The sequence below is a fragment of the Parambassis ranga genome, chromosome 1, assembly GCF_900634625.1.
Source record: "Parambassis ranga chromosome 1, fParRan2.1, whole genome shotgun sequence".
Classification (NCBI taxonomy): domain Eukaryota; kingdom Metazoa; phylum Chordata; class Actinopteri; family Ambassidae; genus Parambassis; species Parambassis ranga.
The window spans coordinates 23,536,364-23,659,825 of record NC_041022.1 but is presented as its reverse complement, the minus strand read 5'-3'; the positions used below and the strand labels follow the sequence as shown (position 1 = coordinate 23,659,825).

General features: G+C 41.6%; 1 protein-coding gene, 1 pseudogene and 7 gene segments (V, D, J or C); 6 read left to right on the top strand and 3 right to left on the bottom strand.

Moving 5' to 3' along the window:
• The first annotated feature begins 9,703 nt into the window (after positions 1 to 9,703).
• LOC114440399 (immunoglobulin kappa variable 2D-28-like) lies at positions 9,704 to 10,305 on the top strand. The segment is given in 2 exon segments: positions 9,704 to 9,788; positions 10,001 to 10,305. Coding segments are annotated over 2 exon segments (357 nt in total).
• A 4,704-nt stretch (positions 10,306 to 15,009) lies between these two features.
• Positions 15,010 to 16,249, bottom strand: LOC114440435 (Ig kappa-b4 chain C region-like). The segment is given in 2 exon segments: positions 15,010 to 15,492; positions 16,189 to 16,249. A coding segment is annotated over 1 exon segment (315 nt).
• Positions 16,250 to 18,501: 2,252 nt separating this feature from the next.
• LOC114440384 (immunoglobulin kappa variable 2D-28-like) lies at positions 18,502 to 19,143 on the top strand. The segment is given in 2 exon segments: positions 18,502 to 18,620; positions 18,836 to 19,143. Coding segments are annotated over 2 exon segments (360 nt in total).
• An 18,725-nt stretch (positions 19,144 to 37,868) lies between these two features.
• LOC114440375 (immunoglobulin kappa variable 2D-28-like) lies at positions 37,869 to 38,507 on the top strand. The segment is given in 2 exon segments: positions 37,869 to 37,987; positions 38,200 to 38,507. Coding segments are annotated over 2 exon segments (360 nt in total).
• Positions 38,508 to 46,827: 8,320 nt separating this feature from the next.
• Positions 46,828 to 79,084, bottom strand: LOC114439735 (Ig kappa chain V-III region MOPC 63-like). The segment is given in 5 exon segments: positions 46,828 to 47,301; positions 47,996 to 48,033; positions 70,042 to 70,049; positions 78,564 to 78,886; positions 78,971 to 79,084. Coding segments are annotated over 5 exon segments (753 nt in total).
• On the top strand, positions 66,525 to 80,843 carry LOC114439774 (Ig kappa chain V-III region MOPC 63-like). The segment is given in 4 exon segments: positions 66,525 to 66,626; positions 66,842 to 67,136; positions 79,546 to 79,583; positions 80,382 to 80,843. Coding segments are annotated over 4 exon segments (714 nt in total).
• On the bottom strand, positions 72,629 to 84,746 carry LOC114440444 (Ig kappa-b4 chain C region-like). The segment is given in 3 exon segments: positions 72,629 to 73,014; positions 73,825 to 73,859; positions 84,663 to 84,746. A coding segment is annotated over 1 exon segment (315 nt).
• An 18,559-nt stretch (positions 84,747 to 103,305) lies between these two features.
• Positions 103,306 to 104,360, top strand: LOC114440506 (histone H3-like; annotated as a pseudogene).
• Positions 104,361 to 104,907: 547 nt separating this feature from the next.
• Positions 104,908 to 109,322, top strand: LOC114430732 (uncharacterized). Its single transcript, XM_028398700.1, has 10 exons — positions 104,908 to 105,044; positions 105,117 to 105,144; positions 105,610 to 106,172; positions 106,891 to 107,338; positions 107,879 to 107,920; positions 108,027 to 108,127; positions 108,265 to 108,326; positions 108,410 to 108,576; positions 108,709 to 108,864; positions 108,934 to 109,322. The coding sequence occupies exons 1-10, from the start codon at positions 104,967 to 104,969 to the stop codon at positions 109,320 to 109,322; spliced, it is 2,034 nt and encodes a 677-aa protein (XP_028254501.1). The 5' UTR covers positions 104,908 to 104,966.
• The last annotated feature ends 14,140 nt before the right edge of the window (positions 109,323 to 123,462 follow it).

The following is a 123,462-nucleotide window of genomic DNA, read 5'->3' as shown; positions in this document are numbered from 1 at the left end:
TGTAAATGTTATAATGAACCAGTGTTAATTTTGTTAACGAATCATTTTCGTTATAGTTTTCGTTAACGACCTTTTTTTGCTGATAAAAATGAGACGATAACTAAATAAAAACTAACGCACGGTGCCAAAAACGAAGACGAAATGTATCTACACTTTCGTCAACGAATAAAAATGAGACGAAATTACTGATGGAGACGAGATCCAATCAGAGCAAATATTGTTTGTGGAAGGGAGGGACGAATCAGGAGACGGCGGCAGAGAGCCAAGGCGTACTCATGCATGGTAACACAACACAGGAGAAGAACAGACACACGGACACGTTTGATGTCAAGACAAACAGGACGGTTCAAACCGTGTGGAGCGACTAACAGCGGTAAAAACACAACAAACCTGAAGCGACATTTGCAGACGAGTCGTCTTAACTTTCGTTCATACACGTGACAAAATCTATAAATGAAGACACCGCTGCTGATGGTTTTACAGCATGCGCACTGTTTCTGAGTTGTCACTGAAGTGTTTTGCTGTAGTTATGGAGTATTCATGAAGAAGGTCATGACTGAACAGTGTATTCAGGGAGAGCAGCTCACTGTTCATTGTTCTTTTGTGAAAATATCATAGCAATTAAATAAAGAGGTGTTTGTTTCAAATAACGTTAAAGCTGTGCCTGTTTTATTGCACAATAAAACCTTAATTATTTCATTAAAAAATATATATCATAGAATTTTAGTCGACTAAATCTGCCGTGGATTTAGTCGACTAAAATTCTATGATATATATTTTATATATTTTTTTTCTAAAATTCTTTGATATTTAGTCGACTAAAACTAGACTAAAAGTTAAAAAATGTTGATGACTAAAACGTGACTAAAATCAAATGACATTTTAGTCACAAGACTAAAATAAAAACTAAATCAGAAATTGCTGCCAAAATTAACACTGTAATGAACCTGGAGTTTAGTTTTTCTCCATCTGCGTTCTGCCTGTCTGCAGACTCTTTTTTTGAGCTTTAACCAGTGTGGCATTTCTCCAAGGTGACTTTTTCCTTCCTGACAGAACTTTGGTTCTGATTGGGGCAATTGAATCAATAACAGTCACAACTTTGGAACTGAAACTGTTTACAAGGTCGTCAACAGGAGCTGTGGGCAGGGTTGGTGATGGTACAAAAGCCTGTGTGAACAGTGCACAGGTGTTATCATTAATGTGACGCTTTCTGATCACCTTTCCTTCTACCTTGATGGGATTAGCAGGGTTGGTCGTTTTAAACGCAACACAGTAGTGATCAGAAAGAGCAACATCGGTCACCACGACCTCAGAGATGTTCAGACCTTTGGAAATAACTAGATCCAGTGTATGTCCCTTGTTATGTGTTGAGTCTGTTACATGCTGTGACAGCCCAAAGCTATCCAGGATGTTAAAGAGTTCTTTGGCACCTCCATCATTAGGATTATCAACATGAATGTTAAAGTCACCCACTAAGACAACACAATCAAAGTCAATGCACATAATAGACAATAGTTTGGCAAACTCATCAAAGAACTTTGCATTGTATTTCGGGGTTTTGTAAATAACTGCAAAGGTTGCTTGACAGGAGGATTTTAGCTGAAGAGCAACATATTCAAAAGAGTCAAACTTTCCATAGGATACCTTTTTGCACTGGAGGCAGTCATTAAACAAGATGGCGACTCCTCCTCCTTTCTTGTGCAATCTTGCTTCACTCATGAAACCAAAGTTAGGAGGAGTAGACTCAATAAGAACTGCTGCACTATTGTCTTGCCCCAACCAAGTTTCAGTTAAAAACATAAAATCCAGATGGTGCTTTTGAATAAAATCATTAATTAAGAACGATTTGCCTGCCAAAGACCTAACATTTAAGAGAGCTAAATTTAATGTATTAAAACCCGTGTCCTGTCTATGTTCGGGGACAGACTGTGGCTGACATTGATTAAATTTTAAATTTGATAGTACATTTCTTGGATGATGGGGCTTTCTTTTCCTTTTACTTATCAAAACATGAATTGATGAGTCTGCGCTGTGGGAGAGTGCTCTCTCCCTGGGCCTCAGGTTGGTAGTGGGATTATTATGGGTACAAGTCCTTAAACAGCAGAGGCCCTGGGTGTCCTAGTCCCTGATTGCAGTCTTGGTGCTGTTAAAGGCCTTAGTAGCCAGTGCTCTGGGTGGTGGCCGGGGAGGCTTAGATGGTGTGCTTAGGGGAGTGGAAGAGGGAGGGGTGGGTTGGGTTGACCTCAGCTGCCTAATCTGGGGGGAGGACGGAGGGGAGATACTGCATCTTGGGGGCCTTGAGGGAGGTGTCTGGGGGGATGCTGGTGGATGTTGCAGTGTTGAGGATAGGACTCTTGATCTGGCTAGATTGGGGGTGAGGGGGACCATTTTGATCCCAGACTTCACCAAACTCTCCATGTGACTTGGAAACCCAAGAGGTGAAGCAGGGGGGGAGATGGATATTGAGGAGTTGGAAGAGGATGCAGCTGAGGGGGTGCAGGGCTGTAGTGGAGGTGAGCTGTTGTCCCCCTGCAGCTGGTGTTCACTTTGCAGTGGAGCCTTAGGTTGGGCCCAGGGGGGGTCGGAGGCGGTTTGGTGTCTCACAGAGTGGAGAAGATTATCGGTTAGCCGCCTCAGTCCACGTCCATTCAGATGAGGGCCTCTTCCTTTGAACAGGTCATCACGTTCCCAGAACAGGTTGAAGTTATCGATGAAGGTCACTGCATGTGTCTCACAGGTCTTAGACAGCCAGGTATTCAGTGCAAGCAGGCGACTGAATTTATTTATCCTTCTATCAATGTTTGGGAGCGGCCCACTGATAAATGATTGGACTTCCAGTTTGTTGAGTATCTCTAATAGTTTAGAGAAATCTTTTTTCAACAGTTCTGATTCGCCCCTGTTGGTGTCAACTGCACCCACATGCAGAATGATCTGTTTGACTCCTGGGTGGTTTGACATAACCTGAGGGAGAAGTCCTGTTATATCAGTGACCTTGGCACTCGGATAGCTGCATGTGAGCATTCTTTCATTCTTGACGTCACTGATAGCGCCGTCTCCAAGCAGCAATTTCTTTGTCCTTCACTTCTGACACAGATTCTCTTCCTCTGTGTGCCCGATGTTTTGTCTTCGTCTCCCTCTCTGTTTTATTCTTTATGTCCCATTTCTTATTGACTGCATTGTATACTGGCTCATTTACAGCCATCTTAGACAATGGTTGATATTTGTTTGTATTATATATATTATATATTTGTTTCTGAGCTGTATGCCTGGTGATGCAGCGTATACCCCACTGATATTATCATTCATTTTTCTCGTTCTGTGCCTTTTTGGTTTGGCACCAAGTGTATGCCAGGTGGCATCAGTCTGTTTAGGACCAGCTTTCATAAGTTTTGGAAAGGACACAGTGTCATCCAGGTTTAGCATATCAGCGGCAGAATCATAATTAACACTGCATTTTGTTGATGCAGATTTAGTCTTCTTACCACCGGGTGTGATCGGGAGAGTCTCATGGAGTCCTTTTTCCATTTCCAGGGCAAAAATCTTTGCTTTAAGCTCTGTGATTTCCTGAAGATAATTCCAGCAGTTTTGGCAGCGTAAGCTTGTTGTGGTGTCTGCTCCAGACATTTCTTCACTAGGCTGATGAGTAGACAAAGTGATCTGCAGCAGGTCCATTGATTTGTTTAAAAAGTTAAAATCCAAACATCCAGTGGTACAAAACGTATCATGGGTATAAAATTGAACTGTAAAATCTTTGGGGGCAAAAAAAAAAGTGAAAGATAAAAAGGTCAAAAGTAAAGTAAAGGCAGGCAAGAGCAGGAGCAAGCAGAAAAGCGTCTGCACTCTTCAGAAGCAAGGACAAAGCTCCTGTAGTCTTAATTAATTCTCTCCAGAAAAGCTTGTGGTTAACGTCGTGCAGTTAAAAAATATAATCCCATGGTTTCTATGCAGCTTCTTACCTGCGTTTTGTCCACAAAACGTCTCTTGAACTTTAGAATCTGTGTGTGCAGAAGACCTTTTCAAAATCAAGGGCAGCAAATTGTTGCTGGGCAGACATTTGCTGCGTGATGGGGGCGGAGCTTGTACGCTGCACAGTGGGATGCACACTGCTTACTTTGGGGTTTGAATATTATGTATTTAATGGAGAAACCGTTAGCAAATATGTCTGTGTGGTTACTGCTATGGCTACTCTTCTCGTATAGCATTTGGATAAAAAGGGGGCCTAACCCAGTGGCTATTAAAAATATATCATCTATCTGACATAATCAATTTTTTATATGTTAGGAGTGGAGCTCATCGGGAGCCGACTTATAGTTAGTTTAGCCCATTTACTGCCCACCTACTGCCCATGTGGGGCCCATCAATACAGCCCACTCTAAGCCCACGTCCAGCTGAAGCCCAAATAGCCCAAGTAATGCCCGTGTGGGCCCCAACTGGATGTGTTTGCAGGGATGTTTCCTCTGTGTTCCAGAGTCCTCCTGTATGTTCTTGTCCTCCTGTTCTCCCTTTAGATTATGCGTTTGTTGGGTTAGTTCTTCTTTTGCTTTTATTTTGGATTTTGTTTGTACTTTCTGGACTTAGTTTGGACTTGGCTTTCAGTATTAAAGCTCACTTTAGTTATCTGCCTGCCTACGTGTCTGCATTTAGGTCCTCACGCTGCACACACACAGCTCCCTCACTCTCACACAGACGCTCAGCTCCCTGACCTTCTCAGCCAATTGTATGTCTGACCTCTACACATACACCATGCCCTCCACCAATACTCACGAGGTCAGTACACACAACAGTACAATTGATTGCTATACATCAAACAGCGGCAGCACAAAGTTTCACTGAAGGATACAACAGAAAAACACATTGTAGCAACAGTTAGCTTACATGGTGTATTTAAAATATGTATCTAAAAACCTCCTATACTCACACGCATTCAACTGGCTCATGCCACTTCACACACACACACACACAACGTCACTCATAAACAGACAGACTCCGGGGGCGTAACAGCTGGGTAGATGTACTTTGAGAGAATAAGTCTATAAAAGCAAACATACCCTGTGCCCAGGACTAATAAAGGGATGTCTTATTATCTCTTAAATTAGCATGCTGATGATATGCTCATTGTAAATCTTTAAGATCCAAATTTTACCTCATGACCTATTTTTTTTTTAAATAATTTTGTGGTATTTATTTTTTTATAATGAAAATAACAGTTTGATTAATGTAAATAATAATTTATTTATTAACATAAATGAATGTGTTAAAAACATAATAATGTCACTTTTCATATTCACTATTAATGAACATGCTTTTGAACATGATTTACTGTAAGTATTGCACCAAAGATCAGAGTGAACCACTGCTCACTGATGAGTTTATTTTACTGAAAGCTATAGTTTGTTTTAGTTTTACAATGAAAATAATATCTATGACTAATATAAAATGAATGAACTCACCTGATTGAATGAGTAGGTCCTCATAGTGTTTATATTTAATAGGCATTAGTACAAGCATGTGATTGTAAATATTTTTAATATATTTTTATTGTGTGTGTTTTTTACTTGAATGGTTGTGAATTACATTAAATTATCATTGTACTGTGAGACATGAATAACACACTGGAAGTAAAGATGCGTTCTATTATGTCTGTTTTTATTGCTTTAAAATGTTGACATGAGCTTTATGAGAAACAACAAACAGACTAAAGATGCAATAAAAGACAAAAAACAAAGCAGACAGAATTATCAGAGTGAGAGCAGTATGAGAGTCACACTAAGAAAGCTCAGCCCTGCGTGGCCTCACAGGTCACAGAGTCCACCCTCCCCCACTGGTCTGCATTAATGCTCAGGGTGCTGCTCCAGCTGTAATGGCCGTCCTTCAGCGTCGCAGGGCTCCTGCTCTCCTCCTAGCTGATGCTGCTGCTGCTGTCGTCCACCTTCCAGCTCAGACTCCAGTCTGAGGGGAAGCCCTTGTTGGCCAGGCATGTGAGCGTGGCCTTCCCCTGCTCCAGCTCCTCTGTGGAGGGGGGCAGCACCATCAGGGTGGGGTTGACTCGGCCCACTGGAGGAGGAGAAAGAGAGGCACACATCAAATGAATCACAACACACAGTCTACACTGTTTAAAAGCTGTAACATGAATCATGCTTCAAAGTGCTGCAGTCAGTCTGATATTCTCTGCTTATACTGAGCATGTTAGCAGTGATTCAATTCTGCAGTTTGTAAGGACGACTGAGGAAAAGTCATTTACTGTTTGAAGAGAATCCCATTTTACAAAGAGACTTTGACATTTACTCAACTACTATTACTACAGACTGTTCATGTGAATTCTACATTTCTTTAGATTTTATTTAAACTTCATTTTTCAGCCTCAAAATATTCTCTTCAATAAATGGCAGCTTTTTTTAAATAAATACAATAAAAATCAATTCAGCTATACTTTCTATCTACATTACAGTGAAGACTCTAAGAGCGATTATATTATAAATAAAGAACTTGATAAAGCTGTTCTACATTTTCCTGAAACTCACCATGTGCTCTTTAAAATGAACAAATATTGAAAGTGACTTCATTTAAACTTAAAAGTACTTACAGTTAACATCCAGTCTGGTTCCTTCACCGAACGTGTACCACAGTGATACAAAGTGATGGAGGCATCGTACAAAAACCTCTGACTGTAGAGAGACACGGCTCTCTGACTTTGAAACAAACAAACCCAACACAAACAGCCTCAGCCTGTAAAACTCAGCTGATTCATATGAACATGAATCAAAAGAGAGTGACAGAAAATACTGACATTATTTTAGATTGATTTTATTTGTATTCAATATGTCAAATTCAAACTGAGTCTTCTGCATGTAACAATCCAAACAAACATTTCTTTACAAATATTTTCAGCTTCAACAAATCTCCATAAACAGCTCTGATACATTCCTGATCAATGTTCTGATAAAGTGATTGATCCATTGATAAACAGCATCATCAGATTGATCCCAGTCCCTGTTGGAGTCACTCAGTTCATTTCCATAGAGAGTCACTTTGCATCAGCAGCAGCATGCTCCAGTGCTCTGGGAGACTTTATAGTCCTGACACTTGAACACTGGATGATGACTGACAGCTGTCCTTCATCACAACAGAAATCCTCCTCATCAAAAACATGACTTTGACCTGTGTCCTCATCTGGACTCTGCTCTGCTGCTGCTTCACAGGTAAAGTCCAGAGAATCAAACTCCTCTCCTCTATGAACATCCGTCCCTCTGAAATGAAGCCCACAACAGCCCATGACGCTGCTTCATGTTTCTGTCTCTGTGTCCTCAGAGTCCAGAGGACAGGTCAGAGTGATTCAGCCTGGAGCAGTGACATCTGCTCTGGGAGGCTCCGTCACCATCAAATGTACGACCAGTCAGGATGTTTATGGCTCTAACTATTTAGCCTGGTACCAACAGAGAGATGGAGGAACTCCTAAACTGCTCATTTATTATGCTAGCAGCAGACATTCAGGAACTCCAGCTCGTATTACAGGCAGTGGATCAAAGTCTGACTTCACTCTGACCATCAGTGGAGTTCAAGCTGAAGATGCAGCAGTTTATTACTGTCAGAGTTATCACTACATCAACAGTCAGCATGTGTTCACACAGTGAAAAAGTGTCGTACAAAAACCTCCCTCAGTCAGACTGAACAGAAACTGAACTGACCGCTGCAGCTGGAAGCTGCACACACTGATACACTTCACTGAACACACAGTTACAGCTCTGATCTGATACCCTGTTTATAAAAATACTTCTTATACTTTCATTACAACATCAAATATTTTAGATAATTATAAAATCAAATATAAAACATTACAGGATGTATTTATGACAAAGTGTTGAATTGTTTTTAGTCACGTCCACATCTCATAAAGCAGCAGGACTTCTTCATCAGTATGTTACTATCTCTCCTCATCAGGATACATGATTGAGCTACACTGCTTCATACAGAGATGCTCACTGTTAGCTTGAATATTAAAAGCTATGACGAAAGAAAGAGGGAGCATAGTCACATGAACAGCATGTAAGAAACACACAGAATAGGTGAGGATGTCACAAACTGAGAAAGGCTGCAGTCAAATCATTAAACCAAAAGGGTGTCCTAAGACATTTTCTATCCAGTATTCCTTCACCTAGATGGACAACATTATGAGGTAGAGAAAAGATAAGAAGGAGCCTTCTTAAGGAATCAGGACAGTACAGCAACAGCAGTGCTGATAGTTGTGACTGCAGGATCTTTTCCCTCCAAACGTAACAGTGGTCATTATGGCCATCAGTTCGATTTTTGTTTCATCAGACCACAGGACATGGCTCCAAAAATTAAGCTCTTTGTCACTGTGTGCATTTGCAAACTTCAATCGGACAGTGTTATGTTTCATTTGGAGTAACGGCTTCCTCTGGGCTAAGCGGCCTTTCAGCCCATGTTGGTGCAATACTTGTTTCACTGTGGATAATGAGACACGCTTACAGATTACCATCACCATCTTCACAAGGTCTTTGGCTTTTGCTCTTGATAGACACATTTTGGACCAATGCCCATTTATCTTTGGGACAGAGAACCAGTCTCCTTCCTGAGCGGTATGATGGCTGGACATTCCCATGTTGCTTATACTTGCTTATAATTGTTTGAACCGAAGAATCAGGCATTTAGAAATTGCACCCAAGGATGAACCACACTTGTGCTAGTCTACGATTCTTTTTCTGATATCTTGGCTGATTTCTTTTGACTTTCCCATGCTGTTACACAAAGGAGCATTGTGTTTTAGGTGTGCCTTATAATACAATCACTGGTGTGTCTCCAACTAACTCAATTGTTGTCAAAAACCTATGAGAAGCTTCCATAGACATGACATCATGTGAGTGTTCCCACATTGCTTATAGGCATAGTAACATTACTGTATGTAAACTCCTGTCTTTGAAGAAAGTATTAAAAAATTAAAAAAAAAATCCTTCCTGCATTATTCTGGTATTTAGCAAATTGAAATAATTTCAGTAATCCTAGTCACCTAAGAGAAAAAGTTTAATCTGGTTCAATGTCAGAAAGTGAGAAAAAATATTGTGTGCCTTTTTATACAGTGTATGTAAACTTCTGGTTTCAACTGTATGTAGATAATATTACTTTATAGTTAACATCACCTTCTCTTCCCATCTTCCCTCAGCTTCATTAATCTGGTCAGAGGTTAAAGCATTTTCTGAGACTCAACATGGTTAAATGTAACACTTAACACATATTTTCTGTTTCTCTGAATGAATGCACCTGGAAAACCCCTGCTGTCTGTCATTGTACGCTCTGATTTCCACAGAGGAATGCACTGCTAAATTTGAGAGAGAAATACTAAAAAGCAGTGGAATTCCATGTCCAAATGTCCATGCAGCAAGAAAGAAATTCTAGCTAGAGTCCGGTTTTTGCAGTGTAAATGTTTCCAATAATAAAAATCAACCTACATAATAAGAAGGAGAGGTTTTCCATGACATCAGTTCCATCAGTGTGTGTGTCTGCTTCATGGAGCTCAAGCTGTCTCCCACAGATTTCCACTGCATCATTCACAAATGACTGAAAGTGTCAGTGCTGTCAGCAGTGAGGAGGAAAGAGCTCCAGCTGACTGACTCTGTGTCTTTGCATATGTGTCCTGCCTCTCTGCTTCCAGTTGTTAAGAGGACAGTGTTGATCAGTGTCTGTCCAGGCCTCTCAGAGCCACTGACACACCATCAGCACAATGATGATGTCACTGAGTCTACTGCTGGCCACCCTGGGGCTCCTTGTTCAGGGTGAGAGTCTCTGCTGAAAACTTTGCTTCAGGATGCAGCAGCTTCAGCACAGTGATGTTGTGCTGTGATGGAGAAAGACTGAACCAAGCAGCAGTGACCTTCTTCCATCTGTTCTCCATGTTAAAGAAATGATCCTCTTCTCTTTGGATGTTGATCATCTTCCTCCAAGCTGGATTGCTCTCAATATTCCTTCTCTTTTTCATCTTTTCCAGGTTCATCAGGACAAATCACCCTGACTCAGTCTGCTGGATCTCAGTCTGTTCTTCCAGGACAGACTGCAACCATCACATGTAAAAGTAGTTCAAGTATCAGTAACTACCTCCACTGGTACCTTCAGAAACCTGGAGAAGCTCCTAAACTCCTGATTTATCTTGCTACAACCCGTCAGTCTGGAGTTTCTGATCGTTTTAGTGGAAGTGGATCTGGGACTGTCTTCACTCTGACCATCAGTAGAGTTCAGGCTGAAGATTCAGGAGTTTATTACTGTCAGCAGAGTAGCAGCTTGTTCACACAGTGATACAATGCCGTACAAAAACCTCACACGGATAAAGAGGAACTGATCAACAGCTGCACAAAAACTACACAAGGTTAACAGCAGCATCATTTATAGTTTATATGATTTAATATATTGATTTTATATATTGCATTAAACCTTTTTGCTCTTAACTATGTAAAATTTAATATACAAATGCTGGAAATATTTAAGGATATATTTAATTAAATCTATTTTTTTTTTCTCTTGGAATCAGGTCCAAACAAACAGAAATTAAAACAGAGCTTTATTTAGAAAAGTGAATGTTTTACAGCAAAATCATTAAGTTCCTTTTTTTGTTTGTTTCTCTTTGCATAAAAAGGAAACATTACCAGTCACACTACAACAAAGTGTTGGGCAAATCACTCATTAATGTAATTAAAATACTGATTACTGATTATGTATTTCAAAAGCAACTACTCTACAACTACTCTACTACTAATTACTTTATTTCAAAAGTAATTAGTTACATTACTAGTTACATAGTTACTCCTTCCCACACCAACCATGCATTTTGCTAATCTCACAATAAACAAACTGAAGCTAGTCTCTCCTAACTTGGTAGCACTGTAACACAAATGTTTTACCAAACCCTTTCAACATTTCAATCATACAAAATAAAACCTGTCTGTCTTGACATTTTAACCTAAAATATATATTTATACTGTTGTGAATCTGCATACTGTAAAAAAATACATGTTCTTACATCTTTTTACAGTAACAATTTACTGTAATTTTTACAATAAAATGGTAGAATAAAAACATTATATTGCATTTTAGTTACTATGTATTTTTAGAGTGCTAACAACCAACTGTCACGTGTTTGGGGCGCTTCCGGTAGGATTGTTCTAATATTTGAACTGGTAGTAGGAAACATGCTATACTTTTGATTCATAATGTTATTTAGTCCATGACAACTTATGCAGCTAATAGATAACCTTATTTTCACATAAAAAAATCTAGGCTATCTATCTATCTGTGTGTTTAAACTAGAGATGTCCTGATCAGGTTTTTTTGACCTCAAGTCCGACTCCAAATCATTTTATTTTGAGTATCTGCCAATACCGAGTCCCGATCTGATACTTTTAGGGTTCTACAAGGGGACAACGGCAAAACGTCCTTCTTGAGGAGATCCAGCCACTTGCTGGGGAGGAAGGCACCCCAGGGGAGCAGCAGCCACAGGGAGGAAGCGCCTCGCTGAAGATTAAACGAAGAACTGGCGGCGAACTGGGCCAGATGCAGGTGTTAAGTACTGGTGGGTAATCACAGGATCACCATCCGGTGTGAATCATCTGCTGATCTCCACCCCACCTGCTGCTGCCACCGAGCACCCTGGCGTGCCTGAAAGAAAAAAAAAAGACAGCAAAAAGTCCCAGTGGGCCAAAACCCTAACACATTTGCTTCTGGCTTCCTTTACATACTTTCCATTCTCTGACAAAATTACAAACATTCCTCATTTGTGTATGTTGTTTTCAACTCCTTCTCCCAGAGGGTTTTGATATTTGTTGCTGAACTACTCAGCCTATAATTCAGCATCTTATAAAACAAATATAATTTTCTGCAATGTGTTTAAATTTGGAGGTCACACAATGCCTCATTTGTAAGTGTCTCCACATCTTCCCTTTTTCTTTTAAGTGGAATGTGTTAATTAAATCCACATCAGACATAAATCGTCCATCCCTATATAGATCTCCTATCGTGTGTATTCCACAGGTGTGCCACTGCCCCCAGAACAGAGGTGTTTCCCCAATACAGATAGCTGGGTTATTCCAGAGAGATGAATATTTTTGTATATGGTGTGGAAGTTTAAGCATTCTGTGTAGCTCAGAACAGACCCCATTAGAATGAATGATTACTGGATTCGTTGTAACAATTTTTTGAGACAATGTATGTATTGGCTTAAAGGGTGAACAAACATCTACTTCAATATTTAGCCACTCTCACACTCTTAGTCTGCTCCCAATATTTAACTAATTTAGCCAATTCATATGACAAATAATATAATGTGGGATTAGAAAGCCTTTTTCAATCTTTTCACCTTCCCATATGAAATGCTTAATTACATTCTGTCAGGGTTTGTGGTGTGGGAGGACACAGTTTGCAGGCAGAGCAGTTAAAGTTCCTTTTTTTAATGCCAGGAGGGCAAAAGGCAAAAAGTAACAAACTAAAAATCACACAATTACTGGCAAAACTAGGTGAGGCAAGAACAAGACACTTAACAAGGAAACAGGATCAAAAAAACAAGACGCTGCTTTATGTTTCTGTCATAGCATGACATAACCTGGATAACGTGGCTGTAGCGTGGCATGGCAAAGACGAAGACGAGACTAAAACACAATCCCCTTGGGTGACGACGAGACAAACTGGCAGGGAGTGCAGGGAAGACAAAGACTAAATACACAAGGGCCAGGGAAGACCACAAGACACAGGTGACACACATGAGGGCAGGGCAGGTAATAAAAACAAGGAGGGAAACCACAGGAAGTAAAACTCAAGACAATGCACAGGGAGGACAGGGCTACCAAAGAAAAACAGGAAGCACAAGACAAGACACAAGAACTAAACAAAAACCCAGAGAAACAAAACACTAGAACTACAGGAAAATAACAATAACTAAACACAGATTAAACTAAAAACCCAAAACAAGGAAAACAACACCAGGTCGTGACAAATTCCCATGTTGTTCAAAAATAGTTACAGTTACTGTGTACTGTAATTGGCAACATCTTAACCATATAATTAAATTGAGGGGCTATAATCATTTTAACGATATTAATCTTACCCCACATGGTGAGTTTGATCTTTTCCCATTTTTCAAATTGTGTCTTAACTGAAATTTAGTTGTGGTAACTCCTCCAAGTCTTTACTAAGTCTAACCCCTAGATATTGCATACTTTTCGGAACCCATTTGGACTTAATTTTCTCCACCATATGTGGATAACAGAAAGCTGATAATGACATAGCTTCACATTTATCCCAATTAATTATGTAACCTGGAACTTTGGAATAAGACTTTATTGTATCCATCAGATGTGGTAAGGAATTAAGTGGGTCAGTTTATTTACAAAGTGTTCAAAAAGGTGTGAAAGACAGATCAGTCAGTGGGATTTCCTGGGCAGAGGGTCTGTGTGGCTGATAGGAGGGAAAGTGTGGACAGAACACAGGAGTTTAAAAATTCAAAAACACACACAAAACATTCACAAAATGGCAGTCTGAATTTTGTCTTTGTTCAAGAGTTGTAATGTCTTTTAAGTTTAGTTTTTATGTGTCCAGAAGAGTTATTAATTTACTGTAAAGTGTGTTTTTTTTCTTTCCATCTCTCCAAGTTTTTAGCTACATATGAGAAATGACTCAGTTAATTTCCATAGAGAGTCACTTTGCATCAGCAGCAGCATGCTCCAGTGCTCTGGGAGACTTTATAGTCCTGACACTTGAACACTGGATGATGACTGACAGCTGACCTTCATCACAACAGAAATCCTCCTCAGCAAAAACATCAGCATCAGATGTAGTACCAGTCAGAATGTTAATGGAAATTGCCTATCCTAGTACCAACAGAGAGATGGAGGAACTCCTAAACTGCTCATTTATACTACTAGCAGCAGATATTCAGGAACTCCAGATCGTTTTACAGGCAGTGGATCAAAGTCTGACTTCACTCTGACCATCAGTGGAGTTCAGGCTGGAGATACAGCAGTTTATTACTGTCAGAGTGAACATTACATCAACAGTCAGTATGTGTTGACACAGTGAAAAAGTGTCGTACAAAAACCTCCCTCAGTCAGACTGAACAGAAACTGAACTGACTGCTGCAGCTGGAAGCTGCACACACTGACACACTTCACTGAACACACACATCAGTCACTGGTATAAACCGTCATACAGATCACACACTGTGTCAAAGTTAAAGCACACATAATTAAAAACATCCAGATCATAATGTTGAATAACAGTTTAGTACTCAAGTCACTTTATTCTGGTATTTAATCAAGCTATTCATTCACCTTGTGTTCATTCTATTTATCTATTTTTCTATATATTTTTTTCTTCTTACTTGTTCTGTTGCTGCTGTAACACTGAATTTCCCCTGTGGGGACTAATAAAGGATTATCTTATTATCTCTTAAATTAGCATGCTAATGATATGCTCATTGTAAATCTTTAAGATCCAAATTTTACCTCATGACCTTTTCTGTTAAATAATTTTGTAGTATTTATTTTCTATAATCAAAATAACAGTTTGATTAATGTAAATAATAATTTATTTATTAACATAAATAAACATGTTAAAAACATAATGTCACTTTTCATATTTACTATTAATGAACATGCTTTTGAACATGATTTACTGTAAGTATTGCACCAAAGATCAGAGTGAACCACTGCTCACTGATGAGTTTATTTTACTGACAGTTAAAGTTTGTTTTAGTTTTGCGATGATAATAATATCTGACTAATATAAAATAAATGAAATCACCTGATTGCATGAGTAGGTCCTCATAGTGTTTACATGTAATCAGCATTAGTACAAGCATGTGATTCTCTACCTTTTAATTCTAAATATAAATGCATTTTTATCCCAGACCATCTGTTTACAATAACCTCCCTTAATGTGTGTGTTTTTATTTGAATGGTTGTGAATTACATTAAATTATCTTTGTACTGTGAGACATGAATAACACACTGGAAGTAAAGATGCGTTCTATTATGTCTGTTTTTATTGCTTTAAAATGTTGACATGAGCTTTATGAGAAACAACAAACAGACTAAAGATGCAATAAAAGACAAAAAAACGAAGCAGACAGAATGATCAGAGTGTGAGCAGTATGAGAGTCACACTAAGAAAGCTCAGAATGGGAACACCGGTCTCTCCTCAGTGTGTGTGAGAGTGGAGTCTGGGAGCCCTGGGTGGCCTCACAGGTCACAGAGCCCACCCTCCCCCACTGGTCTGCATTAATGCTCAGGGTGCTGCTCCAGCTGTAGAGGCCGTCCTTCAGCATCGCGGGGCTCCTGCTCTCCTCCCAGCTGATGCTGCTGCTGCCATCGTCCAACTTCCAGGACAGCCTCCAGTCTGAGGGGAAGCCCTTGTTGGCCAGGCATGTGAGCGTGGCCTTCCCCTGCCGCAGCTCCTCACTGGAGGGGGGCAGCACCATCAGGGTGGGACGGGCATCACCTAGGAGACACACAGCAGCTTAGAGGACAGGCAGCACACAGCTGTCAATCAAAGAGCAGACACAGAGTGGATCTTCTCCTTGAGGAAGTTTCTGGCAGATGTTTTTCTGCTCCAGCAGTCACTGACTCGCACAGTGTTTCACTTCCCTTTAAGAAGCCTCTCATGCTTATCAGCACAGAGACAATCATCCTACAGTTTGACCTGAAATATGTCCAACTACACTGCTGATACAAGAAGCAACAACACTGTCATCAAATGTCTGAACTATACAAAGACTTAGAGGAAACAGAAAGGATGAATTGATGTGCATTTCAATCATCATTTACTTTGACATTTAAAATAAAATGAGAAAATAAAAACATCAGAGATTTGACACATTTCCAAATGTCCATCTTTATCTGCACTCTGTGCAGGTTTACTTGAAGAAAGTGATTCTGAATCCATCCTAATAACAGCTACTGTGCTGGAACATGAAAAAGTCATTTTAGGAGGAATGAATCTTTTTGCTTCAATTTCACTTTGACATGAAAGTGCACATAAAAGAGAAGAAAAGCTGATCTGAGTTCTCCTCCTTGATATGACAGCACACATAAAAACATCAAGACTAAAACTGGAACCGGTCTCCTTTAAACATTAAAAACATTTTAAACATGAATTCTAGACATTGTATTTAGTATTAAACACAGTTTGACTTACTTCCAAGATCCAGTCTGGTTCCTTCACCGAACGTGTACCACAGTGATACAAAGTGATGGAGGCGTCGTACAAAAACCTCTGACTGTAGAGAGACACGGCTCTCTGACTCTGAAACAAACAAACCCAACACAAACAGCCTCAGCCTGTAAAACTCAGCTGATTCATATGAACATGAATCAAAAGAGAGTGACAGAAAATACTGACATTATTTTAGATTGATTTCATTTGAATTCAATATGTCAAATTCAAACGGAGTCTTCTGCATGTAACAATCCAAACAAACATTTCTTTACAAATATTTTCAGCTGCAACAAATCTCCATAAACAGCTCTGATACATTCCTGATCAATGTTCTAATAAAGTGATTGATCCATTGATAAACAGCATCATCAGATTGATCCCAGTCCCTGTTGGAGTCACTCAGTTCATTTCCATAGAGAGTCACTTTGCATCAGCAGCAGCATGCTCCAGTGCTCTGGGAGACTTTATAGTCCTGACACTTGAACACTGGATGATGACTGACTGCTGTCCTTCATCACAACAGAAATCCTCCTCATCAAAAACATGACTTTGACCTGTGTCCTCATCTGGACTCTCCTCTGCTTCACTCAGGGTGAGGAACATCATTTCTCTGTGATGGAGTGTAGCTGAGTTTCACCTCAGTGTCTCATGTCCAGTGTTTCTTCTGTCTCCTCAGGGTCTGTTGGACAAAATGTTGTCCTGACTCAGCCAGCAGCCAAATCAGTGCAGCTTGGTCAGACTGTCTCTATAGACTGTAAGGCCAGTCCAACAGTAGCTCGCTATTCTGGTTCACAGTACTACCTGTCCTGGTACCAGCAGAAACCTGGAGAAGCTCCTAAACTCCTGATCTACATAACATCAGACAGATTTTCAGGAATCTCCTCCAGATTCAGTGGAAGTGGAGCAGGAAATGGAGCTGACTTCACTTTGACCATCAGTGGAGTTCAAGCTGAAGATGCAGCAGTTTATTACTGTCAGAGTTATCACTACATCAACAGTCAGTATGTGTTCACACAGTGAAAAAGTGTCGTACAAAAACCTCCCTCAGTCAAACTGAACAGAAACTGAACTGACTGCTGCAGCTGGAAGCTGCACACACTGACACTTCACTGAACACACACACAAAATGCTGTAAGAAGTTCACAGAGATAAAACACTGTATCTAAACACATCACAAATACCATAATTGTAGACACACTTTATATCTGGGTAATTACTTTCTATAGTGTACCTTTATTATTAAAATGTGTTTGGGTGATCATCTTTTACTTCACACAATATGAATCTTCCATCATTAATTGCTTGATTTAAACCTTTATCGTTTAGCTTCTCGATATTGTTTGTTTGTATTTTGTATTCCTCTGAATTAACTAACAGTGTCAGGGTTTGTGCGGGTGAAAGAGGACACAGGCGCAGAATGCGGTGCAGTACTCCAGCAGAGTCTTTATTAAAAAGCCAGGAGGGCAACAAGTCCAATGGTCAAAATCAAAATCACACACTCGGTGGAAAAATGCAAAAAGCAAAACAGGATCATAAAACAAGAGTTCCAGGAACAAAACATGGCAAGGCAAGGTTACCGGATTATTGTGAAGTCCAGGCTGGTAATGTGCACACACATTACCCAAGGTGACGAGAACAAACCCCAGGAGTGACCACGAGACAAACTGGCAGAGAGTGCAGGGAAGACAAAGACTATATACGCAGGGAGCAGGGTAGACAACGAGACACAGGTGACACACATGAGGGCAGGGCTGGTAATCAACAAGGAGGGAAAACACAGGAAGCAAAACTCAAGACAATACACAGGGAGGACAGGGCTACCAAAGTAAAACAGGAAACACAAGACAAGACTAGACAACTAAACACAAACCCAGGAAAACAAAACACCAGGACTACAGGAAAATAACAATAACTAAACACAGATCAAACTAAAAACCCAAAACAAGGACATCCAAAACCATAAATAACAACAAGTCGTGACAAACAGAGACAAACCCTGCTGTCTTCCTCAGAGGACTTTCATGTCTCTCACCCAGCAGCAGAGAAGAAATAATGTTTCAGCCTCTGTGAGACACTGAAAATTATTATTCTTAAGACTGAGAATTCTTCCATGACATCAGTTCCATCAGTGTGTGTGTCTGCTTCATGGAGATCAAGCTGTCTCCCACAGATTTCCACTGCATCATTCAGAAATGACTGAAAGTGTCAGTGCTGTCAGCAGTGAGGAGGAAAGAGCTCCAGCTGACTGACTCTGTGTCTTTGCATATGTGTCCTGCCTCTCTGCTTCCAGCCATTAAGAGGACGGTGTTGATCAGTGTCTGTCCAGGCCTTTCACAGCCACTGACACACCGGCAGCACAATGATGATGTCACTGAGTCTACTGCTGGCCACCCTGGGGCTCCTTGTTCAGGGTGAGAGTCTCTGCTGAAAACTTTGCTTCAGGATGCAGCAGCTTCAGCATAGTGATGTTGTGCTGTGATGGAGAAAGACTGAACCAAGCAGCAGTGACCTTCTTCCATCTGTTCTCCATGTTAAAGAAATGATTCTCTTCTCTTTGGATGTTGATCATCTTCCTCCAAGCTGGATTGCTCTCAATATTCCTTCTCCTCTTTTTCATCTTTTCCAGGTTCATCAGGACAAATCACTCTGACTCAGTCTGCTGGATCTCAGTCTGTTCTTCCAGGACAGACTGCAACCATCACATGTAAAAGTAGTTCAAGTATCAGTAACTACCTCCACTGGTACCTTCAGAAACCTGGAGAAGCTCCTAAACTCCTGATTTATCTTGCTACAACCCGTCAGTCTGGAGTTTCTGATCGTTTTAGTGGAAGTGGATCTGGGACTGTCTTCACTCTGACCATCAGTAGAGTTCAGGCTGAAGATTCAGGAGTTTATTACTGTCAGCAGAGTAGCAGCGTTCCGTTCACACAGTGATACAACGTCGTACAAAAACCTCACACGGATAAAGAGGAACTGATCAACAGCTGCACAAAAACTACACAAGGTTAACAGCAGCATCATTTATAGTTGATATGATTTAATATATTGATTTAATATATTGCATTAAACCGTTTTGCTCTTAACTATGTAACATTTAATATACAGCTGTTGGAAATATTTAAGGGTTTTAAATCTAATTTTTTTTCTCTTGGAATCAGGTCCAAATAAAGAGAAATTAAAACAGAGCTTTATTTAGAAAAGTGAATGTTTTACAGCAAAATCATTAAGTTCCTTTTTTTGTTTGTTTTTCTTTGTATAAAAAGGAAACATTACCAGTCACACTACAACAAAGTGTTGGGCAAGTCACTGTTATACTGTTGTGAATCTGCATACTGTAAAAAAAATACATGTTCTTATATCTTTGTACAGTAACAATTTACTGTAATTTTTACAATAAAATGGTAGAATAAAAACATTATATTGCATTTTAGTTACAATGTATTTTTAGAGTGCTAACAACCAACTGTCATGTATTTGGGACACTTCCGATTCTGTTTGGGAGACATCTCAGAAAATGTCTGTAAAACAGTCATTTTTAGTAGGATTGTTCTAATATTTGAACTGGTAGTAAGAAACATGATATACTTTTGATTCATAATGTTATTTAGTCCATGACAACTTATGCAGCTAATAGATAACCGTATTTTCACATAAAAAAAAAATCTAGGCGAGGCAAAACAAATCAGATTTCTGTGTGTTTAAACTAGAGATGTCCTGATCAGGTTTTTTTTTTACCTCAAGTCCGACTCCAAATGATTTTATTTTGAGTATCTGCTAATCTGATACTTTTAGGGATCTACAAGGGGACAAAGGCAAATAGCAAGTCACTCGCTGCAGTCATTTGGGCAATCCTCTACTTTGTGCCATATTAATGATACTGCAATGACTTTGGCTGCTATTGCAAGCACAACACGTGTGTGTGTGTGTGTGCGCACATTTAACACACGCAGCAGCTCATCGAGGTCTCAAACCCAGAACCTCTCACACCAAAGGCAACTGTCATACCCCTACACTACAAGACACAGAGCCACCCTGCACAGAAGGCGTTGACAGCCCTAATAAATATCCGAGTTCTGATTGGGAGGTAACGTGCGATTCCAATCGTGTCTGAAATCACATGATCGGGCCTGATTTCCGATCACGTGATCAGATCGGGACATCTCTAGTTTAAACCTGTCTATCTATGTACCAGTTACAGTCACAGTAATTCAGACAGCTCAACTAAAATGTCAGAGTGTTACAAACACACAGATACCAAGCTTTTTGTATGTGCTCCAAAGGTTCAAGGAAATCAACAAAAATCTAATTTTTGTGTGTTTTGCGTTTTTTGGGAAATAGAACCCTTGTAGGTAACAGGTTTATAAAGCAAATGTCTTCATATCACGTACGTCATGGTCAGTTATAAGCTGTGTCTCAATTCAGGGTCTGCATCCTTCGGAGTGTGCATTTTAAGGCCGCTTACGTCACAAAGCTGCGTGAAGGCTGTCCCAATTCGCCAAAAGTCAAAGGGTCCTTCAAATGCGTCCTCCAAATGCGTCCTCCTTTTGCCTGAATTTGGAGGATGCATCGCTACCATCCTTCGTGGCCTTAAATATCCCACAATGCTTTGCGGGCCTACTTTTTGTCCAATAGTACAATGACGGAAGCGAGCGGCAGCGGCACCGGCAGGAGTGCTGAATTCACATTTAAATGTAAGTAAAGAGCAGTAGATCGAGAGTTTTAAAATGCTAGTAGTGACAGCGGCATTAAAAAAATGAGTTTTATATTTACAAACATGATGTCCTGTTGATACGAGGCGCTGTAAACTAAACGTTTTGATTGGATGTTGTTTCTGGACTGTTTACTGTAGTATAGTATAAAGTATAGTTCATGTGAGGAGCAATATTATCGTTATTATATCAAACGGTCATTCTGCATGTTGTCATTTTGTTGTAGGAGGAGCAGAGGGAAACAGATGAAACCTGACAATTGATAACGGAGGACGTGAGGCTGGAGAGGGAGGGAGAGGAGAGAGGGGGGGGGGGGGAGAGCAGAGAAAGCACGGACAGACCTCAGCTCATACAGAGGATGTGGACAGCAGTGATTTTGATGTTCTGTGTTATTTAAATGGTTACTTATTAAATTGTATATTAAATTGTTCTTGTCTTTGTGTTCTTAAACTCTTCTAACCTTGTTACATTGTGTTTTCACCTATTTATAATTGAAGTAAACTTTTGAACAACTTCTCAGTGACAACAGTAAATCATTTATTGTTCTGTTATGTACAATATTTACAAAGATACAGTTTGAACATTTCTAACTATTTACCAGTGGGCATTATGAAAATGTACAGTTTATTATTTATAAAAGATCAGCAGAAAATACAATTCACAAAGAACATATATATAAATGTTTGGCTGAGCAGGAGTCCTTGGTGCTGCTGGACTGGACGATGCCACGGTGAAGACCTTGGAGTCCTCTGGCTGTGAGTGGGACATCATCTGGGGGAGGGGGGTGCCTGTCTCCTCTGTCCACCACATCGTCCATCAGGGTTTGCAGAGCTGACGATCGGCGGCTGCCATGTTACTAAAGATGTTTTTAAAAAGGGCAAAAATAAAAATAATAACTTCAACAGAGCGGCTTCCAACGCAGCTTAAAATATGAAAAGCTATAAAATATGTATCCTCACCCTCCAAAGGTGATGATGGTCAGTACACCTCCTCCAGAACAGACAGCTGGTCCTGCAGGGAGCCCCACTCTCCTCCACCCAGCAGTAATTCTCTGGTGTAGTGACAGACCTGATGCTTAATGACACATTAAAGCAGTGGTTTCAGGGTTATTTGCAGGGTTCTTACACATTTAGCTATTTAATTTAAAGTATTAAAATTACAAACAGACCCTGTATCAAGTCTTACAATTGAATAAAATATAAATTACATTTAGTCATATTTGTCTATCTACTGGTTATATATCTAGCGTTTGCTCAGTAACTGGTATATTAATTCTGATCAATAATATGGTTAAACAGCAGCTTACCGTCACCTCCCCACTGCGCTCTCCCAGCCTGAAGAAAATGAGCCGTCACCGGTTTTGCTGCTGCTGGAGCCGCCTCTCCTCTTCCTCCAACAACAAATAAATATATTTAAAAATTCCAAATTTCTAAATCCACACTGTTGTCCCGCTTGTTGTGTAGTCCGTGTTGTGTCGCTGTCGCTGCTTTTGTTTTTCCCGGGGCAAAATTTATGACGTCGCGTCACAATCAGGAAGTGCTTTGAAGGCCAGACCATCCCATTTACCAACGGTTGAGGATCCTCCGGAGGATCCTCAGGAGGACACGGCCTCCTGAGACCGCGTAGGCTGCGTCCTCCAAAGGATGCAGACCCTGAATTGAGACACAGCTATAGTTTCTCAGGAACGGTAAAAGCTAGAGACTTACAGTTTTTTTCTCCGAAAAGAGGACGCTTGCTATCCATGTATTCCGCTATGTTTTTGTGTTGTTTACAGGTTACGTAAGCATGCGTCAAAGTCAGCATCCAATCGGACGATCAAGTTTTTATTGATTTTCATATAGGTAGTTCCAAAAGTCTGCCCAGTCTGTGTTTTTATTCTCTGATTAGTTTTCAGTTTGCTAAGCATACATTCATAAGAGGCAGTCTCTGACATTGATTTAATCCAATCCTTCAATTCCAGGCCTTTTGTGGTCTTCCACTGCCCCAGGATGATCCTGCATGCTGTCACAAATCCAACCATATAAACTGAAAAAGCTCCCTTAGGGACATTCAACATTCATTGTGCTCATACTGCGTACTGTACTCTTATTTGGATTATAGTGACACTTATACTCTTATACTCTGTACTTAACTGCATTTAATGTAACTTGATACCTCTGGCACAAGAATTTCTGTCAGGGTTCGTTAGGAACACATGAAAACAAACCCCTCTAACAACAAGGACAAACTGGCACCCGGTGCAGGGGAGACAAAGACTAAATACAGAGGACCAGGGAAGACAATGAGGCACAGGTGACACACATGAGGGCAGGGCAGGTAATCAACAAGGAGGGAAAACACAGGAAGTAAAACACAAGACAATACACAGGGAGGACAGAACTACCAAAGTAAAACAGGAAACACAAGACAAAGACTAACTAACTAAACACAAGCCCAGGGAAATGAAACACCAGAACTACGGGAAAATAACAATAACTAAACACAGATCAAACTAAAAACCCAAAACAAGGAAAACTAAACCACAAATAAACACCAGGCTGTGACAATTTCCTTCGGGATTATTTTATCATTAACAACAACATTGATAAAAACAGTTTAAATATCTCCCCACTTTGAATTTACATTTCTGACATAAATAATCTGGCATTAATTTCATTCTGTGAATGTGTTAATTAAATCCTCATCACATCGTGTGTATTTCACAGGTGTACCACTGCCCCCAGAACACAGGTGTTTTCCCAACACAGATAGCTGGGTTATTCCAGAGAGATGAATATTTTTGTATATGGTGTGGAAGTTTAAGCATTCTGTGTAGCTCAGACCAGACCCCATTAGAATGAATGATTACTGGATTCGTTGTAACAATTTTTTGAGACAATGTATGTATTGGCTTAAAGGGCAAACAAACGTCTACTTCAATATTTAGCCATTCTCACACTCTTAGTCTGCTCCCAATATTTAACTAATTTAGCCATTTCAAATGACAAATAATATAATGTGAGATTGGAAAGCCCTATGCCACGTTTTTCTTTAGGGGCATATAATTTATTTAATTTTATTCTATCTTTTCACCTTCCCATATGAAATGCTTAACTAAATTCTGTCAGGGTTTGTGGTGTGGGAGGACACAGTTTGCAGAACAGCAGGCAGAGCAGTTAAATAAAGTTCCTTTATTATATAAATTATATAAATAAAGTTCCTTTATTTAACGCCAGGAGGGCAAAAGGCAAAAAGTAACAAACTAAAAATCACACAACTAGTGGCAAATTAGGTGAGGCAAGGACAAGACACTTAACAAGGAAACAGGATCAAAAAACAAGGTCCAAACGGATAGCATGACATAACCTGGATAACGTGGCTGTAGCGTGGCATGGCAAAGATGAAGACAAGACTAAAGCACAATCCCCTTGGGTGACGACGAGACAAACTGGCAGGGAGTGCAGGGAAGACAAAGACTAAATACACAAGGGCCAGGGAAGACCACAAGACACAGGTGACACACATGAGGGCAGGGCAGGTAATCAAACAAGGAGGGAAACCACAGGAAGTAAAACTCAAGACAATGCACAGGGAGGACAGGGCTACCAAAGAAAAACAGGAAGCACAAGACAAGAAGAACTAAACAAAAACCCAGAGAAACAAAACACTAGAACTACAGGAAAATAACAATAACTAAACACAGATTAAACTAAAAACCCAAAACAAGGAAAACAAAACCATAAACAACACCAGGTCGTGACAAATTCCCATATTGTTCAAAAATAGTTGGCGGTACTGTAATTGGCAACATCATAACCATATAATTAAATTGAGGGGCTATAATCATTTTAACGATATTAATCTTACCCCACATGGTGAGTTTGATCTTTTCCCATTTTTCAAATTGTGTCTTAACTGAAATTTAGTTGTGGTAACTCCTCCAAGTCTTTACTAAGTCTAACCCCTAGATATTGCATACTTTTCGGAACCCATTTGGACTTAATTTTCTCCACCATATGTGGATAACAGAAAGCTGATAATGGCATAGCTTCACATTTATCCCAATTAATTATGTAACCTGGAACTTTGGAATGAAACTTTATTGTATCCATCAGATGTGGTAAGGAATTAAGTGGGTCAGTAACAAGTGTATGGATATCATCTGTGTAGAGCATCAGTTTGTGTTCTTGTTGACCGCTAACTACCCCTTTGATTTCTGTATTTGTTTGAATACTCATTGCTAATATTTCTATAAAAATTATAAACAGCAGGGCTAAGGGAACATCCAAGAACATTAAATCATTTTGTGTTTATTCTGACATTTGTATCTGATCAGCTTTGTTTTTGTCTATTATTTTAAAAAAGTCATCAAATAATATAATAATAATAATAATAATTTTGTCCACTTGTGTGCCATGATGGATGAGCAGCTGACCATGAGTCTGACTCTGTTGCCTCTTGTTTTTTTTTGGATTTTTCATGGACTTGGCTTTTGATTATTAAAGCTCACCTTTTGTTTGGAATTCGGCCTGCCTCTCTGTTTGCATTTGGGTCCTTTATAACCACATCACACAACAGCTTGGACTCAAATGGTAACATTTTGGACATAGCCCAGATTAACAGTTTATTTACAAAGTGTAGACAGATCAGTCAGTGGGATTTCCTGGGCAGACGGTCTGTGTGGCTGATAGGAGGGAAAGTGTGGACAGAAGAACACAGGAGTTTAAAAATTCAAAAACGCACACAAAACATTCACAAAATTATAAAGAGGCAGTCTGATCCTCTTACACAGAGCTGACAATTTTGTCTTTGTTCAAGAGTTGTAATGTCTTGTAAGTTATTTTTTATGTGCCCAGAAGAGTTATTAATTTACTGTAAAGTGTGTTTTTTTTCTTTCCATCTCTCCAAGTTTTTAGCTACATATGAGAAATGACTGAGTTCATTTCCATAGAGAGTCACTTTGCATCAGCAGCAGCATGCTCCAGTGCTCTGGGAGACTTTATAGTCCTGACACTTGAACACTGGATGACTGACAGCTGTCCTTCATCACAACAGAAATCCTCCTCAGCAAAAACATGACTTTGACCTGTGTCCTCATCTGGACTCTCCTCTGCTGCTGCTTCACAGGTAAAGTCCAGAGAATCAAACTCCTCTCCTCTATGAACATCCATCCCTCTGAAATGAAGCCCACAAAACCATGACGCTGCTTCATGTTTCTGTCTCTGTGTCCTCAGAGTCCAGAGGACAGGTCAGAGTGATTCAGTCTGGAGCAGTGACATCTGCTCTGGGAGGCTCCGTCACCATCAAATGTACGACCAGTCAGGATGTTCATAGCTCTAACCATTTAGCCTGGTACCAACAGAGAGATGGAGGAACTCCTAAACTGCTCATTTATTATGCTAGCAGCAGATATTCAGGAACTCCAGATCATTTTACAGGCAGTGGATCAAAGTCTGACTTCACTCTGACCATCAGTGGAGTTCAGGCTGGAGATGCAGCAGTTTATTACTGTCAGAGTTTTCATGTTATCAACAGTCAGTGGGTGTTCACACAGTGAAAAAGTGTCGTACAAAAACCTCCCTCAGTCAGACTGAACAGAAACTGAACTGACTGCTGCAGCAGCTGGAAGCTGCACACACTGACACACTTCACTGAACACACAGTTACAGCTCTGATCTGATACCCTGTTTATAAAAATACTTCTTATACTTTCATTACAACATCAAATATTTTTAGAAAATTATAAAATCAAATATAAAACATTACAGGATGTATTTATGACAAAGTGTTGAATTGTTTTTAGTCACGTCCACATCTCATAAAGCAGCAGGACTTCTTCATCAGTATGTTTCTAACTCTCCTCATCAGGATACATGATTGAGCTACACTGCTTCATACAGAGATGCTCACTGTTAGCTTGAATATTAAAAGCTATGACGAAAGAAAGAGGGAGCATAGTCACATGAACAGCATGTAAGAAACACACAGAATAGGTGAGGATGTCACAAACTGAGAAAGGCTGCAGTCAAATCATTAAACCAAAAGTGTGTCTTAAGACCTTTTCTATCCAGTCTTCCTTCACCTAGATGGACAACATTATGAGGTAGAGAAAAGGTAAGAAGGAGCCTTCTTAAGGAATCAGGACAGAACAGCAGCAGCAGTGCTGATAGTTGTGACTGCAGGATCTTTTCCATCCAAACGTAACGGTGGTCATTATGGCCAAACAGTTCGATTTTTGTTTCATCAGACCACAGGGCATGGCTCCAAAAATTAAGCCCTTTGTCCCTGTGTGCATTTGCAAACTTAAATCGGACATTTTTATGTTTCATTTGGAGTAACGGCTTCCTCTGGGCTAAATGACCTTTCAGCCCATGTTGGTGCAATACTTGTTTCACTGTGGATAATGAGACACTCTTACAGATTACCATCACCATCTTCACAAGGTCTTTGGCTTTTGCTCTTGATACACACATTTTGGACCAATGCCTGTTTATCTTTGGGACAGAGAACCAGTCTCCTTCCTGAGCGGTATGATGGTTGGACATTCCCATGTTGCTTATACTTGCGTATAATCGTTTGAACCGAAGAATCAGGCATTTAGAAATTGCACCCAAGGATGAACCACACTTGTGCAAGTCTATGATTCTTTTTCTGATATCTTGGCTGATTTCATTTGACTTTCCCATGCTGTTATACAAAGGAGCATTGTGTTTTAGGTGTGCCTTATAATACAATCACTGGTGTGTCTCCAATTAACTCAATTGTTGTCAATAAACCTATGAGAAGCTTCCATAGACATTACATCATCATGTGGGTGTGCTTATAGGCATAGTAACATTACTGTATGTAAACTTCTGCCTTTGAAGAAAATATTAAAAAATGTCAAAAAAATCCTTCCTGCATTATTCTGGTATTTAGCAAATTGAAATAATTTCGGTAATCCTAAAGTCACCTAAGATAAAAAGTTTAATCTGGTTCAATGTCAGAAAGTGAGAAAAAATATTGTGTGCCTTTTTATACAGTGTATGTAAACTTCTGGTTTCAACTGTATGTAGATAATATTAATTTATAGTTAACATCACCTTCTCTTCCCATCTTCCCTCAGCTTCATTAATCTGGTCAGAGCTTAAAGCATTTTCTGAGACTCAACATGGTTAAATGTAACACTTAACACATATTTTCTGTTTCTCTGAATTAATGCACCTGGAAAACCCCCGCTGTCGGAAAGGACTATCACGCTGTCATTGTACGCTCTGATTTCCACAGAGGAATGCACTGCTAAATTTGAGAGAGAAATACTAAAAAGCAGTGGAATTCCATGTCCAAATGTCCATGCAGCAATTTAATTTTACTTAATAAGAAATTCTAGCTAGATTCCGGTTTTTGCAGTGTAAATGTTTCCAATAATAAAAATCAACCTATATAATAAGAAGGAGAGGTTTTCCATGACATCAGTTCCATCAGTGTGTGTGTGTCTGCTTCATGGAGATCAAGCTGTCTCCCACAGATTTCCACTGCATCATTGAGAAATAATTGAAAGTGTCAGTACTGTCAGCTGTGAGGAGGAAAGAGCTCCAGCTGACTGACTCTGTGTCTTTGCATATGTGTCCTGTCTCTCTGAGGACAGTGTTGATCAGTGTCTGTCCAGGCCTTTCAGAGCCACTGACACACCGGCAGCACAATGATGATGTCACTGAGTCTACTGCTGGCCACCCTGGGGCTCCTTGTTCAGGGTGAGAGTCTCTGCTGAAAACTTTGCTTCAGGATGCAGCAGCTTCAGCACAGTGATGTTGTGCTGTGATGGAGAAAGACTGAACTAAGCAGCAGTGACCTTCTTCCTGTTTTATTTTGGCATTTCCTGTTTTGTTGTTCACTGACTCTCCTCTCATTGCAGGCGTCTTGACTTCCCCCCTCCTTGTGTTCTCCCTCCTCCTCCCGGTGATTACCTGCTCCTCCCTCATGTGTCCCACCTGTGTCCAATTGTCCACCCTGATCCCTTTGTATTTAGTCTCTGTCCTCCCTGCACTCGGTGCTAGTTCGTCTCGTCGCTTTGGGATTGTGCCTGTGCCTTGCCAGCCTTGACTCCAGTGATCTCCCGGTGACTAAGCCTTGCTTTGGTTTTTCGACTGTTATGAATCTGTGCTAAGAACTTTGTTTTTGCCACGCTTAGTGTGACCCTTAGTTTGTTGTTGATTTTGGTTTTGTGTATCAAGGAGGGGGACGAATGGAAGACGGCCTTTAATACTCATGTTGGTCATTTTGAGTATCTACTTATGCCTTTTGGTTTGACCAATGCACCAGCTGTCTTCCAGAATCTAATTAATGACGTTCTTCGTGATTTTTTTGTATCGTTTTGCTTTTGTTTATTTGGACGACATCCTGGTGTTTTCGCAGAACATCACCGAACACAGGCGGCATGTTCGGTTGGTACTCCAGCGGTTATTGGAGAACAGGCTGTTTGTCAAGGCTGGCAAGTGCGAGTTTCACTCACCTTCTGTTTCGTTTCTAGGTTTTGTTGTGGCAGAGGGAGAGGTGAGACCCGACCCGGGGAAGGTCAAAACAGTGCTGGAGTGGCCGACCCCGACCAGCCGAAAACAGCTCCAAAAGTTCCTGGGCTTCGCGAACTTCCTGCAGAGGTTCATTAGGGGTTACAGTTCGGTGGCGGCCCCCCTCACGGGTCTCACGTCTCCCTCTGTCCCTTTTGTGTGGTCAGCTGTCACCGACGCCGCCTTTCAAAAGCTGAAGGTTTTGTTTACCTCCGCGCCTGTCCTGACCCAGCCGGACCCCTCCAACCAGTTTATCGTGGAAGTTGACGCTTCAGATTATGGGGTGGGGGCGGTCTTGTCACAGAGGTCAAGCCAGGATAACAAGGTGCATCCCTGCGCCTTCTTCTCTCGCCGGCTTACTCCGGCAGAGAGAAATTATGATGTGGGAAACAAAGAGCTCCTAGCAATTAAGCTGGCACTCGAGGAGTGGCGTCACTGGTTGGAGGGGGCGGAGCAGCCCTTCATGGTCTGGACAGACCATAAGAACCTGTCTTACATCCGGACCGCGAAGCGGCTGAACTCCAGGCAGGTGCGGTGGGCCTTGTTTTTTGACCGGTTTGTTATTTCCTACCGCCCTGGCTCCAAGAATACTAAGCCTGATGCCCTGTCACGCATGTATGAGCCCGCTGAGACCCCTCGGGAACCGGCGACCATCTTGCCCCCCTCCTGTGTCCTGGGTGCCCTCTCCTGGAGCATCACCAGGGAGATCCGAGAGGCCCAGGCAAGGGTGCCGGATCCAGGTGGGGGCCCGACTAACCGCCTCTTTGTTCCCAGCAGTACTCGCTCTAAGGTCCTCCAGTGGGCGCACGCATCCCGCCTGACCTGCCACCCCGGGGCCCGCCGGACCGAGTCGTTCCTCCGCCGCCGCTTCTGGTGGCCCAGCTTGGCAAAAAACGTCCGTGAATTTGTGGCAGCCTGCTCGGCCTGCGCGCAAGCCAAGACGAGCAACCAACCCCCTGCTGGCGAGTTATACCCGGTGCCAGGCCGGCCCTGGTCTCACATAGCCATTGACTTTGTCACCGGACTACCACCCTCTAAGGGTAAGACTGTAATTCTCACTGTGGTGGATCGGTTTTCCAAGTCAGCTCACTTCATTGCCTTAGCCAAGTTACCCACGGCCTCAGACTGCTAAGATTTTAATTAAGAATGTGTTCCGCCTGCATGGACTACCGTCCGACATCGTTTCCGACCGCGGGCCCCAGTTTATCTCCCAGGTCTGGTGGGCCTTCTGTGCTGCATTTGGTGCTTCTGCTAGCCTCTCCTCAGGGTTTCATCCCCAGTCCAATGGCCAGACGGAGAGGACGAATCAAGACCTGGAGGCCGCCCTTCACTGCATCTGTGCCCGCCACCAAGTCTCCTGGAGCTCGGACCTCCCTTGGGTAGAGTACGCTCACAACTCACTTACCTCCTCTGCCTCCGGTCTCTCCCCTTTCAAAAGCTCCCTGGGATATCAGCCACCTCTGTTCCCTGAGGATGAGACGGACATCTCCGTCCCCTCCGTCCAACACCACTATCGGCGCTGCAGACGCATCTGGAGGGAGGCCTGGGCTGCCCTGCTCCGGTCGTCTGCTCAGAATAAGAGGCTGGCTGACCGTCATCGTTCTAAGGCACCTGCCTACGCCGTGGGACACTCTGTCTACCTCTCCACAGCCAATATAAAGCTCCGCACCGAATCGAAGAAACTGTCTCCCAAGTACATCGGCCCCTTTGAGATTATTAAGATAATTAACCCTGTGTCTGTTAAGCTTCGTTTGCCTCGCACCATGAAGATACATCCCGTGTTTCATGTGTCCCAACTCAAACCTTACACTCCCAGCCCCCTTCAGCCACCAGCCACTCCGCCACCGCCTCCAAGACTGGTCGACGGTCAGCCAGCCTACACCGTTCGCCGCCTGCTGGATGTGAGACGACGGGGCAGGGGCCTCCAGTACCTGGTAGACTGGCAGGGCTACGGCCCTGAGGAGAGGTCGTGGGTCCCCACCTCCCGCATTCTGGATCCCTCCCTTATCCGTGACTATCATCGCCTCCACCCGGACAAGCCTGGAAGTGCACCTGGAGGCACACGTTGAGGGGGGGCGGGGTACTGTCAGGGTTTCAGGTTTGAGCCAGGGCTTTTGTTTTGTGTTTTGGTTTCGCCTGTGTTATTTCCTGTTTTATTTTTGGCATTTCCTGTTTTGTTGTTCACTGACTCTCCTCTCGTTGCAGGCGTCTTGACTTCCCCCCTCCTTGTGTTCTCCCTCCTCCTCCCGGTGATTACCTGCTCCTCCCTCATGTGTCCCACCTGTGTCCAATTGTCCACCCTGATCCCTTTGTATTTAGTCTCTGTCCTCCCTGCACTCGGTGCTAGTTCGTCTCGTCGCTTTGGGATTGTGCCTGTGCCTTGCCAGCCTTGACTCCAGTGATCTCCCGGTGACTAAGCCTTGCTTTGGTTTTTCGACTGATGAATCTGTGCTAAGAACTTCGTTTTTGCCACGCTTAGTGTGACCCTTAGTTTGTTGTTGATTTTGGTTTTTTGCCCTGCGGGCGTAAAATAAAAGACGCTTTGCTGTACCTGCTCTGCTCACTGCATCTGTGTCCGCACTGACACGCAACCCTGACACCTTCTTTGTAAGATTTAACAAAAAATGAATTGTTTCTTTTGTGATGCATGAAGAGGGAACATTAACAGTGATACAATTGAATACACGTTAAACGTTATAACAGCCTCAATATAACTATTTTGTTTATTTTTATGATCATCTCTGTGTAAAAATCATTCTGAAATAACAGTTTAATGATTTCCATATTTTTACTCTTTCATAATTATTAGGTGAAAATCATATGAACGTCACCTGATTCCTCATCTCCTGCTGTGTGTCACGATGAACGAAAATTCTATTAAAGTCTATTATTTACAAACATTCAGCAATAAAAATGAAACAATTTTCAAGTACTTGAATTCAATAATTAGGTAAATATACATATATGAACATGTATGGCATGTACTCCTTGTCTCCTGCTACAAAGTCTGTAACCAACGTGTGTCTCCTGCTTGATGAGCAGCTGATCTTGTCTGACCATGTTGACTCTGTTGTCCAGTTGTTCTGATTCATTCTGTTCAATAGAAGAAGAAACACGCTGAAGCTAACGCCACAGTTAATGTTCACTTTGTTAGTAGGTTTGGATCAAATCTGATTTATTATAACAGTAAATATTCAGTCTGAACTCAAAGTCACAAATTCTTTCAATCAAACACATGAAAAAAGACAAATCACAGATCCAATAAACCACGGCACATCTTAACCACACAGGGCACATGACTGACTGTTGTCTGAGCTCACTGGCTAACCTTGGCATGAAATTCATGTAACTAGCTTATGTATTATGTAATTTCTATTAAGGCTCTCTCCCAATTAAATGCTCTTATGAAGAATGATGCTTGCATTGCTAATTTTTCCAAAGAAAACACACACACATTCCAGACAGTTTTTATATGAGTAGTTCTTCATCGAATAGATCCAACAACAACATGAGCTCACTGTAAACCTCCTTCTTCCTTTATTATACCTGCTTCTATCACTGTCTTTTTTCACTCTAAACTCTGAATTGTATCTAAACTGCTGCATTCTCATCCTTTGCTATACTGTTTTCATAGTATTTCATTGTTATTCCACAGTTATAAATAAATATGTCTGCTGTAATATAAATGTAAATATTCACTCAGTTCATTTCCATAGAGTCACTTTGCATCAGCAGCAGCATGCTCCAGTGCTCTGGGAGACTTTATAGTCCTGACACTTGAACACTGGATGATGACTGACAGCTGTCCTTCATCACAACAGAAATCCTCCTCAGCAAAAACATGACTTTGACCTGCGTCCTCATCTGGACTCTCCTCTGCTGCTGCTTCACAGGTAAAGTCCATAGAATCAAACTCCTCTCCTCTATGAACATCTGTCCCTCTGAAATGAAGCCCACAAAACCATGACACTGCTTTATGTTTCTGTCTCTGTGTCCTCAGAGTCCAGAGGACAGGTCAGAGTGATTCAGCCTGGAGCAGTGACATCTGCTCTGGGAGGCTCCGTCACCATCAAATGTACGACCAGTCAGGATGTTTATAACTCTAACTATTTAGCCTGGTACCAACAGAGAGATGGAGGAACTCCTAAACTGCTCATTTATTATGCCAGCAACAGATATTCAGGAACTCCAGATCGTTTTACAGGCAGTGGATCAAAGTCTGACTTCACTCTGACCATCAGTGGAGTTCAGGCTGGAGATGCAGCAGTCTATTACTGTCAGAGTGCACATTACATCAACAGTTTGTGGGTGTTCACACAGTGAAAAAGTTTCGTACAAAAACCTCCCTCAGTCATACTGAACAGAAACTGAACTGACTGCTGCAGCAGCTGGAAGCTGCACACACTGATACACTTCACTGAACACACACATCAGTCATTGGTATAGACCGTCATACAGATCACACACTGTGTCTGTCAAAGTTAAAGCACACATAATTAAAAACATCCATTAGACAGGAGCATGTGTATTTTATTTTTTCAAATTTTTGGTTCTTTTGGAGTCCATCAGCATTATTATACACAACATCATCAAATCAGACTTTACAATCAGGCCTGCTCGCAGTAGCATATGTGTATATGTGTGTGTAAATATGCATATGTGTATATATCCACTCCTAGCTAAGACCACACTATCTCCTGTATAATAACTTGGTCATGCAGTGCAATAACTTTATTTTTTACAGCTCTCATGTATATAATGTAAACTGTCATCTTTTCCATACCAGATCATCATGTGCAAAAACAGTTTAGTACTCAAGTCACTTTATTCTGGTATGTAATCAAGCTATTCATTCACCTTGTGTTCATTCTATTTATCTATTTTTCTATATATTTGTTTCTTCTTACGTGTGCTGTTGCTGCTGTAACACTGTGAATTACCCCTGCAGGGACTAATAAAGGATTATCTCATTATCTCTTAAATTAGCATGCTGATGATATGCTCATTGTAAATCTTTAAGATCCAAATTTTACCTCATGACCTATTTTTTTTCAATAATTTTGTGGTATTTATTTTCTATAATCAAAATAACAGTTTGATTAATGTAAATAATAATTTATTTATTAACATAAATAAATGTGTTAAAAACATAATAATGTCATTTTTCATATTCACTATTAATGAACATCCTTTTGAATATGATTTACTGTAAGTATTGCACCAAAGATCAGAGTGAACCACTGCTCACTGATGAGTTTATTTAACTGACAGTTAAAGTTTGTTTTAGTTTTACGATGATAATAATATCTGCCTAATATAAAATAAATGAAATCACCTGATTGAATGAGTAGGTCCTCATAATGTTTACATGTAATCAGCATTAGTACAAGCACGTGATTCTCTACCTTTTAATTCTAAATATAAATGCATTTTTATCCCAGACCATCTGTTTACAATAACCTCCCTTAATGTGTGTGTTTTTATTTGAATGGTTGTGAATTACATGAAATTATCATTGTACTGTGAGACATGAATAACACACTGGAAGTAAAGATGTGTTCTATTATATCTGTTTTTATTGCTTTAAAATGTTGACATGAGCTTTATGAGAAACAACAAACAGACTAAAGATGCAATAAAAGACAAAAAACAAGCAGACAGAATGATCAGAGTGAGAGCAGTATGAGAGTCACACTAAGAAAGCTCAGAATGGGAACACCGGTCTCTCCTCAGTGTGTGTGAGAGTGGAGTCTGGGAGCCCTGGGTGGCCTCACAGGTCACAGAGCCCACCCTCCCCCACTGGTCTGCATTAATGCTCAGGGTGCTGCTCCAGCTGTAGAGGCCGTCCTTCAGCATCGCAGGGCTCCTGCTCTCCTCCCAGCTGATGCTGCTGCTGCCATCGTCCAACTTCCAGGACAGCCTCCAGTCTGAGGGGAAGCCCTTGTTGGCCAGGCATGTGAGCGTGGCCTTCCCCTGCCGCAGCTCCTCACTGGAGGGAGGCAGCACCGTCAGGGTGGGACGGGCGTCACCTAGGAGACACAGATCAGCTTAGAGGACAGGCAACACACAGCTGTCAATCAAAGAGCAGACACAGAGTGGATCTTCTCCTTGAAGAAGTTTCTGGCAGATGTTTTTCTGCTCCAGCAGTCACTGACTCACACAGTGTTTCACTTCCCTTTAAGAAGCCTCTCATGCTTATCAGCACAGAGACAATCATCCTACAGTTTGACCTGAAATATGTCCAACTACACTGCTGATACAAGAAGCAACAACACTGTCATCAAATGTCTGAACTATACACAGACTTAGAGGAAACATAAAGGATGAATTGATGTGCATTTCAATCATCATTTACTTTGACTTTGACTTTGACATTTAAAATAAAATGAGAAGATAAAAACATCAGAGATTTGACACATTTCCAAATGTCCATCTTTATCTGCACTCTGTGCAGGTTTGCTTGAAGAAAGTGATTTTGAATCCATCCTAATAACAGTTACTGTGCTGGAACATGAAAAAGTCATTTTAGGAGGAATTAATCTTTTTGCTTCAATTTCACTTTGACATGAAAGTGCACATAAAAGAGAAGAAAAGCTGATCTGAGTTCTCCTCCTTGATATGACAGCACACATAAAAACATCAAGACTAAAACTGGAACTGGTCTCCTTTACACATTAAAAACATTTTAAACATGAATTCTAGACATTGTATTTAGTATTAAACACAGTTTGACACAACCAGTCTGGTTCCTCCGCCGAACGTGTACCACAGTGATACAAAGTGATGGAGGCGTCGTACAAAAACCTCTGACTGTAGAGAGACACGGCTCTCTGACTCTGAAACAAACAAACCCAACACAAACAGCCTCAGCCTGTAAAACTCAGCTGATTCATATGAACATGAATCAAAAGAGAGTGACAGAAAATACTGACATTATTTTAGATTGATTTCATTTGGATTCAATATGTCAAATTCAAACGGGGTTTTCTGCATGTAACAATCCAAACAAACATTTCTTTACAAATATTTTCAGCTGCAACAAATCTCCATAAACAGCTCTGATACATTCCTGATCAATGTTCTGATAAAGTGATTGATCCATTGATAAACAGCATCATCAGACTGATCCCAGTCCCTGTTGGAGTCACTCAGTTCATTTCCATAGAGAGTCACTTTGCATCAGCAGCAGCATGCTCCAGTGCTCTGGGAGACTTTATAGTCCTGACACTTGAACACTGGATGATGACTGACAGCTGTCCTTCATCACAACAGAAATCCTCCTCATCAAAAACATGACTTTGACCTGCGTCCTCATCTGGACTCTCCTCTGCTTCACTCAGGGTGAGGAACATCATTTCTCTGTGATGGAGTGTAGCTGACTTTCACCTCAGTGTCTCATGTCCAGTGTTTCTTCTGTCTCCTCAGGGTCTGTTGGACAAAATGTTGTCCTGACTCAGCCAGCAGCCAAATCAGTGCAGCTTAGTCAGACTGTCTCTATAGACTGTAAAGCCAGTCCAACAGTAGCTCGCTATTCTGGTTCACAGTACTACCTGTCCTGGTACCAGCAGAAACCTGGAGAAGCTCCTAAACTCCTGATCTACAGAACATCAGACAGATTTTCAGGAATCTCCTCCAGATTCAGTGGAAGTGGAGCAGGAAATGGAGCTGACTTCACTCTGACCATCAGTGGAGTTCAGGCTGAAGATGCAGCAATTTATTACTGTCAGAGTTATCACTCCATCAACAGTCAGTATGTGTTCACACAGTGAAAAAGTGTCCTACAAAAACCTCCCTCAGTCAAACTGAACAGAAACTGAACTGACTGCTGCAGCTGGGAGCTGCACACACTGACACACTTCACTGAACACACACACACAAAATGCTGTAAGAAGTTCACAGAGATAAAACACTGTATCTAAACACATCACAAATACCATAATTGTAGACACACTTTATATCTGGGTAATTACTTTCTATAGTGTTCCTTTATTATTAAAATGTGTTGGGTGATCATCTTTTACTTCACACAATATGAATCTTCCATCATTAATGGCTTAATTTAAACCTTTATCGTTTAGCTTCTCGATATTGTTTGTTTGTATTTTGTATTCCTCTGAATTAACTGAGACAAACCCTGCTGTCTTCCTCAGAGGACTTTCATGTCTCTCACCCAGCAGCAGAGAAGAAATAATGTTTCAGCCTCTGTGAGACACTGAAAATTATTATTCTTAAGACTGAGAATTCTTCCATGACATCAGTTCCATCAGTGTGTGTGTCTGCTTCATGGAGATCATCTCCCACAGATTTCCACTGCATCATTCACAAATGACTGAAAGTGTCAGTGCTGTCAGCAGTGAGGAGGAAAGAGCTCCAGCTGACTGACTCTGTGTCTTTGCATATGTGTCCTGCCTCTCTGCTTCCAGCCATTAAGAGGACGGTGTTGATCAGTGTCTGTCCAGGCCTTTCACAGCCACTGACACACCGGCAGCACAATGATGATGTCACTGAGTCTACTGCTGGCCACCCTGGGGCTCCTTGTTCAGGGTGAGAGTCTCTGCTGAAAACTTTGCTTCAGGATGCAGCAGCTTCAGCACAGTGATGTTGTGCTGTGATGGAGAAAGACTGAACCAAGCAGCAGTGACCTTCTTCCATCTGTTCTCCATGTTAAAGCAATGATCCTCTTCTCTTTGGATGTTGATCATCTTCCTCCAAGCTGGATTGCTCTCAATATTCCTTCTCTTTTTCATCTTTTCCAGGTTCATCAGGACAAATCACTCTGACTCAGTCTGCTGGATCTCAGTCTGTTCTTCCAGGACAGACTGCAACCATCACATGTAAAAGTAGTTCAAGTATCAGTAACTACCTCCACTGGTACCTTCAGAAACCTGGAGAAGCTCCTAAACTCCTGATTTATCTTGCTACAACCCGTCAGTCTGGAGTTTCTGATCGTTTTAGTGGAAGTGGATCTGGGACTGTCTTCACTCTGACCATCAGTACAGTTCAGGCTGAAGATTCAGGAGTTTATTACTGTCAGCAGAGTAGCAGCGTCCCGTTCACACAGTGATACAACGTCGTACAAAAACCTCACACTGATAAAGAGGAACTGATCAACAGCTGCACAAAAACTACACAAGGTTAACAGCAGCATCATTTATAGTTGATATGATTTAATATATTGATTTAATATATTGCATTAAACCTTTTGCTCTTAACTATGTAAAATTTAATATACAGATGTTGGAAATATTTAATGGTTTTAAATCTATTTTTTTTTATTTCTTGGAATCAGGTCCAAACAAACAGAAATTAAAACAGAGCTTTATTTAGAAAAGTTAATGTTTTACAGCAAAATCATTAAGTTTCTTTTTTGTTTGTTTCTCTTTGTATAAAAAGGAAACATTACCAGTCACGCTACAACAAAGTGTTGGGCAAGTCACTCATTAATGTAATTAAATTACTGATTACAGATTATGTATTTTAAAATTAATCAAATTACTCTACAACTACTCTACTAATTACTTTATTTCAAAAGTAATTAGTTACATTACTAGTTACATAGTTACTCCTTCCCACACCAACCATGCATTTTCTAATCTCACAATAAACAAACTGAAGCTAGTCTCTCCTAACTTGGTAGCACTGTAACACAAATGTTTTACCAAACCCTTTCAACATTTCAATCATACAAAATAAAACCCGTCTGTCTTGACATTTTAACCTAAAATATATATTTATACTGTTGTGAATCTGCATACTGTAAAAAAATACATGTTCTTACATCTTTTTACAGTAACAATTTACTGTAATTTTTACAATAAAATGGTAGAATAAAAACATTATATTGCATTTTAGTCACAATGTATTTTTAGAGTGCTAACAACCAACTGTCACGTATTTGGGACGCTTCCGGTAGGATTGTTCTAATATTTGAACTGGAAGTAGGAAACACTTTTGATTCATAATGTTATTTAGTCCATGACAACTTATGCAGCTAATAGATAACCTTATTTTCACATAAAAAAATCTAGGCGAGGCAAAACAAATCAGATTTCTGTGTGTTTAAACTAGAGATGTCCTGATCAGGTTTTTTTGACCTCAAGTCCGACTCCAAATCATTTTATTTTGAGTATCTGCAGATACCGAGTCCCGATCAGATACTTTTAGGGTTCTACTAAGGGACAAAGGCAAATAGCAAGTCACTTACTGCAGTCATTTGTGCAATCCTGCACCTTTGTGCCATATAAATGGTACTGCAATGACTTGCCTGCTATTGCAAGCACAACACGTGTGTGTGTGTCGTGCTACCGCCATACTGGGAGATTTCACACACGCATCGAAGTCTCGAACCCAGGAACTCTCGCGCCAAAAGCAGCCGTCATACCCCTACACTACAAGACACAGAGCCACCCTGCATAGAAGGCATTAACTTTGACAGCCCTGATAAATATATATCCGAGTTCTGATTGGGAGGTAACGTCCGATTCCAATTGAGTCTGAAATCACATGATCGGGCCAATCATGTGATCAGATCGGGACATCTCTAGTTTAAACCTGTCTATCTATGTACCAGTTACAGTCACAGTAAATCAGACAGCTCAAGTAAAATGTCAGAGTGTTACAAACACACAGATACCAAGCTTTTTGTATGTGCTCCAAAGGTTCAAGGAAATCAACAACAATCTAATTTTTGTGTGTTTTGCGTTTTTTGGGAAATAGAACCCTTGTAGGTAACAGGTATATAAAGCAAATGTCTTCATATCACATACGTCATGGTCAGTTATAGTTTCTCAGGAACGGTAAAAGCTAGAGACTTACAGTTTTTTTCTCCGAAAAGAGGACGCTTGCATGTATTCCACTATGTTTCTGTGTTGTGTACAGGTTACGTAAGCATGCGTCAAAGTCAGCATCCAATCGGACCATCAAGTTTTTATTGATTTTTATATTCAAATAGCAATAATAATAAATAGAAAACAACAACAAAAAAAACAACTGGCTGGACTCTCCCCCCTCCACCCCCCTCCCATCCCCAAGGTTATAGAGAGTTCCAAATAAATAAATCCATAATTAAATGTTGCAGGTACAAAAAATTACTTATAAATACTTTCCTGGAATCAGCTAGTTATCAGATCCAGCATGTCGAAAACTTTTAAGCTAAACAATACTTAAATCTTGGGTAGGGTTTTTATCCATTTTAGGTAGTTCCAAAAGTCTTTGCTAAGCATACATTCATAAGAGGCAGTCTCTGACATTGATTTAATCCAATCCTTCAATTCCAGGCCTTTTGTGGTCTTCCACTGCCCCAGGATGATCCTGCATGCTGTCACAAGTCCAACCATATAAACTGAAAAAAGTCCCATAGGGACATTCAACATTCATTAACAACAACATTGATAAAAACAGTGTAAATATGTCCCCACTTCGACTTTACATTTCTGACATAAATAATCAGGAATTAATTTGCTTCTGTGAAGTCTGGTCAGCTGATAGTATCTATGTAGAATTTTATACTGTATACATTTGCTTCTGGCTTCCTTTACATACTTTCCATTCTCTGACAAAATTACAAACATTCCTCATTTGTGTATGTCGTTTTCAAGTCCCTCTCCCAGAGGGTTTTGATATTTGTTGCTGCACTACTCAGCCTATAATCAGAATCAGAATCGTGTTTATTGCCATGTGAAGTGAAGGGCGTTCACATTACTAGGAATTTGCCTTAGTGAATGGTGCATACAAAGAACATATAATAATTAAAGCTGCAAGCAGCATTGCGGGCCCTCGCGCACCTTGCGATCCGCGGGGTCATCGCAGTCTTCTCTCCTATGCTCTTGTCTCCTATACTCTCCTGTGCTATGCTCTCCTCCTCTCATTTCCACAGATATACAACAAACACATGTTTACAACCAAACTTTCCTGCTACCAGTAGGTGGCGCTATGACCGTATCATCCTATTAGCATATATATCTGTTCAGACTCGGCTCCATGGCAGTACTGTAAGATTTTGTCCACATTGCATGAAGTATATGGGTAGTACTACATAGAATAGAGCAAGTTCCTTTGTAATGGCGAATGGTCAAATTTGAGGCCACGCCCCCACCACACGGTAATACTTTTGAAAGAGTTTTGGAATGCGTCTATTCCCTATGGTGTCCTGAGTGGACACAGTGATTTTCAGCTCAATTGCATGAAGTATGTGAGGCGTGAAAAGTTTTGAAGCAGGGTCACAAATAGGCAAAAAATGGCCAGAAAAGTCAAAATGGCGGACTTCCTGTTGGGTTTGGAGTGGGGGTCCAAGAGACTTTTTTGTGCGTCTTGGGGTGATACACATGTGTGCAAATTTTCATGATCCTGTGTCAAACTGATCAGCGGGGCTACGTGTTAGGGTAAAAAATACAGGGAGTTCCTTTGTAATGGCGAATGGTCAACTTTGAGGCCACACCCCCACCACACCGTAATACTTTTGTAAGAGTTTTGGAATGCGTCTATTCTGTATCGTGTCCTGAGTGGACACAGTGATTTTCAGCTTGATTGGATGAAGTATGCGAGGCGTGAAAAGTTTTGTAGCAGGGTCACAAATCGCCAAAAATTAACAGACATTTCAAAATGGCGGACTTCCTGTTGGGTTTGGAGGGGGGGTCCAAGAGACTTTTTTGTGCGTCTTGGGGTGATAAACATGTGTGCCAATTTTCGTGACCCTACTCAAAACAGGCCACAGGGGCAGGCAGAAAAACCTATGAAAACACAACATTTTGTGTAGCCAGTAGGTGGCGCTCTGTCAAAGCCTCAATATTGTTGTATAGATGTGTTTAGGGTCAGACTCTGATCATACATGTGACATTTCGTACAGATCGGACAGAAAACGAAGAAGTTATAGAGACTTTCTGTGTCCTCAGAAATGGTCAAACTTTGAGGCCACGCCCCGGCCACACCGTCAGACTTTTGTAAGAGTTTTGGAATGCGTCTATTCCCTATGGTGTCCTGAGTGGACACGGCGAATTTCAGCTCAATCCGATGACGTATGCGAGGCGTGAAAAGTTTGGCAGCAGGGTCACACATCGCCAAAAATGGCCACAAACCTTCAAATGGCGGACTTCCTGTTGGGTTTGGAGGGGGGGTCCAAGAGACTTTTTGTGCGTCTTGAGGTGATACATATGTGTGCCAATTTTCATAATCCTGTGTCAAACCGGCCAGAGGGGCTACGCGTTGGGGGCGCTATAGAGCCATTTTTATATGTGCATTTCAAAAGTCAGCAAATTTCAAAATTTTTCGGGCGAATGAATTTTTCTACCAAGTTTGGTGAGTTTTTGGGCATGTTAAGGCCCCCAAAAATGCGATCTTAGGGGGGGAAGGAAAAAAAAAAATGAAAAATAATAATCCTAAGGGTTTCAATAGGGCTCTTGCACCATTCGGTGCTCGGGCCCTAATTAACATGCAATAAGATAAAAACTAAGATAAAATTAAGTAAATAAACTAAAGTAAGGCTAAATTGACATGACATAACAGACATACAATGAACAGAACATAAAATACTTGGCGGATGTAATGGTAAACATAGGCCCTTATATGAACAAATGGAACAGTGTGATAATGTAATTCAGCATCTTATAAAAAAAATATAATTTTCCGCAATGTGTTTAAATTTGGTCACACAATGCCTCATTTGTAAGTGTCTCAACATATTCCCTTTTTCTTTTTAGTGGAATGTGTTAATTAAATCCACATCAGACATAAATCGTCCATCCCTATATAGATCTCCTATCGTGTGTATTCCACAGATGTGCCACTGCCATGGCAATTTGGGATTAGAAAGCCCTACGCGACCTTTTTCTTTAGGGGCATATAATTTATTTAACTTTTTTACCTTCCCATATGAAATGCTTAACTAAATTCTGTCAGGGTTTGTGGTGTGGGAGGACACAGTTTGCAGGCAGAGCAGGATCAAAAAACAAGGTCCAAACGCATAGCATGACATAACCTGGATAACATGGCTGAAGCGTGGCATGGCAAAGACGAGACTAAAGTACAATTCCCTTGGGTGACGACAAGACAAACTGGCAGGGAGTGCAGGGAAGACAAAGACTAAATACACAAGGGCCAGGGAAGTCAACGAGACACAGGTGACACACATGAGGGCAGGGCAGGTAATCAAACAAGGAGTGAAACCACAGGAAGTAAAACTCAAGCCAATGTACAGGGAGGACAGGGCTACCGAAGTAAAACAGGAAGCACAAGACAAGACACAAGAACTAAACAAAAACCCAGAGAAACAAAACACTAGAACTACAGGAAAATAACAATAACTAAACACAGATTAAACTAAAAACCCAAAACAAGGAAAACAAAACCATAAACAAACACCAGGTCGTGACAAATTCCCATGTTGTTTATAAATAGTTGGCGGTACTGTAATTGGCAACATCATAACCATATAATTAGGGGCTATAATTATTTTAACGATATTAATCTTACCCCACATGGTGAGTTTGATCTTTTCCCATTTTTCAAATTGTGTTTTAATTTTTAACGTCACTGGACTGAAATTTAGTTGTGGTAACTCCTCCAAGTCTTTACTAAGTCTAACCCCTAGATATTGCATACTTTTCAGAACCCATTTGGACTTAAATTTCTCCACCATATGTGGATGACAGAAAGCTGATAATGGCATAGCTTCACATTTATCCCAATTAATTATGTAACCTGGAACTTTGGAATGAAACTTTATTGTATCTATCAGATGTGGTAAGGAATTAAGTGGGTCAGTAACAAGTGTATGAATATCATCTGTGTAGAGCATCAGTTTGTGTTCTTCTTGACCACTAACTACCCCTTTGATTTCTTTATTTGTTTGAATACTCATTGCTAATATTTCTATAAAAATTATAAACAGCAGGGGGCTAAGGGAACATTAAATCATTTTGTGTTTATTCTGGCATTTGTATCTGATCAGCTTTGTTTTGCTAATAGCTTTGCTATTATTTTTATAAAGTCAGCAAATAATATAATAAAAATAAAATTGTGTGCCATGATGGATGAGCAGCTGACCATGACTCTGACTCTGTTGCCTCTTGTTTTTTGGGTTTTTTTTATGGACTTGGCTTTTGATTATTAAAGCTCACCTTTTGTTTGCATTTGGGTCCTTTAAAACCACATCACACATCAAACATCAAACAGCTTGGACTCAAATGTTAACATTTTAGACATAGCCCAGATTAACAGTTTATTTACAAAGTGTTCAAAAAGGTGTGAAAGACAGATCAGTCAGTGGGATTTCCTGGGTAGAGGGTCTGTGTGGCTGATAGGAGGGAAAGTGTGGACAGAAGAACACAGGAGTTTAAAAATTCAAAACACACACAAAACATTCACAAAATGATAAAGAGCAAGTCTGATCCTCTTACACAGAGCTGACAATTTTGTCTTTGTTCAAGAGTTGTAATGTCTTGTAAGTTTAGTTTTTATGTGCCCAGAAGAGTTATTAATTTACTGTAAAGTGTGTTTTTTTTCTTTCCATCTCTCCAAGTTTTTAGCTACATATGAGAAATGACTCAGTTCATTTCCATAGAGAGTCACTTTGCATCAGCAGCAGCATGCTCCAGTGCTCTGGGAGACTTTATAGTCCTGACACTTGAACACTGGATGACTGACAGCTGTCCTTCATCACAACAGAAATCCTCCTCATCAAAAACATGACTTTGACCTGCGTCCTCATCTGGACTCTCCTCTGCTGCTGCTTCACAGGTAAAGTCCAGAGAATCAAACTCCTCTCCTCTATGAACATCCGTCCCTCTGAAATGAAGCCCACAAAACCATGACGCTGCTTCATGTTTCTGTCTCTGTGTCCTCAGAGTCCAGAGGACAGGTCAGAGTGATTCAGCCTGGAGCAGTGACATCTGCTCTGGGAGGCTCCGTCACCATCAAATGTACGACCAGTCAGGATGTTCATAACTCTAACCATTTAGCCTGGTACCAACAGAGAGATGGAGGAACTCGTAAACTGCTCATTTATTATGCCAGCAGCAGATATTCAGGAACTCCAGATCGTTTTACAGGCAGTGGATCAAAGTCTGACTTCACTCTGACCATCAGTGGAGTTCAGGCTGGAGATGCAGCAGTTTATTATTGTCAGAGTTTTCATGTTATCAACAGTCAGTATGTGTTCACACAGTGAAAAAGTGTCGTACAAAAACCTCCCTCAGTCAGACTGAACAGAAACTGAACTGACTGCTGCAGCTGGAAGCTGCACACACTGACACACTTTACTGAACACACATCAGTCATTGGTATAAACCGTCATACAGATCACACACTGTGTCTGTCAAACTTAAAGCACACATAATTAAAAACATCCATTAGGCAGGAACATGTGTATTTTCTCTTTTCAATTTTTTGGTTCTTTTGGAGTCCATCAGCATTATTATACACAACATCATCAAATCAGACTTTACAATCAGGCCTGCTCGCAGTAGCATATGTGTATATGTCTGTGTAAATATGCATACGTGTGTATATATCCACTCCTAGCTAAGACCACACTATCTCCTGTATAATAACTTGGTCATGCAGTGCAATAACTTTATTTTTTTACAGCTCTCATGTATATAATGTAAACTGTCATCTTTTCCATACCAGATCATCATGTGCAATAACAGTTTAGTACTCAAGTCACTTTATTCTGGTATTTAATCAAGCTATTCATTCACCTTGTGTTCATTCTATTTATCTATTTTTCTATATATTTGTTTCTTCTTACTTGTTCTGTTGCTGCTGTAACACTGTGAATTTCCCCTGTAGGGACTAATAAATTTACTATCTCTTAAATTAGCATGCTGATGATATGCTCATTGTAAATCTTTAAGATCCAAATTTTACCTCATGACCTATTTTTAAATAATTTTGTGGTATTTATTTTCTATAATCAAAATAACAGTGTGATTAATGTGAATAATAATTTATTTATTAACATAAATAAATGTGTTAAAAACATAATAATGTCACTTTTCATATTCACTATTAATGAACATGCTTTTGAACATGATTTACTGTAAGTATTGCACCAAAGATCAGAGTGAACCACTGCTCACTGATGAGTTTATTTTACTGACAGTTAAAGTTTGTTTTAGTTTTACGATGATAATAATATCTGACTAATATAAAATAAATGAACTCACCTGATTGAATGAGTAGGTCCTCATAGTGTTTACATTTAATCAGCATTAGTACAAGCACGTGATTCTCTACCTTTTAATTCTAAATATAAATGCATTTTTATCCCAGACCATCTGTTTACAATAAGCTCCCGTTAATGTGTGTGTTTTTATTTGAATGGTTGTGAATTACATGAAATTATCATTGTACTGTGAGACATGAATAACACACTGGAAGTAAAGATGTGTTCTATTATGTCTGTTTTTATTACTTTAAAATGTTGACATGAGCTTTATGAGAAACAACAAACAGACTAAAGATGCAATAAAAGACAAAAAAACAAGCAGACAGAATGATCAGAGTGAGAGCAGTATGAGAGTCACACTAAGAAAGCTCAGAATGGGAACACCGGTCTCTCCTCAGTGTGTGTGAGAGTGGAGTCTGGGAGCCCTGGGTGGCCTCACAGGTCACAGAGCCCACCCTCCCCCACTGGTCTGCATTAATGCTCAGGGTGCTGCTCCAGCTGTAGAGGCCGTCCTTCAGCATCGCGGGGCTCCTGCTCTCCTCCCAGCTGATGCTGCTGCTGCCGTCGTCCAACTTCCAGGACAGCCTCCAGTCTGAGGGGAAGCCCTTGTTGGCCAGGCATGTGAGCGTGGCCTTCCCCTGCCGCAGCTCCTCACTGGAGGGAGGCAGCACCGTCAGGGTGGGACGGGCATCACCTAGGAGACACAGCAGCTTAGAGGACAGGCAGCACACAGCTGTCAATCAAAGAGCAGACACAGAGTGGATCTTCTCCTTGAAGAAGTTTCTGGCAGATGTTTTTCTGCTCCAGCAGTCACTGACTCACACAGTGTTTCACTTCCCTTTAAGAAGCCTCTCATGCTTATCAGCACAGAGACAATCATCCTACAGTTTGACCTGAAATATATCCAACTACACTGCTGATACAAGAAGCAACAACACTGTCATCAAATGTCTGAACTATACACAGACTTAGAGGAAACAGAAAGGATGAATTGATGTGCATTTCAATCATCATTTACTTTGACATTTAAAATAAAATGAGAAGATAAAAACATCAGAGATTTGACACATTTCCAAATGTCCATCTTTATCTGCACTCTGTGCAGGTTTGCTTGAAGAAAGTGATTTTGAATCCATCCTAATAACAGTTACTGTGCTGGAACATGAAAAAGTCATTTTAGGAGGAATTAAACTTTTTGCTTCAATTTCACTTTGACATGAAAGTGCACATAAAAGAGAAGAAAAGCTGATCTGAGTTCTCCTCCTTGATATGACAGCACACATAAAAACATCAAGACTAAAACTGGAACTGGTCTCCTTTACACATTAAAAACATTTTAAACATGAATTCTAGACATTGTATTTAGTATTAAACACAGTTTGACTTACTTCCAAGATCCAGTCTGGTTCCTCCGCCGAACGTGTACCACAGTGATACAAAGTGATGGAGGCGTCGTACAAAAACCTCTGACTGTAGAGAGACACGGCTCTCTGACTCTGAAACAAACAAACCCAACACAAACAGCCTCAGCCTGTAAAACTCAGCTGATTCATATGAACATGAATCAAAAGAGAGTGACAGAAAATACTGACATTATTTTAGATTGATTTCATTTGGATTCAATATGTCAAATTCAAACGGGGTTTTCTGCATGTAACAATCCAAACAAACATTTCTTTACAAATATTTTCAGCTGCAACAAATCTCCATAAACAGCTCTGATACATTCCTGATCAATGTTCTGATAAAGTGATTGATCCATTGATAAACAGCATCATCAGACTGATCCCAGTCCCTGTTGGAGTCACTCAGTTCATTTCCATAGAGAGTCACTTTGCATCAGCAGCAGCATGCTCCAGTGCTCTGGGAGACTTTATAGTCCTGACACTTGAACACTGGATGATGACTGACAGCTGTCCTTCATCACAACAGAAATCCTCCTCATCAAAAACATGACTTTGACCTGCGTCCTCATCTGGACTCTCCTCTGCTTCACTCAGGGTGAGGAACATCATTTCTCTGTGATGGAGTGTAGCTGACTTTCACCTCAGTGTCTCATGTCCAGTGTTTCTTCTGTCTCCTCAGGGTCTGTTGGACAAAATGTTGTCCTGACTCAGCCAGCAGCCAAATCAGTGCAGCTTAGTCAGACTGTCTCTATAGACTGTAAAGCCAGTCCAACAGTAGCTCGCTATTCTGGTTCACAGTACTACCTGTCCTGGTACCAGCAGAAACCTGGAGAAGCTCCTAAACTCCTGATCTACAGAACATCAGACAGATTTTCAGGAATCTCCTCCAGATTCAGTGGAAGTGGAGCAGGAAATGGAGCTGACTTCACTCTGACCATCAGTGGAGTTCAGGCTGAAGATGCAGCAATTTATTACTGTCAGAGTTATCACTCCATCAACAGTCAGTATGTGTTCACACAGTGAAAAAGTGTCCTACAAAAACCTCCCTCAGTCAAACTGAACAGAAACTGAACTGACTGCTGCAGCTGGGAGCTGCACACACTGACACACTTCACTGAACACACACACACAAAATGCTGTAAGAAGTTCACAGAGATAAAACACTGTATCTAAACACATCACAAATACCATAATTGTAGACACACTTTATATCTGGGTAATTACTTTCTATAGTGTTCCTTTATTATTAAAATGTGTTGGGTGATCATCTTTTACTTCACACAATATGAATCTTCCATCATTAATGGCTTAATTTAAACCTTTATCGTTTAGCTTCTCGATATTGTTTGTTTGTATTTTGTATTCCTCTGAATTAACTGAGACAAACCCTGCTGTCTTCCTCAGAGGACTTTCATGTCTCTCACCCAGCAGCAGAGAAGAAATAATGTTTCAGCCTCTGTGAGACACTGAAAATTATTATTCTTAAGACTGAGAATTCTTCCATGACATCAGTTCCATCAGTGTGTGTGTCTGCTTCATGGAGATCAAGCTGTCTCCCACAGATTTCCACTGCATCATTCAGAAATGACTGAAAGTGTCAGTGCTGTCAGCAGTGAGGAGGAAAGAGCTCCAGCTGACTGACTCTGTGTCTTTGCATATGTGTCCTGCCTCTCTGCTTCCAGCCGTTAAGAGGACAGTGTTGATCAGTGTGTCCAGGCCTTTCAGAGCCACTGACACACCGGCAGCACAATGATGATGTCACTGAGTCTACTGCTGGCCACCCTGGGGCTCCTTGTTCAGGGTGAGACTCTCTGCTGAAAACTTTGCTTCAGGATGCAGCAGCTTCAGCACAGTGATGTTGTGCTGTGATGGAGAAAGACTGAACCAAGCAGCAGTGACCTTCTTCCATCTGTTCTCCATGTTAAAGAAATGATTCTCTTCTCTTTGGATGTTGATCATCTTCCTCCAAGCTGGATTGCTCTCAATATTCCTTCTCCTCTTTTTCATCTTTTCCAGGTTCATCAGGAGAAATCACCCTGACCCAGTCTGCTGGATCTCAGTCTGTTCTTCCAGGACAGACTGCAACCATCACATGTAAAAGTAGTTCAAGTATCAGTAACTACCTCCACTGGTACCTTCAGAAACCTGGAGAAGCTCCTAAACTCCTGATTAATTATGCTACAACCCGTCAGTCTGGAGTTTCTGATCGTTTTAGTGGAAGTGGATCTGGGACTGTCTTCACTCTGACCATCAGTAGAGTTCAGGCTGAAGATTCAGGAGTTTATTACTGTCAGCAGAGTCACAGCTTCCCGTTCACACAGTGATACAACGTCGTACAAAAACCTCACACGGATAAAGAGGAACTGATCAACAGCTGCACAAAAACTACACAAGGTTAACAGCAGCATCATTTATGGTTGATTTGATTTAATATATTGATTTTATATATTGCATGAAACCTTTTTGCACTTCACTATGTAAAATGTAATATACAGATGTTGGAAATATTTAAGGGTTTTAAATCTAATTTTTTTCTCTTGGAATCAGGTCCAAACAAACAGAAATTAAAAGTATAGTATAAATATAAGAGTATAGTGACTTGATTTACCCTAACCTAACAACAAAAAACAAATCAGTCACTGCGTGCTGTTATGCCGGTGGTTTCTTCCTGACGCGTCTCCTGTCCAGCGTGTCATAAATCACAGTCCAAACTTCATATGATTAATAAGTGCAATTTTATTCTGATACCGTCATGTCCACTCAGATATTTGATCGTTGATCCATATATAATTAACAAGAACCACTAGTTAAGTTACATGCTGAAATAAAATCAAATTTATCATGACACGCTACCTGACGGTCAAAAAACTGTGTGCTTCCTCCAGCCAACAACCCTCAAATGATTACTTCCTGCACACCTTATATCTTCACAACACCACGTGCTCCACCTTCTGGTCAAACAGGAAATTGACACATTTTAAACCAGACAGAGGTCAACCACAATGGCTCCAACACAGAGCTTTATTTAGAAAAGTTACTGTCATCACCTGGTGTTTATCTTTGGTTTAGTTTTCCTTGTTTTGGGTTTTTAGTTTCCTGTTGTTCTAGTGTTTTGTTTAGTTGTGTCTTGTGCTTCCTGTTTTACTTTGATAGTCCTGACCCCCTGTGCATTGTCTGGAGTTTTGCTTCCTGTGTTTTCCCTCCTTGTTTGATTACCTGCCCTGCCCATATGTGTGCCAGTTTAATGACTTAATTCATTATCATTCATTCATAATCTTCTTAATGACTCCCAGCTTATGGTATGAAAGAGGAGTCAAAGAAGCCATCTATGTGAAATTGGAAAAACCCTCTCTAAACAGGGGAGGAGGGCTGAGGCATCAGCTCTCACCTGTTTACAACTCCGTCCTTTCATCCATTCCTAGCAGACTTCACTCCCACTCGAACTCTAACGATGGGTCATCAACGAGCAACTAGTGAGGCAACAGCTCTCACCTGTTCACAACCCTGTCCCTTCATCCCCCAGTTTCCGGTCGTTAACTGGCCATTAACCAACTATAGGGATCTTAGTCATGTGAGCTCCTGCAAGATCCACCCACAGAGGTCCTGAACACATAGAACTCAGATTCCCAACCAGAAAAGTAGCAGAACTGAAGAAGCCACTTGGGGGAGTGGCGAAACGTCTTCAAAAAATAATCCTTGAGTCCAGTTGCCTCGATTTAAACTCTTGGAAATGTTAGCTTGAATATTAAAAGCTATGACGAAAGAAAGAGGGATCATAGTCACATGAACAGCATGTAAGAAACACACAGAATAGGTGAGGATGTCAAACTGAGAAAGGCTGCAGTCAAATCATTAAACAAAGTGTCAAAAGTGTCTCCTAAGACCTTTTCTATCCAGTCTTCCTTCACCTAGATGGACAACATTATGAGGTAGTCAAAAGATAAGAAGGAGCCTTCTTAAGGAATCAGGACAGCATCTTCCTCCAAGCTGGATTGCTCAGAAAAACTACACAAGGTTAACAGCAGCATCATTTATAGTTGGATATAATTAAACTATTGTCTCTTTATTATTGTTTAAAGTTTAATTTATAAAGACTTGGCATATTCTAATTTTTAATCTTAATTCTTCTTGAAATGGGGTCCAAACACAAACAGATATTCAAGAGCTTCATTTGCAAAAGTTAATGTTTCACAGTAAAATATATTTTATACAAAAAAAGTTACCTTCTTTGTAAGATTTAACAAAAAAAATGAATTGTGTTTCTTTTGTGATGCATGCAGAGGGAACATTAACAGTGATACAATTGAATACAAATACTCTTCAAATAAAAGTTATAACAGCCTCAATATAACTATTTTATTTATTTTTTATGATCATCTCTGTGTAAAAATCATTCTGAAATAACACAGTTTAACAATTTCCATATTTTTACTATTGTTAGGAATAAAACCCAAAATATCAGCTGTTAAGTGTTAAGTGCTTTTATTCCTGCAGGAAGGAGCAGTCACATACACAGACAGTAGCCTCTGTAGGAGTGCTCAAGGTCTTTTCAGAGCAACTCCCTTTTTATACCCTCTGTTATCTAACAGACACAGCTTCTCAGAATACACACATCTTAGAATAGGTACAAGCATAATCATATATGACAGTAACATATCATGTATGAGACCATAGGTGTAACATCACATATATTTCCATAGTAAGACATATGGATAGACTGTCTCCACAAAGTCAGCAGGCCATGCTGCTGACACAGGTTAGGTTATTTCCAGAATTCTTCCAACATATCCCTCCTGTTTATACAAAGTATAACAATAATAAAAGGAAGAATTAAATCAAACACACACACAAGCTTTGGATATAATGCATGTTAAAATACACCTGAGTGATTAGACAGTAAAATAAGCAATGTAAGCTTCAAGATATAGATTCGAAATAATTAAGGACTGTAATAAAAGAAAAGAATAATAACAAACAACAATAACAAAAACAAAATCATGACTCTGTTATTCATTATTTTTACCAACCAGGACATCATCAACTTGCAACTTCATCTCTGATCTTCAGCAAGTGAATCATTAAGACTTACAGTTCAACTTCAGAGAACATACAGACTTTGTTGTTTGTGAGGTGCACACCAGGGTCCTCAGACAAGATAGAACTCTCATCACTGTTTTGTTCCCTTTTATTTCCACCCACACCCCACAAAATTAACAATTAGTCAAAGCAGTGTCAAATAGTCTTATCAGCAACCCTATCAGGCAGGGAATAAAGTAACATCTACAGACAATCAGCACACCAGTCAGGATACACGGTCCTGTGGAGACGGATGCAACAAGATGTTTCCATTTTCCAGTTCATAGTTGAGTGTTTCCAGCCCAACCAGGGCTCTGGTGACAGAGTGCAGTGTTGTTGTTGTTGGGAGTGAATGTGCAGCAGACTGTTCCAAACATTTTGCACACTCCTCCTATCTTGCCCAGGTACATGTCTATTGCTATCCTTTTCTGCCAAGTCATCAGGCTTGCCTTGTCCAACTGTTCACTCAGTCCTTTCATGGTGTTGCGGGTGAAGTTAATGAAATTGATTGTAGTAGATGTAGTTCTTATTCTTGTTTATGGTGATCCACCAGATGGAAGATTCAAACCCTGCTCCGACCTGGCTTTGAATTCATCTGGCACTCCTCTGGGCACTCCGATGCTGCCGCTACGACTCCCGCGTCGGCAGGGAATAGGTAAAACGGGATGACCAGCTGTCATCCACATGTTGATCTCCATGTAGCCAGGCTCAGATATCACTGTGTTGTTCTTTGTGATGATGTAGAAGTGGCATAACGGCTGGGTGGAAAGACTCCTGTACAGGTGGTTACCTGAACTTTCAGCTTCACCTGCAGATCAGCTCCTGCCTTGTCCACTCCTAAAGTGTAGATTCTGGCGTCCTCAGATGCAATTGGCTACTTGACAGTAATGACAGAGTTTACTAGTCTTCTGCAATCTCTCATGGCGGATGGGTTCAGAGGTCCTTTTATCATGGACCAGCGCGGTCTTTTGGTGATGTGGGAGTTAATCCAGGCATTTTCCTTTGTTCACAGGATAAATTCTCCCCATCCTCTGCAGGGGAATACTTCACACAGATACTGATCATGTATGGCATAGAAGATTCCTCGTTCTTCACAGTCCAGTAAAGCACACGTCATCTTTGAAGGTAGCGTCCTGTCCTCTGCAGAGTTGTACATTGATGGACTGTCTGTCATCACCAGCAGCTCTTTTTCCCCTCACTTTGTGGGTGACGTTCATAGCTCCGGTGATGGTAGTGGTGTTCTTCATCGGCATTCTGTAGTTTCTCCAGGTCTCTAGCTTTCTCAATTCCTCCATCCAAAGGAGGGCTACCATCAGAGTTAGGGCAATTAGGGTGAAGCCAGTGTGTCCTGCAGTCCACAGAGTCCTAGGTGTCTGAAAGGATGTCTTCCTGGAATCATGTTGTTTCTTCCACTGTCCACGTTCAGGTCCTGTAATGTCTCACCGGCTCACTCTAGTGCTCTGGGTCAGTTTTGATTTAGGGAATAGCCAATCTCTTCACTGGTTTGAGATGAGTACCCCTATTGGTATCACTCCCCTTTGTAGCCAGCAGTGTTAACTACCACAGAGCAGGTGTGATTGATGAGATTATTTCGTAGGTTCGTCTGGCTTGGACAGCTCTTTCAGAGGTGACAGGTGAATCCAGGTTGGCCTCCCTCTTAGCAATACAAACGGCAGTGGGTGTGAATAGCAACATGTGGTAAGGTCTCTTCCACCTCTCAGATGACCAGGTTTTTCTCTTTATCACCTTGATGAATACCCAGTCCCCAGGTTTCACTGTGGAGGTGTGGTCAGGCACTTCCTGTTGAGGAGAAGAAACAGAAAAGGTAATATCTTTTCCTTGCAACATGGCTGCCATATAATCTGCAGTATTTTCTTTTGCAGAGTTTGTTTCTGTGAAAGACCTTAGTGGGTGTATATAGTAGGGCTGGCCTATAGCATCTCAAAGGGAGACAAGCCTCTGCTGCTGGGTAAGATGTGCCTGCTTAACGCCACTAGGGGGAGACATTTTATCCACCCTGTCTCAGACATTATTTTCTGTAATTTTGTGTGACAGTGCCATTAGTTCTCTCTATTAGCCCTGCTGACTGTGGGTGATGCGAACAGTGGTGTTTAATATGCGTTCCGATATGCGTTATGGTTTGTGAAATGTGTACCATTGTCACAAAAGATTCTTTCAGGTTTCCAATGCATGGCATGATTTCTTTTGTTAGTGCTTTGGCCACAGTTAGTGCATCAGGTATGATTATGAGAAAGATTTCAAACCAGCTAGTTAACACATCCATAGTCACTAAACAGTATTTCTTCCCTTCACATTGGTTCAGCTCAATAAAGTCCATGCATATATGCTGAGAAGGGTACTGTGGAAGGTTCAGGGAATTTTCCTCTCTTAGGTCTTTCATTTCCCTGTGGATTGTGTTTTGCACAGATAGTACAACTCAAACAGAATTTGTTAGAGTAATTTGTGAAACCATACGTTGTGAACACTTTGTTTACTATAGATACCATCCCTCCTGTTGAGGCGTGATCCAACCCATGACTCAAAAGCAGCGTATCTATAGAGTGATTTAGGTAAAACAGGCTTATCCTGTGGACCTTTCCAAACACCATCTGGGTGCAGGATGGCCCCCTGTTTTCTCCAAAGGCTTTTTTCATGTTCTGAAGCAGAGGATTGCATGCTACAGAGAATGTCATGGTCCAAATGATCTATACAGTTTTTCCCAGCCTCCTGTGCAAATAGTATGTTCCGTGTGGCAGCACGTTTTGCTTCTTCATCTGCTTTACGATTGCCCAGTGACACCGAGTCTGTGCCAGTAGCATGTGCTGCGCATTTACAAATTGCAATCTTTCTCGGAAGCTGTACAGAATCCAAAAGATCGAGAATAAGCTTTGAATGTACAATTTCTTTTCCAGTGGATGTAACCATTCCTCTGTTTTTCCACTGGTTTGCAAATATGTGAATACAAGAAAATTCATACAGACTGTCGGTGTACACATTAATTACTTTGTTTGCTCCTAGCTTGCATGCTTCTGTTAGAGCAACGAGTTCAGCCGCCTGGGCGGAGTAGTGGTTTGGCAATGCAGCTGATTTTAAAACTCTGTCTGTTGTGACCACAGCATAACCCGTGACATTTGTGCCATCCAGGTTTTTTTTTACTGGAACCATCAACGTACATGGTAATATCAGCATCCAAAAAAGGTGTGTCTCTCAAGTCTGCTCGTGGCAACACAGTTTTTTCAACCTCTGCAATACAGTTGTGAGGTTCACCATCCTCAGCTGTAGGTAGAAGTGTGGATGGATTAAGTGCCGTACAGCGCTCAATGGTGATATGAGGCTGAGAGCAAAGCACGGCCATGCAAGACAACTGTCTGGCAGGAGACAGGGTTATTTTTGTTTTGTAACAACAACACAGAGACTGCATGAGGAACCTTAAGTGTTAATTTATTGTAGAGTACAACAGAGGCAGATGCCTGCACTGCCATCGAGGCAGCAGTTACAGCCTGTAGACAGATTGGCAGAGCACGTGCCACTGGGTCAGTTTAGAGGAGCAATAGGCAATGGGTTTATGCTTATCCCCACAGGGTTGTGTTTACACTGAGGTCATGATGATCCTGTAAGTAGCTGTTTAACTCTGGTGAAAGCCTGCTCAGCTACTGTGTTCCATGTCAACTTGTCATGGGCTGCCATGGGGGTCTCATAAATGAGTGTGGTCAGTGGATTTACCACCTGAGCATAGCTGGGAATCCAGCTCCTACAAAAATTAGTCATGCCTAAGAAAGACATCATTTGTCTCTTTGTGACAGGTTTGGGTGCTGTGAGGATGGCCTGCTTTCTGCTCTCATCCAGCGTGCGGCCTTCCCCAGATAAGTTGTAACCCAAATATTTAACCTGTCTCTTCCAAATCTGCAGTTTGTTCTTACTGGCCTTGTGACCCTGGGCCGCAAGATAACACAGTAGGGCCAGCATGTCCTCTTTGCACTGTTTCTCTGGGTTTGAGCAGACAAGTATATCATCAACATACAACAGTATCTGACTTCCGGAGGGAGGTGTGAATTTGGCAAGGTTCTGCTTGTGAGAATATAGTATTCTTGTGTATTTTTTCCCCTCAAACTGAAAAGCAAACAAAAATTGGCTGTCTGGATGCACAGGGACAGAGGAAAAGGCGTTTGCTAAGTCAATCACAGAGAAAAAGTCACATCATTCAACAAAGTATGTGGATCAGGCACCAAAGGGGCCCTGGGAATTACAGCCTGGTTTACAGCTTGCAAATCTTGAACCATCCTCCAGCCGGTGGATGGAGCTGCTTTCTTAAGAGGGAACAGGGGTGTATTACATGGTGAATCAGCACATTCTATAATAACACCAGATTCGAGTAAGGCCTTTATTGTGGGCTTGATTCCCTCTGCGGCCTCTGGCTTAATAGGATACTGTCTTTGAAAAGGCCTGTAGGAGCTTTTTGGAATTGTTTTTACAGGCTCTGCATCCTTTATAGTGCCGACATCAGCAGGTCCAGTGGACCATAGTTTGTCAGGTACTACTGTTAAAGCAGGTCCTGTCCTCCTCAGAGGAGAGCAGGAATAGGCCTCAGCACTGTGACTTTTCACTGAGGTGCACAGCTTTCACTGCTGTCGTGCACCAGTTCAGTCTCTGGCTGTACATACACAACTGAGGGGAGAGGTAAAGGCCCATCTTCCCCTGCACAGGACTCCAATCCAATTGTTCTGCTCTGTTTACAAAGTCTCCCACATCTCGCCACTGAGTTGGTGGTGGTTTTGCGAGGGAGATGTGGGGGCCTCTGTATTGTCTAAATAAGGCCTGCTCCTCCCCTTGAAGCTTACAAGCTGCTCCAACAAATCCTTTCTGATCAAAATAAATGTTATTCTGATCGGTCTTAAAAAACTTGTGTTCATACTGGCTGTCTGACCCATGTGTGTACTTGTAGTACATTGTGCAATGCATGTCAGTGGGTGGCTGGACAGTGGCGGCAGGATTAGCCACTGCTTTAGTGAGTTTAAACAATTCTTCAGCAACCGCCCCTGGTCCAGTGACTGTCAAATCCAAACTATAATAATAATTTGGGTCCGCGTCCGCTTTCAAAACAAAGTTTTCAGTTTTCGTAATGCGGACAGCTTTCATGCCTGTTGGTGTAGGGACTACTGCAATTAAGATAAGATAAGATAAGATAAAACTTTATTAATCCCGAAGGAAATTCAAGTCACATTAAATGCAGTTAAGTACAGAGTATAAGAGTATAAGTGTCACTATAATCCAAAATAAGAGTACAGTATGCAGTATGAGCACAATATATGATACATGGATACAAATATGGAGATGTAAGGTGCTAAGTAAACATAAACATAGACCAGTGGAGGGAATGACAGTGATGCCTGACATGATTATTTAGCGCTTCTCCCTACAGAAAGGGGAGGAGTTATACAGTCTGATGGCCACTGGCAGGAAGGACCTCCTGTGGCGTTCTGTGCTGCTCCTCGTTAGTCTCAGTCTACCGCTGAATGTGCTCCTGTAGGACAGCAGTGTGTCGTGCAGGGGGTGAGACGTGTTGTTACGAATACTGAGGAGTTTCCCCAGTATCCTCCTCTCTGTCACCTCCACCACAGACTCCAGCTCCACTCCCAGTACCGAGCCAGCCTTCCTAATGAGCTTGTTGAGTCTGTTGGTGTCGGCCGTCTTCATCCTGCTGCCCCAGCACACTACAGCGTAGAAGATGACGCTGGAGACCACAGAGTGGTAAAACATCTGCAGCATGGTCTGGCAGACGTTAAAGGACCTGAGTCTCCTCAGTAGATACAGGCGACTCTGTCCCTTCCTGTATATTGCCTCTGCATTTGTGGACCAGTCCAGTTTGTGGTCAATGTGGACACCCAGGTATTTGTAGCTGTCCACAATGTCCACGTTGGTACCCTTGATGCTGACCGGGTTTGGGAGTGTCTGGTGCTTCCTGAAGTCCACCACCAGCTCTCTTGTCTTTGTGACATTTAGCTGCAGGTGGTTCTGTCCGCACCACTCCACAAAGCTGTCCACCACACTCATATACTCCGCCTCCCGACCTCTGCTGGTACAGCCCACAATGGCAGAGTCATCCGAGAACTTCTGCAGGTGGCAGGACTGTGAGCAGTGTCTGAAGTCCGATGTATAGAGTGTGAACAGGAATGGAGACAGTACTGTGCCCTTGGGTGCCCCCGTGCTGCTCACTATTGTGTCCGAGACGGTGTTCCTCAGCCTCACAAATTGTGGTCGACCTGTAAGATAGTTAGTGATCCAGGTGACCAGTGGGGTCTCTACCTGCATGTCCAGGAGCTTCCTATTCAAAAGGGCAGGCTGCACGGTGTTAAATGCACTGGAAAAATCAAAGAACATGATTCTAACAGTGTTACCTGCCTCCTCCAAGTAGGTGTGTGCTCTGTGCAGCAGGTAGATGATGGCGTCCTCCACTCCAATACGGGGCTGGTAAGCAAACTGCAGGGGGTCCAGCGATGGTTCCACAACAGCACGCAGGTGTTTCAGGACCAGCCTCTCCAGAGACTTCATCACATGTGAAGTCAGAGCAACTGGTCTGTAGTCGCTGTGTGTGCTTGGATGTTTGGTCTTGGGCACAGGAACAAGGCATGTTGTCTTCCACAGGGCAGGGACAGTCATCAGGCTCAGACTCAGGGAGAAGGTGTGCTGGAAGACCCCACACAGCTGTGTGGCGCAGTCCCTGAGTACTCTGGGGCTGAGTCCATCCCGGTCGTAGGCGACTGAACTCCCTCCTCACATCCTCTGTGGTGATGGTAACTGTGGAGCAGAGAGAGAGATCTGATGGGGGAGGGGGGCAGGGAGGCTGGGGGGTTGTTAATGGAAGGTGGGGTAAGGGGGGCAGGGTGATGTTATTGATGGGGAGGTGAGACAGGTTAGTATGGTTAGGGGGAGGGGGAGGAGGTACATTGTTGTTATAGACAGGTGTTAATGGTGCATCACAGGGAGGGGGAGGGGGAGGGTGGTCAGGGAGTGGACTATCAAACCTGTTGAAAAACAGGTTCAGCTGGTTGGCCTCCTGCAGATCTCCCTCCATCAGCTGGTCGGAGATCCTATTGTGGCCGGTGATGGTTCGCATGCCACTCCATACCTCCCTCAAGTTGTTCCGGGCAAGTTGGCTCTCCAGCTTCCTCCTGTAGCTCTCCTTGCCCTCTCCAATCTTCTCCTCCACCTCTGCCTGGGCCCTCCTCATCTCCTCTCTGTCTCCACTCAAGAAGGCTGTCTTCTTCCTGTTGAGTGATGCCTTGATGTCCTTTGTCACCCATGGTTTATTGTTTGGAAAGCAGCGTATTGACCTGGTGGGGATTAGAGAATCTGTACAAAAATTAACATATTCTGTGATACAGTCTGTGAGTGTGTCTACATCCTCACCGTGGGTGTCACAGAACACATCCCAGTCAGTCACCTCAAAACATCCCTGCAGGGTCTCCAGGGCTTCCGGTGTCCACCTCCGTACAGTTTTGGTGGTCACCGGCTGCCGCTGTACTGCTGGTATATACTGGGGTTTGAGGTGGACTAGGCTATGGTCTGATCTGCCCAAGGGAGGGAAAGCTATGGAGCTGTATGCCTCTTTAACATTAGCATACAGTAAATCTAGAGATTTATTTTCTCTTGTTTTACAGTCCACAAACTGCTTGAAAGTGGGCAGAGTTGATTTCAGATTAACATGGTTAAAATCGCCAGAAATCGCTATGAAGGCATTAGGGTGCTGGGTCTGAAGCCTCGCGGTCACAGAGCTGATGACGTCAGTAGCCCGCGACGCCTCAGCCGAGGGAGCAATGTAAACAACGAGTACAATGGCGTGAGAGAACTCTCTGGGCAAATAATATGGACGTAGACTTACCGCTAGCAGTTCAATGTCCGGGCTGCACACACGCTCCTTTACCGTAACGTGTCCAGGGCTGCACCACCGGTTGTTCACGTAGAGCGCAAGTCCCCCTCCTTTCTTCCTGCCGCTCTCGGTGCAGTTCCTGTCCGCCCGTACCAACTGAAAGCCGGCTAAACTCATGGTAGAGTCCGGTATGTTTGCGCGCAGCCACGTCTCTGTAAAGCACATTACAGACGCCTCACGACACACACACTCGCTCTTTGTGAGAGATGTTAACTCTTCCATCTTATTACCCAGTGATCTAACATTACCCATGACGATAGAAGGAAGATACGGCTTGTATCTTCGTTTCCTCAGCTGTCTTCTTTTGCCCCCTCTGCTTCCGCGTTGTTTCCTTCTTAGTTCTTTGGGGATTTCGTGTCGCTGGCCATACATCCCGCTGTGCTGGAGATTCATCAGCTGATCCCTGGTGTAAACAATGGAGCCCTGGCGTGTTTCCGTCACGGCCGAGACGCGGCATGATAAGAGTGCTCCAAAAGCGATGAAGACCACGAAGAAAGTCCGAAAAAGACGCATTATTGCAGTGCCTGACCGCTTATACTTCGATTTAGTACGAAGTAGAGTGTTTAGAGTAGGAATAAATTACGAAAAACAACTTAATACACCCGCGGTGTGCAGCGCTTCTGTGGCTGGCTCCGGAAGCAAAGTCGTCGAAATTCCTAGTGTTGACATTATATCTCTCCCCAAAAGGTTAATAGGACATTGGTCAGACAGCGCAAAAGAACACTTCGTACTGACTCCAGACACTGGGTCTGTAACCTTGAGTGGTACTGATAAAAACTCTTTGCTTAGCTGCCCGCTGGCAGACAAAACAACCAGTCTGAAGATTTTTTTTTGTCCCTGGCATGTGGAACAGAATGGTTTAGTACAGATACAGTGGCACCTGAATCGCAAAGTAACTCGACATATCTACAATCAATAACAACCGTAATCAATGGCTGCTGTTCCTGAGACAATAGCACATCTAGATGGTGTAGTTCAAGGATAAGTTTTGTATCATCTGTATTGTCTGTCTCGTTCTAATGTGGTGTCTTTGAGAGTGTAGCATTAATGTCTGCCTGTGCGAATGTGTGTGTGTGTCCGTGTTTTTGTGCGTGACCTGATTCGTCGGTCAGTCATGCGGATCCATCCCGGGGCTGCCAGCCATCACCCCCTCTGTCCTGTCTCCTTCATCTCCTTGCTTTGCAATCACGGGCCGATTGCCCCATTTTCCCCCAGTTGTGGCACACCTCTCCCCTCCTGTCCGCTCCTCCATTGCTCCATCTCCTGCCCCCTCCGCGCTGTCCTCCTCTCCTCATATTACCTCGAAAATAAACATCACATGCATTAGAATCATCCTGATCAGTCACCAGTTTTTTCTTTTTCTTTAAATCTTGCTTCAATACATCTTCTGCATGCATGGCACTTTCTTTAATGATTGTCAGTGTTGCAGTCCTCCATCCAACTAAGTGTTTTCGGATGAAGTTACTCACGGGCAAAGAAAGGCCATTCAAGAACGCTGTCTTTAACTGCTGTGTGTATGGTGAATCCTCTGCGTTCTGTTGTGGGCCTGGTGGTGTCATGCCGCTGTGTGTATTAAACACTGCTTGCAGTCGAGCGAAATAAGCTGCTACGGACTCACCTTCCTCCTGCCTGCAGTCATTGATAACTGTGTAGTCGGGACCGTGAGTCCAGTGAGTGACGCAGCGCATTAGCAGTTCATCCACTCTCTCCCTTAAGACTTCATCATTAGGAAGAAGGACATTTCCGTCATCTCCATTTGGGTTCCAGGTACCTACCACCTGGTGCCAATCCACCCCCAATATAAATCTGATACAATCTTCAATTTCTGCAGCATTTAATTTAAAGCTCTTTGCTAAGCCCATTATGTGGCGTCTTTTTTTTTTTGGATGTGGAATGCCGTCTACGGCCTTCCGTACGTCAGCCTGTGACCAGGCTCTATACACCTGAACCATATCGGGCTGACCATGTTCTGAGCCACGGGGGTTTGGCATCTCAATTAGTGGAAATTCATTAACAACTCTGGGTTTAGCTTTAGGTCTAGTTGCTTGTGTGTTTGTAGCGTGGTAGATTGTGCCTGACCTGGTTGATGAGAGTTCTCCTTCAGGTCAAGGTTGTGCAGCGGCATCCGTTGTTTGTGAAGTGGTAGAAGAGGAGGCAGTTGGAGCGGAGGCAGTTGGAGCGGAGGCAGTTGGAGCAGAGGCAGTTGGAGCAGAGGCCTCTTCAGGCTGTGGAGGAGGTGCGGATGGAAAGGAGTGGTTGTGCACGGGCTAAGGATAGAGAGGGGGTGCAGCACCGGGCCCCGGGAGTGGAGCCCTTCTCGCGTACTACATCCAGAAATCATCTTCATCTCTGGTGGAAAAATGCACATCTGACACCTTTTTAGTAGTAATCTGTTCACTTGCTTGTCCCTTTCCTCTCTGTCTATTCTGCACTTCCTTCGGCCATTCTCTTGCCACCGACAAACCTTCTCTTTTCTCTTTCTTATTATTTCCTTCACATCTTCCTTCTATAAGCGCCACCAGCATTTCACATTGTCTCACAATCAATCGACCTTTAAATCCATACTTCTCTTCCCACTTCGGCAAGAAGGGGATTAAAGTTTCACCCTTAGTCTGCATATATTTCGCATCCCCACTGAGGGTTACTTTCTCTTGTTTTGTTTTAGAGCTATTTGACCCCATTATTGTCAAATACTCAAGCCAGTCAGTTTGTATGGAGTTCACCCGAGCAACTGACCCGTATGCAAATGAGTGCAGAGAGTTTCGTTATCACCGTGAGGTATCAGCTCTCTTTACTCAATGCTTAGACACTTGAGACTGAAGGATCAGTCAAGTTTTTTTTATTCTTTTATTTTTTTATTATTATTTTTTATTTTATTTTATTTTATATATTCGTATATTTACTATTGTAACCCCCCCCCTTTTTTTTTTTTTTTTTTTACTTTTAGGCCTTTTCTACTCTGTACTCAAAAGTACTCGGTTAACCCTTCACTAAGTCCACGACTTAATGGTCCAAACAAAACTCACCCTTTCGGTGAGGCTTAGTCCGCGACTAAGACTTCCTCGGTAACCCTTTTTGTGACCCTGTCACTAAGATTGCTCCTTAAAGAGCCCCTTCAAAAACCAAAATCATCAAAAGAATGAATCTTTAAAATGAAAAAGTTAGTGAAAATTGATTACCTTGCCCCACCTGGACTGAAATTCTCATGAATGAGTCTTGGGTGTACTGAGTGTGAGTCCCCGACTTATACACTCCCCCCTCTTTACCCTCGGGAAAAGAGGAATTCTGCTAGCAGTGTTCTTGCTCCGGCCAAGAATAACCCTGTTTCTTGCTGTGGCCAAGAATAACCCTGTTTCTTGCTATGGCCAAGAATAACCCTTAAAACAAAAAAAAATTTCTCACCGGTGTACACGAGAGTGAAAGACAGCAGGTTCAAACGAGGATCCCGTCAGCTCTCCCTCCTCTAGCGGCTCCCTGCTTCTAGCGGAGGCAAGGCCCTCGTCAGTGTGCACTATCAAGCAGCCGCCAGAGAAGTGAGTGCGTATTGGGATCGAAGGACCAATGCTGCTGACACAGGTTAGGTTATTTCCAGAATTCTTCCAACAACTCTTTCATAATTATTAGGTGAAAATCATATGAACGTCACCTGATTCCTTATCTCCTGCTGTGTGTCATGATGAACGAAGATTCTATTAAAGTCTATTATTTAGAAACATTCAGCAATAAAAATGAAACAATTTTCAAGTACTTGAATTCAATTATTAGGTAAATATACATATATGAACATGTGTAGAGAAGGTTGAAGCAAGGCGTCTGGACTTGTAGAGTTTTCTAGAAGACGTTTCGCTGCTCATCCGAGCAGCTTCATCAGTTCTAACTGTTTGGTGGGGAACATGTATGTTGCAAGAATTTCCTTCAGGATTAATAAAGTTTTATCTTATCTTATGTTGACTCCTTGTATCCTGCTACAAAGTCTGTAACCAACTTGTGTCTCCTGCTGGATGAGCAGCTGATCTTGTCTGACCATGTTGACTCTGTTGTCCAGTTGTTCTGATTCATTCTGTTCAATAGAAGAAGAATCACGCTGAAGCTAACACCACAGTTAATGTTCACTTTGTTAGTAGGTTTGGATCAAATCATCTGATTTATTATAACAGTAAATATTCAGTCTGAACTCAAAGTCACAAATTCTTTCAATCAAGCACATAAAAAAGACAAATCACAGATCCAAAAAACCACGGCACATCTTAACCACACAGGGCACATGACTGGCTGTTGTCTGAGCTCACTGGCTAACCTTGGCATCAAATTCATGTAACTAGCTGATGTATTGTGTCATTTCTATTAAGGCTCTCTCCCAATTAAATGCTCTTATGAAGAATGATGCTTGCATTGCTAATTTTTCCAAAGAAAACACACACACATTCCAGACAGTTTTTATATGGGTAGTTCTTCATCGAATAGATCCAACAACGACATGAGCTCACTGTAAACCTCCTTCCTTTATTATACCTGCTTCTATCACTGTCTTTTTTCACAGACTGGCAGACTGTCTCTATAGACTGTAAGGCCAGTCCAACAGTAGCTCACTATTCTGATTCACGGTACCACCTGTCCTGGTACCAGCAGAAACCTGGAGAAGCTCCTAAACTCCTGATCTACAGAAAATCAAACAGTTTTTCAGGAATCTCCTCCAGATTCAGTGGAAGTGGAGCAGGAAATGGAGCTGACTTCACTCTGACCATCAGTGGAGTTCAGGCTGAAGATGCAGCAGTTTATTACTGTCAGAGTTATCACTACATCAACAGTCAACATGTGTTCACACAGTGAAAAAGTGTCGTACAAAAACCTCCCTCAGTCAAACTGAACAGAAACTGAACTGACTGCTGCAGCTGGAAGCTGCACACACTGACACACTTCACTGAACACACACCAAAATGCTGTAAGAAGTTCACAGAGATAAAACACTGTATCTAAACACATCACAAATACCATAATTGTAGACACACTTTATATCTGGGTAATTACTTTCTATAGTGTTCCTTTATTATTAAAATGTGTTTGGGTGATCATCTTTTACTTCACACAATATGAATCTTCCATCATTAATTGCTTGATTTAAACCTGTATCGTTTAGCTTCTCGATATTGTTTGTTTGTATTTTGTATTCCTCTGAATTAACTAACAGAGACAAACCCTGCTGTCTTCCTCAGAGGACTTTCATGTCTCTCACCCAGCAGCAGAGAAGAAATAATGTTTCAGCCTCTGTGAGACACTGAAAATTAGTATTCTTAAGTCTGAGAATTCTTCCATGACATCAGTTCCATCAGTGTGTGTGTCTGCTTCATGGAGATCAAGCTGTCTCCCACAGATTTCCACTGCATCATTCAGAAATGACTGAAAGTGTCAGTGCTGTCAGCAGTGAGGAGGAAAGAGCTCCAGCTGACTGACTGTGTCTTTGCATATGTGTCCTGCCTCTCTGCTTCCAGCCGTTAAGAGGACAGTGTTGATCAGTGTCTGTCCAGGCCTTTCAGAGCCACTGACACACCGGCAGCACAATGATGATGTCACTGAGTCTACTGCTGGCCACCCTGGGGCTCCTTGTTCAGGGTGAGAGTCTCTGCTGAAAACTTTGCTTCAGGATGCAGCAGCTTCAGCACAGTGATGTTGTGCTGTGATGGAGAAAGACTGAACCAAGCAGCAGTGACCTTCTTCCATCTGTTCTCCATGTTAAAGAAATGATCCTCTTCTCTTTGGATGTTGATCATCTTCCTCCAAGCTGGATTGCTCTCAATATTCCTTCTCCTCTTTTTCATCTTTTCCAGGTTCATCAGGACAAATCACCCTGACTCAGTCTGCTGGATCTCAGTCTGTTCTTCCAGGACAGACTGCAACCATCACATGTAAAAGTAGTTCAAGTATCAGTAACTCCCTCCACTGGTACCTTCAGAAACCTGGAGAAGCTCCTAAACTCCTGATTTATCTTGCTACAACCCGTCAGTCTGGAGTTTCTGATCGTTTTAGTGGAAGTGGATCTGGGACTGTCTTCACTCTGACCATCAGTAGAGTTCAGGCTGAAGATTCAGGAGTTTATTACTGTCAGCAGAGTAGCAGCGTCCCGTTCACACAGTGATACAACGTCGTACAAAAACGACGGATAAAGAGGAACTGATCAACAGCTGCACAAAAACGGTTAACAGCAGCATCATTTATAGTTGATATGATTTAATATATTTATTTAATATATTGCATTCAAACTTTTTGCTCTTAACTATGTAACATTTCATACAGATGTTGGAAATATTTAAGGGTTTTAAATCTATTTTTTTTCTCTTGGAATCAGGTCCAAACAAACATAAATTCAAACAGAGCTATATTTAGAAAAGTTAATGTTTTATAGCAAAATCATTAAGTTTCTTTTGTTTTTGTTTCTCTTTGTATAAAAAGGAAACATTACCAGTCACACTACAACAAAGTGTTGGGCAAGTCACTCATTAAATACAGGTTATGTATTTCAAAGGTAATGAAATTACTCTACAACTACTCTACTACTAATTACTTTATTTCAAAAGTAATTAGTTACATTACTAGTTACATAGTTACTCCTTCCCACACCAACCATGCATTTTGCTAATCTCACAATAAACAAACTGAAGCTAGTCTCTCCTAACTTGGTAGCACTGTAACACAAATGTTTTCCAAACCCTTTGAACATTTCAATCATACAAAATAAAACCTGTCTGTCTTGACATTTTAACCTAAAATATATATTTATACTGTTGTGAATCTACATACTGTAAAAAAATACATGTTCTTACATCTTTTTACAGTAACAATTTACTGTAATTTTTACAATAAAATGGTAGAATAAAAACATTATATTGCATTTTAGTCACAATGTATTTTTAGAGTGCTAACAACCAACTGTCACGTATTTGGGACGCTTCCGGTAGGATTGTTCTAATATTTGAACTGGAAGTAGGAAACACTTTTGATTCATAATGTTATTTAGTCCATGACAACTTATACAGCTAATAGATAACCTTATTTTCACACAAAAAAAATCTAGGCGAGGCAAAACAAATCAGATTTCTGTGTGTTTAAACTAGAGATCAGGTTTTTTTGACCTCAAGTCCGACTCCAAATCATTTTATTTTGAGTATCTGCCGATACCGAGTCCCGATCTGATACTTTTAGGGTTCTACAAAGGGACGAAGGCAAATAGCAAGTCACTTACTGCAGTTATTTGTCCAATCCTGCACCTTTGTGCCATATAAATGATACTGCAATGACTTTGCCTGCTATTGCAAGCACAACACGTGTGTGTGTGTGTCGTGCTACCGCCACACTGGGAGATTTCACACACGCATCGAAGTCTCGAACCCAGGAACTCTCGAGCCAAAGGCAGCCGTCATACCCCTACACTACAAGACACAGAGCCACCCTGCATAGAAGGCGTTAACTTTGACAGCCCTAATAAATATCCGAGTTCTGACTGGGAGGTAATGTCCGATTCCAATCGAGTCTGAAATCACATGATCGGGCCCGATTTCCGATCATGTGATCAGATCGGGACATCTCTAGTTTAAACCTGTCTATCTATGTACCAGTTACTGTCACAGTAAATCAGACAGCTCAAGTAAAATGTCAGAGTGTTACAAACACACAGATACCAAGCTTTTTGTATGTGCTCCAAAGGTTCAAGGAAATCAACAAAAATCAAATTTTTGTGTGTTTTGTGTTTTTTGGGAAATAGAACCCTTGTAGGTAACAGGTTTATAAAGCAAATGTCTTCATATCACATACGTCATGGTCAGTTATAGTTTCTCAGGAACGGTAAAAGCTAGAGACTTACAGTTTTTTTTCTCCGAAAAGAGGACGCTTGCTATCCATGTATTCCGCTATGTTTCTGTGTTGTTTACAGGTTACGTAAGCATGCGTCAAAGTCAGCATCCAATCGGACCATCAAGTTTTTATTGATTTTCATATTCAAATACAAATAATAATAAATAGAAAACAACAAAAAAAAAAGCAACTGGCTGGACTCTCCCCCCTCCACCCCCTCCCATCCCCAGGGTTACAGAGAGTTCAAAATAAATAAATCCATAAATAAATGTTGCAGGTACAAAAAAATACTTATAAATACTTTCCTGGTATCAGCTAGTTATCAGATCCAGCATGTCAAAAACTTTTAAGTTACTTGAATTTTGGGTAGGGTTTTTATCGATTTTAGGTAGCTCCAAAAGTCTTCCCAGTCTGTGTTTTTATTCTCTGATTAGTTTTCAGTTTGCTAAGCATACATTCATATGAGGCAGTCTCTGACATTGATTTAATCCAATCCTTCAATTCCAGGCCCTTATGTGGTCTTCCACTGCCCCAGGATGATCCTGCATGCTGTCACAAGTCCAACCATATAAACTGAAAAAGCTCCCTTAGGGACATTCAACATTCATTAACAACAACATTGATAAAAACAGTGTAAATATGTCCCCACTTCGACTTTACATTTCCGACATAAATAATCTGGCATTAATTTCATTCTGTGGAGTCTGGTCAGCTGAAAGTATCTATGTAGAATTTTATACTGTATACATTTGCTTCTGGCTTCCTTGACATACTTTCCATTCTCTGACAAAATTACAAACATTCCTCATTTGTGTATGTCGTTTTCAAGTCCCTCTCCCAGAGGGTTTTGATATTTGTTGCTGCACTACTCAGCCTATAATTCAGCATCTTATAAAAAAAGTATAATTTTCCACAATGTGTTTAAATTTGGAGGTCACACAATGCCTCATTTGTAAGTGTCTCCACATCTTCCCTTTTTCTTTTAAGTGGAATGTGTTAATTAAATCCACATCAGACATAAATCGTCCATCCCTAGATCTCCTATCATGTGTATTCCACAGGTGTGCCACTGCCATGGCAATGTGGGATTAAAAAGCCCTACACCACCTTTTCTTTAGGGGCATATAATTTATTTAATTTTATTCTATCTTTTTTACCTTCCCATATGAAATGCTTAACTACATTCTGTCAGGGTTTGTGGTGTGGGAGGACACAGTTTGCAGAACAGCAGGCAGAGCAGTTAAATAAAGTTCCTTTATTTAACGCCAGGAGGGCAAAAGGAAATAAACTAAAAATCACACAATTAGTGGCAAAACTAGGTGAGGCAAGAACAAGACACTTAACAAGGAAACAGGATCAAAAAACAAGGTCCAAACGCATAGCATGACATAACCTGGATAATGTGGCTGTAGTGTGGCATGGCAAAGACGAAGACGAGACTAAAACACAATCCCTTTGGGTGACGACGAGAAAAACTGGCAGGGAATGCAGGGAAGACAAAGACTAAATACACAAGGGCCAGGGGACGACAACGAGACACAGGTGACACACATGAGGGCAGGGCAGGTATCAAACAAGGAGGGAAACCACAGGAAGTAAAACTCAAGACAATGCACAGGGAGGACAGGGCTACCAAAGAAAAACAGGAAGCACAAGACAAGAAGAACTAAACAAAAACCCAGAGAAACAAAACACTAGAACTACAGGAAAATAACAATAACTATAAAAATTATAAACAGCAGGGGGCTAAGGGAACATCCAAGAACATTAAATCATTTTGTGTTTATTCTGACATTTGTATCTGATCAGCTTTGTTTTTGTCTATTATTTTTAAAAAGTCAGCAAAATAAATGTAACCATCTCCAAATATTAAATCTATTATTTGGGTATAAAGGTCCAGGCCCTACAAAGTCTGTAACAAACTTGTGTGCCATGATGGATTAGCAGCTGACCATGAGTCTGACTCTGTTGCCTCTTGTTTTTTTGGATTTTTCATGGACTTGGCTTTTGATTATTAAAGCTCACCTTTTGTTTGGAATTCGGCCTGCCTCTCTGTTTGCATTTGGGTCCTTTAAAACCACATCACACAACAGCTTGGACTCAAATGTTAACATTTTAGACATAGCCCAGATTAACAGTTTATTTACAAAGTGTTCAAAAAGGTGTGAAAGACAGATCAGTCAGTGGGATTTCCTGGGCAGAGGGTCTGTGTGGCTGATAGGAGGGAAAGTGTGGACAGAAGAACACAGGAGTTTAAAAATTCAAAACACACACAAAACATTCACAAAATGATAAAGAGCAAGTCTGATCCTCTTACACAGAGCTGAGAATTTTGTCTTTGTTCAAGAGTCGTAATGTCTTGTAAGTTTAGTTTTTATGTGCCCAGAAGTGTTATTAATTTACTGTAAAGTGTGTTTTTTCTTTCCATCTCTCCAAGTTTTTAGCTACATATGAGAAATGACTCAGTTCATTTCCATAGAAAGTCACTTTGCATCAGCAGCAGCATGCTCCAGTGCTCTGGGAGACTTTATAGTCTGACACTTGAACACTGGATGATGACTGACAGCTGTCCTTCATCAAAACAGAAATCCTCCTCATCAAAAACATGCCTTTGACCTGCGTCCTCATCTGGACTCTCCTCTGCTGCTGCTTCCCAGGTAAAGTCCAGAGAATCAAACTCCTCTCCTCTATGAACATCTGTCCCTCTGAAATGAAGCCCACAAAACCATGACGCTGCTTCATGTTTCTGTCTCTGTGTCCTCAGAGTCCAGAGGACAGGTCAGAGTGATTCAGCCTGGAGCAGTGGCATCTGCTCTGGGAGGCTCCATCACCATCAAATGTACGACCAGTCAGGATGTTTATAGCTCTGACTGTTTAGCCTGGTACCAACAGAGAGATGGAGGAACTCCTAAACTGCTCATTAAGCTTGCTACTCAGAGATTAACAGGAACTCCAGATCGTTTTACAGGCAGTGGATCAAAGTCTGACTTCACTCTGACCATCAGTGGAGTTCAGGCTGGAGATGCAGCAGTTTATTACTGTCAGAGTTTTCATGTTATCAACAGTCAGCATGTGTTCACACAGTGAAAAAGTGTCGTACAAAAACCTCCCTCAGTCAGACTGAACAGAAACTGAACGGACTGCTGCAGCTGGAAGCTGCACACACTGACACACTTCACTGAACATACACATCAGTCATTGGTATAAACCGTCATAAAGATCACACACTGTGTCTGACAAATAACAGTTTGGTTCATGTTGTTTATTTATTAACAGAATAATGTTATGTTTCATATTCACTATTAATAAACATGCTTTTGAATATGATTTAAATATTGCACCAAAGATCAGAGTGAACCACTGCTCACTGATGAGTTTATTTTACTGACAGTTAAAGTTTGTTTTAGTTTTACGATGAAAATAATATCTGACTAATATAAAATGAATGAACTCACCTGATTGGATGAGTAGGTCCTCAGAGTGTTTACATTTAATCAGCATTAGTACAAGCACGTGATTCTCTACCTTTTAATTCTAAATATAAATGCATTTTTATCCCAGACCATCTGTTTACAATAAGCTCCCGTTAATATGTGTGTTTTGATTTGAATGGTTGTGAATTACTTTAAATTATCATTGTACTGTGAGACGTGAATAACACACTGGAAGTAAAGATGTGTTCTATTATGTCTGTTTTTATTGCTTTAAAATGTTGACATGAGCTTTATGAGAAACAACAAACACTGAAGATGCAATAAAAGACAAAAAAACGAAGCAGATAGAATTATCAGAGTGAGAGCAGTATGAGAGTCACACTAAGAAAGCTCAGAATGGGAACACCGGTCTCTCCTCAGTGTGTGTGAGAGTGGAGTCTGGGAGCCCTGGGTGGCCTCACAGGTCACAGAGCCCACCCTCCCCCACTGGTCTGCATTAATGCTCAGGGTGCTGCTCCAGCTGTAATGGCCGTCCTTCAGCATCGCGGGGCTCCTGCTCTCCTCCCAGCTGATGCTGCTGCTGCCATCGTCCAACTTCCAGGACAGCCTCCAGTCTGAGGGGTAGCCCTTGTTGGCCAGGCATGTGAGTGTGGCCTTCCCCTGCTCCAGCTGCTCTGTGGAGGGGGGCAGCACCATCAGGGTGGGGTTGACTCGGCCCACTGGAGGAGGAGAAAGAGAGGCAACATGAAGAAAGTTCACACAAAATAAACTCCACCCTGCTGCTTCTGCTGCTCTTCATCAGAGTGGATGAAACTGGTCTTCAGTCTTTCACACCCCTCTGAACTCAGTAACCATGCTGAACCATAGCAGCAGGCAGGTTTTACTACTAAAGATAAGAACTTTTAAACATGCACTTCAAAAATGAACCATTTTAAACATCATGATTTAAAGGATGGTATATAATTTACAGTGTTACCAGTTTTAAATTAAATCTCATCGCAGTTCTTCTCACTGACACACACATCAAATGAATCACAACACACAGTTTACATTGTTTAAAGGCTGTAACATGAATCATGCTTCAAAGTGCTGCAGTCAGTCTGATATTCTCTGCTTATACTGAGCATGTTAGCAGTGATTCAATTCTGCAGTTTGTAAGGACGACTGAGGAAAAGTCATTTACTGTTTGAAGAAAATCCCATTTTACAAAGAGACTTTGACATTTACTCAACTACTATTACTACAGACTGTTCATGTGAATTCTACATTTCTTTAGATTTTTTTTAAACTTCATTTTTCAGCCTCCAAAATATTCTCTTCAATAAATGGCAGTGTTTTATTAAATAAATACAATAAAAATCAATTTAGCTACTACTTTCTATCTACAGTGAAGACTCTAAGAGCGATTATATTATAAATAAAGCACTTGATAAAGCTGTTCTATATTTTCCTGAAACTCACCTTGTGCTCTTTAAAATGACCAAATATTGAAAGTGACTTCATTTAACTTAAAACTTAAAAGTACTTACAGTTTACATCCAGTCTGGTTCCTTCACCGAACGTGTACCACAGTGATACAAAGTGATGGAGGCGTCGTACAAAAACCTCTGACTGTAGAGAGACACGGCTCTCTGACTCTGAAACAAACAAACTCAACACAAACAGCCTCAGCCTGTAAAACTCAGCTGATTCATATGAACATGAATCAAAAGAGACTGACAGAAAATACTGACATTATTTTAGATTGATTTCATTTGGATTCAATATGTCAAATTCAAACGGAGTCTTCTGCATGTAACAATCCAAACAAACATTTCTTTACAAATATTTTCAGCTGCAACAAATCTCCATAAACAGCCCTGATACATTCCTGATCAATGTTCTGATACAGTGATTGATCCACTGATAAACAGCATCATCAGACTGATCCCAGTCCCTGTTGGAGTCACTCAGTTCATTTCCATAGAGAGTCACTTTGCATCAGCAGCAGCATGCTCCAGTGCTCTGGGAGACTTTATAGTCCTGACACTTGAACACTGGATGATGACTGACAGCTGTCCTTCATCACAACAGAAATCCTCCTCATCAAAAACATGACTTTGACCTGCGTCCTCATCTGGACTCTCCTCTGCTTCACTCAGGGTGAGGAACATCATTTCTCTGTGATGGAGTGTAGCTGACTTTCACCTCAGTGTCTCATGTCCAGTGTTTCTTCTGTCTCCTCAGGGTCTGTTGGACAAAATGTTGTCCTGACTCAGCCAGCAGCCAAATCAGTGCAGCTTAGTCAGACTGTCTCTATAGACTGTAAGGCCTTTTCATATTCCCTTTTTATATTCACAGTTTTCTGTGTTTTTTCAATATGAAAAAAATATGTATGAAGTTGATTTTTCACATTTTTTTTTCTTTCTCTTTCTGGTGCTAGAATTTTTATTACAGTCATATAACACCACTATAGCCTGGGTATTATGAAAGCCCAGGTTCTCCTAAAAAAAAAAGATGCATATTACTTGATTGTGGATTACAAGATGAATGTTTTATGAGCAATAATACACAAAGAATGCCAGGCGAGAAAAATCCCCAAAAACACCCTTAGACCTGGATGTCTTGTTTTAAAAGTTTGTTCATTTCCTGTTTTATTTTGGTAACCACTGACGCTCCTCTAGTTTCAGGTGTCTTGTCTTCCTCTCCCTCATGTGCTCCCTCCTCCCGTTGTTTACCTGTCTCCTCCCTAATGTGTTTCACCTGTGTCTCATTAGCTGAGTTCCAATTCAGGGTCTGCATCCTTCGGAGGACGCAGCCTACACGGTCTACGGAGGCTGCCTAGTGCACTCCCTTGGTTCCTGTAATAAAGACGGTTATTTTTTATTTTTGCATACTGGCTCTCGCCCCGCATCTGTGTCCACTCCACGGCCGAGTCCTGACACTGGAAGGGTTAAAAAACACGCTTTTGAATATGATTTTAATATTGCACCAAAGATCAGAGTGAACCACTGCTCACTGATGAGGGGACTATATGTATGCACTCTATATTCTCTGTACTCTATTAGCTGAATTAAAATATTAACCACAGCCATGAACTGTTTTTCTACAGTTTTTACACCATTCTTTTCTCCAAAAACATCATCATCTATGACATCATAAACTATTGTACCTTTGGGATTAATAAAGTTTTATCTTATCTTAGTCTTTTTTTCACATTTACAGTAACAGTTTCATTGTTTAATGTAGACTAGTATAAGACAAAGTGTCACACTGTCCAAAATCTTAATATTCAATGCATTTAAACCTAGACCTGGTCTGTGGCTACTCAATCAACAGTTAACAAACGATATAAAATGAGCATGTGTAGCAGGATGAGTAGGATCATGCCTGGCTTGTTTGGGTGCCTATTCGCACATAGCCACTAGAGGGCAGCCTATAAAAAGGGAGACCACATCTTGGCTCCCTCTCTTATCTGTTTGGCATGCAGGCCCGTCTCCCTGGTTGCCTCACTTAGCTGGTTTTACTGGTATGTTTTGCTGGTGTACCCCATCTTGTCGTCTTTGCATGGGCTTGCGCCGGCTACTGTTAGCTGCTAGTGCGCAACCATCTCGGTTCTAATTAACCACAGTGAGATGAACACTATAGACAGATAACAGCTCTACAAGTCTCCGTGAATGAAACACATGCTTTTATTAATTGGATGAATGCTGTTTAGTTAATTTGTGTTTTCTTCCTTCTTTGGGGTTTCTGCTTGGTTGTTTTGATTAATTAGGGCCTGAGCACCGAACGGTGCAAGAGCCCTATTGAAACCCTAGGGATTATTATTTTTAGGGCCCGAGCACGAAACGTGCGAGAGCCCTGTTGAAATGCAAGCATTTATTATTAGGGCCCGAGCATGAAACGTGCGAGAGTCCTATTGAAATGCAAGCGTTTATTGAAATTCAAAAGTTTATTAAGCGCCACCTCACCAAATTTGGCACAAAATTGCCAGGCAAAAATTGCCACTTGACACTGCCCGCATGGCTCTGCAGCGCCCCCTAAAGTGTGAAAATATTCACCGCAACTGCAACAGACCTGGCACTCAGTACACTCATGTATCGCCTCTTGGACGAAAATTCCACGACGTAAAGGAAGTCCACCATTTGAAAAAATCATGCCATGTTTTAATTTGCACTCCCCGCACTTTAACGAGCTCCTCATAGGGGGCTTGCCCGATCGGGTCAGGGACCAAAAGTTATCAAAAACGCAGCACTTCGTCATATGGTCTGGGTGTGGCACCACCACAAAGTTGACCCTAGCCAACGCACAAGAAATGGATGTATTTGTGGCTGTATCTCCCACATACGTCATCCTATGTGGATGAAACTTTACAGTCATGCTGAACATCCCACGTCGTGCGATGATGATGCGGCTGCTGGTCCCGTGGACCGCAAGGAGTGCGAGGGCCCGTCATCGCTGCGTGCAGCTTTAATTATTAGTATTCCCTTTTTTGAAGACTGCACAAGTAGATCTGTCACTTTTTCACAAGTGAATCCTTCATTCGTTCACAAGTGAATCCTTCACTCGTGCACTAATAAATCCTTCACTCGTGCACAGGTGAATCCTCTCTTCATGCTGCTTGCTGCTCTTGTCACCTTCAAATGACCAGGAGGATGCATGCAAGTCCACTGGTGTTTTTATTTTGTTTAGTCTGAACCTCTCAGCATCAAAATGCCACGCACGTACTTTTAGGGCTGCAACTAATTTACTTTACTTTACTAAACTACTTTTAATACTAATTTTAGTAGGGGACTAAACTGTAGATTAGATTTGGTTAGTCAATGATTATTTATTGTTATCAAGTTATTTATCTATGGTGTCTATTGAGTAACATGCACGTGTACTTATGGTCGTGCAGAGCGCAACACACCATGGAAAAGGGGCACTTAGACTTCCCTTAGACTAATTCAGTGATCTCAACTGAGATCACACTTACACACCTAAAAGTAAAGTCACTCTACTGGAGGACATGTTTTCCGAAAGCTAAAAATAAAACAGCTAGTTTACCCATCCGCAGCTTCAGACGCCAGAACTCCTGGATGTTTTCATTTTACATGCTTATGCATCGCTATTGTACACCTGTATTAGGTACACTTCACTTACTTAGTAACTTTATTTTCCTTAAAAAACAACTCAACAAAAATCACACATTAGGGAGAAAACATGAAAATCCAGTGCTGTGCAAAATCTAACAATGCATTAAAGTCAATGTTGTTACTAATGTTTGACATGACTAAGACTGTAATAAAGGTTAAAAAAAATCCAGTCCACATTCACATTTTCTATAAATTTTTGTGTTTTTTTTTTTCCAATTTTCAGCACCACCCATTATGAAATTAGTGATTAAAGGGTTAATTATCATGGGGGAAAATTATTTTTTTCACTATTTTTGATCATAACTGAAGTTAATTAAATGGTCTATGCAAAAAAATATTTATGTGATATATTTTAAAAACCGTTAAAGTTAGAGGACGTTTTTGTCCCAAACAACACAAAAGGGGGTAAAATTTGCCCACAGTGTATTATTGACCTATGAAAATTATCATATTATCAAAATCTATGTAAAATTAAGCTTATTCAGCAAAAATGATATCATATTGACAACGTTATGGCCAAAAAAATAGAAAAATTACTCTCAGAGGACAAAAATGTCCCGAACAGTTCATAAGAGATGTATATATATATATATATCTCAACACATTTTCAAGGAAGACAGTAATGTTGTCAGGGATTGTGAGATGGCGGACACAAATGCAGACTTAGCCGGAGGTGAAAACAAACTCAGTTCCTTTAATGCTAGCCAGGGTTCGGTACATGTACACACATACACTTGGATTACTCACAAGACAAACTGGCAACAAGAGGGAGGAAACACACTGACTTTATACACAGCAGGGCGGGATGACAATAGGACACAGGTGAGGCACATTAGAGCGGAGCAGGTAATCGGATGGAACACACACGAGGAAGGGGAAGTCAAAACACCAAAAACAAGAGGGAGAACAGTGACTACAAAATAAAACAGGAAATAACTGGTAGAAATAAAACTAATGCAACAGAAAATGAACTACAAAATAAAAGACCTGGCTGAAACCATGACAAATGTGTGTTTGGTCTGCATGAAGTTTCCAGCCTTGTGTGTGTTCAGTGAAGTGTATCAGTGTGTGCAGCAGTCAGTTCAGTTTCTGTTCAGTCTGACTGAGGGAGGTTTTTGTACAACACTTTTTCACTGTGTGAACACAGCTTTACTGTTCATCCACTGATGACTCTTACAGTAATAAACTGCTGCATCTTCAGCCTGAACTCCACTGATGGTCAGAGTGAAGTCAGCTCCATTTCCTGCTCCACTTCCACTGAATCTGGAGGAGATTCCTGAAAATCTGTCTGATGTTCTGTAGATCAGGAGTTTAGGAGCTTCTCCAGGTTTCTGCTGGTACCAGGACAGGTAGTACTGTGAACCAGAATAGTGAACTACTGTTGGACTGGCCTTACAGTCTATAGAGACAGTCTGACTAAGCTGCACTGATTTGGCAGCTGGCTGAGTCAGGACAACATTTTGTCCAACAGACCCTGAGGAGACAGAAGAAACACTGGACATGAGACACTGAGGTGAAAGTCAGCTACACTCCATCACAGAGAAATGATGTTCCTCACCCTGAGTGAAGCAGAGGAGAGTCCAGATGAGGACACAGGTCAAAGTCATGTTTTTGATGAGGAGGATTTCTGTTGTGATGAAGGACAGCTGTCAGTCATCATCCAGTGTTCAAGTGTCAGGACTATAAAGTCTCCCAGAGCACTGGAGCATGCTGCTGCTGATGCAAAGTGACTCTCTATGGAAATGAACTGAGTGACTCCAACAGGGACTGGGATCAGTCTGATGATGCTGTTTATCAATGGATCAATCACTTTATCAGAACATTGATCAGGAATGTATCAGAGCTGTTTATGGAGATTTGTTGCAGCTGAAAATATTTGTAAAGAAATGTTTGTTTGGATTGTTACATGCAGAAGACTCCGTTTGAATTTGACATATTGAATCCAAATAAAATCAATCTAAAATAATGTCAGTATTTTCTGTCACTCTCTTTTGATTCATGTTCATATGAATCAGCTGAGTTTTACAGGCTGAGGCTGTTTGTGTTGGGTTTGTTTGTTTCAGAGTCATTGAGCCGTGTCTCTCTACAGTCAGAGGTTTTTGTACAACGCCTCCATCACTTTGTATCACTGTGGTGGACTTTTGGTGAAGGAACCAGACTGGATGTTGGAAGTAAGTTTAAACTTTAATCTCTGTGGGTTTTGTTCATTATTTATTATTTAGCATTCCAAGAAATATTGAACAGTTTAATATTTTTGTCCTTTTTTTGCACAAAATATGATAAATATTTAAATATAACATTTAAAATGTCCTTGTAGTTTAATACTAAATACAATGTCTAGAATTCATGTTTAAAATGTTTTTAATGTTTAAAGGAGACTAAAATCACTGGGTTCATTTTCAGTTTTTATGTGTGCCATCATATAAAGGAGGAGAACTCTGATCAGCTTTTCTTCTCTTTTATGTGCAGTTTCATGTCAAAGTGAAATTGAAGCAAAAAGATTCATTGCTCCTAAAATTACTTTTTCATGTTCCAGCACAGTAACTGTTATTAGTATGGATTTAAATCACTTTCTTCAAGTAAAACTATACAAAGTGCAGATAAAGATGGACATTTGGAAATGTGTCAAATCTCTGATGTTTTCATCTTCTAATTTGAAATGCACATCAATTCATCCTTTATGTTTCCTCTAAGTCTTTGTATAGTTCAGACATTTGATGACAGTGTTGTTTCTTCTTGTATCAGCAGTGTAGTTGGACATATTTCAGGTCAAACTGTAGGATGATTGTCTCTGTGCTGATAAGCATGAGAGGCTTCTTAAAGGGAAGTGAAACACTGTGTGAGTCAGTGACTGCTGGAGCAGAAAAACATCTGCCAGAAACTTCTTCAAGGAGAAGATCCACTCTGTGTCTGCTCTTTGATTGACAGCTGTGTGCTGCCTGTCCTCTAAGCTGATCTGTGTCTCGTAGGTGATGCCCGTCCCACCCTGACGGTGCTGCCCCCCTCCACAGAGGAGCTGGAGCAGGGTAAGGCCACGCTCATGTGCCTGGCCAACAAGGGCTTCCCCTCAGACTGGAGGCTATCCTGGAAGTTGGACGACAGCACCGGCAGTATCAGCATGGAGGAGAGCAGGAGCCCTGCAGTGCTGCTGAAGGATGGCCTCTACAGCTGGAGCAGCACCCTGAGGATCACTGCAGACCAGTGGAGGAAGGTGGGCTCTGCGACCTGTGAGGCCACCCAGGGCTCCCAGACTCCACTCTCACATACACTGAGGAGAGACCAGTGTTCCCAGTCCTGACTTGATCACTGGGACTCTCGTACTGCTCTCACTCTACTTAATTTGATATTTCTCAATAATAACATTTAATAGCTTGTTGTCGTGTTTCAAGATCATCAAATTTGTTTTCAATAATAAAGATTTGCTCATTAAATCAGCCTGTTCATGTTTATTATTTCAATAATGTGCTCTTTGTGGTAACAGTGTACTTCTAGATGAAAAACCATCTCCCTCATGAATCTGTAAATCAAGTCTTTCATAGAATTATATTATTATGATGATTATATTCTAATTTTTATATATAGGCAGCAAATTGTGCATATAAGATCATTTAAATAAACTAGTGATGGACTAGTTATAAACTGGTAAAGTAGTGTATCATCAGCATAAATAGATACAACATGTAAACTATATCAGTATAATGTCATACTGATTCTGCTCAAGTGTTGAAGCACAAACAGTGAAGAGACTAGACATAAGTTTTATAATTAACTCAGACAATAAAAGCATAACAAAAGTTCTGTATTAAATGCAGATGGTTGTTTGAAATATTTTTATGTTAGATTATTCATTCAGTCTGAAAAAATAAAAATGTTAAAAAATAATTTGTATATTTGACAATTTTTTAAATTAATTTAACAGAATTATCATATATTAATGTTCATATTTAAATGTATCAGTTCATTGATGTATGATTTAATTATTATCTAAATTATTATGACTATAGTGTATGCTGCAACAAACCTCATGTAGTGTTAGTGTGAGTGCAGATGTTGATCAGTTCTTCTTTATCTGTGAGATTTTTGTATGACATTGCAGTGTGTGAAAGGGAGGCTGTAAAGGCTCTGTCGACAGTAATAAACTCCAGAATCTTCAGTCTGCATACCTCTGAGGGTCATAGTAAGGACAGTCCCAGATCCACTTCCAATACAATGATCAGGAACTCTAGAATGATGGCTTGGAGCCCCAGGGTGGCCAGCAGTAGACTCAGTGACATCATCATTGTGCTGCCGGTATGTCAGTGGCTCTGAAAGGCCTAGACAGACTGAGGCTGTGTCCCATTTCAGGGTCTGCATCCTTCGGAGTGCGCATTTTAAGGCCGCTTACGTCACAAAGCTGCGCGAAGGCTGTCCCAATTCGCCAAAAGTCGAAGGGTCCTTCAAATGCGTCCTCCAAATGCGTCCTCCTTTTGCCTGAATTTGGAGGACGCATCGCTACCATCCTTCGTGGCCTTAAATATCCCACAATGCTTTGCGGACCTACTTTTTGTCCAATAGTACGATGACGGACCAAGCGAGCGGCAGCGGCAGCGGCAGGAGTGCCGAATTCACATTTAAATGTAAGTAAAGAGCAGTAGTTCGAGAGTTTTAAAATGCTAGTAGTGACAGTGGCATTAAAAAAATGAGTTTTATATTTACAAACATGACGTCCTGTTGATACGAGGCGCTGTAAACTAAACGTTTTGATTGAATGTTTCTGGACTGTTTACTATAGTATAAAGTATAGTTCACGTGAGCAGCAATATTATCGTTATTATATCAAACGGTCATTCTGCCTGTTGTCATTTTGTTGAAGGAGGAGCAGAGAGAAACAGAAGAAAACCTGACAATTGATAACGGAGGAGATGAGACTGGAGAGAGAGGGAGAGGAGAGAGAGGGAGAGAGAGAGAGAGGAGAGGGAGGGAGGGAGAGAGAGGGAGAGAGAGATAGAGAGAGAGAGGGAGAGGGGGAGAGCAGAGAAAGAACGGACAGACCTCAGCTCATTGAGAGGATGGTGGACAGCAGTGATTTTATGTTCTGTGTTATTTAAATGTTACTTATTAAATTAAAGGATGATATTAAATCGTTCTTGTCTCTGTGTTCTTAAACTCTTCTAACCTTGTTACATTATGTGTTTCATCACCTATTTATAATTTAAGTAAACTTTTGAACAACTTCTCAGTGACCACAGTAAATCATTTATTGTGTGTGTGTTGTGTTATGTACAATATTTACAAAGACACAGTTTGAACATTTCTAACTATTTACCAGTGGGCATTATGAAAATGTACAGTTTATTATTTATAAAAATCAGCAGAAAATACTATTCACAAAGAACATATATATAAATGTTTGGCTGAGCAGGAGTCCTTGGTGCTTCTGGACTGGATGGTGCCACGGTGAAGACCTTGGAGTCCTCTGGCTGTGAGTGGGACATCATCTGGGGGAGGGGGGTGTCTGTCTCCTCTGTCCACCACATCGTCCATCAGGGTTTGCAGAGCTGACGATCGGCGGCTGCCATGTTACTAAAGATGTTTTTAAAAAGGGCAAAAATAAAAATAATAACTTCAACAGAGCGGCTTCCAACGCAGCTTAAAATATGAATAGCTATAAAATATGTATCCTCACCCTCCAAAGGTGATGATGGTCAGTACACCTCCTCCAGGACAGACAGCTGGTCCTGCAGGGAGCCCCACTCTCCTCCACCCAGCAGTAATTCTCTGGTGTAGTGACAGACCTGATGCTTAATGACACATTAAAGCAGTGGTTTCAGGGTTATTTGCAGGGTTCTTACACATTTAGCTATTTATTTAAAGTATTAAAATTACAAACAGACCCTGTATCAAGTCTTACGATTGAATCAAATATAAATTACATTTAATCATATTTGTCTATCTACTGGTTATATATCTAGCGTTTGCTCAGTAACCGGTATATTAATTATGATCAATAATATGGTTAAACAGCAGCTTACCGTCACCTCCCCACTGCGCTCTCCCAGCCTGAAGAAAATGAGCCGTCACAGGTTTTGCTGCCGCTGGAGCCGCCTCTCCTCTTCCTCCAACAACAAATAAATATATTAAAATATTCCAAATGTCTAAATCCACACTGTTGTCCCGTTTGTTGTCTAGTCCGTGTTGTGTCGCTGTCGCTGCTTTTGTTTTTCCCGGGGCAAAATTTATGACGTCGCGCCACAATCAGGAAGTGCTTTGAAGGCCAGACCATCCCATTTACCAACGGTGGAGGATCCTCCGGAGGATCCTCAGGAGGACACGGCCTCCTGAGACCGCGTAGGCTGCGTCCTCCGAAGGATGCAGACCCTGAATTGGGACACAGCCACTGATCAACACTGTCCTCTTAACAGCTGGAAGCAGAGAGGCAGAACACATATGCAAAGACACAGAGTCATTCAGCTGGAGCTTTTTCCTCCTCACTGCTGACAGCACTGACACTTTCAGTCATTTCTGAATGATGCAGTGGAAATCTGTTGGAGACAGCTTGATCTTGCTGTGTTTTCCTCCTGAGTGCTCAATAGTGTGTGTGTGTGTGTGTGTGTATATATATATATAATCACAGTGTTTGTCTCTATAAGCAGTATATTACTTATTAGTACTGATCGTTATAAGTGTTTATGTTTTATGAGGTATCGCAGAATTAAAATGGGTCCAATATGGTGAAAACGATTGAGATGTTTTTTTCTGTGTATCTGCAGCCCAGTTTATGATCGACCTGTCTTCCTTTTTCTGGTCAACCTCAGATCTGACTCACAACCTATTCAAATTATCTGCTTCTTCCTCATCAAAAAAATCAGCACCTCGGCAGAAGACAGCAGTGTTTTTCTATATTAACTAATTCTGAGGAATACAAAGTAAAAAAAAACCTCTAACAATTCAACAATGTCAAGAAGCTGAGTGATGCATTAAAGGTTTAAATTAAACAGTTGATGGTGGAAGATTCATATTTACTAAGTAAAAGATGATCACCCAAACCATTTTAATAAAAAGGGACAGTATAGAAAGTAATTACCCAGATATAATGTGTGTCTACGATTAGGTTACTTGAAGTTTTTGTATACAATGTTTTATCTCTCCTTATAGCATTTCTTGTTAAGTGCTGTGTTAGTGTGTGCAGATGCTTCCAGCTGCAGCAGTTATTTCAGTTTCTGTTCAGTCTGACTGAGGGAGGTTTTTGTACAACACCTTTTCACTGTGTGAACACATTCTGACTGTTGATAACATGAAAACTCTGACAGTAATAAACTGCTGCATCCTCAGCCTGAACTCCACTGATGGTCAGAGCGAAGACTTTGATCCACTGCCTGTAAAACAATGTGGAGTTCCTGGATATCTGCTGTTAGCACAATAAATAAGCAGTTTAGGAGTTCCTCCATTTCTCTGTTACTACCAGGCTAAACAATGGTTGCCTCTATAAACATAAAAATGATGACTGGTCATACAAGTGATGGTGACGGAGCCTCCTAGAGCAAATGTCACTGCTCCAGACTGAGTCACTCTGACCTGTCCTCTGAGGACACAGAGACAGAAACATAAAGCAGCGTCATGGTTTTGTGTGTGGGCTTCATTCCAGAGGGACGGATGTTCATAGAGGAGAAGAGTTTGATTCTCTGGACTTTACCTGCGAAGCACCAGCAGAGGAGAGTCCAGATGAGGACGCAGGTCAAAGTCATGTTTTTGATGAGGAGGATTTCTGTTGTGATGGACAGCTGTCAGTCATCCAGTGTTCAAGTGTCAGGGCTATAAAGTCTCCCAGAGCACTGGAGCATGCTGCTGCTTATGCAAAGTGACTCTCTGGAAATGAACTGAGTCTTTTCTCATGTGTATTCTCATGCACACAGCAAATCAAGTGCTGATCACATGCAACGTGTTCTTCTCTGTAATTGACAAGATGTTTTATATATAGGCAGCAAATTATTTGATCATTAAAACTAGAGATGGACTAGTTATAACCTGGAAAATAAAGTAGTGTATCATCAGCACAAAGATATACAACATATAAACGTGTTCAACCATAAACAGTGAAGAAGAGACTAGATATTAGTTTGATACTCAGATAATAAAAGCATAACAAAAATTCTGTATTAAATGCAGATGGTTGTTTGAAATATTTTTTTTCATCTTATCTTATCTTATCTTATCTTATCTTATCTTATCTTATCTTATCTTATCTTATCTTATCGTAGCAGCATAGACATGCCAATCGAGGCGGGCCAGTATAAAAGTGGCAGTCCTATTGTTTACCTCTCGCACTCCTTGTCACCTCTGCGTCACTTCTGGGTCACAGGTTGCTTGCCTCCGACAGGTATGTCTGCATGCTGCTTCACCTCACTAGCTGGTTGTATTTGCTGTACAAAGTTTGTTACGTTGTATTGTAGAGCGACGGCTTGTGCGCTGTTTTGTACTCCTTAGTTTAGGTGCTAACGTTTACAGGGCTGCTTCTGTTTTGTCTCCACGACGTGAACTGCTCATCACGATACTCTGTATCTCATCATTCCGCTGCTTGGCCGTGGGATCTCTGCTCAGGACTACAGATATATTTGGCTGACCATCGCGCCTTGGGCACAACGTTTAATGATTATAGAGTGAAGAGCAAATGCCTATTTTACCTGTGGGTGGCTCGCAAGGGATTGTTTGGTTACATATTTCGTTTGTTTATTAATTAGTTTATATTGAGGGATTTTTTGTATGTAACTGGACCTATGGTTTTCTTTGCTTTTTGTTTTGTTATACGTTACTGTGATTGGGCAGTTATTTGATTGGGGTCTGATATAACCTGCCTGTAAGTTGTTTTGGTTTAGTTTTCTCCTTTTATTTCTTTTCTTTTTGTATCCTTTGTTGTGAGCCTACTAATTTGTTTTATTCCTCCCTTTCCGTTTTCAGTGGCTGGCGGCCGTGGTGGTGCTGGTGATTGGTGTTGGCGTTCAGTGTTTTGTTCACTGTATTTGCCTTGGGTTTGGTGATTTGCTGTGAGTGTGACGGTCTTGTGTGTTTGGGGTGATTTAAGTTATTTTTTCTGTTGTGGATCCTTCCCTGTGCACTAGCATCAGGTGATCAGGTTTTCTCCCCCCTTTCCCCACCTTCATAGTGTGAATGTGTATTGCATTGATTTTAATCACTGAAACTACTTGAATCAGGAACCATGTCTCATGCCTCTTCAGTGAATGAACCTGGGTGCCTTTAAGTGTGTCCGTAAAATAGTTCCTTGGGTGAAATTCCCAGGGTGGCGTTGTTGAGCTTCACATCATCTTGTCTTGGTGGTGATATAAATTGTGTACTCATTAGTCTTAGATCATAGTTCCGACAAGGCAGTGGCAGATTCAAAATCAGCTCAGACAATCAATCAATCAAATCCTTTCTTTAGACATCAGGCATACTAAATGCTACTCCTTCTTTTCTCCAGTTCATAAATAATTCTCAAGAATAGATTATTTCTTCATAGACAAAAAAACTCATTCCTAATGTAATAGATTGTGAATACCAATCCATTGTCATTTCAGATCACAGCCCTTTAACCATGACAATGTGCATCCCAGGAGTGGCTCCTGGTCACCGGCCTTGGAGACTTAATCCTCTACTTCTCTCTGATGAGAATTTTGTCGATTATTAAATCAGAAATTGAGACTCCACACACAGAAAAATAAGGGTATTATTTTTATACCCAAAAGGTACATTTGTCAGGAATGTACCCTGGAAGTACAGAGATGGTCCTCAAGGTGACTAAGGAGGACCTTAGAGGTACAAAATCCCTGCTGAGAGCGAAAGGTACATTATTGTACCAGTAGGAGGTAGTGATGTTATAATGAAGCCCCGCAAGCGTATCAAATCTTTCAGTACAATTGCTTCGCTAAAAGGCTGATCAAACAAAGCTCCATTTAACAGCTCATTTGGGAGTACTGACATCTGCTGGTCATTTGATGAAAAGCAATCCAACTGTGATAAAATGTTTTAAGGGCAGATTTTGGGAAAATTTCTGGTTCACTTCAAAAAAGTGAATTAATGCCAATTAATCTAGCTGCAAGACATCTCCTTTAGCTCCACACCTTTTTAAATTAATATTAAAAAGTTTAAATATTTGGACATTTGGATAACCCAAAACTATAATATTGTACAAATACAATATTTTGCCCCTCATAGATCATTTAAAAAAAGACATCAAAGTTTGGGACTTGCTAACCCTCTCCTTAAGTGGAAAGGTTAACACCATTAAGATGATTTTTCTACCTAAGCTCCTCTATTTGCTCCAAAACATTCCTGTTTATTTAACAAATGTTTTCTTCCAGTCCATTGATAATCTTATTTCAGCCTTTATCTGGAACAAGAAACCCCCTCAAATTTGAAGATCCATACTGCAGAGGCCCTATTTCCAGGGTGACTTAGCACTCCCACATTTCTTAAACTACTACTGGTTAGCAAACATTAGAGCCCCCCTGAGTCCTTGCTAGATAGTATACTTAAATTTAAGTCGACCACAAAGCAGGTTATAGGTAGAGTTTACAAACTCCTCAGCTCACATGATTCAGAACCTCTAGTGCAACTTAAAACTAAGTGGGAAGAAGATTTAAAGGAACAAATCTAGTGTAGTGTGGCCTTGTTACCACGAGGTAACAGGGAAGAACTGACGAAGAGTAGAGGTAAATGAGGTCCATAAAAAGTGCTGGAGATGGGTGGAGGAGTGGAGACAGGTGTGCCCAGTGCTCCGCCCCGCCAGACTGCAGCCCCCACAGAACACCTGCACAGGAGAAAAGAGAGAGAGGGAGAGGCAAAGCAGAACAGAACAAAAAATTCTCGATCAACAGGGGAGATGATGCGGCTCACCACACTTTATGGGCTTTTATCAAGCAACCTTCGGGGCTCAAACTTGAAACCCATGCGGAAGTGTCAAAACTTGTAATTCATGCCACAACTGCTGGGGCTGGCTCCAGAAGCGAGTCCTTTCCCATAGACTTCTATGTTAAAATGGCCAACTTTACAGCAGAAATGGTTGACGTATCACAGTGCAAGTTTCCTGCTTCCACGATCTCCCGCCACCCTAAACTCTGCTCATGCTCCCCCACTTTGTCCATATTTGGAGTTTTGGCCGATGTGACATGCCAAGATGGCGGCGGTCAGCACTTCAGAAACAAACGGGTGATGTCACGGAAGCTCTGTCCATAGTTTTTACTATCAATGGTTTTTATTATACATTTTCAATGTAAGCCATTCATGCTGTGATGTATTCAAAGCGATATTTTAATAAAAGGATCAACGAAGATGTCAGTTTGGACAGTTGCTATATTTGTATAATTTGATGCATTAGACATATTCAGTAAAATAGTCCTGAAGAAAATGGTAAATACAGTTAGAAATATTTACAAATGTACTGAGTAAATGTAATATATAATATTTTGTTTGTTAAATAAAAGTCTCCTTTAAGTTAGTGTTTCAAAGTTTACTGTATGTATCTACTCAATGTAGTGTCTTCAAACGAGTTAAACCACCAGAAAAGAAACCTGGAAGATGTTGAAAACTTGTGTGAGACATACTTACATTAATGTAAGTACATTACATTACTTTAACAAATGGCTAATCAATCAATGTCAATATATTCTGTGAAATAACACTATAATGTACAACTCACAAATCAAACAGTATGCACACTTACGGCATTGCCTTATTAACATTTTGTCAGGGTCAGTGTGGGAGACACGGGGTGGTTACTAATCAAATAAAGTCTTTTATTAAGGAAAACTCAGGGAAGCACAGCTGCGCAGCAGGCTGCGGTAACAGAAGAAACAGAACTAACAGTAACTGGACAAGGAACTAACAAGGAACACAGGAATACACAGGTAAGCTACAACTACGGTAAGGAACAGTTTACAGGTAAAAGCTACGGGAAGAACTCAGAAACACTACGGTAGGTTACAGGTAAGAAACTGTGGCAAGGTACTCAGGAACACTACGGCAAGTCACAGGTAAGAAAAACTACGGCAAGGTACTCAGAAACATCTTGGCAAAACACAGGTTAATAATTAAAATAACAAAACTCAGAACTACAAAGCTAGGACAAGGCAAAAGAACCCACAGACATCCAAAGTTGATGAGACGAACTGACAACGCGGGGAGGAAAAGACAAAGACTAAATACACAAAGAGCAGGGGAGACAATGAGACACAGGTGGCACACATTAGGGCAGGGCAGGTGATCACACAAGGAGGGAAAACACAGAAAGTACGAGACAAGGCAAGACAAACACTAGAAACAGGAACTAAACAAAACCCAAAACAGGAAAACAAACCCCAAAGAACACAGGATCATGACACATTTCATGGTGGATGGCAACTCATGACAAAAGATGGATGTGCATCTCCATACTAGCACTTCTCACATGGTCTCTGTTAGGCAAGGGAACTTGTTGCTACAAAATCAGAAGTTGGGTTAGTGGTAATTCTTTCTTTTTTAACTTTCATTAGAAAAACCATGAAAAAATCATCACTATATCTTTGAAATGATTAACTTGTTGCAACATTTTGATACAATTTTAAACATATGAATTTACCAATGAATTATTTATTAATGCTTAAGGGCAACACACTTCCCGTCTGGCCTATAAGGGCCACTATGAACTCCTACTAAACCTTGTATGTGAGTGACTTCAGCAACTGTTTGCATAATGGTGTTTATATTGCGACTGTCCTATGGGTCAACTGTCGTGTGTAACCTGCTTAGCCTTGGGCAATATGAGGTCACCAACTTGCAGGTTTCTTTGAGATACAGTCAATTTTTTGTCTCTCTCTTTTCAATTCAGTTCAATTCAGTTTTATTTATATAGTGCATTTTACAATCAGAAATTGTCTCAAAGCGCTTCACAGAAACCCAGAGCATGAGACCCAGAGCCTGAACCCCCTTAAGAGCACTGTGGGAAGGAAAAACTCCCTTTAAGAGGAAGAAACCTCAGGACAGAGAGGATGAAGGAGAGAGAGAGAGAGAGAGAGAGAGAGGAGCAAACATGCAGCAAACATGATACAGTACAGAGCAAACATGACGAGCAAGATAAAACAGTGATTATAATAATTATTATCATTATAATGGATAACTATATATATTGTCAGTCCACAAGTAGTAATAGTAATTTGATAGTAATCAAAACAAAGATGAGTAGCAGGGACTAGTGAAGTCGATGAGCACAGGAGAGTTCAGGGGCCAGACTGCAGGTCAGCATGCAGGTCTTGAAACCTGCAAAGAGAGAGAGAGTGAGAGCGAGGCACAAAACTACGAGGAAGATAGTAAACACAGATTATGAGATGATATTACCAGTATGAGCCAGACTAACGAGAGAAGAGGAGAGGTCAGAGGGTGAGAGGGAAACTGCTCAGTGGATCATGTTTGTGCCCCCCGACAGGGTAGGCCTAGAGCAGCATAGCTGTGCTAAAAGTTAAGATTTTATCAGCCCTATGACACCTGTTATACCTGTGGCTGAGGGGACTATAACTATACCTACCAGCCCTACACACTATGTTTGAGGCTAACTATACACCTTACTAAACAGAAACGTTTTAAGGTGGAGGCAGTGTCTGCCTCTCGGACCCAGATTGGTAACTGGTTCCATAGTAGTGGTGCCTGATAGCTAAAAGCTCGTCCTCCCATTCTACTTTTATGAATCCTAGGAACTACAAGTAAACCTGCACTCAGAGATCTGAGTGTCCTATTAGGAACATATGGTACAATCAGGTCCTGCAGATACAATGGAGCTAGTCCATGAAGAGCCTTGTAGGTTAGAAGAAGGATCTTGAAGTGTATTCTTGAGCCCACTGGGAGCCAGTGAAGAGACGCTAGGACAGGAGAGATATGATCCCTTTGGCTGCTTCCTGTCAGAACTCTAGCTGCTGCGTTCTGGATCAGCTGCAGACTGTTGATGGAGTAATGTGGACATCCAGACAATAAAGAGTTGCAGTAGTCCAGTCCAAGTGACAAAAGCATGGATGAGCTTTTCAGCATCACTCTGAGAGAGGATGCTCCTGATCTTAGCAATATTACGCAGGTGAAAGAAAGCGGCCTTGGAGACCTGTTTAATATGAGAGACAAACGACATGTCTTGATCAAAGATAACTCTGAGGTTCCTCACAGTCGTACTGGAGGCCAAAGTAATTCCATCCAGAGAGAAAGTTTCTGATAATCTAGTTCTGAGATGTTTAGGTCCAAAAACAATGACCTCAATCTTGTCCGAGTTTAATAGTAAAACGTTGGAGGTCATCCAGTCCTTTATGTCCTTTAGACATGCCTGTAGTCTTACTAGCGACTCTCTTTCTTCAGGCTTCATGGATAAATACAGCTGGGTGTCATCAGCATAACAATGAAAGTTTATTCTGTGCTTCTGGATGATGTTTCCTAGAGGGAGCATGTAGAGGGTGAAAGGCTAGAAAGAGCCTGAACTTGTCTCTTTGGTGGTTGAAAATTTCTGCGTGAGGAGCATTGAAGGGAAGGGGATGAATGGTTCTCTGGATTAGAAGATCCTGGGAGAAGTGGCCTTGTATTTATAATAACTGTAACTTCGGCCATGAATGTGCACAACACTTTGTGATTTAGTTGTACCTTATTTTGAAGTAGCATGGAATCCAGAATTCCTTAAGAAATGCCAATCAAATGCCCAGGAGCCTCCCATGTGGGAAGCATGAGAGGCGAGTTTTATTCCCAGCTGCAACCGTGGTCTTTTAGATACTGTTGCATGGCCCTGTCCACTCCTAACTCCCTGGATGTCTAGGAAGTTAGTGCCTCAATCAGATATGAGTCATTTGGCAGGCCCTCTTAGAGCAAAGATGCGCCTTAGGATGTTTATGCAGCTGGATGTATCTAGAGACTCGATCACCTCAATATGCACAGCTCTCAAACTCAGCTAAACATGATGGCCCAGTGCTTGGGCTTGTCTTCCTCTGGTTTGTCTGGTAGTTACTGTCCAAGGCACAAAAAAAGGAGGACACAATTTAAGGCGTTCAGGTGGTAGATCTGCCATGTCTTTTTCTTCCTCCTCTTTCTGTGTTTCTTGTAGTTTGTAGCAAATTACGCATTTGTGGGTTACTATGGGCTATAGGTCGAAGGTGGGCCTGGTACAGCACAGTGCTTGACTTGAAAACCTTTCTTTCATCCAGTAGTTTGTTCCTGAATGTCCTACATTTCTTGAGTGGTTGTGGTTTATTGTGCAATAGGCAGTTTTTTGTTGATGTCTTTGTTGGGAGTTTAAATGTTTGTTTTCTGCAGAGTGATTGGTTCGGTGAAGCTATTTAAGTTGGGCCTTTCCAGTTTAACATACATTAGATTTTGTTGGGTAAAATTTGGATCATTGCGTTTCTTTGCCTCTGCATATGAACGTGCAGAAGTAATTGAAATGTGGGAAATGGCCTTGAGACATCCACTTTTCTTGGAGTGCATATGGGAGATTTTCTACAATTGGACCTACTCCTCAAGAAGTTTCCAAATATGACAGTTGATGCTTCCTGGCACCTTGAATCTCTTGGAGTAGATCCCTTAGTTTGCACAATTTGACATTGTTCTTTGTTGTTAGTCTCTGGAATTTAACCAGTCTTTGGAAGAGGGATTTTTTTGAGTTCTACTTACTGGGAGATCACTCTTCATAATCATCAGTCTTTGTTCTTCCAGCATAAACTGAACTGAATCCTGCTGAACTTATCATACATCTGTTTGATGAATTAATATTAAAATTATTAAAAGATGAGCTAACTGCTGTTTTATTTCTATTTCTTGTCCTAGTGACGTTGAATATATTAATAGTAAGTAAGTATAGTAATGTTATGACATGGGGGTTGTGATTTGTGTTTTGGGAAGAGAACTGGGCTTGGTCTCCTGCTAGCTGGAGGTTGGCACACTTTGTTTAATTTCCAATTTTAGCTGGCTCCCTATCTCATACATGGTTTGCCTTTCACATTATTCAGATGTCTCAGATGTATAATGAATAATGAACATCCTGACTGGTTGTACATGTGATGGTGATGGAGCCTCCCAGAGCAGATGTCACTGCTCCAGGCTGAATCACTGTGACCTGTCCTCTGGACTCTGAGGACACAGAGACAGAAACATGAAGCAGTGTCATGGTTTTGTGGGCTTCATTTCAGAGGGACAGATGTTCATAGAGGAGAGGAGTTTGATTCTCTGGACTTTACCTGTGAAGCAGCAGCAGAAGAGAGTCCAGATGAGGACGCAGGTCAAAGTCATGTTTTTGATGAGGAGGATTTCTGTTGTGATGAAGAACAGCTGTCAGTCATCCAGTGTTCAAGTGTCAGGACTATAAAGTCTCCCAGAGCATTGGAGCATGCTGCTGCTGATGCAAAGTGACTCTCTATGGAAATTTCATTTCTCATGTGTTTCTCTGTGTGAAACTAAAAAAGCTTTATTCTTTCTAACAAAAGAATAAAAAGTAACGATTTGTTACATTAAATACATGTAAATTGTATTATTGCTGATTGAATGTTTATTTTAATGTATTCCTAAGTGTAATGTTTCTGTTTTCATTTACAACAAACACAAACTTTAACATCATTAATCAAATTTTGTCATTTAAATTACATCATTAGTAAGAACACATGATTGGGAGCTCCTCCAGGTTCCTGAAGGTACTAGTGGATGTAGCTGCCAACACTTGGAATTGGTTTCACATGTGATGGTTGCTGTGATGGATGGAGATCTAGCAGACTGAATCAGGGTGATTTGTTTGAACCTGCAAAACGTGTGGTGGAAAAATTACACTGAAGCATGTATGAGACTGTGTGTTGTGTTGTGATACAGAATATAACCAGTGTGTCAATGTGTGTCATATACAAAAAATGTGTGTGTGTGTGTGTGTGTGTTTGTCATGGTTTCAGCTGAGTCAGGGCTTTGTAGTTCTTTTGTGTTCATTACATTTCCTGTTTTATTTTGAAATCACTGACCTCCCTTTTGTTTCAGGTATCTTGTCTTCCTCTTCCTCGTGTGCTCTCTCTTCCACCTGGTGATTACCTGCTCTTCCCTAATGTGTCTCACCTGTGCCTTGTTGTCTCTCCCTTCCCTCTGTATATCATGTGCGTCTTCCCCTCACTCGGTGTCTGTTTGTGATCTTCCAAGTCTTACTAGCTCTTGTTATCCGTAGACTCCAGAGTGTATGACCTTAGCGTGTGTTTTTGGATTTCTCTTCTGCCTAGCCCTAGTGTGTTTTGATAGCCCTTAGTGTATGACTGATGGTTTTTCAACCAGCCTTCTGCTCAGCCTTTTTGGTACTTTTGCCTCCCTGACTTTCTACCTGTGTTTTGACCAATGCCTGCATTAAAGGACTGTGTTTTTGCCTACATCTCTGCCTGCTGTTTTGCACTTATGTCTGCCATCCAACCTCACTCTTGACAGCAGCTGTGTTCCAATTCAGGGTCTGCATCCTTCGGAGGACCTCCTGAGGATCCTCCAGAGGATTCTCAACCGTTGGTAAATGGGACAGTCTAGCCTTCAAAGCACTTCTTCTGTAGTGCGATGTCATAACTTTTGCCCCCCAAGCCCAGGAAAAACAAAAGCAGCGATAAGACATGGACTACACAACAAACAAGACAACAGACAAATGGGACAACAGTGTGGATTTAGAAATTTGGATTTTTTAAAATATATTTATTTGTTGTTGGAGGAAGAGGAGAGGCGGCTCCAGAGGCAGCTTATTTTCTTCAGGCTGGGAGAGCGCAGTGGGGAGGTAACGTTAAGCTGCTGTTTAACCCATATTATTAATCATAATTAATATACCAGTTACTGAGCAACCGCTAGCCATATAACCAGTACACACACTGCAGTAGCACAAGTTGATAAACCTGTCCACCCCCATCAGGAGGATTAATCCTATGGTACAGTACCCCATTCTCCTCTGAAAGGTGCCCCCACTGACGAGAAAGCTCCTGGGTATCTGGACCAAATCTCTCCCTCTGACTTAGGTCAGGAGATTGTCCTTTCCTCCAACAGGTCAGAAGAGGGCCGATTACTGGATCCTGTTCCTGCAGAATGACTAAATTCTCTTTTGAACAGCCTGGAAGAACAGAGATGTCAGACTGTACACACACATTTTCCTGCATTCTTATCATGTCCTGTTCAGCCTCCTCAATTGCACTAACTTCTTTATACTGACGAGAGAGGGCATCTGCATTTCTATTCCGATTCCCTGGACGGTATTTTAAAGTTGAATGGAGCTATTTGAGCTGCCCACCGTTGCTCTACTGCACCCAGTTTTGCTGTGTCCAGGTGCCGTAGAGGATTATTATCAGTATACACAGTACAGGAGCTACCTAGCAAGTACTTCCTAAACTTTTCTGACACTGCCCATTTAAGCCCCAGAAACTCCAGTTTCACTGAGCTATAATTGTGCATGTTCTTTTCCATAGGTTTGAGTGCCCTGCTAGCATATGCAACTGGTCTAAGTTTCCCTCCATGTTCCTGTGAAAGCACTGCCCCTAAGCCAGCATGGCTCGCATCAATCTCAAGCACAAATGGTTTCTGAAAATCTGCATAAGCCAGCACTGGTGCCGAGATCAAAGATTCCTTTAACTGACAAAAGCGATCCTCACACTCTGCAGTCCAGGCTAAAGACAATGGCTTCTTAGGGGTCTTGCCCTTTTTTACACCTGCAGTTAACTGTGTCACCACACGGTGCAAAGGTGCAGCAATTTTTACAAACCCCACTATAAAGTCTGTAGTAACTTGCAAACCCCAAAAAGCTGTGAGCTCAGCCAGGTTTGTGGGTGTTCGCCACTATCTTACTACCGACACCTTGTCTGGATCGGTTGCGATGCCAGCAGCAGACACAACATGGCCCAAATACTTCACCTGTTTTTGAAAAAACTACACTTTGAAAACTTGACTTTTAACCCCTGCTTTTGCAAACGAGAAAAGACTTCCTCCAGCCTTTCCAAGTGCTGCTGAATAGAGGAGGAGAACACAATCACATCATCAAGGTAAAGTAACACAGACTGATTGACAATCCAACTCAAAGAGCCCAAATGGAGTGCAAAATGCTGTCTTAGCCCTGTCCTTCTCTGCCACCTTCACTTGATTATAGCCACTTGCTAAATCTAAAGTGGAAAACCACTTAGCTCCTACGAGCCCATCCAATGATTCTTCAATCCTGGGTAGAGGATAAGCATCCTTTTGGGTTTTGGCATTTAAGCGGCGATAGTCTACACACAATCTGATCCCATCATCTTTCTTTTGAACAATTACAATGAGAGAGGCATATGGGCTACTACTCTCTCTAATAACGTGACTGTCCAACAGCTGTTTAATATGGGCTCTCACCAGATCATACTGAGATAGGTGAATGCGACGATATGGATGACGAATTGGGATGTCATCAAGCAGGGGAATCTCATGCTGGAGTAAATCAGTGCAGCCCAAATCAGTTTTCTCCCTTGCAAATAATGACTGATATTTCCTGAGCAATGCAGCTGGTTGTTATTGCTCCAACTCATCCAATCCCTCAAAAATCCCCCCACACTGCTCGCCTCAACCCCTGAAGGGGACACAACAGCTGTAAATTCATTACTGCTAGCATCCCTACAAAATTTAGCATGAGATGGCTGATCTAAGACCACCGGAGCCACTGCAGTAACTGCAGCTATCACTCTACGTGGTGTCAACCTTAAATCAGAGTAACCGACAGGTACGTATGCCTCTCCTGCCTCAGACACCACTACAGCAGGTGATATCAATAACCCCTCTGGAAGCTCCCCTTCTTCAGGGCCTAATGGTTCAATTAACACCTCCATATGCTGCATAGAGAGGACCTTAGGACACGTTACAGGGACCATGGTTAATGTACCTGCGGCTACACAAATGGGGCTCTTACCTTTAACCCTCACTTGAACGGCTCTGGGGAGTTGGTTAACAGCTCCTCCGCATGGCAATGTCTGAGTGCTTGTCTCAAACAAATACTTTCTTTTAAAACCTATTTACACTTTATTAAATCATGCTTAAAAATACCTGCAATATGATTAATAATACTTAAAATACCTGGCATCTGCGTGACCAAACTACTTGCAATGTAAAAAACAAAGTCAAACAACCACCCGTCAAATAATTTAAAACAAAAGGCAGGCTACAGCCAACCCGCATCACTACTAGCATTATAAAAATCCCTCGAACTACTGCCCTTTACTTACATTTAAATGTGAGTTCGGCACTACTGCCAGTGCTGCTCGCTTGGTCCGTCTTTTTACTGTTGAAAAAAATAGGCCCGCAAAGCATCTTGGGATATGTAAGGCCATGAAGGATGGTAGCGATGCATCCTCCGAATTCAGGCAAAAGGAGGACGCATTTGGAGGCTGCATTTAAAGGACCCTTCGAATTTTGGCGAATTGGGACAGCCTCTGCGCAGCGTCGTGATGTAAGCGGCCTTAAAATGCCTTAAAAAGGATGCAGACCCTGAATTAGAACACAGCTAGTATTGACTGATTTGGGTGAGCAGAAACAGGGGTGGGAGCCATTCAGGATGACTCCGAACAGGCTGACCTCAAGACTGGTTTGTTGTTGTCTAGGTAACTAGGTCGCCCAGTCAAGATTAAAGTGCTGAATTACTGGGTGAAATAAAAATGAATGGTATGTAATATCAATTTTGAAATTAAGGGGAAGAAGCCAAAGCCAAATTGTGGAATCAATTCAGCTTGAAGAAAGATGATCAACATTGGAAGTGGATCATTTCTATGAAAATTATTTAACTGTGCTGTTGCAGAATTATTACGCTAAAAAACAGAGACAGAAATGAAGCTAATCAGTATAAATGTACATGTACAAATACACGTCAGGTACAAATACTAGAATCTATTGAGATTAATTTAAAGCTTCAATATCTTTGCTAAGGTAAAACCTGCTTGGACATTTTATGTGTTAATTATATCAGTAGCTGAATATATTTTCTTATTGTTGAACAATTCATCCATTTTTAAAACTCTAACAGTAATGAAACAATACATTTTTTGTGAAGTATTGTGTTGCTGTTGATCAGTTTCTCTTTATCTGTGTGAGGTTTTTGTATGACGTTGTATCACTGTGTGAACTAGCTGTAACTCTGCTGACAGTAATAAACTCCTAAATCTTCAGCCTGGACTCTACTGATGGTCAGAGTGAAGACAGTCCCAGATCCACTTCCAGTAAAACGGTCAGAAACTCCAGACTGACGGGTAGTAGATAAATCAGGAGTTTAGGAGCTTCTCCAGGTTTTTGAAGGTACCAGTGGAGGTAATTACTGATACTAGTCTCACATGTGATGGTTGCAGTCTGTCCTAGAAGAACAGACTGCAACCAGAGGTCCAGATGACTGAGTCAGGGTGATTTGTGTGTACCTGCATTGCTGTCTCACCCAGGAGAGCCGGCTTGATAGTGTTGAAGACACTGGAGTCAAAAAACATGACCCTCACAGTGCTTGCTGGCTTGTCCAGGTGGGTGTAGACACAGTTCAGTAGGTAGATGATGGCATCCTCAACTCCCAGTTGGGGCTGGTAGGCGAACTGGAGAGGGTCCAGGTGAGGCCTAACAGTAGGCCAGAGGTGTTCCAGAATAAGTCTCTCCAGGGTCTTCATGATGTGTGACATCAGTGCAGCTGTCTTCTAACCTGGAGAGGTGTGAAGAGTGGAGACTGAGAGTGCGAAGGAGGGGAGTGCACAGACAGAAGAGGGCCATTAGAGGAGGAGTTTGTAAGTGGGGGTGGGGGGGCCATTGTAGGTGATGGAGGCATCAAGAGGGGGGAGGGGAGAGTGCGGTGCAGGTTTCAAAACAGGAGTCAGCGGGGACCGGGACCGCAGTGTCAAATCTGTTAAAGAACAGGTTTAATTAATTGGCCCTTTCCACGCTACCATCAACCCCTCTGCTAGCTGGTCTGAAACCTGTGATGGTCCTCATGCCGCTCCAGACCTCCCACATGTTGTTCTGCTGGAGCTTCCACTCCAGCTTCCTCCTGTAGTTTTCTTTAGCCTCTCTGGTTTTCACCTTCAGGTCTCTCTGAATGGCCCTCAGCTCCTCTATGTTGCCACCTCTGAAAGCCAGCTTCTTTTCATTGAGGATGGCTTTAATGTTCTTTGTTACCCAGGGCTTGTTGTTTGGGTAACATTTAACAGTCCTTGTTTCGACGTTGCACAGAAATTGATGTAGTCAGTGATGCACCCTGTAAGCCCATCAATGTCCTCACCATGCGGCTCACAGAGCACCTCCCAGTCTGTTGTCTCAAAGCAGCCCTGCAGTGCCAGACAGCTGTCCTCTGACCATCTCCTCACTGTCCTTGTGGTCACAGGCAGCCTCTTTACCAAGGGTTTGTAACAGGGGGTGAGGTGAATCAAGCTGTGATCCGGTCTTCCCAGAGGGGGGAGTGGGGTACAGCTGTATGCATCCTTCACGTTTACATACAGCAAGTCCAGGGTCCTCTCCTCTCTGGTCTTACAGGTCACATACCGGGTGAATTTAGGGAGTGTTTTGTCGATTGAGACGTGGTTAAAATCACCCGAGGTGACGATAACAGCAGTCGGGTGTTCCGTCTGAAGTCTGGCAATTGCCGAGTTGATGGAATGATCCTGGAAAAGATTGAGGACGGAGCCATGATCCTGTGGGCTGAGGTATGGAGTCTCATTAAAATGACTTTGCCATACATTTTAATTGGCGCTGGAGTAGTGCTCCCGGCACCACTCCTGTGGGGACTGATCAAGTCCAGAATTTAGAAACTTTGCAGAAGGGGGCGGAGAGGAAAGGCCGCGCCCCTAACAAGGGAGGAGCTGGAGCTCCTCCTACGAGAGGAGGGATTATCTTCCTTCTAGAAGTGGTTCTGTGAGGCTGAGCGGACCCACAAACTGACATTGACTTCTGAACAAGCAAGAGACTGAACCAAGGTGGTCAGGATGACGACCCCAACCCCCCAAGCAGAAAATTGGACAGTGCTGACAACAACATTCCCTAGCTGGGCAAGTAAGCAGGAAGCAGCAGCTGTTTACTTGGAGCTGGTGTACTTGGTGACGGCCTTGGTGCCCTCAGACACGGCATGCTTATGAGTTCATGATGCTCATGGCCTTAGAGGAGATACCGGTATCAGGGTGCACCTGCTTCAAGACTTTGTACACGTAGATGGTGTAGCTCTCCTTCCTGGTCTTTCTCTTCTTTTTGCCTCCTTTGCCAGTGGTCTTGGTCACGGCTTTCTATCTAGCCCTTATGTTTTCACATGCTTTGAATTGCTTGTGGTAGTTGTGTATTATAATGTGTCAGCTGAAGCAAACCATGTTGTCTTCAGTATTTAGTGTTTGAGAACCACGGCCAAGGCTTCTTCAGTTCTTTTCACATCCCGGCAAAACTTCCAGTCACCATAGCAACACACAACGCTCAACGCTTCACACCTAATGCACATCGCCTCTTGACCTATATCAATGTCCGGCACTATACTACAGTGGGACACCGTGCCACCGGCTGTAAAAATGAACAAAATGAATGAAATGACTCGTTCATGTTAGGGTTTGAGAGTAACTGAATCGAGTCAGTAAAAAGAGTCGAACCTCATAACACTATTGGGGCAGGCTTGGCGGGTTCAGGCATGTTGACTCTTTGATACTTCTCAGCAACAAATTACTCTCATGGCTCACAGCGACTCTTCTTATACAGGCTGCATGCAAACAAGACTGTGCAGTTCCCTGTCTGTGATTGGCTGAGTTGTGGCTGGACTGGATGGGGGCAAGAGGAGGTTCGTGACCACACACACAAACACACACACATTGGTTAGATAGTGCTGATGAAGATTCTTAGTCATCCAGGTCATATTCGTCATATGTAATATAAGCCCAGATTCTATTAGTATAGGTGCAGCCCTTTAAGCTATGGGCCTTACTGTCTCCTAATTTTTGGCTGAAGAAAAGCCGGTTCGTATAGGCTTCGCTCTTTAAGTCTACCGCTAGTGAGTTACAAGGCGAAGCAGGATGCAGTCCATGCCTCACTTAGTCCATACAGTAACACAAGCATAAACACACAATTGCCAGAACGCCACATTCTAAGAAAGTCACTGCACAGGGAAAAAGATTTGCCCCACCAACAGGCTGGGATAAGGAACACAGCACAGCACCACTCACTGCAGATAAAAATGCACAAACGAACAGGGGGGTGACCAGGATGCTGCAGATATCAGCCTCTGTGCAAAGCTGCAGAGGATGAGATCCCCCTGGTAGAGTGTCAGATAAAAGATATGCCTGTGAGTATGCCTCACACAGCCAGTGTGACCGCGCTCAGAGCTGTGAGGAGGAGGGAAAAACACCATCCAACATTATCACCCTGGATCGGAAAGAGCTAGTGATGCTCTTAGGTGTAAAAGTCGGATTAGGACGCAATACAGCTGAACTGCCATCCCTCTGAATCATGAGGCAGGAGGGGGCCACAGGTCAGATAAATCACTGACTCTTTGCAGATGTTAAAGCCAACAACAAAGCAGTTTTAATACACAGACACTTTAGTGTAACTGTATCCAGGTGCTCAAAAGGCACCCTGGTTAAAGTGCATAAAACGCCAAATCCCACTGAGGAGCATGGAGCGGGACACAGGCCTGTGTCTGTTCTGTCACAAGTTGTGTTTTGAATTAAACAGCTCTCCCTTCTTTCGCAACACAAAGAAAAAAGACACATGGTGAAAATAATGATGGGTCTGTAATTCTTAGAGTGCAAGTTTCCATGACAACGATTGTCTGTTTGCAGTTCCCCACAAGTTCAAGACAATATTTTAGTAAATCACTGTTTGTTGAACTGCAGCATTCTGACCAGCCATCCTGTATGGGTGAGTGTAGGTGTAGTTTGTCACTGACTCCACCGCTGTACCACAAACCAACAAACAACAGAGTTAACCACGGTCAACATGAACAACTTTGGATGCATGTTGATTTAGGCCTACGATGCTGGGTGCCCCAAACATGCTCCCCTCTGAATACACTGCTTCATGAACAAAAAAGTTTGCAAAGCATGAATCAGCATGTTAACTGAGGATGTTGCAACTAATCATTTCATTCAATTATTTTCATTAAAAAAGCCTGTTATTCATCTATGTACTGCTATTAAAATTACATTTAACTTCAGCTCAGCTACACTACACATGCATAGTTACAATAACCGAATATGTTTGTCTTGATAATTAAATATTGTGAACTGAAATTAATAAACATTACATACAACTGAAAATGTAAAAATCCAGGACAGAAACTTTTTATGTGAAAGTGTGTGGCTCTTAAAAGGGCCTTTGGGGCTAAATCTCTGTGTTTACTTGGCTTTGACGGGCTTCTCTGTCTTCTTGGGCAGCAGCACGGCCTGGATGTTGGGCAGCATGCCGCCCTGAGCGATGGTCACTCTGCCCAGCAGCTTGTTGAGCTCCTCGTCGTTGCGCACAGCCAGCTGCAGGTGACGGGGGATGATCATTGACAGTAAAAACTATGGACAGAGCTTCCGTGACGTCACCCGTTTGTTTCTGAAGAGCCGTTCTGAGGCTCGGTGGGAGGTTCCAGGACGTTGATGACCGCCACCATGTTGGCAGCGTCACGTCTGCCAAAACTCCAAATATGGACAAAAAGGGGGAGCACAAGCGGGGTTTAGAGGGGCGGGTGATCGTGGAAGCAGGAAACTCACGTTGTGATACGTCAACTGTCTGTCACTCAAGCGGCAACGCCCATAATTATGCATAATTTTAAGTCAGAATACAATTGAAACGAGTGAGTTGTAAAAAAATTCACCCCCCCTACAATTGACACTAGAAGAGAACCTATCATCTGAGACCAGAGTGGTTTTTTGTACCAGGCTGTAAACATGTTCTTTTCTGCTGTGAAATCGGCCATTTTAACATGGGAGTCTATGGGAAATTACTCGCTTTTGGAGCCAGCCCCCAGCAGTTGCGGCGTGAATTACAAGTTTTGACACTTCCGCATGGGCTTCAACTTTGAGCCCCGAAGGTTGCCGCTTGGGGATGATACGGGCTGAGCTCCACGAGGAGCCGCTGACCATTCAGGATCCGGAGGTCTGAAGCAGCATCACAGCTTCACATCCGGTCCCACACTTTAAGAGGCGCGCGTCTTCTCTTTTTTTGTACATTTTTCTGTTACTCAGAGAAAGAAGAAATGGCAAGAACCAAGCAGACCGCCCGTAAATCCACCGGAGGCAAAGCCCCCAGAAAGCAGCTGGCCACCAAGGCTGAGAGATCGCTCAGGACTTCAAGACCGACCTGCGCTTCCAGAGCTCCGCTGTCATGGCTCTGCAGGAGGCCAGCGAGGCTTACCTGGTCGGCCTGTTCGAGGACACCAACCTGTGCGCCATCCACGCCAAGAGGGTCACCATCATGCCCAAAGACATCCAGCTGGCCCGCCGCATCCGCGGAGAGAGAGCTTAAAGCCTCTGCGGCTCCACAAATGACAACGGCTCTTTTAAGAGCCACCTCACTCTCAACTATAGAGCCCAGTCCTGTATGTTAACTTATAAACTATATTTATAAAGATTGTAATCATTATTTAAAGGCTTCTAATTCTTTGTTGGATGTATATGTTCACATCAAGATATAATTACTTTTTCAAAGTGACTATAAGCATTGGACAGTTTTATAAAGTTATTTACAGAAATTAGATAAAGTAAAACTTAAGTTAAAAAACGGAATCACAAAGAGGCCTAACTTTTCTTCAAATTTTTTTTGCAGAGTCCCATTTTCAAGTCACTTTACAATTGGAGCCATGGTTAAAACTGTTTTTCCTGAAATGAAACTAGATATTGAGATGTTTTGTTGCAGTTGCAGAAACGGTCCACATGTGGGCGGTTGTGGCCCATTACTGTTAACAGGTTCATTCATGAGCGCAGTGAGGCTTCACTGAAGTTCTGCAGCAAGACTATTCAGAACTCTCATTTGTCTCATCGAAGATGTTGTATGTGCAGTGTTATCTTGTTCTCTATTGTTTTTAAGATACCATCAGGGCTTTCTTACTTCAATAAAGTCAAATTCAAATGACAAGAAGGGGATCAGGCGATGTCTGTTTAAAACATCATAAGAGGTCCTCCACTATTAATAAGTGGTGCAACAGAGAATAAACATGATATTATGTTGATTTTCACATACAACAGCTTTAACATGTGCATGGATATATATATATATATATATATATCCATATGTGTGTGTATTCCCACAGATAAATATCATAACAGGTCCTCCACTATTACAGTGGCGCAACAGAAATGGATCACATCCATATGTGTGTGGGTGTGTGTATTTCCACAGACTCAGAACAACATGTGAAACTACTACTAAACTAGTACAACTTTTGAAAGTCTAAAAACTGGATATTAAGCCCAACAGTGACCTCTGCTGGACAAAGGTCATATCGAAAGCCAGTAAAATAAAACATAATCAACTTTAATGAGGTTCACCTGCTCAAACAGGAAAGGAAAGCATCAGTTTGACTGAAGCTGACTGAGTCGACCTGATTACATTTATTTTTACACATTTAAGAAGTTAAAGCAACATTTTTGGCGTATAAAATGCAACAAAAGAACAGTAAGAGCATTTTCAAATGTCTGCTGATATTTGGGCTACTCTATAAACACTGTAAGGCACAGGTAAGATACCTTCAGCTCACTGAAGTCACTTTCAGTTAACAAGGTAATCTGTGTGTTCTTTTCTGCATGCAGGTGAGCCATGAAGACCACAGGCCTCCAGGTGAGACTCCAAATGTTTTAATCTGGATAAACCCAAATATTAGGATTATCAGTGTCAACCAAAAGGTAAATAAATAGAATTCAGCAACAGTCGTGATAATATTGATTTTATTTCCCTAATAGAATGATCTAGTCTGAGCTTTAGAAGGGGAATTCTTTAGTTTTGCATAGGACCTACTTAGTATGAGAGGACCAAACCCTGGATCACTCCACAGCTGAAAGTAGTCCCAGATAAATCCATTGATGTGTCTGGTTTGATCAACTGTTTAGGAAGATCGTTTGTAGAGCATTTACACCATGCCATGCCTGAGATACAGTTTCATTTTTGATCTGTTTGTGGTAATGAGAGAGATAATCGTCAGTTGGATCTTGAGTGTCCAACACTTATGTGTAACTTTCACTGTAATTCATTTCTGTTCACAAAATAGTCACAAACTAAATCCTGTCCTGCTGTGTTGATCCTCAGATGGACGTGGAGGTGATGCCAGTGCTTTCTATGCTCTGCGGAGTTGCCACCAGCTGCTGCAAGGTGACAGCGGAGAGTTTTTCTCCCCAGACTACCTGTGCTCCAACCCTCCTCTGTGGTGTAACTGGACCATCCAGGTTGACCCTGGAAAGAGGGTTCATCTGCACTTGGAGGACTTGACGCTAGATGATGACTGCCAGCAAAAACAGGATCAGATCCATGTGGACGAACCTGTCAACCATTTGATGAATCACAAGGTTCTGCAGAAGTGCTGGAGAGAGGCCAAGTATATGTCCTCCTCCAACATTCTGTATGTGGTGCTGCTGATTGGAGGCTGGCCTACCCCACCGTACAGGGGTTTCTACGGGCGCTACCAGTCGTTTGGTCTGCCAGTGGTTTACAACCCACAGGAAGGACTCACAGATAGAGGTATGGTCTCAAACCCATCTTCAGGACTGATGGACTTCAGTGGACCACTTGTGATCAGTGAAGAGACAGACCCAATGTATGATTACTATGATCAAAATTTAGCCATGACACCTGAGGAGGCAGCAGACACTGAGGTGAGTGGACCCAAATACTTGGCTAAACATTACCCTGGCAACTAATATAAACAAAGCCCTTTTCATATAACTCATATAAATGAGTCAAATGAGCCAAAACTGGTTAGCATTCCCTGCCAACTTTGTTCCAATGGAGGGGCTGTATCCTCTGAAGGATGCGATCTACAGACTGCAGGAGTAGCCCTCAAAGTTTGGACCAACCAAGAATATTAGGACTTTTATTTCTCCCACAATAGGGAAATTGCGTTATTGCAATGGCACAGATACATTATAAAGTAAACTACCAATAAACTATACAACAGAGTTAAAATAAGAGTAGGATGCAGTATACCCGTAAGTAAGTAAAATACAATAAAGTTAAGGAAGATACAAGTTATCTGGTAGCTTTGTTACACACTTGCCCTAACCCTAACCCTTTTTAAATAAGTGAAAAGTGAAAGTGACAAAACATCTAAAACTGTAGCAGAAAAGGAGAGACTGTCAGTTATTATCTTCAATAGAACATTGTTTATTCATGCACTATGAGTAAGGATGGTCATTTAAACTTTTATTTTGATGTGGGTCCTTTTTTCCCCTTGTTTTGTAATGTTTGTTAAGGCTCACAGGTCTCACAGTATGCAGTGTCCTCAGAGGCAAGGCCAGCCTCATCTCATATTGTCTTTGTGAACATTTGCTTTTTTTCCATTTTGTAATCCCACCATCTCCTGTCTCCTCACAGGTTCTCCATCCACCCTCTGAGAACTACACCCAGTTCACAGCCACAGTGCCAGCACCCATTCAGAGGACATACCGATCAGGCAGAGGTGTCGCCAACATCAATTCCAGCGACTCAGACTCAGCTGTCTATTCAGAGTCTGCACAGACACATGACGGTCAACACGATGAAGTCAAACCTAGCAGTCACACCCCAAAAGCAACACAAAGGAATGTGGAGGACGCTGCTGTAGAGCAGGAGTGGCCAACACAGAGCTGGGAAGAGGAAGAGTGGGAGGAGGAGGAGGAGGAGGAGGAGGAGGAGGAGCCTGCTGATGGTGAGAACAGTGTGGAGGTCAATGACATCGCCAAGCAGACTCCCTCCACCTCTGAGGAATCAGAACCACAGCCCACTGAGCAGGGTCACCCTCACCCCAATGTGGTGGAGCAACTGTCGGACCACAGGGGAAACCGTAAGTACTCCACATCTATATTAGTTACACGTAAACACTGGGGACACACACTCACACACACACAGTAGTGCACAGATGATGGCGTCCACTCTGTAAACTGGGTCACCTCACAGCTTTGGAGGTCTATGCCACGTCCTCTTCAGTGTCTCTCACTCATGACTGACTTTGATGATGTCGAGCAATGAATAATATTTACACAGGTCAAGACTAACATCCTAACCACACAACATGTTTACTGCAAGCTGCTATTGCCCTCTAGTGGTGAGATTGGTTGTGACAGCAATAGGGTAGAGACACAACTTTCACATATAAAGAAAGGAGGTTGGGGTGATGATGGAGGGGTTGTAAAACATCAGTTTAAACATCGTCTCTGCTGTAATCATATCAACAAAAGTCTTCTATCTAACCTTAAGCCTTACATTCTATGTGTCCCTCACACCGTCAGCATATATGGGCACAGTTTTATTTCATTCATGTTTAAGCTTCGGTGTCAACATGCAAACATCCAGGTTCATTAAGTGTTGTTGTTTCTCCTCATAGCAAACATGAGAAATCACTCTGATATCCCACACCTACCTGGAGGTGAGTTTTTGTGTATTTGCCCCACAGATGACTACAAACATACTCCAAATATATTATTCACAGCTTGCTTTAATATTGTATTGATAAAGGTTTGTTTCTGTATCAGATCACCTGTTTGAGGTGACTGTAGAGGTGAATTTCAGCCAGGATCTGGGGGAGTCCTGGGACGACCTAGCCAGATCACTGCTGCTCTCAGTCAAAGCTTTGGTATGTTTGTTAAAATAAAAATCAATCAAGGCGCTCCAGTTCATGTGGACTTTTAGGAAGGAAACACAATCACTGAGACTTGAAGAGGCTCTTGGGCCAACACTGTTACTTCTACTGAACCCCTTGTGTATGTGTAGATCATCAAGCAGCTTGAGTCTCTGCGCAAACAGATGTCAGTGTCTCCTAAAAGAATAAAAAGGTTTGTAACCTCAGAAAGGACTTGCAGTTACAAGTTTGATGTGTGTGAATATAAACAGAGATACCTCCTGGTTGTGTGTCCAGGTTGAATGCAGGGGTGCTGTACATCCTCTGGCTGCAGATTGGACAGGGACCCGGAGGTCTGCATGTCCACAGAATCCTCCACTCTGCCATACAGGGACTCATCGCCACTGGTGTTGGCCTTAGAGGAAACTACAGGAAGGCTGTCATCATGTCTGTGTCCACAGCAGGTAGACTCTACAGACAACTCTCAGAACTTTCAGCCCAAACCACAGTTTAGGCTGAAATCACGAACAAATATTCCATACTTAGACATTTGCCAAGACAGGACTTTAGGTGTAAAATGTCTGTGTGTGTTTCAGATGTAAATGAGTGCGGCACGCAGCTGGTTCTCTGTGACATTAATGCAGACTGTGTAAACCAGTTCGGCTCCTACTCATGTCACTGCAGGCCGGGCTTTCAGGATGAGTCCCGCCTGGGGTCAGGAGGAACTGTCTGTGTGGACATGACAGCTGCAGGTATGTGTGCTCTGACTGAATGTTGTAACACAGTTCTCAGTCTGACTTCCTGTTTTTTTTTGCCTTCAGGTTGCAGCTCAGACCTGTCTGCAGAGACTAAAGGCGTCTACGTGCTTTTCTTCCTGCTCAGCTCCCTCATCCTGATGCTGCTAGTGGGGGCTGGCACGCTGTACCACCGTCACCACAAGGGGGCATTCCTGGTGCGTTGCCACAGCACCAGCAGCATCTCTCCTCCTGACCCCAACAACAACCACAACCACCACCACCATTCTGAAGGCAGTTACTCCTGCCCCCCTGTCTGCAACCTGCCTCCCCCACCCCCTCCTGCCCGCGGTCCCAGAGAGGGCTGGAAGCAGGTGAAGGAGCACTGCCCGGCCTCGGACCTGCCACTACTGCACTTCAGCCCACTACTGCCACCAGACAGCTACATGGACCCTCAAGAGAGTGGGAAAAAGTGAACAGTGACAAGTATTGAACTTAATTCCCTAAGATCTCTTCATTTTCTTTCTTTTTGTGCCTATATTACTGATACTGTTCTTCACTATTTGAGATTAAAGTCACAAGCAAACCGCATTACTCTCTGCATTTATTTCCCCTGTTGCCTCCATAATGCCTTTTCACACGTTTAAATTTAGGACTATATAATACGATCTTTTGCTACCTTGCTCAAGGACACTGGAGCAGGATGCATGGCCTGTTGTGGTCCTGTGATCCCCCAGCTTCAAACTGGCCACCCTGCATCACTGTGTGCAGGGAGTGAAGTATGGTGTGTGCCGGCCCACCCAGTCCAAACCACTTTAATAGGCTTACAGCGGCTAATCCAAGGGGGTGTGCTGTCACATGGGGAGTCTGCTGACCTTACTCTGCTTTATTACAGGGTGCTTGTTCCTTCAGCCCTTCTCTGCTCCAAACAGATGCTTTTCCATCATCACTTTTTTTTATTCTTCCATCTGTGTGGTCCACTAGAGAAGTAAGAGCTGTAAAACATACATATTAGATTCATTCAGTTGAACACAGATATGGCTCCTCTTGGATGACATTGTTTTGTCTGTCTGCCAGATGCGCCCTCTTACATGTCATCACAGACAGCACTAAAAGTGAATGAGCATACATTAATTAATGCAGCTTTATTTTTCAGGCTTTTTGTGGGTCTACTTTAATTTAGATTTATATTAAATCCATAAATAAACAATCTCACCTTCACCCTTAGATTAGGTCTAAATCACATAGCAGCATTCCTCTCTAACCCTTTTTGACTGTTTGTGTGTAGCAGTTGTGATTTGATGTGGTCCAGATGTCTTCCCAGCATCAGCTGCCTGGTGCCTGGATACCCCCCTCCCCACTGATCACAGAAGACACTGCTCTCATCTTTGTCTGCATGCTCCTCACGTCCAGCAGGTAGAACCACCAAGGACAGCATCACTGGGCAGCGGCCTGGTGGTGCTGGATCCACCCTCCATGCCCAGCTTTCTTCCTCAGGTGACAGTCTGAGGTCGAGGAGGGCACTCCTCCTTCCTCTCTCCTCATCCAACAAGTCACACTGAGCATCACCTGCCAGGCAGTGGCCTCCACCAATAATCCCCTGCAGGAACCCTGACACTGCTGCCTTTTATAACAGGAATAAAATCTAGGTCCAACAGAATAAAAGCAACAGTAAACATCAATGTGTTTTTAGTACAATATTCAGATACAGTTTTCTGGTATCTTTTCACAAATGTTATTGTCATTATCTTATTTATCATATTTCAACAAAATGTCATTGAAGATTTTAATAGTAAGAATAACGACAGTTTTAGTGATCTGCAAATAGCTATCTGTTGCTCACGCTCTCACACTGTTTATGTTTATAAGCAAATCTGACTATTGTGTTTTTTGTCTGTGATGAATGTACTATGACTGAGATCAGATCAGGTGGATTAGATGAATTAGGTGTTGCTGGTTTGTTATACAGAACCACTGGGAAGTCGTCGCTAAGAACTTTTGAAAAATGGCAAAAATGATTTAACCAATCTAAGAAACGCAGGCTGCTGGTGGTTTCGCAGGGGACGCTCAGGAGGATCTAGATGACCTAGATCCTCCTGTTTGTGAACCTAGCAGCCTCACAAACTCAAGACAGCAAATTGAAGTTATTTTAATACTGTGTGAGGGTTTGCATATCAGCTTTTTTGTGTTTTTGAAGCCACTCTCTGCAAAGGCACCAGCTACACACACATATCTATATCTATATACACTCAACAAAAATATAAACGCAACACTTTTGTTTTTGCTCCCATGTTTCATGAGATGGACTTCATTCCAGATACACAATATTACCATTCCTCTCAAACATTGTTCACAAATCTGTCTAAATGTGTGATAGTGAGCACTTCTGCTTTGCTGAGATAATCCATCCCACCTCACAGGTGTGCCACATCAAGATGCTGATCTGACATCATGATTAGTGCACAGGTGTACCTCAAACTGCCCACAATAAAAGGCCACCCTGAAATGTGCAGTTTTGTCTCACAGCAAAATGCCACAGATGCCACAAGCATTGAGGGAGCGTGCAATTGGCATGCTGACAGCAGGAATGTCAACCAGATCTGTTGCTCGTGCATTGAATGTTCATTTCTCCACCATAAGCCGTCTCCAAAGGCGTTTCAGAGAATATGGCAGTACATCCAACCGGCCTCACAACCGCAGACCACGAGTAACCACACCAGCCCAGGACCTCCACATCCAGCAGGTTCACCTCCGAGATCGTCTGAGACCAGCCACTCAGACAGCTGCTGAAACAATTGGTTTGCATAACCAAACAATTTCTGCACAAACTGTCAGAAACCGTCTCAGGGAAGCTCAACTGCATGCTCGTCGTCCTCATCGGGGTCTTAACCTGACTCCAGATCGTCGCCGTAACAGACTTGAGTGGGCAAATGCTCACATTCGATGGCGTCTAGCACGTTGGAGAGGTGTTCTCTTCACGGATGAATCTCGGTTTACATTGTTCAGGGCAGATGGCAGACAGCGTGTGTGGCGTCGTGTGGGTGAGCGCTTTGCTGATGTCAATGTTGTGGATCGAGTGGCCCATGGTGGTGGTGGGGTCATGGTATGGGCAGGCATCTGTTATGGACGAAGAACACAGGTGCATTTTATTGATGGCATTTTGAATGCACAGAGATACCGGGATGAGATCCTGAGGCCCATTGTTGTGCCATACATCCATGAACATCACCTCATGTTTCAGCAAGATAATGCACGGCCCCATGTTGCAAGGATCTGTACACAATTCTTGGAAGCTGAAAATGTCCCAGTTCTTGCATGGCCAGCATACTCCCCGGACATGTCACCCATTGAACATGTTTGGGATGTGCTTGACCGGCGTATACGACAGCGTGCACCAGTTCCCACTAATATCCAGCAACTTCGCACAGCCATTGAAGAGGAGTGGACCAACATTCCACAGGCCACAATAGACAATCTGATAAACTCTATGCGAAGAAGATGTGTTGCACTGCATGAGGCAAATGGTGGTCACACCAGATACTGACTGGTTCTGAGTCCCCAGACCGCCAATAAAGCAGAAACAAAACGCACATTTCAGGGTGGCCTTTTATTGTGGGCAGTTTAAGGTACACCTGTGCACTAATCATGATGTCAGATCAGCATCTTCATGTGGCACACCTGTGAGGTGGGATGGATTATCTCAGCAAAGCAGAAGTGCTCACTATCACACATTTAGACAGATTTGTGAACAATGTTTGAGAGGAATGGTAATATTGTGTATCTGGAATGAAGTTTAGATCTTCAAGTCCATCTCATGAAACATGGGAGCAAAAACAAAAGTGTTGCGTTTATATTTTTGTTGAGTGTATATCTATATATATATTTAATATCTTGCAAACAGTCTGAAGCTTTGTTATTATGAGGGATAATCTTTTAGCCCATATAGATTGCTAAAGACAATTTTTTTTTATTTTAGATGCTTTTAATAATCCCAGAGGGAAATTGTTTTTAAGGTCATACAATGACCACCAAGGCACGCCACACCAGTGAGTGCAATGGAGGCAGTGTTGGTAAAGTGTCTTGCCCAAGGACACACAACAATGGCTAGGGAGGAGGTGGGATCGAACCACCAACCTTCCGGTTATTGGACAACCCTGCTATACCACCGAGCCCCTTTTTTTTTACTTATCATCACATGTTTCACAACACAGAGCTGATGGCGTCTATAAGTAACCTTCAATATGTCTTTGAGATCCTGTTGTCTCCATCAGAGGTATCAGCAGTGTGTCGCTCTGTGTGCAGTCTCAGGCCACCACACTGTGACAGGAAAGCAGTGATCTGCTCTATTAAAGCGAAATGGACTCCACACACAGAAAAAAGACCAGACTCCAACAGAGAATCTGAGAATAATCATTCTCTGCAGACACTGTGTGGGTGGCCAGTCAGGTTCACACAGTAGCCACATAGCAGCCGCATTGCTGAAGCATTGGAAACACATGACAATGAATATGACAGCAAAACATATTAGAATTAGCTGTCAGTCAAAGATTCTAGGCCTGTGATTGATTATAGAATCTGATGGTCACAGACAACAGGCTAATACCAGCAGCATTGTGAAACTCATCCTTTATCCTTTAAAATACAGATAATAAAACAAAGATTGCCTGAAGAATAGCCTGTGCGGACAGAGCACAGTTATTTGTGAAACAGTAAAATTGAGACCAAGTGTCAAACCTGCAGAATCTCAAGTGACCACATGAAGGTGATATACATAAACAGTTGATGTTTCAGTGGCTTGGGAAATCATCCACAACTCTCCCTGTGATTATGCTGTCTCTAATTGCGTTTTAAATACTGTGTTTTAACTTTTAAATGCATAAGACCTGTCCACCATGTTTAACAAAAAGTCATCTGTCATCATACATCTTTGCCAATGCATGTGCAGTGTTAATCTAGGAAAACCCTGCATGTACATCCAATAAAAAAGGGAAAAAAAGTACACTTCATGGATGCTCCCAGGCTACCTGCAGTGTGTGTTTCTATTTTTGTGTGTGCATGTCTTTGGCCTGTTTCGACAGAACAGCCGAGGAATGCTGACCTTGCATCTAGAATCAGGATGAGCTGGTCAGTAATCCTACTAGTGTTTAATAACCTGATCCCAGTGTTATGGGCTTCATTATATCAGAGGAATCAAACTCCGCTTTTTCTTCTCATGGCACACAGTGTTGGAATTGGCTCTGCTGCAATTTATTTTTCTATTAGCGGAGCCGTGTGAAGTGTGATTGGGCGTTGAGTCGCATTTAGGTGGTGGGGCTGTGAGGCCTGATAAGAGGACAGTCAGAGATCCAGCTCAGCTCTGATTGGATGAAGATATGAAGCAGGAGGCTGACTAGCACCCCAACCTGCAGCACAAAGTTGACCCCCATCATAAGTAAAATAAGCTGAAAGAAAATGTGAACTCAGCTTTAAAAACAAATGCTTGCTGGGAGCTTCTTTTATTAAAGATTAAAATGTGCAATGCATTAAATAGGTTATATTTTATTTTGTTTTGTTTCATTATACTTTATTTTATTTTATTATTTTATTGTGAAAAGTTAATGGTCATAAAAGGAAGTAGTGTTTAATGTAAAGAGCGTTACTGTTCATTGATTGGCTCAGGTGCGTAGAAACAGGAAATACATGAATATGGAGCATCGCAAGTTCGTTTGTGTGTGTGTACTCATAAGCATAGAGTTGGTGTCGTGTGAGACTCTGTAGTCACCCGTTACTGTCAGGCCTTAAGTATTTTACTAGAAATGTGCAGTTGAGTTGACATTTGTACTTTACAGTTTTTTTCAATCACTAACAAGCGTTAGCCATTCTTTAGATACTTTTTCACAGACACACACCGACAAAACACAATCAGCCAAAGGGTTAATTTTATTCTCAAAAACACATTTTGTTAAATATAAACTAACTCTTCGTTTCAAAATACAATACATCTTTCTCTAACACACTTACTTTACCAAAACACTGGAAATCAGACTCAAAATGAAATTATTCTGTCACAGAAAAACACAAGTTTTCAGTTCACAAGGTACATGCAGTCAATCAAAGTGGACCAGGCTTAAAAATGCTAGCAACTGTTAGCATTACAAAAACTGCATAGACTTTCATGTTTCAGTTTTACAGGTATTTGCATGCAAAACATGCAATCCACCGTTTTTACACTACATGTCTTGGTTAGGAACTGTATGTCCATATGTCATGTTCAAAACAAACCATATGTCATGTTCACAACAAAAAGCAAATCTTTTTTACTGTATACAACAGGAGACACAGTAGAAATATTGTTTATGATATAACTGAGAAAGTTTTATTGCTTAGAGTGAACAAAGTATTCATGAAACATAAAAGAGCATTCTGAATATACACACATAAAAAACAGCAACAAAAAGGCTCAGATAGGGGGGGCATACAGTTCCCAACCAAGAAATGTAGTGTAAAAACGGTGGATTGCAAATACTTGTAAAACTGAAAACATAAAAGTCTATGCAGTTTTTGTAATGGGGGGGCAGCACACTTGGGATAAAACCGCTTGGTATGACGGATCCATGCTTGGCAGTCTTCAACTTCAATGTCCCTGCAGGCAGCATCCATGGCATCAAGGAGTAACGTCTGGTCATGTGGCTGATGGTCAAAAACTTTCCACGTCCATGCAGAAAAAAAAATCCTCTATGGGATTGAGAAAAGGCGAATAGGGTGGAAGGAAGAGACGGACCAGTCTTGGGCGGACTTCAAGCATGTTGTGATGGCTTGAGAGTGATGGAAAGCCACATTGTCCCACGTGATGACAAAGATCCTCATTTTCTCTCCCTCCTGATCCTGCTCTGGAACCAGGTGCTGGTGAAGGTCATTTACAGTTTTGTCAGAATGCTTAAACACTAACAATGATTCTTTTAGCACAATTTCTAAAACTATTAATAGTTATAGCAAAATCACTCACTGAGTTTGCAAAACTAAAAGCAAAAAAACTGCTTTACACTCAGTTTGTACTTTTGTAACACACAATTTGCAATTGTATAAATATAATCCACTGCACAGCATCTTTTTGAATCCCTGTGTGTTTATAGAACTATGACAAAAGTTTGACCTCACATGGACATACCTTGTGCACAGAGAAAGCAAAAGCCAGATGTGTTTTCAGTTAATACCAAGAAAATGTAAGCATTGTAGAAATGTGTTTACTGACTGCATATTGTGTGAAAATAACATGAAATTTGTGAATGGTATGGTCACAACAGACCGATGCTGTGCACGTTGTATTAAGAGTTCTGAAAATGTGACAATTGTTTGGACAAATTCTTTTTAGCATTGTTAGAGTTAGCAAAAAACTGTAATTGATTGTGTTTTCGCTCGTTAGCATACCGAGCGCAGTTTTTATTAGCATGTGTTAGCACAGTGAACAGGCTCATACCTGCTGTAATGCTAACCACCAAGTACGTCCGCCTTGCTTTTCAACTGGACACTCCCTGCCGCCTTCTGGCCCTTTGCTGGACTCTGACAGATGGCAGCTTGGACACAGTTTCAGCAAGGTACTTCTATTTTACAGTGCACTGGTAAAAAAATGTACATGTATTATTTTAAGCTGTTTTGGTGTGATCTTTTGGGTTAACTTTGTTATTTGAGTGTAATCATTGTGATTGAATGCTATCAGATATACAGTAGTTTGCACAGCTTTAAGCGTGAGTATAGTATAAGTCACGTTTAGATAGCATAATAATAGTTAAGCAAACCTGGTCTCATAATATAAGCAGTATTAAGAAAGCAATACATATAAAGAACACACATGTAGACAGTGTCATAAGTACTACTTGTTGCAAAATCAGTTGGATAAAAGGATCATTTGTCTTTGAAAACATGGACAAAACACACATAATGCACTGCTCTAAGCCCTTTTCCTGTTGCATGTGTTGGCCCCTTTTTCATACACCCTTAAATCCTCTGCCTTGTCCTTTGCTATATGTTGCCCTTAGTGTCTGCCATTCAGCTCATGAGCATATGGAGGAGAAGTTAGATGTGGAGTTGCAGCTTATGTTCTATATTATCAGTTTAATTTAGGAGGTTCAACAAACTCTGAGTTTAAATGTCAACTGAGCTGATTTATCCTGAGATAGCTGATCTGTGTTAGTTCAATCTGCTAATAAGAAAAAAATAAATGGCAACAGAGCTGAAACAAAGTCCTGCCTACTTTTGTCTTTTTTTTTTACCTATACCTCCCTTATTGAAATGTTTCCCTCATTAAAGGCTGAATGAACTCAATCTTCTGCCTTGCCTCCTTTATGAAGGTGGACTTTTGCTGATAAACAAACCAAGGTGTAGATATTAGAAGGGAAAGAATGAGGAAGATTGTTTGCCAGCAAGCCGTAATGTTAATCGATCTAGCAGAGAGATATACTTAAATAAATGCTTAATATTTGGCCTAAACTTAGAGAAAAAGAACAATAATAAGACCATAATAAACAGCATCTCCTGGTCACCAGATCAACATCTTATCTCCTCCCCTTTCCTCAACCTCCTGTGTGCTTCAGCAGCTAGGGATCAATAAGTTGACATCTGGAGAACCACCTCTGCCTGCAGGCACAAGATCTCACACACCTTCTAGTGTGTGAGTCAGATTTGTTCTGGTGGTGTTCCCACACTTCAAACTGTCAGGCTCAGGGTGTTACTCTGCACCAGTGACAGAAGGAGTCATTTTCTGTTAAAGCAGTAACAGTCTGTGTTATGAGATAAACAAACAGTAACTCTGACTATTTAAGTATAATTCAAATATGTTGTATCAGAATATTACAGTTTTATTCTGAATGCTTAATCACTAACAATGATTCTTATAGCACAATTTCTAAAACTATTACAGTTTTTTCTGATTGCTTAAACACTAACAATGATTCTTATAGCACAATTTCTAAAACTATTAATAGTTATAGCAAAATCACTCACTGAGTTTGCAAAACTAAAAGCAAAAACCCTGTTTGCATTTTTGTAACACACAATTTGCAATTGTATAAATATAATCCACTTCACAGCACTCTTTTTGCTGAACTGTAAACACAACTCACTGCTTTACACACAACTTCCAAATGATCAACACACTCCTAGTAAAATTACACACATTTATGGCTGGTATTAGAATGTCACAAAGACAAGAGAGCTGGTGGTGGACTTCAGGAAGCACCAGACACTCCCAAACCCGGTCAGCATCAAGGGTACCAACGTGGACATTGTGGACAGCTACAAATACCTGGGTGTCCACATTGACCACAAACTGGACTGGTCCACAAATGCAGAGGCAATATACAGGAAGGGACAGAGTCGCCTGTATCTACTGAGGAGACTCAGGTCCTTTAACGTCTGCCAGACCATGCTGCAGATGTTTTACCACTCGGTGGTCACCAGCGTCATCTTCTACGCTGTAGTGTGCTGGGGCAGCAGGATGAAGACGGCCGACACCAACAGACTCAACAAGCTCATTAGGAAGGCTGGCTCGGTACTGGGAGTGGAGCTGGAGTCTGTGGTGAAGGTGACAGAGAGGAGGATACTGAGGAAACTCCTCAGTATTCGTAACAACATGTCTCACCCCCTGCACTGCTGTCCTACAGGAGCACATTCAGCGGTAGACTGAGACTACCGAGGAGCAGCACAGAACGCCACAGGAGGTCCTTCCTGCCAGTGGCCATCAGACTGTATAACTCCTCCCCTTTCTGTAGGGAGAAGCGCTAGATAATCATGTCAGGCATCACTGTCATTCCCTCCACTTGTCTATATTTATGCTTACTTAGCACCTTACATCTCCATATTTGTATCCATGTATCATATAGTGTGCTCATACTGCGTACTGTACTCTTTTTTTGGATTATAGTGACACTTATACTTATACTCTGTACTTAACTGCATTTATTGTGACTTGATACCTCTGGCACAAGAATTTCCTTCGGGATTAATAAAGTTTTATCTTATCTTATCTTATCTTATCTTATCTTATCTTATCTTATCTTATCTTATCTTATTTACACTATTTTGCCAACTCTCTGGCCATACAATCAGTCTTTTCGTCTCTCTGGGTCCGGCCACAGAATTTCATCAACGTCGCATGCAATGTCTTCTAGTCCAAGGCACCGGGGAACATGTCTCCTGGAGTGCCGTATCCAGGCCTGACATGATGCCTGGTCCATATCCTCGCATGCCTCCTTCCAGATGCTGGATGTCTAGTAATTCTGTGGAGTAACAGTTTCAGTTTTACATGTACAGTATTGTTGTTTTTCTCATTAGAGTATGGTACACCTACAAAACTTAGTGTGAGGGAACTGTACTAACCCATTCTCATCAATATGTCCTTATGATGCTTGCTACAGTGTAGCGGCTCAGGCTGAACCCGTTGGCAGCTTCCCACAGGGTCATTCCATGGTTGATCACATGATCCACTATTGTAGCTCTGATGACATCAGTAATTCTATTTCTTCTTACCCTTCCTCCTTCCTCTTCACCTCCTCGTCCTCTTCCTCTAAATTCACCTCCTAGTCTTCGTCCTCCTCCTCTTCCTCATGTTCCTCCTCTAATTCTCACTCTTCTCAGTTTCCTTCTCCCTCCATTGTTCTCCACACTGAAGCTTACCTGTGGCTTATTTACAGTGCTCATGCTGATTGCAAAGTGAACTAATGATGTAAAACAGTTCTCACATGTGACAGTGTAGCCAGACAGTTGGCAAAATAGTGTAAATACTAGCCATAAATGTGTGTAGTTTTACTAGGAGTGTGTTGATCATTTGGAAGTTGTGTGTAAAGCAGTGAGTTGTGTTTACAGTTCAGCAAAAAGATGCTGTGCAGTGGATTATATTTATACATTTGCAAATTGTGTGTTACAAAAGTGCAAACTGAGTGTAAAGCAGTGTTTTTGCTTTTAGTTTTGCAAACTCAGTGAGTGATTTTGCTATAACTATTAATAGTTTTAGAAAGTGTGCTATAAGAATCATTGTTAGTGTTTAAGCAATCAGACAAAACTGTAATAGCTTTACCATCGGTACGTTCCTTTCATTCAAATATTTCCTTAATTGTCTACTATACTACTGCGCCCTTTCTTTCAAAGACCCTCAGCAGTTTGTTGTGAATTTGTTGTTCATCTCACAGGTTGAGATCAGCTTGTAAGGGCAACTGTCTAATCCAGTCCTGTTGTTACAGTTTTTTCTGATTGCTTAAGCACATTTCTGTAACTATTGGCTATTTGTGCAAAACTCTACACACAGATAAAAAAACCTTACACCAAATCAGCAAAACATTGTAGATCTCTTGCAAAAGCTAATACATCTTGCTTAACTCTTCAAACCTTTGTAAAAATGGTATTTTTGTACCAAACAGTTAACACAAACCATCATATTACTAAGCACACAATGTGCCAACTACACACTGATGGTATTAACTGAAAACACATCTGGCTTTTGCTTTCTCTGTGCACAAGGTGTGTCCATGTGAGGTCAAACCTTTGTCATAAATAGTTCTATAAACACAGGGATTCAAATTTCAAGTATGAATGTTTATTCACACACATCAAAACAAACACAAGAAAACATACAATTTCACTGAAAGAGAGAGAGAGAGAGAAAATCAGTCTTGTCTCTCTGGGTCCGGCCACAGAATTTCATCAACGTCACATGCAATGTCTTCTAGTCCAAGGCACCGGGGAACATGTCTCCTGGAGTGCCGTATCCAGGCCTGACATGATGCCTGGTCCATATCCTCGCATGCCTCCTTCCAGATGCTGGATGTCTAGTAATTCTGTGGAGTAACAGTTTCAGTTTTACATGTACAGTATTGTTGTTTTTCTCATTAGAGTATGGTACACCTACAAAACTTAGTGTGAGGGAACTGTACTAACCCATTCTCATCAATATGTCCTTATGATGCTTGCTACAGTGTAGCGGCTCAGGCTGAACCCGTTGTCCAGCTTCCCTCAGGGTCATTCCATGGTTGATCACATGATCCACTATTGTAGCTCTGATGACATCAGTAATTCTATTTCTTCTTACTCTTCCTCCTTCCTCTTCACCTCCTCGTCCTCTTCCTCTAAATTCACCTCCTAGTCTTCGTCCTCCTCCTCTTCCTCATGTTCCTCCTCTAATTCTCACTCTTCTCAGTCTCCTTCTCCCTCCATTGTTCTCCACACTGAAGCTTACCTGTGGCTTATTCACAGTGCTCATGCTGATTGCAAAGTGAACTAATGATGTAAAACAGTTCTCACATGTGACAGTGTAGCCAGACAGTTGGCAAAATAGTGTAAATACTAGCCATAAATGTGTGTAGTTTTACTAGGAGTGTGTTGATCATTTGGAAGTTGTGTGTAAAGCAGTGAGTTGTGTTTACAGTTCAGCAAAAAGAGTGCTGTGAAGTGGATTATATTTATACAATTGCAAATTGTGTGTTACAAAAGTGCAAACTGAGTGTAAAGCAGTTTTTTTGCTTTTAGTTTTGTAAACTCAGTGAGTGATTTTGCTATAACTATTAATAGTTTTAGAAATTGTGCTATAAGAATCATTGTTAGTGTTTAAGCAATCAGAAAAAACTGTAAGAATTCTTCTAAAAGTGTCTTTCCCTCTCTAGATGGGTCTGTGTAACAAACCATCTGGCACGTCAGGTGAAAGCAGGCCTGGCTAAGGAATAAACAACTGAGTTGAGACCAGTCAATGTACAACAGGCTCACCCATTCAAACAGCAGTTGATCCGCCTCTGTTATTATCTCTGATGCCAGCTCACAGGCGTAACGTTGGCACAACAAAATGCTCCACCGTTCCGCATTTCACACAGCACAGCGAGGGGGAATAAAGGCGCAACAGCACCGCAACAAACAGGCTGTGTGAATGGGGCTTAAATATCTGGAAACCTTTAAACAACTATTTTAGATATTTCTGGTACATGAGCTAGCTTGTCCACTCTGTACGACAGCAGATACATATTATTAGGATTAGTTTCAAAAGTTTCTGTTTTAATTGCCTTTTGCTAATTTACATCGTGTCACATTTCAGTGACACGACCTTAGAATGAATTCGGAGCTCAGAATCTGCCTGTGTAGCACAATTCATCACAAAAAGCATGTCACCAGGACTAGCAGTAACCATCAGACACAGAGCCAAAAATGCAACCCTGTGGCAACATGGGCTTGCTGTAAGCAGGATTGTCCTACAGGGGGCAGTGTGTAGCCTCTTCCTCTCAAACCTTCTCCCTCTTCAGGCATTAATCATTTGTCAGACATAATAAGAGAAGCACTTACAGTCATATCCCTGTAATAAAGGAGGTGTCTCTTTGTCCTTTTTCATTGAACGCATTGTCACAACCCAGAGCCTTAATCCTACAAACTGACGGACAGTTGCATCCTGAGAAAAGAGCTGCATGCCATTGTTTGAGCGAGTCAAATCTGTTAAGCCTTAATTCTTTTGTGGGCATTTGCATACTCAGAAGTATTCTTTTACTGAAGGGCCAAATCCTCCTTGTGTGTGATGTGAGACATTTTTAGTATCATTTGTGAAGTATCTACATGCACTATTACACTGCATAATACCTTCATATAATACAGCAGCATAATCTTGTAGATAAGAGGGCTTTTTCTAAAGTGTAGCATTACGTTGAGATGAAATGCTGCAATTTCAAGCAGATTCAAACAGGCTCAAATGTCATCAGAAATGTCAAGTGCCTCTGCAGTGACGGGATACCAGAATGCTCTTTTTTTATCATTCTTATCACCTGCCTCATTCCTCAAATTTACCTCCTTGAAAGGACCAACTTGGCTCAGACCACTGCAATGTAATGGGCCTGGTGTTATAATAAAGACAGTTACCTCTGACTCACCCAGGCTCTCCTATTTTCTTCCTTTTCATTCCCTTTCCTACTCCACCTCTGTCTCCTTCTCTGATTATTACAGGATGGCTTTCTCTCTTCCAGCAGAGTTTCTCTGGCTCACTGATAAACTGTTTGTTATCTGTATGTGGTGTTGGGCACAGTATGCTTCACACATTCACATCCTCTGCCGGCCTTTTCTCCGCTGCTCTCTGGAGTCCCTTCTGCAAAAGCTCTGATAAGATTGTTGAGTTGAGATGGCAGATGGAGTGAAGATGTATTCTGTAAAGGGAAAACTGTGACAAGCCTTTAGCTTCCAGTGTTATCAGTACTCTTGACATATTAGCTTACAATCTCATCTCGTGTAACATGTTCATGATTATAAATGTATGTGTAAGGAAATCTAATGAGTAGAAGCCCACGTAGCTTCTATTCTAACATATAATTTGTTAATATTTTTAGCTAAATCTGGACAAACCTTGCTGCACACTACACATTTGTCAAAACCAAATGTGGGAGACTACAGTTTCAACCAATTCTTAATATTAGAATTCTCTGAACACTAGATCACACACCTGCCAGCTGTAGTACTTGTGGCTTGTACTTATACAATCGAAGATTATATCACAAGAAACATAAATTGGAGATGCTTGTTCCCTGTTTAGAAACAAACACTAAGTGACTTGTGTATCCATTATCCATAGTCATTCTTTGAAATGGTCTTTATATCTCATCTAGGAAAAAATCAATTTCTAAT

What these genes read in the sequence shown, in the direction of transcription:
- LOC114430732 (XM_028398700.1), top strand. Translation starts at nt 104,967, where the DNA reads ATGCAACAAAAGAACAGTAAGAGCATTTTCAAATGTCTGCTGATATTT. An exon ending in ATAAACACTGTAAGGCACAG is followed by an intron (nt 105,045 to 105,116) that starts GTAAGATACCTT and finishes TTCTGCATGCAG; the next exon opens with GTGAGCCATGAAGACCACAG. An exon ending in TGTGGACATGACAGCTGCAG is followed by an intron (nt 108,865 to 108,933) that starts GTATGTGTGCTC and finishes TTTTGCCTTCAG; the next exon opens with GTTGCAGCTCAGACCTGTCT.